Source organism: Colossoma macropomum, unplaced genomic scaffold (genome assembly GCF_904425465.1).
Source record: "Colossoma macropomum unplaced genomic scaffold, Colossoma_macropomum, whole genome shotgun sequence".
NCBI classification, from domain to species: Eukaryota; Metazoa; Chordata; class Actinopteri; order Characiformes; family Serrasalmidae; genus Colossoma; species Colossoma macropomum.
The window spans coordinates 1-144179 of NW_023495579.1; the positions used below are offsets into that span (position 1 = coordinate 1).

The window sequence follows — 144179 nt, forward strand, 5'->3', positions numbered from 1 at the left end:
TATGAACTCTAGTTTGATTCTGCAGTTACTGCTGATCTTTGTGTGTTGAAATGCCTCTACTGGCACTCAGTGGTACTACAGGTTCAGAATGTACCTTTTGTTCTTGGATTTCTTGTTTTTTGTCATGACCTGTGAGTGAGCGACATCGCTGAGCTTGTCTGCAGCATCACCTGATATAGAATACAGTGTGTTAGTGCCATCTTTGCTTTACAGTATAACTGAGTATAATTGGCAGGCACATGCAGAGGTGGAACACCAGGGGGCTGGAGCCCCTGCCTGATCCCACTGCTGAGGTACTGGCACCTAAAACTCAGTCAGGGCTGACTTATCACAATGATGTCATGCTCGCATTGTTGGAAATTCCACCGATAAACCAATAATATCTCTAACAAAATATTATGCTGCATAACACAGTTCTTCTGAACAACCAAACATAATGTTTGGCCAGGCTCTGGAAGGTCAGGTTTGAAAGCTGCTCAGGTGTTGCCTTCTTAAACTGTCTCAAGTGCAGTTCTTTTCATTGTTGTCGATGGAGCAACATGCACTGCAACTGAAAAGCTCTCCAATAGCCTGCACAGCTTCACCATTTTAAACTGCACGTTTTAGTTTGAAAAAAAAAAAAAAACTGTACGTTCTCTCACTGTGTTTCATGTTTACATACTTGTCTATCAAAATGCGTTTTCCCATGATATGGCTTGTGTTCAGCTTCATTCTGCAGGCCCCTTGTAGTGGCCATTCTGCCAGCATAATGGAAATAATGGATATTTATAAATAAAATAATTTTCTTCTCATAACTCTGTTATCAGATTAACTAGGACACTGCTGGATCTCTGTGAAATGTTGTGACTCTGTATTGAGCTGCTAGCGAGCAATAAGTGGTGAAAGGGAAGGGGTGAGAACTCATGCTGCCTCTCCACAAAGAAAGAGAGAAAACTGACAGCACAACTGCAGCTTTCTTGATATAAATGATATATTTATATCTTTCTTGATATAAATGATGCAGTTGATATAACTGCAGCTTCTGGTTTTGTAAATCATGCAAATTTCAATTATAAAAGTACATTTCATCAGTTTTTGAAAATGCACGGTTCAATTGAGGGACCTCCAAAAAGGCAGAAATAACATTTTATGGCTACTGTTTAAATGGGTTAAAAGGCGGTATCTGAATGCAGCCAAAGGCTATATTCAAAGAAGCTGTGTAATCAATCATGATTTTGCACAATCAGTGTTTGTGTGGGTGTTTTAATTAATCAAATAATTCATGTAATCTAACAACCTCACTTATCTTTTGTACTGGAATGATACAAGGAAGTCATGCAGCAACATAATCACAATACTAATAGTTTGTTCATGCAGCCCTAATAAGGACATACATTTCAGCTGAATTATAAATGAGGAAAAAACTCTAATTTCTCTGACCAGCCTGCACTGGTGCATGCAGAGTAACGAAATACATTTATTCCCGTTACTGTAATTGAGTACCGTTTTCCCTGTAATGGTTTGTTTTGGAGAGAATTAAATCAGTACTTTTATTCTTAAGTTCATTTTTAATGAAATACTTTTACTTCGCTACTTTAATTTTTATAACGTTACAGAGTAAAAATAAATTATGAGCGTATCAGCGCAAAAACCAATAAGAATGATTTAATAGATTTACCAGTCAAAAAACAGCAGCTCCAGCAGGAAAAACACTAGAGATGTCCAGTTCAGTGAAGGACAGGGGAGAACCGAACCAGCACAAACGAGGAACAAACCACGTCCAAATGGTGATCTGTATTGATTTTTTTTACATGAACTAAAGAAAAAGGCGTTATTATCAGCGGCCAAACACGAAACCTGCTGAGATCCGCTCTCACAACTTGACTCCAGCCTGAGGCAGCATTAGCCGAGCTAGCTGATCTGAGCTAAACAGGTACCGTGTTTACGGGTTTCTTCTGTCTTTTATAATAATTCTATTTATTAAACTTAATCTGTTGCGTATATTTTATTACAAGTACCTGTCAGCCTCTTAGTTAACATGTCACCCATAGCCCACAGTTTACCTGCTCAAATACAGCCTAGTTTAGCTGCTGTTTGAAGATAGTCATTTACAGCTGTGAGACAAGAAATCTAGTCTAATTGTTTCTAAAATACTTTATTGGAAGCAGATAAACTAGGACGTCTTATATAATCATTTGACAATGAAATGCATGCAGTTTTATGTAAACTTTGTTCCTTACACAGTTCACAGAAGGTGTGTTAATGCGCACTAGCAGAGCGTACTGTGATCAGTCTCGGCTCTCAGAACTTTTTTCCCACATAGTATCATATTGTGCTTTAGTGTTTTTCTGTACAGATTATTTCCAATAACGTAGCCGAGTCAGCGCAGAAATATTTTCTGGTTGTGACAGCGGAAATACGAAAAGGTAACTCGAGTACTTCAGCGTTTTACCAATGAACTACTTATTTACTCTTACTTGAGTAATTTTATTTACTTTTATTTGTACTTGAGTAAATAATCCCTACAGTAACAGCATGTGTACTTAAGTAGGGATTTTTGTACTTTTTACACCTCTGGGTGCATGTCCAGACTGAGAGCCCTCAGCTCCTGACTCTCTGTTTCTGCTCTGTTGTCTGGTTGGTGCTCTGCTTGCTTCCAGAAGGGGGAGCCAGAGATTCACCACCAAGACAGAAATAAAAGAAAAAGTGTAATAATGTAAAATAGTCTAAACAAGTTTAATGCTCTGTATTTTATAAATGTTAATTATATATTAATTATCTGAATGAGACCTTTTTTGGTTTTGTAGCACCACAGCAGTATCAGTAAGATGATGGACAACACAGCAAAACTCACTCCTACAACCACTCCAACCAGACCAACAGCAGATTCAGCAGCTGAGCATGTAGAAATCATTTACACAAACAATTTAAACAAAATGTTTGAAAAAAATTAAATCCTGTTATTAGAATGCTTTTATAACAAATAAATGAAAATTTCTTTCTCACCTCTGATTGAGATCCAGCTCTGTGGTGACTCTCCTCTCTCTGGGTGTTTACAGTGGTAGAGACCTTCATCTGACTTTGAGACAGTATGGATGGTCATCTCTCCTGTAGTCTGAGTCTGGAGGAGTGATCCATCTTTATAGAACTCAGCTGTGAGGTTTGAGGGCTTTGTGTGGTGATATAAACAGTGTAGAGTCAGAGGATCTCCCTCAGTCACAGGATGAACAGGACTCTACAGAATCACAGAACCATCTGGAAAAGAATAAAAATAATTGTTTCTCTCATCTGTAACATTTATTCAGAGTCTATCACTGTAGTGAGTGTAGTAGACTGGGTTTCCTCTCCCAGCTCTGCACCAGTACTGTCCTCCATCAGAGACACTGACTGAGCTGATGCTGTAGGAGTGTGTTTCAGTCTTGATCTCATTCTCAGGGTTCTGTGTCTGCACGACAGAAGTTTTACTGGTTTAAACACACACAGTGCAGCTTCTTTATGACTTCATGTGAGTTCAGGTTTGAGTTTTTCTACTGTTGGAGATGAAACACAGTTCAGCCATTAGATTCAATGCAAAAAAAGTTTTACAAAAATTAGAAAAAGGATGTACATTAAAAATTCAAATAATAAAATATTATGGTAATATGATACCATGTGGTAAGTATGGTAATAAATTATATGGTAAATGTTTAAAAAAAATCAGAATAGTATTTGTTAAAAAAGCAATCATATAAATCATTTTAAATAGTCATAAATATTGTTTCATATTTATGTATTATAACTTGTGAGTAGCATTGTTTCATTTAAACTTCACTGCAAATCAGTGCATTTTGAGATCTTTAAATTGAAGACTATAGTTACTGATTATATTTTACAGTGCATTCTACAGGAGTGAAGATCAGACATGTGAGAGTTATTGCATTACTCCAGAAAGAGTATCATTGACCTCATTTTTAGAGTCATAACAATGGTCATTTGAAATCTGATCCACTTTTATGCTTCTTAAGATGTAATAGTTTTCATTACATCTTATAGTATCAGAGCGGTCAAGTACAGTGTTATCTCTGTACCAGTAGTACGTCCAGTCAGCTACACTATCTCTTGGAAATAAACTCAGTGTAACTTTCCCTCCACTAAATATTTGTGACCAGTCAGGCAGCCCACTCAGGACTGGTTTATACCACACTGTAAAAATCAAACAGACACACACTTATCACTTATCACAGAACTCAAACTTTGGCTGACAATCCATGATTAATCCTTTCAGCTCCCATGTAGGTCAAATATGCACACACATTTACAATTTACTATATGCAAATCACCTTGAGTATGCCCACTGTGGACGAGTAAAATCAACACTGAAAAAGAGAAACAGAGAAACATGATAATGACACTGAAATTGTTTCTTTCTTCATGAACAAACACAAGAGCAGCACATTTCATAAATACTAAAAATAAAAGGACTTTTAAAGGTAAATCTTTTCACATGATGAGACAATATTTCTAATGCAATTACAACAAAACACTAATATTTCCTTACACAAACAGGCTGCTCATGGATGTGGTTAACATGAAGTTTCATCTCCTGATCTGAAGCTGAATGACCTCATTTCTACTACATGATAGCTGTGTTCTGGTGCACCATGTTAAAGCCTGGTTTTGCAGCACATCAGAGGACTGAAACAACACTTAACCCACATCACTGGCACTAAGCATCTCTTTAGTGGCACAACTGAGCATTTTATGGTCTAAACATTCAAACCATCTTATAAACCTCCAGCAGCCAGTACAGTCAGATTCAGCAACAACAAGCCTGTTTTTTCTACTATCTTCTCATTCCCACACAGAACTCTCTCTAGTTCAGACTATTAAAAGACACATTCACATAACAGATAAAGCTAAACATACAAAAGAGAATTCTTTTTCAATCTGCATTACAAAGTTCAAAAACTGTATCCCATGGACTGTTCATTTTTAGCAGCCAATATTTTTCACTATTTATCCTTTTAAATAAAATATACACACACATTCACACATTATTCATATTTAGCATTATTTAGATATATCACTGCTGTCAGAACAAAACCTCATATCTCCATTTTTATCCTTTTTTTTTTTAGTTTTTGACATAATTTGAAAGTACCTGTTGCCCTTTACCTTGTGGATATTTTTTACAATAAATGAACGAAAAGAAACAGCCCAAAATTATGATGTTTTTTCCTTCTCCTGCAATGTTATTATTTTAGAGATATAAGGTTTCTGACAGCAGTGATTTATATCTGTAATCACCTCCCAATATTTTTCCCTGTGAGGGGAAACTCCTCTAAATGCATATGCAGTGACACAAAAGAGCAGAAGAGCAGCAACCACCCCTTCGACCCTATTATGGGTGTTAAGATGCTGTTGCAGCTATTTGGTTGCGAAAATGAAGTTTACATGTTCGTAAATCTGCCTCTTAAACTCCTACTGGCTACACATGCACCATCCTATACCTCACCATTTTCTAATGAGCTAATTCCCTTATCAGTGGTGGCTCAATATGCAGCTCATTGGGACATAAATTAATGAAGATCTTTTTTACTCACACCTAAATATTATCTTTGCTGCAATGTTGGTCACACAGCTGTAAACTGACACATCCAACATATTGATCCTCTGACCCTTGGGTGAGAGGCCACTGCACTGATGGAGGCTGAACTAAGGATGCACATAGGGAATCTCTTTGAATAGCATGAGAAATGGGACACTGTACAGCCTTGTGGTCTTCACAAGTGTATGTAAATGAGGACCACAAGGCCACAATCAAGTCTGCTGACAACCTATTTCTTAAAGAGTTAGACCTGGTTATGTTTTTGTCAACAATATATGCACCTTAACAAACACATTAGGATTTTGTGTGATACACTGTGAGAGAAATGGTCAAGAACATTTCCACACAATACAGTGCTGTGCTCAATTCAGATACCCTATAGACCAAATGTTGGCAGTGCCCTTATTGCAGAAAGACTTCTGAATTAAACATACACATCCATTGCTGAGTGTTTTGATGAGCTGGGGAAGGCGTGTCTTTGTGAAATTGTGACAAAAGTTTACACAGCTTGTGGCATTCTGTCTGTGTCTGCTCTACCGGACGTACAGTATGAGCTTAGTCTGATCAAAACACTGTTCCATCACAACCCTTGCTGAGATACAGACTCGAATGTCAGTCTTTAGAGTAGATTATGTTTTTCCCCAGTATGTTAAAAAGACAAACAAACATAGTTTAGTAAATTTGTAGGAAATCAATAAAATGTATATTTTGACCAGAGGTGTTCAAAGATTTGCACACAACTGTAAATATACTTTCTGAATCACATGACTGATCTCACTCATTACATCATCCATACAACATGAGACAGGAATACATTAATGTGGGTTACTTTGTTTACTGTCACTAAATCAGATCAATGCTCTTAAAAGGCAAGGTCATATGCAGGGGCAAGTTTATTTATACAGCACACTTCATACACAGAGGTAATTCAACATGCTTTCAAACATAAAAGTGAAATTAAATATAAAAGTAAAGGCTGAGTGATGGTCATCTCAGCTTCTTAAATGCTGGGGACTGAACTTGTGATCTCCTGACTATAGAACCAATGCTTAGCTGTTTGCACTACTTCAAAGTCCAGTCCAGTGTCTTAAAATGAAGCAATAAAAGCCTCTGTATCCAGACTTGATGCCTGATGCATTTTTCTATGTATTTGCTTTTGGTCATGGCATGTAATGTTTAAATATTATATCTACCTTGTAGACAAACCAAAAACAAGCAGAAGGAAAAAGTAAAATGTCTGTCCATTCTTTCTGTGATCTGGTTGGATAAACACATGTATGGCCAGCTTCTGTGTTTCTTTCTCTCACATCTTCAGAGGCGCTCAGCTTTTGTGCTCACTCCTCGTGGACCTTTAAAAGATTACTTCATTTAGAATATTTTATGCATGCAAAGATACCTTATTTTTATATTTATATTTATATACTTTTATATTTTACATTGGTGATCAGTTTGTCAGTTTTAGAGATTTAAAGCCGGCCTTTGTCATGCTGTAGTGTTGATCTTACCTTTTTTTCTGTGTTCTGCTTCAGCTCTGAATACACAGTGTCAGCATTCACACAGACCTTCTCTAGAAATAACCAAGATACCCAGAATTAGTTTCCAGAAAGACCAACTCATCAAAATCAATAAATGCATCATGATTTAAATACCAGACTAAATACAAGAATAAAAATTCTTTTAAAGTCCCTCAATTCTAAGTATTAAGCAGGTAAGTGTTAGCTACACACTCCAAAGTACTGGATAATTATTTGAGTAACATGGTTTAACATAGTTTAACTTATATCAAACACAACATTGAATTGCCAAACAGATTCTATAGATATGAACTGAATAAGTGTGGGGTACAATTTCCAAAGTGCTATGTAATTGTTTTGGGTAAAATGATGATATCAAGATCATTATTAACTAAATTACACTGAAATGACTGACAGGTTTCAGCTATCAAACTGAGAAAACGAAGAAAAGAAAAAGTAAAACTGATTATGAACATTATAATATACCTTAAATGTTTGGTGAAAAGGTGATCAGTACATACTCACTAAATTTCAATGTTACATCACACATTTAAGCAGGAAATTGAATTGAATTGGAGACAACTCCAAGTACAAGATAAATGACATGATGTAAAATGAGGGCACAAAATACAAAGATGGCCTGATTCAGTGTGTTTACAACTAATGGGCAAGGCAAATTCAAAGTGCTTTTCAAACATAAGAGAGGAATTAAACAGAAAAGCAAAGTGAGATTAAAAGCTTAATAAATATACAAGTAGATTCTATGTAAGACTCTTTGTACTTAATGTGTACAATGTTTTGATGTCATAACCACTTGGCAATTTTTTTTTCAAAATAATTTCACAGTGTTGTGTAGTTTGTACATCACATTTACCTAATATATACCTAGAACCTGTTGGGCATTTCTACATCATTTAGCTAGAACTGTCTTGGAACTTACCAACATTTCACCAAAAATAACCATAACCATTTTTTTTAACCATAAAAGAAAGTGCTACGAAAGGAAGCCTAACCAAAGATGATTGATAAATTGTACAAAACTTGTCATTTAGAAATTAGAATCCATGAGATCTATGAAACAGTATACTAGGTGGTACATCTAAAAACATTATTTTAATCTACCGTGTTGTTTCTTTGAGTTGTTCTTCATTTTCACTTCAACCTCAGCATAAATTATATCCACGGATCCATCACCAACATCTGCAGTAGCAAAGAACACAAAAAAATGCAGATGTTACCACCTCACTAACTTTCAGTCATCCAACAGTGCACACTTCCTTCCTACTCTGATCCTAAGACAGCTGTTATTCAGAATGTGATATCTTCTCTGTTAGCAGAGTGATGTGGAATAAATTGTATCTGCTGGGTAGATATAGAGCAGGGGTTCCCAATCCCAGTCCAGTTGACTCTTTGTCTATAATTTTTTGTGTTTTCCTACTCTACATGTACCTGACACAGCCAATTAGGCCCTTTTTACTTAACAAGTTGAATCAGATTGCGCCCACTGTTGGGTCAGCAGGGCTGCGATTGGGAACCCCTCATATAAAGAGAGAGAGGCACATACCTGTGGCTTTGCCTGAATGTAGATTTGAATAAATGGATTCACTCTGTGAATCCCATTCTGGAAAATCTTCCCCTGAAATGAAACATTGGATACCATGAAACAAATGCACACTCCTAGCAGTAATAGATGATCAAATGTACTGTAGACAGATTCTGATCTGCTGAATTGGTATGTCTGATACTACATGAAATACTAAAGTATTACAAATATCCATCCGGAATGTACCTTTGTCCTTGAAGTTCTTGTTTTTTATCATCGCTTGTGAGTAAATAACATCCCTGAGCTCGTCTGCAGCATCACCTGATACAGAATACAGTGAGTGTGTTAATGCTTCCCATCGTAATTGACAATGTGTAGGCACAAATGAGTTAAGCTTCATTGCACTTGAATGATCCCACTGGTGAGCTACTGGTGCATTAACCTCAGTCAACACTGACCTGTCCTGGTGATATCATCACCACATAGTTGGAAATCTCGCCAAAAAATACTTTATTAAAGAGAGATCAGTATCACACCACATAATCTGTTCAGTTCTTCTGAACAACCAAAAATAATGTTTGACCAGTCTCTGTGGAGCAATTAACTCACCAGTGCATGGCATTGCTTTCCTATGAACCATTATTAAACTCTCTTGATAAGAGGTTTTTGCTATATAATGTAAATTGAATTAAGCTTAAATTATATTCATGTTGGTCTTTTTTCTCATGAGCCCCTGTACCCCAAAATGTCTGCGCACACAAGTGAGTATGTGTTAAAGCCTTGAATCGCATATGTACAGTATGCAGAAAGTATATGTTTGAAATGATATGACATTATCTTTGTCACTCTTGGCTGCTTCTTTAAGCATATCATGAATGGGCAGTCTCTCTTTCAAAATAGAAGTAAACATGCATAAATGCACAATTTCTGGGCAGTAAAACAGAATCACCTGTAATGTCAGTGGAGAATTGTGACTGAGTATTGTGACTGAAAAGCTCTCCTCTAACACATGCAACATGTTTTACATCTGTAACCTACAATTTTTCCATTGAGCGCCAAAAATCGCTGTATGGCATCAAAGCTGACCAATCACTATCAAGGACAAGCTGGTTTTGGCTGTTGGTGAACACTAACATGAAGACTATCACAATCTGAACTTGAAAAAGTTTCCTATTTATTACTGTATACATGTTGCACAAACGTTTTTGCTCATTTATGCTCTTTCTGCAGCCCCCCTGGTGGCCGTTCCTCCAGCAGAATGGAAATCAACTTGAATATTTTTAAATAATACAACCAAATTAAATATTTTCCCATCGTAGCTCTGTTATCAGATGTTAACACACTGTTGGCTATCTGTGTGTGACTCTGTTGGCTCTCTAATTGTGAAATGTGACTCTGTGTTGAGATGCTAGTGGGCAATGAGGGGTGAAAGGGAGGGGTGGGAACTCCTGCTGTGAAAACAATTCACACCTCTCTGAAAAAACAGCCATGCCAACATAAAATGACCAGCACAACTGTAGCTTTCTTGATATGGAATATCAAGAAAGCGACAAAAGCAACAAAAGAGCTACAAAACAGTAAATAAATAAATAAAAAAAAACAAAGTAGATAGATTTAATGGAACTGATGAACCTCCAAAAAGCGTTAAGTGAATGTCTGGTCAATCACATTTTTACTCTGAACAATTTTAGTCCCAGAAGAGTAATTATTTGGAAGATGAATCAATTTATTCATGTAATCTAACAAAACTCAATTGTTTTGTATGTTGGAACAATATATTGGAACCATAATATGTAGCAACATGATGAAACTAATATTTTTTCATATCATTATCATATTAATGAGAAAAATACTCATTAACTCCTTGACTGACCAGCCTGCACTGCTGCGTATCCTAATTGGGAGTCCTCAGCTCCTGACTCTCTCTGTTTCTGCTCTGTGATCAGGTTTGTGTTCAGCTTGTTTTCTGCAGAAATAGACAGAGATTCACCATCAAGATGGAAATACAAGAAACAGTGTAATAATGTAAAATAATCTAAATAAGTTTAATGCTCTGTATTTTATACATGTTTTAATTATACATTATTATTAATTATCTGGATGAGTTATTAGACCTTTTCTGGTTCTGTAGTGCCACAGCAGTATCAGTAAGATGATGAACAACACAGCAAAACTCACTCCTACAACCACTCCAACCAGACCAACAGCAGATTCAGCAGCTGAGCATGTAGAAATCATTTACACAGAAACAATTTTTAAAATGTTTCAAGAATGTTTTAATTCTATTATTAGAATGGTTTAATAACAAATAAATAAAGTTCTTTCTCACCTCTCATTGAGATCCAGCTCTGTGGTGACTCTCCTCTCTCTGGGTGTTTACAGTGGTAGAGACCTTCATCTGACTTTGAGACAGTACGGATGGTCATCTCTCCTGTAGTCTGAGTCTGGAGGAATAATCCATCTTTATAGAACTCAGCTGTGAGGTTTGAGGGCTTTGTGTGGTGATATAAACAGTGTAGAGTCAGAGGATCTCCCTCAGTCACAGGATGAACAGGACTGTCCAGAATCACATCACCATCTGGAAGTGAATATTGATAAAAATGCTGAATCTGTGGAAAAGTAAAGACCCACACAGTGTTTCATGTAACTCCATACCTAGTGTTACTGTTAATGATCTACCTTAACAAAGATAATAACCTCATTAATGAGCTCAGGTGCTTTGGTGACTCAAATCTTACACTGTAGTCACTGTACAGCATAATTCATTGTTTTACCTGCTCTAACAGATCTGATTCAGCTCATGAGAAAATCAGTCAACAGTGCAGTACAGTTGCTGTGCTCAAATATCCTATAACTATAAAGAAGTTTCCTACTGATATAAACCACTGAAGCTTTACTTCTTAAACACTTTTCTGTGCTGGAGGTTCATAGGTTCAGATTCTTAAACTGCAGTGGCAAATTTTATAATGACGGTAAAAGTAAATAGCGTGTCCATAAGGTGTTTGTTCATTCATAAATGAGGATTTCTGGCATGTTTCATTAATTTAAATATGGTGCTAGCAATTAACAACATGACACACACACACACACACACACACACACACACACACACACACACACACACACAAAAAAAACAAAAAAACACACACCTTAACCACTCTGATGGTAGTTTTTCCGATAAGGTGCCAATCATGATTAAATGGTATTTTCTACAGTGGTTCTGGTGCAGCATGAAACAAATCACACACAGTCATCTGATTAACCAGATTATTTAAAAACATCTTTTGATCTGTTTGAATGGAGCAGCATGGCTAGCCTTCTAACTGCTGCTGTAGGAAAACAGAGGAGCAAAAAGATTTGCTTAAGCAGGATTTCAGACTGACAGATTGTACTTAAAACAGTGCAGTTCCTCCTGCGTCAGTCCTCCACATGTGTGTGGAAAGTTGGTTTAGAAGTTGGAATCCAAATAAGTGAGTCATTTAAAATGAGATTCTAATTGTGTTTGAATTGATTTTATTGTGAGTAGTTTTAGCTTTTAATGATATTTTTCAGTTTACAATGGATTTACAAATTTACAATTTACACATGCGAAAATTACGTTTCAGAACAAAAAAAATATTTCTTGCAAGATTTTTTTAATAGTCTCTATTTCATATTTAATTTTCATGTGTGCAAATCAAATTCCTGATATCAAGAATTAAATAATTAGTAGTTAAAATTTAATTTTCATATGTGTACATGAAATTACTGTGATCAAGAAAAATAAGAAATAAAACACAAATTATGTGCCATAGTAATCAGAATTTCAGCATGTTAATTAATTTTTTATTGTAATGATAAATATTTATTTCTGAATTATTTAATTGAGAAATGAAAGTGCATATTAAAATATAATTCCTCCAAATAAAAGTGAGATTTTAAAACATATTTTTTTCCATTTGGTCATTTTATAGCAATTTTTATCATAGTAAAAACTTTTTTTCTTAATTAAAAGTTAAAAGCATCTTTATCAAACAATTTACTAGTACATGTCAGAACTTCTTCCCTTAAAATGCGTAGCTCTGTTTCTGAGAATTTAGGTTGTCTTTCTTTCCTTGGTTTAGTTTCTTTTGGCAGCCAATCATTTATATGTTGATTCTGATTGGCTCTTGCTCAAGACACCAGTGAAAATACTGCAGTGTTAAAAGACAGTGGCCCACTAATCAGCCACACGGTAACTTTAAGAATAATTCTTATTTACCACGCTGCACAATTTGTGTGGCGGTGCACTGTTACTGCTAACATTTATACATCTGGCCCATCGTATTGTACATTATATGATGAAGCATTTCTTCTGATAAGAATAAACACTTAGTATGGACTCACTGTGCACTGTGATGTTGACAGGATTACTGCTCTCTCCAGATTCAGACTCACACCAGTACACTCCAGTGTGGGATGTGTTGATGGAGCTGATGCTGCATGTAGATCCTGTAACTGATCCCCAGCCTGATGAACAATCTGACACCTTTTCACTGTGTGTGAATCGTCTCACTCTCCATCCAGTAGAGTCACTCTGTCCCTCACAGCTCAGTGAGAGAGAGTCAGTAATAAAGTGTTGAGTTCTGCTGGGACTGACCATCAGAGAGATTGGACGAGAAACACCTTAGACACAGAAAGGACCATTCAGATGTGTAATTATCTTGTTATAGATACAAAGCACAGTTACTTTGAATATGGAAAAGAGTTCAACTCCAGTTTTGATTACTAAGTGCCACTAATTTATGGACCTACTCATCCAGCGTTCTTTCTGAAATAAAGGGTATTAATAGAGAGTTTGTAAGATCTTTGCTGCAGTAACAGCCTCTACTCTTCTGTGTAGGCTCTACACGAGATGTTGGAACATTGTTTTGAGGATTTAATTGCATTCAGCCTCAAAAGAAGTAATGAGGTTAAGTAGGGTAACTCAGGAGAAGCAGTCCCTGTCCCCAAAAAGATTCCTGGAATTCATTGCTCTTCTTTTTCCTATTAATGACAATTGATGTCATTTTTTGACATTGTGCAACAGTGGTGGGTGTGTGTTTATATTACATTGTACAATATATGATTAGGGAGATTTGCAGAGCACAATATATTTGACAGGTAATTCAAGCATTTATTTTACTGTTAAAAAAGGTCTTTATAACATAAATTAATACAATTTTAAAATATAATTTTCAGTCTTGTACTTTGATTAATAAGTGATTTTGAAAAACGCAAACTAGACATTAACATTTAAATTATACATTTTCTAAAATCTTAGATTATAGATTTATGCAGGATTCCTAAAGCTGGGGTGGGGGGGCTTCTCTGCTGAGAGCTGCCTTGTCGTCTTAACCTGAGGGCAGCATTCCAGGTTTTCAGCAGTGCACACAATCATAAACTCCACCAGAGCAGAGCAGTGACTTAATACTACTACAGCATTTCTGCAACATTCATCATTAGTAGAAACACACATCCACCATAGCGAGTCTTACTATCCTGTGGGCAAAGTGTGCTATTAGCCTTGATAGCTGAATGGCCGCGTGTGGAATGAAGGCACTGATTTCCTTAAAAACAAAAATGCAGCAATCCCTCCAGTTTGCTCTCGGAGGTTAGCCGTTGTCTGAGGTGGTCCAGTTTATCGCTGAGAGAGCGGACATTGGTGAGGGGAAGAGATGGTACAGCTGAATGGCTAGAGCAGTTTTTAAGACAGCACGGATGCCCAAGTTCTTTCTGCATTTCTATTTTCTGTTTATATACACGTTTTTGGCACTTCCTCTCACGGCCATGATATCAATGTCAAGCAAGGTCTGGCAGTAATGTGTTTGCCAGTGTTTTTCATGCAAATCTACAGCAAATTTTATTTTGGAAAACTGGCTACAAGAAACAAAAGCACCATATTTTCAGTACACTAAGTGGCCTCAGTGTCCAAAATGAGACACCATCTTGGAAGAATTAAAATTTATAAAATTTATAATAGATTATACAATTTTATAGGAAAGGTTTTTTGCAGGATTATGGGAACATAAAAAGGAAACATAATTTAAGAAATGGATAAAATTAGAGAAAAATAATCATAACGGTTCAAAATGTTTGTTTAAACACACAAAACCTCACACACAAAGGCTTAACTAAGACAAAATCTTAAAGAAAGAAATTAGCAGGCCTAAAGTTCTAAAATGAAGAGAGAGACATTCTTTAATTTGTCTGCAGTATTTATAAACTGTTTCACTCACCAGTCGTGTTTATCCAGAGAGCATCACTGTAGTGAGTGTAGTAGACTGGGTTTCCTCTCCCAGCTCTGCACCAGTACTGTCCTCCATCAGAGACATTAACTGAGCTGATGCTGTAGGAGTGTGTTTCAGTCTTGGTCTCATTCTCAGGGTTCTGTGTGTGTTTGAACCAGTAAATCCTCCATCCAGCAGACTGATCCAGATTACAGTACAGAACCACTGGATTTCCTATCAGTGCAGCTCCTTTATGGCTTGATGTGAGTTCAGGTTTAGGTTTTTCTGCTGTTGGAAATGAAGCACATAGTTCAGTCCATTAAATGAGTTTGAGTTTGCTGCTAAGTAAAGCTTTATTGGTAGTAATCTGAGACTCAAATTGTTACACTTTATTCTCATTTTAAGCCAACATAAGCCAAATTTGCTTACCAAATGAGGCAACAGAAAACCAGAATAATGCATTTATCTCTCACTGTAGAAAACCTAAACCATTACATTCAGTGCTACAAAGAAATACCTTCTCAAAGTCCTTGAAGTAAAACACTGTTAAAAGAGGCTACTTGAAAGCACTGATTTCGTATCATAGCTATTGACACAATTATCAGAAAAACTTTGTGCTTGATTTGTACCAAAGATAATTTAGAATAAGGTAACTTTTCTAAGTGAGACTTCATTGAAAATGAACAATATAACACTCACAGTTACATTTATGCTTATAGTGCTTTGTAAAACGAGTAATCTTATCAAGGAAAAAAAAAAACATTTATATAACAAAAAATGCATCGCCTTTAAATGAGGTCATTTTACTTGCCAAGACTTTGCAGAGATCACAAACTGCTTTACCACAGTAATCACTCACCCTTAACAGAAAGATCCACTCTGATACTGTACTGTGATGATGAGGGTCTGTAATCTCTCTCTCCTCTACACCAGTACTGATCCTGATCCTGATCTGCTGCTGATCTGATGGTGAAGGTGTTTGTCTGAGACTGATTGACTGCAGTTCTACTGCTGCCTTTATACCACTGATATCTCCAGTTACTGTAAGACTCTATCTCACACTTCAGAGTGATTGACTCTCCAGTGAACACAGGGCTCTCTGGTTCTACAGTCAGTGTAGCTCTGGGTAAAGCTGTGAGAAGAGATGTAGAGCAGTGAATTTTCCAGATATTTAGAGTCAGTGTGACCTTATATAGCTTAAATCTCTGCACTGAATGTAGTGATATGATGCTGAATATTTGTGTGAATAATAGATTAATACACTCACCTGATACAGTCAGTGTAACCGCATTACTGATCTCTGATCTCTGAGAGTCACTCCTCCTCTCTCCTCTACAGGTGTATTTACCACTGTCAGACTCTACAACACTGAATGAATATTCTTTTTTCACTTTAGAGGAATAAACTGGACGGTTACTGTCACCATCTTTATACCAGCTGTAGCTCCACTCAGTGTCTGTGTGTCCTTGTATGTCACATGTAAGAGTCACTTTCTCTCCAGTAAACATCTGTCCAGTAGGCACCAGGATCGGTAAAGCTTTTGGTCTCTCTGTACAATCACATCACATAAATATTACTGTAAACCAGCCAAACACACACTGCTCTGTGAATTCCAGATCTATTAATAAATACTGTTACTATTAATGATTATATTTTACAGTGCATGTTACAGGTGTAAAGATTAGACATGTACCTGTTACTGTGAGAGTCACTGCGTTACTCCAATAAGAGTCTCTTTGACTCTGTTTCTCAGAAATATAACAGTAGTATTTTGAACTGTGATCCACTTTGATGTGTTTTATGATGTAAACGTTTTCATCTGAGTGGTGAAGTTCAGTGCTCTCTCTGTACCAGTAGAATATCCAGTCAGTCATACTGTGTCTTGGAAAGGAACATCTGAGTGTGACTTTCTCTCCACTGAATATTTGTGGCCAATCGGGCTGCACAGTCAGAACTGGCTTAAAATATACTATAATAAACAAACAACAAGCACAAAAATTACTGCACAGAAAGCACATTCTGTCTGACGGTCCATAATTAACCTTTTAGCTCCCATACAAACACAATATAAGCACTATGTATAAATCACCTTGAGCGTGCAAAGTCTGGACGAGTGAACTCAACACTAAAAAAAAAAGAAAGAGAATCAGAGAAACATGATGTTAACACTAAAATCATTAGTTTCTTTAAGAAAATGTGTGCAAGCAAAAAATTCACACAAAGCAAAAATAAAATGACAATTATTATGAGGGTAATTTTTAAACCAAATATAACAAAACCAGTATTTTTTTCTTACACAAACAGGATGCTTATAAATGTGTTTACTGTGTGAAAGTGTGATGTGGTTCACATGAAATTTTATTTGCTGATCCAAAGCTGAATGACCTCATTTCTACTACATGATAGCTGCATTCTGGTGCACCAGACCAAAACCACAGTTTTACAGCACATAAGGGGACTAAAACAACACTGTTTAACATTGACACTGCACAGTTTGTCATATTTATTTTATATTTTGTATCTAAATATTACATTTAAATATTCAAATAATGTTATAAACCTCAAACAGCCAGCACGGTCAGACTCCGCAATCACAAGCATGTTTTTTCTTGTCCTCTCATTCACACTCAGTACTCACGGTACACACTCATTTACTGCAGTTCAGTCCATTAAACAGATGCATTCACAAAACAGTTACAGTGATAAACATACAGGACAGAAACTGTACTGTTCCACTCTGGCTGCTGACTGAAACACACACATTCACCTCATCACACACAACCTCATCGCTTACACACTCAGATTAAATATTAGTACCTTCATATAGCAGCTCTCACTCTGCTGAAGACATAAAGAGAACATTTACTCACAGAGTATTACAGAGAGTGACCTGAACTCCATACTGTCCCCGTACTGACTGACTGACTGAACAATGCTCTGTGTTCAACTCATCACTTCCTGAGAGAGAGAGAGAGGGAGACAGAAAGTCAGTAAACAGTAGTCAGTGAATTATTTTTTTAAAGCAAATTTAGATCAGCAGTCATGTATAACAAAGTAGTTTACAATCTTTTGAATGCAAAGAGAATGTCATATTAAGTATTATGGAATTGGTGACACAGATGTTGCATCAAATGGCATTGATTTCCGGTCTTAAAGTCTATATTTATACTGATTTGATCCCTTTCTGAGCTAACCTAGTAATGAAAAAGTGCTAAAGATTGCAATGGGGATTCTCCCCTACGAGGCATGGTGAGTGTGAGTGCATGTTAAAAACACTATTATAATGGAGGGCAGGGATGCTGGTAGGAATTTTTGGCCCTCTAAAATGTTCAGGCTCATTGTCTCTCCTCAGTTCCCTGCAGAATCTATGTTAAAATGAAAACATATACAAAAATGTTCAGAACCCTGCTCTTTATTTTTTTACAGGACCAGCACTGTAAATCATACTTAGATTGGGTGGTTACTTCAAAAATGTAATGAAATATTGTTTTTGGCTCCTGATTACATAACACAATTACATGTATTATTATTACAATTACGTGTAGCTAGCTGAAACTGTCACTTTTACTCTTCTCAAAAGAATCGAATCGTCATTTGAATGAAAAATGAAATTGTCATTCTTTTAACAGCCTGTGACTGGGCAATACCACTGAGCATTCACACAGAGGGGCTCATGACCCACTGGAGGGGTGAAAGAATTCAAGATGTACAGCTTAAAAAAAGAATGTTAAATTGTAAAGCCAGGGTAGTTGAGTTTACAGTTTATCCAGGGGGAGGGGTCTAATGCTGAATATCATGAAAACATAGAAAAGAAGATGGTCAACTTGGTGAGGGCATTTATTTAGTCAGAATTCACATTTTATTACACATTAAGAAAATGACATGAGACCCCATGTCTAACGTTGTTGCTCTCATGGGGGTCTCTTTCCACCCCCATTTGAACCCTGCTAAAAATCCTGCAAAACATTTCTAAATTTGCCAGTTGTAACCTTTGAGCACATCCTTAAGGACTGGGAGTCAATTGCACATATTCATTAAAAACAGGGGTTTCAAATTTTTGAACACTGCGCAATGCGTTTATGTGTGAAAGCCTTGAGAGTTAAAATTATTTTTACTGCTACAGATATGAAGTATGAAGACTGCTTCGTAATAGTGGTTAAAATAAAATAATAAAGAATACAAGGGTAAATCTCGCAAAAATATATTGTGAAAATAGTATTCTTCAATACATGGATCACCTGCTTGACAAATATACATTTACTTATGCTTATTAACAGGTAATGCGCAGTATTACTCAACGTTTATGAGTGTATAAATGGGCCATTCTAGAAACACTTACAGAGGAATTCACAGTGGTGGTAACAGGAACCAGACATTCAAATGCAGAGTAACTATAAATCAAGGCCTGGAAATCAAGGTGATCCCCACAAAATAATGAAAAGACTGTTTAGATATTACAACATACTAAACATATTTTTTGAACAACATTGAGACAATATTTCATTGTGTGCTGAACATCAAAAACATTCTCTGCTTTATGTAAAATAAATGATGAGCGACAAAATATGCAAAGAAATGTATAAAATCTATGTAACTCATATTTTGTACAACCTATGTTTTTTCTACAAAAAAAAGAACAAAATATTTTAATCAGTTTGAATCAGTTTCTAAATCTCATCTGAAAGCGCTTAAAGAAACAAATGTCTCTCATACTTTCAGATTGTCTCTGATTCTCAATCTTCTGTGACACTGACTGCACACTGACTTTGATCTTAATTAGTCTGAGCTGCACGAAAAATAAACAAAAACACTTACACTGCCCTCTGCTGGTGTAAATGCATCATTACAAATTTTAAAGGACATGTTGTGTGTGTTTGCTTTGTGTTTGTTTTTTTTTCATATTTAAGACATTTTCCAAGCACTTCAAACTCTGCTGCATAACATTGCCATCACTATGCCATAAAGGTCATGGCTGATGCCATAAGCTGTCATTAGTGGTCATAACAGATTTTGTCACAACATCATTGTGACAACTATCAATTACTGGTAATAGTAACGTTACACTGTTATATTACTGAACAAAGTCTGTCATGACATGTTTACGGCGGGGTTATGTTACTGTTATGTAGCAGGGTTCTAGTAATGTGTTACCAAACTTTGTAAAAATAACGAGTTGGTCAAAGTAGCAGTTGTTGGTCAAAGGCCTGTCAGAATTATTATATCATCACAATTTTTTGAACTGGTTTCAATTATTTAAGCTGACAGCAATCATTCTCCACAGATGTTTGCTTCCACAATCTTATGTTGATTTTGAAACAAGCAGAATGGGATTCGGGTGTGTTCATCAGTTATTTTGAATACATTCAAAATCAAGGAAATCAGAAAACACATTTATTGTGGCATGTCCTGAATCTAACAAAACAGTTAATTAATGAGTAATGTTTATTTCTTTGTGACTGAACTGTGTCTGGCATTGGTTGGAAGCTACTAAGTAACAATTGTGAAGAAGCTAGATAGCTGATCAGCTAATTTGAACCATGTTCAACATGCATTCAGTGGACCAGAGAAGATGATTAAATTGTTAATGGCAATTTATTTGACAATTAAACGTTAACAAAAACAGGCCTAGCTGGTCAGTGATTCTCACTAAGTTACAGGTACACCATTATAGTTTCTGTCTTTAACTAATAATTCCGCTCCTACCAAACTTAAAGTAACAGGCAGTTGTGATTATTGATTTAACCATCTCTATAATAATAATAGACTGTGTTATGTGTATTATAAAACAGATAGTTCCTGTCCTAAAATCTGATTGGCTGAGCCGCGTTCGAAGCCATTGTAAAATCCATGATATACCACAGCTACGGACACCTCAACAGGCTGAAAGATAGCAAACATGCTAAACAACTCCAACATTAATATCACAGGCTTGAATTAAAGTACTCACGAAATGATTCACTGAAAAATGGCAATCTAACAGTCTAAAGAATGTCACCTGAATGGCTAACATGCTTCAAATGTCAGTGTTTCAGTCAGAATAGCATCAAACCCAGGCTGAATCTCAAACGGCTCCGTACTGCCTAGCTAAATAGTGAGCTGTGTAACATTAAGTTTAGAAATTCTAGCTTCTGCTGTCAAGTAGTGCACTGCTTGTAGAGTGTGAATGTGGATGAATCCCAAATGACTATTTTTAGCAAGTGTTTGCATTGTTGGGTTGCAGAAGTATTTAAATTCCTACGTAGTGCACTGTGTAGGGAGCAGGGAGCTGTTTGAGATTCAGCACCAGTGTCATCAGACTGGCAGAAGACTCGCAGTGGTATTTTGGTGACCAAAAAGTACTTATAAACCACTTACGACCACTCAATCATATATGAAGAAAAATATTCCTCATTCATATCCACTTATATTACACTTAATAATGTGAAAGCTTAGTTTCTGGGTAAATTTTCTGAAGCTTTTAAACAAGCTGTGTAATCAATCACAGTTTTACTCTAAACAATCACAGTCCCACAAGAGTGTCTGTCTGGGTGTTTTAATCAATCAAATAATTTGTGTAACATAACAAAACTTGCTTATTATGTATACATGAATGTTATATTGAAGTCATGCAGCAACATAGTCACTATACTTACATTTTGTGCAAATCATGGAGCCCTAATAAGTACACACTTTTCAGCTGAATTATAAATGAGGAAAATACTCATTAACTCATTTGTCTGATCAGCCTGCATTGGTGCACGTCCAGACTGAGAGTCCTCAGCTCCTGACTCTCTCTGTTTCTGCTCTGATGTCTGGTTGGTGTTCTGCTTGCTTCCTGAAGGGGGAGACAGAGATTCATTTAACAAATGTTAATTATGCATTGATTATCTGAACGAGACCTTTGTTGGTTTGTTAGTGCCACAGCAGTACCAGTAAGATGATGAACAACATAGCAAAACTCACTTGACCCAGCAGCTGAAAATGTGTAGAAATCATTTACACAAAAACAGTTTGAAAAATGTTTGTAAATAAGTTTTAATTCTACAACCCCATTTCCAAAAAGCTGGAACGCTGTACAGAATGTGAATAAAAATGGAATGCAATAATATGCAAATCAAGTAAACTATATTTTTAAAGGAAAATACTACAAAGACAACATCAAATGTTGAAACTGTGAAATGTAAAATATAAGTCCATTTTGAATTTGATGACAAGAACACATTTAAAAAAAGTTGGGACAGGGACATGTTTACCACTGTGCTGCATCATCTCTTCTTTTAACAACACTCTGTAAGCGTTTGGGAACTGAGGAGACCAGTTGCTGTTGTTTTGAAACTAAAATGTTTTCCTGTTCTTGTGTAATTTAGGATTTCAGCTGCTCATCAGTTCAGGGTCTCCTTTGTCGTATTTTTCATTTCATAATGCTCAAAATGTTCTCAGTGGGTGACAGGTCTGGATTGCAGCCAGGTCGGTTTAGCACTCAGACTCTTTTAATAGGGAGCAATGCTGTTGTAATACATGCAGAATGTGGTTTTACACTGTTTTGCTGAAAAAAGCAAGGCCTTTGCTGAGAAGACGTCATCTAGATGGCAGCATATGTTGCCAAAACATATATATATTGTTCAGTGTTAATGGTGCCTTCACAGATGTGCACGTCACCCATGCCAAGTGCAGTAATGCACCCCTATACTATCATGAATACTGGCTTTTGAACTGTGCACTGATAACAAGCTGAGTGGTCTTTAGCCTGGAGAACACAGTTGAGAAACATTAGAAACATTATTCTTGAATGGTTGCACTATTTTCTCATGTAGTCTTTCACAGAGTCATGAACCCCTCTTCATCTTTACTTCTGAATGACGCAGACTCTCTGGGATGCTCTTTTTATACTCAATCACATTACTGACCTGTTGCCAATTAACCACCAGGTGTCTTTTTAGCATTACACAACTTTACCAGCCTTTTGTTGCCACTGTCCCAAATTTTTTGAAGTGTGTTGTTGGCATCAAATTCAAAATGGGCAAATATCTTTCAAAAATCAATAAAATTTCTCAGTTTCAACATTAATATATAAGTATAATAAGTTTTATAATATAATAAGTTTTACAATCATTTTCTGACCTCTGACTGAGATCCAGCTCTATGGAGACTCTCTCTCAGTATTTACAGTGGTAGAGACCTTCATCTGACTTTGAGACAGTATGGATGGTCATCTCTCCTGTAGTCTGAGTCTGGAGGAGTGATCCATTCTTATAGAACTCAGCTGTGAGGTTTGGGGGCTTTGTGAAGCGATATAAACAGTGTAGAGTCAGAGGATCTCCCTCAGTCACAGCATGAACAGGACTATCCAGAATCACATCATCATCCGTAAGAGAATATAAATAAAATGCTGAATCTGTGGAAAAGTAAAGACACACACAGTGTTCGATGAGCTCCATACCTGATGTCGCTGTGAATGATCTTCCTTAACAAAGATGAGAACCTCATTAATGAGCTCAGGTATTGTGGTGACTCAAATCTTAATAAGCCATAGTGACACCTGACACAAAATTATTGTAAATTGTTACAATCACTGTAATGCTTATCCAGTAGTGAGTGAAGTAGACTGGGTTTTCTCTCCCAGCTCTGCACCAGTACTGTCCTCCATCAGAGACACTAACTGAGCTGATGCTGTAGGAGTGTGTTTCAGTCTTGATCTCATTCTCAGGGTTCTGTGTGTGTTTGAACCAGTAAACCCTTCAGTCTGCTACATTTTACTGGTTTAAACACATACAGTGCAGCTCCTTTATGGCTTGATGTGAGTTTCGTTTTTTCTACTTTTGGAGAAAAAGCACACAGTTCAGACCATGAGGGTCACAGCAAAAAACATTTACAAATATTAGAAAGAAAGATACATATTAAAAGTTAAAATAAGAAAAATACGGTATCATATGGTAAATATGGCAGTAAAACATATGGTAAAGGCTTATATTTAGTAAAAACTGAATAGGGTTTTTGAAATAAGCAATCGCATAAACCATATTATATAATCATATAAATAATGGTGTTGTTGCTGCAAGCCCACTTTGGATGACTGAAATAAACACTGAAAAAGGAAAGAGAAACAGAGAAACATATTTACACCGAAGTTGTTTTTGCTTCAAGAACAAACACAAGAGCAGCACATTTCATGACACTAAAAATAACATGACTGTTAAAGGTATGTTTTTTTCACTACATGAGACAATATTTCTAGAGCAATATAGAACAAACCACTAATATTTTAAATGTGATGTGGTTAACATGAAGTTTCATCTCCTAATCTGAAGCTGAATGACCTCATTTCTACTACATGATAGCTGTGTTCTGGTGCACCAGGTCAAAGCCTGGTTTTGCAGCACATCAGAGGACTGAAACAACATTGTTAACCCACATCACTGACACTGAGCATTTCTTGTGGCACTAACAGAGCAGTTCATGGTCTAAACATTCAAACCATCTTATAAACCTCCAGCAGTCAGTACAATCAGATTCAGCAACCACAAGCATGTTTTTTCTACTATCTTCTCATTCCCACACAGAACTCTCTCTAGTTCAGTCCATTAAACACACACATTCACAAAACAATTACAGTGATAAACACATACTATAGTGTTCCACTGACCGCAGACTGAAACACACACAATTGGCACATCACTTACAACACTCAGATTAAATATTAGTGCCCTCATACAGCAGCTCTCACTCTGCTGAAGACATAAAGAGAACATTTACTCACAGAGTATTACAGAGAGTGACCTGAACTCCATACTGTCCCAGTAATGACTGACTGGCTGAACAATGCTCTGTGTTCAACACTCATCACTTCCTGAGAGAGAGAGAGAGAGGGAGAGGGACAGAGAGAGAGAGAATTCAGATTTCTTTTATGGCTCATATATGTATACATATTTTGTATTTTGCCTTGCTCAAGGCATTTCTGTCACAAACTGTTGGCTCAGGGGATCGAACTAGCGACTTTCCGGTCACAGAGCTGGTTCCCTAACCTCCAGCCCACGACTGCCCCTAACATACGCTTATTATTTCATGTTTCTATAAGTGTTTATAATAAATCTGTATAAAAGCTGGAAAGTTTTTACCAACTTTAGTAATATTTAGTGGTTCTGTACATAAGAAGGATGAAAGTAAATGCCTAAGAAATGACAGGTGAACCGCAGGTGTGGTTTAATGTTTATTCTTCACAAAATAAAATTCTGAATTAAGTAAATAATTAATTATTTGATTGTGTCAGTGTGACGCTGTTTTAGGCAAACACAAGTAATTATGCAAGTTTTGATTTCATTTTTTTAAAAGTGATATGCACCTTTTGAGCTACATGGACAAACATTTTACATCATTAATGATAATGAAACAGATCACATGTATGAAAACATAACATTAAATAGTTATGAACAACTATGCAAGTTAATTCTTCTAATCATTCACTTATGGATCAAAAACCATTGGTCAATGTTGTTTTCTTTAACCCTGCAAATCAATCTTTCCACAAAAATTCTGAGACAGACAACTGTCTATGTTTATTCTGTTTCTTCACAGTCGTTTTTGCTGAACTGTTATCTATGTTTGAATATTTGGTTTACGTTTGGGATGATTACTCTTAGCACCCTTATCTGGCAGCATATCTTCAATGACAAAACTCTGTCACCATCCTCAGGTTCTAGTAAGTTCAGGATGCCAGACTTCCTTGTGATCTCCTTGTCAGAAATAGAACCTGTGGAGAGGCTGGAAATAAAAGTCATGCACTGCCTGGCACTACTCCAAGTAGACTTTTAAATGTGGTGGTATTTTTGTGGGCGGAGAAAGTCTCAGAGTGAAGCAGAGAGGTGGCACTCTTCCAGCAAATTTCTGTGCAGTCAAGTATGACTCACACTTTTGGACTGTACAGTCTAAATTTCAGTGGTATGGAGTTATTCATGTGTCACCTGCACACCCACATGGTTACGTAACATTTGCCCATGTGATGCTTATTCTACTAACTGTAGCTATGCTAACTCCACAGATGTCAGCCGTTACTTGCTCCTTAAGTCCAGCAGTTGCGCGAATGCAATAGATGAACAACTCATCTAGGAGCTGTACCTTCTGTGCAGGGCTTGGTGTTGGGAGAGCAATTTCTCCCAGTCTTTGTGTAGTGGTCCACTAGAGAAAATGTGTGATGACTCTCAAAAAATTTAAAACCCTTGCTAAGACAGGAATCGGGTTTAATACACAAATCTGCTTTGAGTAATTTGATTAATTTAAAACACAAAATCTGCTAAGGATGGTTGATGACTCCATTGACATCTTCTGCAATCAATCTTCCAGCTCTTCCGTGTATTGCAGGGCATCATCCAGAGCACCAATAAAATCTTTGAAATTCATTATTATATAGTGCACAGTACACTGCAGGGCATAATCCAGTGCACCTATTGAAGTTTTAATCTATGATAAAACAAATTGCACATATTGTTTGTGAGTTTAGTCTAGCCCAGAACAGATGAAGCCAACATTTTGCTATTAATGCTGTTTGTTAATAATATTACGGAAAATAACTCATGTAATATAACCAATAAAACTAGATTAGCCATGATAACTGATGAGAAAGCCAAAGCTGCATAGTCATTGTCCATAGCACCACTGCTAAAGTTTTCCACAAACACAACAAGCTGTTATAGACCTGCTGCTCACACCATTCTGTACCTGGAGCTTAACTGGATTAGACTTTGGTTAAGTTTAGGGTAAGGATTAGGGCCAGGGTGAGGGTTAGGATTAGGTTTTGGGTTGAGGTTTATGTTAGGTTTAGGATTAGGGCCAGGGTGAGGGTTAGGATTAGGTTTTGGGTTGAGGTTTATGTTAGGGTTAGGATTAGGGACAGAGTGAGGGTTAGGTTTTGGGTAAGGTTGGGTAAAGATGGGTTTTACTTAATAGAAGTGCCATATAAAGTCTGCTTGATGTAACATATTAACAATACATCTACTTAATGTAAGTAATGTATCAACAGTACATCTTTAAGATGTTTACCTCAATGTATTCAGATGCTTTATTACTGCTACTTCACTGATATGTTATTGATACTCTGTTAAGAGTTTATTAATCATCTACCAAGGACCACTCAAAATAAAGTGTCACCCAATAAGATTGTTCCACTAAAAGTGGCAGGGAAGAACATCGGCTTTCAACTGTGAACCTCCTTCAGTGTAGTAGGCTGCAGTGAAATGCTGGCTATACCTAAAGGTGCTTCCCTGCTGTATGACAAAGTTTCTCCCTTCATCCCTCCTCATTGCATGCACTGATTTGTTCTTCTGCTCAGTGTCAGCTGAAAAGCCATGGATGCTGAGCTAGGTATACTGCAGTAGCTCTTGTTCTTGGCCATTATTGTTTTGGTGAAAGTGTAATACCCCAGCAATGAGTGCTCCTGGCAGAAAAAATGAAAAGGGCCTGTTCTGGTGTGCCAGTCCAGACCTCTCAGCCGAGACCGCCAAGCGTTCCTTTTTCATCCTACGCTCTACACAATTGAGCAACAGACTTGATAAAAAGACTCAACAGCTGAACCCAAACTGTATTTCCTACTGACAACCCTCATCAGTCTACTCCTTCTATCCTTTCAGTCATCCCTCCATCCTCCCTTAGGGAAACATTGATTTTAAAACTCCATTAATTTTCAAGCTATAGCCATCAAACTTGGTAAAAAGGCTCAACAGCTGAACTCAAGCACCAAACTTTCATTTCCTGACAGCACTTATCTGTCTACTCCTTCTATCCTTTCAGTCATCCCTCCATCCTCCCTTAAGGGAAACATTGATTTTAAAACTCATATAATTTTCAATATGTAGCCACCAGTTTAGGAAAAAGACTCAACAGCTGAACCCAACCTGCAAACTGCTTTTTTTACTGAAGCCCTCATTTATCTATCACTTCTACATTTTTATACCTACCTTGAAAATAATTTGTTAAAACTCTTTTAATTTTTAATGCATATTTATTAAATTTGAAATAAATATTCGATTTGTAATATAAATTACATATCTGCACTTCAATATGATAGTTAACTTCATGTTACATCGGGCTTTGGCAAGTTTATTCACCAACTTTACTTTCTAATTGTTATTATTATTGCTTTCAATTATTAACACAAGCATTTAAATGACTGAAATCTAATGATTAAAATATAATAAAATGCTCGTGAAATAATAATGATCATATTTATAAAGGCAGAATGTTAAAGGCGTGTTGATTCAAAGTTACAGTTTCTGTGTTTTTAATGTTGTCAGTGAGTTTTCGATGTTGAAACAATAACTGAAATTATCTCAACCACATTTCAGCGCAGAAGGTCAGTCATGTGCCAATGGGTTGTTTCTTGACTTGCGTGGTTGTTCAGGAAATGCACCGCAGTCTGGCGACCCTGACGTCGTGTCTACATCAGCTCCTCTTAGGTTGGCTTCTTCAGAACTAGGTATTTATTTCCGCAAGCGAGTTTCTCTTCCTCAGTCGCCGTTGGCCGTGAATCTACAGTGACCTGAGATGTAGACTGAACGAAAGCTCCGGTCTTGTTTTCTTCAGCGGTTTCTTGGGGAAAGAGCTTCTTCTCAGACAGGGCGGGATGGCGAGTACTAAGCGGTCAGCAGTGGATTATATCAGAAACGGCCGAGCCGCACTAGTGAGAAGCCTTCGGAACCTGCAGCTGATAGAGCGAACTTTAAGAGAACGCGGACTTCTCCCGGACTCGGACATAGACCAGATCTTCAACCAACACGCCGCTCCGGCTGACCAGGTCAGACAGCTGCTGGATGCAGCAGCCGAGAAAGGTGAGGATGTGTGTTATGAGCTGCTGCGGGTCTTCGACGACACGAGGGACCAAACGTTCCCGATGCCTGTTGAAGAACACCCCGAGCTTCACCAGTGGATCAGCTGCTTCTCCTTCGGACACGACCCCCAGCACCAGAGCGACGACATGGCGGGTAACGTGGTCGCCAACATACATACATATATACATACAAACAAACAAACAAACACACATTCATTCTCTTAATTATTTATGGCAATCGCGCTTTGTCAGCGGTTTGGGCGGGGTGAGTGCCTGGCTGCCTTGGACGTGTTTGTCCTACTGCTCATGCCCAGAACTTCGCTAAACACACCACAATAACCCCAGTTACTTTCCCAGTTAAACAAAACAAATGTGAAATAATTTTATTGTACGCACAGCACCCCCCTAAATAGATATTTACAGTTTAAAACTAAACCTGAAAGTACAATTTACTGGATTATAATTTGGATTATAAAAGAAGGCATGACATTGGTGCCTTCTACACACATACATATATTTTTTATGTGTTTTTTACAATGTACAGGCTCAGCAAGATTGTCAACTATAAATAATACTGTCAACTATAAATAAATCTATCTCACTTATTACAAAGAGGCAGAAATATATACAAAAAACTATCTACAGGCATATATACAACTAGAAATATACAAAAATATGCAAAAAGGTCTATCCTGAGATGAAACAGGCAGTGCAATAATGAATGTGCAAGGAGGTACAGGTAACAGCATATAATGACAGTACTGAAATGTGCATATATTGGTGATGAAAAAAAGTGTCTAGGCATGGAGTAGTTTGCAGATGTGCGATAAGGTGTGCAGATGTGCAAGATATACAGTAAGGTGTCCATATATGCAGATTAGCATAATTTAGCATATTACTTTACAGTGTTGTATTAAACTAGCCCACTCACTGGTAAAACCTATCCCTTTGATTGTGTGTAGGATAAAAGAAGAGAACTCTTTGTATTTGATACCAACATACTCATTTTATGATTACATAGTAAACCTCCACACTACAGTTATTTGTAACAGATAATTTATGGTATAGTATTTGTAACACATAATATAGAGTAATATAGTGCTTGATTCAAATACAGAAATACCTTGTTACTTTACGTAGCAATGAGAATAAGGACTGTACAAAGCAAAAACCTATGTAATATATATATATATATATATATATATATATATATATATATATATATATATATATATATATATATATATACTTTAACATGGGGAGAAAAATTGTCAGTTCTCTGTTCATTTAGTTTTTAAAAGCTGTTTGTTGCTGACTTTCCTTATTTAACAAACCATGCTGTGTCTTTATAATTCACACCAGAAATAGTAAATAAAATAACAAAATCTATTAGAATAGATGAAATAATTTCCTTTCTGACTTCATATCTAGTCTCTGATCTGATGAGCTCTGAGTTCTATAGAAACCCGTTTCCACAAGAGGCCACATAGTATGTCATACTAAAGACTTATTGTCTCTTAATAATGATGTACTATCTCATAATAAGGAGGAAAAAAAATCTTTTTATGATATGCTGTCATCATTTTGAGAAATGTTCTGATTATAACGGAACATGAAATCATACGTCAGAAGTATGTCAGAATTATAACATAGTATCTCAGTATTATTATTAGACATTAAGTCATAATTATCAGATATTAAATCCACACAATGTCGGTCTTATTCACTCTCATAAATAGGTTCAGTGGAGGGCATGTTAGCTAGTTAGCCATTAAGATGATTGTCATCTCAGAGCATTGCAAGCCTGCCCACCTCCAAGGAGTCTGGGCTGCAAAGCTGGCACCCCACAGAAGTGAAGGATTTCATAAAACTAAAAATTGTCTTATATTCTACTGGCCTTAGCTTTTACCACTTTACTTTAAAATATTGTCACAGCTCTAATGTCATGTATAATAGATGGGATTTGCAAGCATGAGCAGTAAAAAAATAAAACTTAAACCAATTTAACCAGTCTGATTGGCATTTACATTATTTATTAATATGAATTTCTAAAGACAAGTGATTTGCTCTGAGCACCGCTCTGCAGTTTTCAAAGTTTCAGTGGAGTAAAGCTCTGATGTCTTGATCAGATAATGGGGAGTAAAAATGGATTTTCTGCATCTCAGTGCTTATATAGGTCTTACAGCTTAATAATGATATATCCTCTTTCTCCATTGTTTCTTAATCAATTAATTCCTTGTTAATTGCCTTTACTTCAATTTTGGATTGGAGCAGCTATTTGAAAATGCTTTTAGTGGCCAGATCTGATTCTTTTTTCCCATTCTTTTTCAGATTCAGGCCCTTGTGCAAAATATCAGAAACAACTTAAAACAAGAGCCATGCAGATTCTTCGAGAAAAGTGGATGCAAAGCATGACTTTTCTAAAACACAAACCAAAAGGGAAAAGTTTCAGGTATATACCACTTGTTCTGGACACTGATGTGAGTGCAGTACCTCATATTAAAATCAAAGCATACAAGAAAACCAGAGCTAAAAAGCTGAAGAAATGCATCCCTACAGACAGGAGGAAACTGTCACCTTATCAATTACTTACAAGCAACGAGAAGAAAATCCTCCTTGTTGGAAAACCAGGCATTGGGAAAACAACGGTGGTTCAGGAGATTTTGAGAATGTGGGCAGATGGAGAAGACAGTCAAGTGAGCTACATGTTTTATTTTGATGAGCCATTAATAAAGCTTATGTCAAAGTCTGCGGAAAATGAAAGTTTGAGCTCCTTTCTTTTTAACAAGTATCTTATGCCTGTTGAGAGCCCTGAAGTAGTTTGGAAAGATGTGGAAGAGAATTCTGAAAATGTTGCAATTATTTTTGATGGCTTCATGGACGTTGTTAGTGACTCTGTAATTGAGAGAATAATGAAGAAAGAGATCTTAAATTATGCAAAGGTTTTGATCACTTGCAGACCAGAGGCGGACGTTTCAGGTGATCTGTCTGACTGGGCCTCTTTCAGAGTGGAGGTCCAGGGCTTCAGCGAGAGCTCTATTCGGGCGTACTTTAAGTTGATGCTTGGAATAAATGATGACACCAGTATCAGTGTGTTGAACAACCTAGAGCTGTTCAGTCTGTGTCATGTCCCGATGTATGCCTTCATTGTTACTGCCTGCATCTTATTTAGTCCTTCGGAAGCAGATAATCAACCCTGCACCATCACTGAAATGTATGTACGGATCTTCCGTTATTGCATCGCCCTCCATCATGAAAATATAGGCAATTTGGATAAATACATCCAAGAGAAGATGAATAATATCATGTTTTTAGCATCAACGTCCTATCAAGCAATTCTTTCTAAAACAGTCAACTTGGCAGACATCTGTCTAAAAGACACAGTGCAACATGCTTTTTTGACACCAGTGACATTTGACAGAACCTCTGTGTTCTGCCAAACAGCCTTTGTGTTTCTACACAACACAATGCAAGAGTTTTGGGCAGCGCTTTTTTTGCTCATGACTCCTGATAAGATCGGACACCTGCTCAAACAAAGCCAGACAGAGGAGGGGAAATACCTGAAATACGTCATCACTTTTCTTTGTGGACTCTTGTCTGAGAAAATGGGAGCCTACTTGGAGTGCCTGGTCTCACATGACCAGGTAAAATCAATCTCTGCCAAATACTTTAAAGACATCATGAACACGTTCCTCTATTCAGTAGAGGAGGATGAGGAAGATCTGAATGTGGAGCCTGAGAATGTCCTCTATGTGTGTCAGTGTCTTTATGAATATCAGGCACCTGAAGCATGTTTGCTCATTCTGAAAAAAATAGACAACACAGTGGATCTGAGTGACCAGTCTCTGGACCCACATCAGTGCTGTGCTGTCTCCTATGTGATAAGTCAATCCACTGCTCAGACTGTCCAGCTTGACTTGACGAACTGTGCCATCTCAGACCCTGGGGTAAAGCTGATCCTTGGTTCGATAACAAATCTCAAGAATCTCAGGTACAAATCTTTAAATTTATCTGATCATTAACAACAAAACCATATCCCATGTCCCTTATAAGTAGACTGTCCATCTAAGATTCTGTTTTTACACTGCAGAGTTAAGGTTAGGCTATGAATGACCAATGGCATGTGGTCTGCAAGACTGCAACAAGCTTTTCTCACATGATGTGAGATTGCAGGATGCTTGTCTTAAGTTGTAAGGCTCGACTACTAGTGGGGTTCAGTACTTCCTCTGGCAGCCAGGACATGAGATGATACAAAGTGACATGTAATTGGAAGGCACTGAAAGGCATAAGCCAATGTTTATGAAACTATTTTTATTTGTTCAGCAGTATGTATGGGGCTTTAATCATTTTGGAAAGTGGAAACATTATGAGGGAAGGTCCTGTAAAATGGCCTTATTGCATTTAACCTTAAAGTAGTCAGAGTAGTCATTTGATTTAATGACTCCCAGGAAATGACTTCCAATGACTTTTTACCATCATATTTAACAGTTCCCAGTAGTATGGGATGGAGGCATGTTTTCATTTTCTTCAAATGTAAGCATGACCACACATCGAGGAAAAAAGTAACACAAAATGTACATATTAGTGTTATAGTAGCTACCAAACGATTCACTGAGTAAGAAGGTAATACATGAATACTGAGCATTAGCATTTTGAAGCAATTCAATTGAATTCATTTAAATTCAATTCAGGTTTGAAATAGCTTTAAATAATGAGCATTTCATTACAGAAAAACCTTAAATCTGAAGGACGGATATGAAGGGCTGCATGCAGTAAATACCATACTTTACATAATGAAGCAAAACAACTTACAAACTACAAACTAACTGTTTTAAGTATAGCTGGCATACTAGTGAATTCAGCTGAATTTTGGTAAGTTTTAAAGGAATGTGATCTGCAACTTACTAAAACTTTGGCTGGATTAGCTAATAGCAAAAGATAAATTAGTCACTGTTAGTTTTGCTTATTTTCTTTAAACACCATATTTACTGCTTGTAGTGTTTCTTTCTGTTCTTCAGACTGAAGGTTTTTCTTTAAGGAAGAATTACAATCATTACTGCTGTATACCTTTCCTGATTCTGCCTTGGTGATGTGGTTGCATGACTCTGGGGAGCTTTTCCCATAACTAGCTCCAGGGCCAGAGTGAGTTTAATACTCACATTTTTGACATTTTCCCTTTTACAAAAGACTGAGTTGGGCTGGAATGTCAGTGAGGTATTTATTAATTATAATTATAAATACATTTTATATAAAAATATATACACTTTATATAAATAAATATACAAAAAATAAATAATTTTCATAAGTTCACTAAACTATGACTTATTTTATTATGTCTGAATTCCAGTTTCACAGTTATAAAGTAATATTATTTCACAGTTGGACTAAAGCATTGTATTTTCATAAACTTTATTAATTGTCAGATTTGATCTGTTTCATAGACTATCGTCTGGTCCAATGCAATGTCAGATATGGAGGGTGGCACTACAAGAATCAAGTACTGATTTTGACAACTTGCTGAGACTGTTTGGATTTGAGATGCATCTTTCAGTGCAACAACAACAAAACAGCAAGATGTTTCAAAACACAAAAGATGTGTTGACTGCAAAAAGGAAAAACAAGGTCAAGCTATGCTTGCACATGGATACACAGCAAATTGCAGCAAAATCCCTTTTGGAAAACATCTATGGAAGCTTACACAACATTGCAGACCTCAGGTGAGAACATTCTGTGGCATGTATCCTTACCATTTGTTTAACCACTGTAGTAAATTGGAGTAAATTGGAAAAAAGGAGTAATCTGTAGAAATATCCCATTAAAGCCCCATAAGGTGTATGCAATAGTGAAGAGATTTGTCACAGTAGCAGCCTTCAGATTTCAAGTCAGTTTTGTCTACATAGCAATCATATACGTTGGTTAGTGATGGCCTTATACTCCATGTATGGTCACTTAGTGGATTTAGTTAACAGAATGTGAACACTAGTCAGGAAATGGTTAATGATGATATTTTTATGTGACTTAGAATTTACAATTTGAGATGGCTTTTACAAACACTGTTACAAACATTTTTTGACATTTATTAGGTTTATATCAACTGGAAGGTCCTCTGAAGTACTTTCATTTCAGATGAATCTCTTCTTGCAAGGAGCCCTCTACGAAATGGAAACAGGCCAAACATGTGTTCGGCTTCTGCTGTCAGTGAATAGTCATTTTTGCCTACATTCTCCTTCTGAACAAAGCAATTTTATATGTACGCTGTACCTTCGTGCCAAACAGATGGGAGTTTTGGCAGTGTTGCAACCAGTGTTCCAAGCATGGCCTTCTTATTGGGTTGTGGACCTCAAAGAAAGGAAGACACCTCTTTTTCTCTTGGTGGAGCTACTAAACTTTCATACTAAAATTTCAAAGATGAAAAAGCCAGTTGAAATTTGGGGGTCAGCTGAAGAGCATGAACTCAGGATTTTTCTCCAGTGTCTACCATATGTATCACAAGTGAGGTAAGAGATAAAGTGCAACAAAGTAATACATAACTACACCATGACACTGCAAAACTACATAATCTATAAAGAAAACATAGATAGATAGATAGATAGATAGATAGATAGAGATATAAACACACTTTTGTGTTTCATAGTTTAAAGTTTATAGTTGCTCTTGCCTAACCATTTTCCCTTTGCTGACAGGTTCAGTGATTACATTCATAACAAGGTAGATGACACAAAGACAGCTATAAAGGTCCTTGTGGATCTTTTCATTTGTGCATCAGAGATTGATGATGATAACTACCTAAAAATGCTGTCTTCAGTTTGCTCCTACTCGTCATTTCCCTTTGCTGATGACACAGGAGAGAACCAGAGTACCTTCTTGTTGCAGTTATACTCCTATGTGAAAGAGTATGAGTCTCAGACAGGAAGAAGTGTCCTGCCTGCATTACTGCCCATTTACCAGTCTGCTCCTACTGTTTGGATCATAGACCTTTCAAAAAGTATGACACCTTTGCTTTATCAAACCATGCAATTCCAAGGGACGAAGAGACCAGTGGAATTAAAAGGCTGGACAACTGATGAGACTGAACCAAGAAACATTCTTAATTGTGTAGGTGACTTTCTGCAATGCCTACCATTGCTGTCCCAACTCAGGTGAGAATTGTGTACTTTGGACTTTTAATTTATTAATTTATTAATTATGTAATTATTATTGTCATTTCTTCTTCTTCTTCTTCTTCTTCTTCTTCTTCTTTTTATTATTATCATTATTATTATTATTATTATTATTATTAGTAGTAGTAGTAGTAGTAGTAGTAGTAGTAGTAGTAGTAGAGGTGGTGGTAGTAGTAGTAGTAGTAGTAGAGGTGGTGATAGTAGTAGTAGTAGTAGTAGAGGTGGTGATAGTAGTAGTAGTAGTAGTAGTAGTAGTAGTAGTAGTAGTAGTATTGAACGGCACTGTTACAGGAGTAATCAATCACTTCACTACAATCATCAACAAAGCACTATGAAGATTTGATGCCTTACTTGTTGCTTTCATTTTTCCCAATCCAGATTAGAGCTTCTGTTATGTGATGGAAACAAATCTGACAGAAAAACAGCCATTGATGTCATGTTGGGCCTTTTTATTTGTGCTTCAGAGAAAGGAGACGATACACTAAAACTACTGTATTCACTGTGCTCCTACTCATCTTTTCCCTTTGCTGATGACACAGGAGAGGTTCAGAGTATCTTCTTGTTGGAATTATACTCCTTTGTGAAAGAGTATGAGACTCAAACAGGAAGAAGTGTCCTGCCTGCATTGCTGCCAATTTACCAGTCTGCTCCTAGTGTCTGGGTATTAGACCTTTCCAAAGGAGTGACTTCTTTTTTGTATCAAACTATGCAGCTCCAAGCAACAAAGAAACCAGTGGAGCTGAGAGGCTGGACAAATAATGAGAAGGATCTGAAGTGCTTTCTACAGTGCCTGTGCTTTGTGTCACAACTCAGGTAAGGGTTTAGTACTGACCTGTGATTGGATGTAATGTTATATTTAGGCCCAATCCCATTTCTTCTTTTTCCCTCTTACCCCGTGTTTTCAAGTGTCACGCTAACCCCTTGGAACTGAGTTAAAAGGGGTAGTGGTTGAAACCTTGCCCTACGAAAGGGGCCAACCCTCAAAAAAACCCCCCCAAAAAAAAAAACATTGCTTCATTAACAGACTACTAGCGGTGCTCTGTAGGCGACCCGGCCCGACTTCAGTGATAGCAGAGAAGGGAAAAGTTCAGCGACCTCGCTGCTGGGCTTTAGTTACATTTAGGGCATCATTTGCTTTCAAAGAGGGGGTGTAAGACAATTATTTATTATTGCCCACCGCTGATTCTTTGGTGATACAAAGCTGAAATCAGATATTCACCAGGTTCTTGTTCGAATTTTCCCGTTCCACCTTAAATGGTGCAGCAGTTACATTCTGGTGCTTCTGGTGTCAATACTGCTGGACTATTTGAAGTGGAACAGGAAAGTTAGCTAGCTAGCTACCGAGACATTAGCATGCTGTTAGCGATTTTATGCTTGTTATGAAGAAAACAACCATGATACATTGAAACGACATTAAACTAAGATACTACAATGGTTATCAGAATTTTTAACAGAGAAAACACTTACATTTGTGGGTTTCTTTGGTCGCTCGCGCAGCCATCTTGTCGGTTTTTCTTGCTGTGCCTCTGAAAAACCTCCGTTTGGAGGGCCATGTAGCCCTAACACTTTGCCCTACCCTTCTATCTCAACAAAAATTGGGACACCCTAACCCTAGACGTGAACACGCAAAACAGAGGGCTAAGGTCTAAGTGGTAGCGGCAAGGGGTGAAATGGGATTGGGCCTACTTGCAACTTTACTCTCAGAGATAGATCTTCAAATAAATACAAACATGTATGCCACATCAACACAGAATGCAATGACACCATTCTTGTGTTGTTGTACTGTATCAGAAAAATCATTACTAAATAAGAACTGGAATGAAATTGAAACTGAAACTGAATAAGAGCATCAGAACTTAAATGCCTTTTTATGATAATGCAGATTCAGTGATTTGGGCCTCATCCTAAATGATGACATAGGTGGAGCAGTAAAACTTCTAGTGCATCTTTTCATTTCTGCATCAGAAAGTGGAGGAGAGATCTTGAACATTCTGTCTTCGGTTTGCTCCTACTCGACTTTTCCCTTTGCTGATGACACAGGGGAGGTTCAGAGTACCTTCTTGTTGGAGTTATACTCCTACGTTAGAGACTTTGAGTCTCAGACAGAAAGAAGTGTTCTTCCTGCATTAAAGCCCATTTATCAGTCGGCTCCTGCTACGTGGGTCATACACCTTTCAAAAGGTGTGACACCTTTGCTGCGTGAAACAATGCAATTCCAGGCAACGAAGAGACCAGTGGAGCTAAGGGGCTGGACAACTGATGAGAGTGAACTGAGGACCATTCTTCACTGTGTGCCTTACATGTTGGAGCTCAAGTAAGAATACTTTCATTACTTTTCAAGCTTAACTATGCCTGTAAAATGAACAGCCATATGTGCAGATCTACCATGTGAGCATCCGGGGGCCTGCATGCCAAAGGGCTTTAGAATGTAAAATCACACATTTTATTCAAAATCACTCACAGCATCACTTGCTAAATTGTTCCCCACCTCTCAGGGCCGTAGCCATGGAAGTACTCAGATTCATGCCTACTCAATCAAATGGAGAACAGCATTTTTTAGCTGTATAAACGATATTTGATTTGTTTTCTGTGAGTAGTGTTGTTTTGTGGCCAGTCAAAATCTTGACGCTCTCTGTCATTCCTGCATTTGCCAGGTAACCCTGTCATTTTATTTTCTTAGCCCTTCAATCATGGTTTAACATCTGTTTCTATCAGGCAGTAGAAGGTGTTGCTTTCTGCCCATTTTCAAATCTAAAAACATATTTAAAAACATCAGCTTATGTTAAAGCTTTTTTGCAAGTGGTTTACAGACTTGATACTTAACAGTACTCTTTACTAAAGTCCTAAATAGGCAATGTCAAAGTGAGAAAGCAAACCTGTCCAAAAAATCATCAAAGGTGAGATAAAGGTCCATAAATATTTTTCATGCCTATTGTGGCAATACGCTTTATTCTGGTGTGATTAACAGTCTAGGTTTTAAGTTTCTGCTATTCTTTTTCCTAAACATTGTTTTATATGTTTCAGTTAACTTATCTTGTTGTGTTAGGTCCTGATAAGAGCCACGAGAAGTAACATGAGGCCAGCCACGTCCTGGGCCCCCCAACCTCTTGCTGTTCCACAGCAAGCCCACCAGGTCTTTCTTCTTGCAGCACTTGTCGGCACTTGCAGAGCTCCAGACCAAAAAATTAGCAAAAGGAGCCACTGGCTTCTGAAAGAAAAAAAAATATCAGTACAAAAAAAAAGCTTTTTAACACACCATCAGCTCTGTGATTCCTTCCACCATGCCTGATTCTTGTCATACCTAGTATCATATGTCTTCAACGCCTCCAGACCCCCCTTTGGGGTTCGGCTGCCGGCCTCACACTGCTTCCCGTGGCTCTTGTCGCCACCTGGCACAGACGTACTTGGGATAAAATTGTAGCTGTAGCTATAAGGAAGGGTGTTGTTGGTTAAGCCTGCATTCTCATCAATGTGTACGTAAAGTTGCTGTTGTCTTGCTTTTTTCTTTGGTTTCTCATTAGTGCCTGCCTTTGCAAAAACATGTGAAACAAGAATTGCATTGTTTTTGTAATACAATGACATGGATCAAAAATGTTTATGTTGTCTAGAATCCATCAGTTACATTACTTTTATTGTAATACATTAATGAAAAGTTATCAATTTGTCAAATTTAACCTGATGTTTTAGTCAGGATTTATTTTCCTTTGTCCCTTAGTTTACTTTAATATCAGGTATTGTAGGCTGTTGCAGTGGTTGTTATTAATGAGTGTATGTATGCCTTGTGGGGGTGACTCCATTGAGAATATGCGCCTAGAGAAGGCCTTAGTGCATCAACATCCAGGGGCCCATGGCAGTTATAATCCAGCCTTGTTGTAGGTTATGTATTTTCTTTTGGTTCTGTTCTATCTAGATGCAGTGGGCGTTTTTTTCAGTCTGTGTGTGAGGTCCTCTCCACAGGCCAGAACTGGAACCCTGTGGAGGTCGCCAGTCTCCTGAGACCTCTAAACTTCACTGTGACATTAATGGAAATGCTACCCAGGCGCATTTGCAGTGCTGTAGGAAGAGTACTCAGCCAGGCTGATCCCAAAGAACGCCTCTCCCTTACTCTAATTCCACAAAGCATCTCATGTCAAGGAATGAATGCTCTATTCTCGGCGATTAGCAGGCTTCAAAAGCTAAGGTATGGTGCATGACATAAACATCTTTATTGACTGAGTTTGTAACTGAAGTGAGACTCCAGGTTATGTGAAGGCTATAAGAAATTTAGCTATGCCTTGTTTGGTCTATTGGTTAGGGCAAAAGGTGGATTTTGCTCAGGAACAGTAAAAATGTGTCTGTGCCATGCACCCGAACCCGGCCATAAGAGCAGGCAGGAAGGCAAGGCCGAACACAGAGAAAGGACTGTGGGAAGAGAAGGAGAACTGCGAGGAAATGGTGGACGGACCGGACTGGAGGTGGTGCTCCTCCTAGGCACCACCTCTGGTCCTGTAGCTGTCATCAGGGGCCGGGGGATTTGCACAGTGTTATAATTGCTTGATATACAGCTGTCATCAGGGGCCGGGGAATTGGCACAGTGTTATAATTGATTGAAAAATTGTCTGTTGGTTGTTTGGACTAGTGTCCATTTTTGGAAGGATGAAAATAATAAAAAAAATATGTTCATTTAAAGCTGTGTACATAAACAGGTGAGAAATTAGAAGAAAAAAAAAAAACAACATAAAGCTTCTTTGTAGGTGTGGCAGCCGAAGCAGCTTCAGTGCTTCCTGGCATAAATTGTACCAGTCTCTGCACTGTGCTACAGGGATGGAACCCCAATCTTCAAAAATATATTCCCACGGCTGGTGTTTTGATGATGATAGTGGAGATCATCAGATTCTCAGTAAACAAAAACCAAAAACCACAGTTTGATCACATGCTGCATTGACAGTTACCTGAGGAACAGTTCCCCTTCTGTTTTACATATCACACTAATGTATCAGCATCACACTCACTAAATGTGTGCTTTCAACCACATATTCCAACCTTACTTACTGATGTCTTTCCTATAGATATAGGTAGTCACTGTTCCTTTAAAAAACTCCAGCCATTTGACTAAATAAGAAAACCTCTGTCAACCAGTCTGAAGCTCCTAGTAATGAACCCTCTTTCAAACGGTCTGAAGCTCCTAAAAATTAACCCTCTTTCGACCATTCTAAAGCTCACGAATATGAAGCTTTTTAACCAATCTAAATCTCTCTTTCTTTTCAATTCATTCCATCTTAGTTCAAACTTAAGGTCAACTGGGCCAGCTCAACATTTTTATGCCACAGAGCAGGATAGGAAGTTAACTGCGTAGTTGTATCATGCAGTACATCTGTCTGGAAGCATCTGCACTCGTTCTGTTTCTAGACAGCTTCGTTCAGATTTTTCCTTTTATTTGCCACCCATCTATATCTATCTCAATACACATTACAGTTTATTTTAAAAAGTATGGACCATATTCACTCACTTTAATGTGTAAACATGTTGATTATTTTGGTTGTCTTACAGAATGAATGAATATGCAGCACTGAAAATTTCAAAGATGGCAAAAGTGATGAGGCAAAGATCAGTAACCATTGAGGAGGTCTCTTTGGCGTCAACCAGTCCAAATCCCACTGAAAGAACAATGTATAAGCTGATCAGCAATTTGGCCTCAATTATGAGAGTTTGGACAGTGAAAAGCTTGGATCTTACTAAATTTCCTGTAGAGGGTCATTTCCTCATTTCGCTGTTGTGCTTGAATGGATCTTTCCCTGTCAGGTCAGTCTGCAAATTCTTGCTACTCAAAAGACTCAAATGAGTTTAATTATAACTATAAATTTTAAACTAGGGCTGATGGAACCACGGGGCCTTGCCTGCTTTAACATTTTGCCTGCTTTAACATTTTACTACAAATGCCCATATCATTTCTGAAGCTTCAGCTGCTGTTAATAAAGGCACATGAGCAATGAAACAATAGCAAAGTGTGCTTGATTTTTGCTGTTGGATCGCATTTTTGTCAAAACATCAGTGACCGGATTGGTTACATTCAAATTGGTAAACCAATTATAAAGAGGCTGATATCAAGTGAAGTTCATTACAACTACTGATTGTAGACGATACACAACTCTATTTTCCATTTTTAAATATGAGAATATAAATGTGAGACAAACAGAGCATTTGCTTCCGTGCAACATTGGTGCAGACTTTAGACAATGAGCTGGATATGTAAACAGCCTGATGTTCTTCAGATATGGTAGCTAGAGTTTGCTACCCAAGGCTGAACCCAATGAAGGTTCAGGGTCAAAATAAACACCCTGTTCATTGAACAGATTCATAGAGATATTTTTTTAGCATGACATTACTGACTAAAACTACCTTTAGTCTGATTGCTTTGTCACTCAACCAGCTGCATTTTTAAATTTATTTATTTATTTATTTATTTTTGGAATACCACCACTTTCGAAGGTGAGGCGCCACCCCTGGTTTAAACCATGGAAACTGTCTCAATACTTGATGTTTACAAATTTTGTTACCTGTCATACATTTCTGTCATTGCTTGCAGTATAAGACATAGTATACAACAGTTACATGTATTTTGTTTTATACAATTTGTTTTATTTAATCTACATTTCTGTATTCTTGCAGATTGTCTGATAGAAATGTACAACAAATAGCTGAGATTGTTTATGAAACCCAGGATGACCTTGTAACTCGGTTCTTTTTGGAAAAGATTGGTGGAGACCTGAGCTCTTCGAGCTTGCCCTGGAACATATTACACTATCTGCTCCAAAAGGCCAGTTTGCCTTTGACGGTTGACCCTAAGAAGAACAGATTTGGCACTCTGAACATTCAGCATGTTCTTCCGCTTCTGCAAAGTATTCATTTCAATGGGTATGTAAAAAGGGAAAGAAATTGTGCAAAAGGTTTACCAAATGCCAAGTAAAGCCTATAAATATATATCAATCAACTATATTTCTGCGATCCCACTTCTACATATTAGTGCACAAATTAGTTACACAGTGTTGTGAAATTACAGTTACACTTGCTGTTAGTAGCTGGTGAACACACTCAAAAGGAGCACTGCTTAATAACTTGGTAACATATTTATAAACACTCTGTGGTTGGTCATTTCACATGTCAATCAATCCCATCCTATCACAATAATAAATTAACCTATTCTAAGAATGTATTAACATAAACTATTGACAAGTTTCGGATGAGATTTAGAATGGAGTAAACTTTTGTAATTCATATCTAAAAATCTATTTTGAGAGTTTTGCATGAAAGTAAGTACACATTTTTGTTAGATTTTTATTTTCATAGAAATCTATTATTTGAATCCTAAGAGTTCAAATGTAATAACTCTACTGTGCTTATCATGATTATAAGACTTCTGTTCAAGTTGATACTTGAATAGAAATGAGTAGTTCTCCTTTAAGAATTTGATGAGTTAATGTGCAAAAAAAGATAAACACTTCATTTAAAAAATGAGCTAACTGTCATGAGTTATTCATAACATACAGCACATTCTGAACCCTAAATGCATTTTGACACAAAGCCATTATTGTTCATTATTTTTAGCTGTTGTTATAATTTAAAGAACATTAAATATTGTGCTTAAAATAAAAATGTCTCCATTACATGGCTTTGTTTAACTCTGAAATGACCACTGGAGTTTTCTGTTTTAGATAAAAAAAAAATCAAAAAGTTTAGTTTTGTGAGTTATCTATATTTTACTGAATTATTTATTGATATTATTCACAATAAAAAGAAAAAAAAAGATTTATGAAAATTCATTAAAATGGAGATACCTTTTTGCAAATAAACTCTTCATTTGCAGTTTTAAAAAAAATACTCATGCAGTAGCACCTTTATGGATGAGAAACAAACATTGTGAGTGGAGTAGTGGTTTTAACTAAGCTGTTTGTATTTACAGAACTGACTCCCAGTTTGTGAGGAATGCTCTAAACGAGATCTATGCAAGCCGTGCTGGACACTTGGTGACAAATTTAGTAAGGAGTTCAGATAACTGGATCAACCTCAGTGAGCAAGAGCTGGAAAGTTATGACTGTGCTGCTCTGCGCTTTGCACTCCACTACAGTGATGATGTGAAGCTCAACCTCATAGGAACAGTCATTCCAAAGGAAGAAGCTGAAATCCTCCTCCAACTTCTGCACAGAGTGTCTGAGCTCAGGTTGTTCTTTTATCTGTAATTAAATCAAAATGTTGTCCTGACTGTTCTTACGGTAATAAAGCCCCAATTTTACGTCCTGTATGGTTGTGCAGCTGAAGACAAAAGGCAAAAATGCCACTTTTAAAACTGGATCAGAACCCATTATTAAGTGCTGTTGAAAGGTAACACATTGGTGAAGCTGTACCCCTCCCAAGTTTTTTGGTATATGTTAAAGGTGTTAGGTTTGTAAAGAGCATATATTTACAAAAAAGTTCTTAAGGGAAAATATTAAATATGGTGTTTTGCACTTTTTATCTTAGTTCAGGTCAAACTGAATTTACTAATCAATGCTTTCTGTTTTTATTGGCATTTAACGTACTGTTTAACATACATTTTTCTGGAAAAATTAATGGCCACACAGTAATTCACTGTGTACAAATTAACAAATATTTGTTTTCACAGGTGAGCTTTAGTGATCTTGTCTTACCAATAGTATTACAGAAATGTATTTTTGTAATCTGCTTTTGTGCATGTACTACATTATCTGTCATAATTGTGTACATATCTGGTTCAGAGTTGACAGACATCTGCTGCTGACTCTTCTCCATGCCTGTTCTGTTTCACGGGAGCAGAAGAAGGTTACCACAAGTCTCTTGAAGGTTCTGCAACACAAACTGGATTTCTCTCAGTCTTCGACGGTCAGTCTATTTGGGCAGGAAAGCAAGAAAACGCTGAGCCTCAGTGATATGGACTGTCGTTCCATCTCATCTGCCATTCAGTTATCAGCATGTGATACAGAGTTGATTATGTTTGATTGTGAGGCCAGTGACGGTGCGTTGCTTGAACTGTTTCCAGCTTTACATCACATACATCTCAGGTAAGATCTCCTTTTTTACAAAGAAATTGCTTAATGTTTTCCTACATGTCACAGGTTTGTGGAGACACATCACTCATGAAATACACGAGTATTGTGTATGCATTTGAAAGATTATAATGAAAGTTACACACTTTGTCACTGGTACAAAGCACATACAAATCATATCCACAACGTAGCTAAAGTATCATTACTCTGTAAGCATTACTCAAGTGAAAAAACATGCTAAAATGTGTGCGCTGCTGCAAGTTGATCTGTAAAGCCTGAAATAATCATTTAAAAGTCAGAGGTAGCGGGTCAGATTTGGCTTTGGAGGTTTCTCTGACCACATCTTACATCTTTAGTTGTACACACATGAGCCCAAAAAGAAGGTCTGGCTTGATCTTTAGGTCTCAAACACAAAATCAACATTATACTGATGAAGACATCATGACATAGTAGTTAATTTGCTCACATCCTCAGAAGACACGTCTTTCAACTAAGGTTTCACTAAGTTCTTTCCTTTTTTTTACGTTTTTCAACACACAATCATCAGGTTCATCTGCAGAGGTCCAAAAAAAAAAAACGTCTTGACTTGTAATGGAAGTAAATGTTACAAGTTTTTTTCCAAGTAATTTTTGACAATTTTTTTTGATCCATTTATCATGAAATTTTAACACAATCCAAAGGAAACTGGAATTTTTGCATGACAGTCCAAGCAAACTATGCAACTGGATAACATTTAAAAAAAAAAAGTTCAGCCTGATTTACTAACAGGATCTGCACAGGACTGTGTCTTTTAAATGAACAAAATAACACATTCTATCTATTTTGTGTGTTTGCCTTAATATGCAGTTTTGGCCATTTCTTGGGCCATTAAAAAAAGTATGTAGGCCAATTTGGTAGATGCATCTTCCAAACATGCTAATGTCCCACAATGTCATTACATCAGGCTGTAGCTTATTTGTGACAACCATACAGTCATCACTGCATTCAACACAGATTACAGCCTTACATTGAAAGAGAACTGTCGGATGTGCAAACAGGATTCAGGAAAAGCAGAGAAACAAGAGATACCATTTTGTTGTACGCTGGATCATTGAAAAAGCCAAGAAATAAGTCGTTTCCTTAAGAAGGAAGTCGACATGTCATTCAAAGTGCTACACAAATACAACCCCATTTCTAAAAAAGTTGGGACACTGTGCAAAATGTAAATAAAAACAAAATGCAATGATGTGCAAATTATTTAAACCCTATACATAATTGAAAGTAGTACAAAGACAACATATCAAAAGTTTAAACTGACACATTTTATTGTTTATTGAAAAATTTTGAATTTGATGCCAAGAACAAAGTTGTGATGGGGCAACAAAAGGCTGGTAAAGTTGTGTAATGCTAAAACACCTGGTGGTTATAACATGTCAGAACACAGGTGTTCAGCTTTCTTTGACTCAAAACATGTGTTTTGTGTTTGTTCTTCATGCAGCCTTGGCAAACCCCAACTCCTTCGGCTCATGTTGCTGACTCAGTATGTTGCGGAAGCAAGAGCTCTCGCCAGATCCCTCGGAAAAGAAATAGATCTCAGTCACACCACTCTGAACTCTTGTGCCTGCGAGGTATTGGGGTTGGTCCTGGAGCACTCTGAACACCTTAATCATCTCAACCTCAGTCACTGCAAACTCACTGATTCGTGTTTGAACTTGTTGCTTCCACATCTTCACAAAGTTCAGGAACTGGAGTAAGTTTATTACAGCAGATACAAGGCAAAACAGGCAGAACTGTTAGTTCTGGTCACACACAAAATTTAGGTGCATGCTACATTTTCACAACACTTTTTTGATGTTTTTAAACAGTCTAAGCAACAATGACATCACTGACACAGGGGCACAGAATCTACAGAACGTCTTAGTCAGGACGCAGACTGTGCAGTGAGTATACTCTCCTCCGCTGGTGAGTAAATGGTGGTTATGACCTGTCAAACATCAGACACTGAATGCTGGTGCTTTCTTTCTCCACAGCATTTTTAACAACCACATCACAGATATGCGATTTTTTATGAACAATCAGTACAATCCAGGTAAGCCAAAAAAAAAAAACACCAGTATCACACTTTAACCATAGCGAGAGCATAATGAGAGCATAAACTTGGCCATCCTTACTTTTTTAATTCTCTCCATAGTTGTCAAAGTTGACTTTGAGCCTGTATTTATGATGAAACCATCAACTGGGATCTTGACTAAGGTATGGAAAAAGGAAATGCTAAGACTTTTCCATTTAACAGAGAATATATTGAAAAAGATTTTTTGAATAATAAAATGTAATACAATTATTGCTTTTAACTGTATTAGCTTCCCTGCAACCCAGAAGGATAAGCAGTTTAGAAAATGTGTGTGTGTGTGTGTGTGTGTGTGTGTGTGTGTGTTAGCTTTACTGATGGTTTGACTTCACAAACTCATGGTTTTATCATTCACAGAAAATAACTACTGTAACCCTGTTTGACCCTGAGATATCTGTTCATGATGACGTAGTCATCTACAGGTAATAAATGAGATTAATTTAATGTTTTATCACAGCATGCATGTAATATTTTCTAACAACCTATTTTTCTGTATATTTTATTTTCCCTTAGAAAGAGCGATGTTTTATGTTAAGAATCCTTTACCTAACATTATTTACTGCATTAGTTAACATTACAAATCCATGAACCACTGGATAAATAACCATAAGTAACGTTAACAAAGATAATTATACTTTTTTTACTATTTTAATCACTACACTAATTAATTTGTTGCTGTTTTTTTTTTTTTACATCAATTAAGTTGATTGATTTAACAGTTACAAAATAATAAACGCTGTATTTGGATGGTACATTGTAGATGCTTTGTTGCCTTGCTTTTGACTTACATCGAACTAAGTGTCTATCCCTGAACCAAAGCACTCACTCTAACCCCATAACCTGTCCTAGTCTTAACCTCAACCCGAAACCCAACCCTAACCTTTCCCTCAACCCAAAACTTATTCCCAACCAGAACATGAACCCAAAGCCTAGTCTTAAAATTAATCTCAACCTAAAACCTAATCCTACTTTAACCTCAACCCAAAGCCAAATCCTTACCTTAACATCAACCCAAAATCTTATCTTAAAATTAACCTCAACCCAAAACTTAGTCTTAACCCCAGTTTCAACCCAAGACATAATCCTAAACACTACCTTAACCCAAAACTTAGTCGTAACCATTATCCCAACCTAAAACTTAATCCTGACCTTAACCTCAACCTAAAACCTAGTCCTAACCTTAACCTTAACCTCAACTCCAAACCTAATCCTAATCTTAAAATCAACCCAAAACTTAGTCTCAACCTTAACCTCAACCCAAAACCTAACCATAACCTTAACCTCAACCCAAAATTTATTCCCAACCTTAATCTCAACCCAAAACCTAATCCTGACCTTAACCTCAACCCAAAACTTTACTCTAACCTTAACCTTAACCCAAAATTTATCCCCAACCTTAAGATCAACCCAAAATTTACTCCCAACCTTAACCTCAAGCCAAAACGTTGTCATGAACCTTAATCTCAATCCTAAATTTAACCCTAACTATAATCTCAACCCTGAATTTACTCTCAACCTTAATATCAACTCAAAACATCATCTTGAACCTTAATCTCAATCCAAAACCTAATCCTCACCTTAATCTCAACCCAAAATATAGCCTTATTTTTAACCTTAACCTTAACTCAAAACCTAGCCCTAAACTTAACCCCAACCCAAACTTACTACAAACCTTTATCTCAACCCATTCTTTAACCCTAACCTTGACCTCAACACAAAACCTAGTCTTAACCTTTATCTCAACTCAAAACCAGACCTTAACCTTAACCCAAAACCTAACCCTAACATTAACCTCAACCTACATATTGTCCCAACCCTAACCAGAACCTAGTCTTAATCCAGAACCTAGTCTTAACCCTAACCTCAACCCAGAATGGAACCCTGACCTTAACCTCAAGTCAAAACCTAGTTCTAACATTTACCGCAACCCAAAACCTGGCACTAACACGTATCCTAAACCTAACACTCACTCTAATTCTAACCATTCTAAGTTTATTAAACTTGTTGTTTGATGCAAAGAATTTTGCTAACATAAATTTTGTGTTTGTAGTTAATGTAAACTTATACACCAAATAATATTCATTAAGGGAATTTCTATGTAAATTGTGACCACTGGAGGCAACCCTGAACCTGCGGCTGTTTTCTTAATGATGCAATTCAGAATCAGGATTTCATATCCTTGTTCACGACATACAATAGTTTCAAATTTTTCTTTTTTTCAGATTTGAATGTGAAATGGGGGGAGAGTTCCAGTGCAGAGCAACAGAACTTGTATTTGGCATGAAGGGTAGAGGATGTGTAGAGTACAGAGTGGTTCACTGGGACATGGGCTGCTTTGCAAAAAACAGCTATGAACCTGCTGGACCCCTGTATGATATAAAAACTACTGTAGGGGAAATCTACCTACTCCATCTCCCACACTGTGAAGCAGAGGGTGAGACACCAGACAACACTAGCTGTATATCTGACATGGTCTGTAGTATTTAAGCGTAGATATATGGTGATGTAGTAGTGGAGATAAATACCTGGGAAAATGCCTTGTTCTGACGCATCTGCTCATCTTGTAGTTACACATATTAAATGTCAAATCCAGCTGATAATGTTTCCAACTTAACTCCTTTCATAACAGCTGATGCATTAGGAGACATTTCTGTGGTTCATATGCATGATGATGTTACGGAGATCCTGACGCCAGTGCAGATGACCTCCACTCATGTGGCTGTTCGCATCAATGGTCTCTCTACTTTTGGGATAGTTCGCAAAAAAGGATGTATGACCCGTTATGTCCGGGGCCAAGTTCTGCTTTTCCTTGACCAGATCAATAGAGTTGAGCAGAGACTCTGGGTGTTCCTTCTGGCCAGAAATGTCTCGGCCACTGAGGTAATTTAATTCTGACCCAATATTTGGATGTTTTCTGTTAGTGTGTCTTTAGCTTCACTTCACTTTTTCTTTCTGTACAGGTAAAGAAGCAGCATCAGGAGTTCACACCCATCAAAACCAGTTCAGACTGTATTTTAAGACAAAAGGGGAAATATTGCTTGAGTTCCAGTCTCAAGAAATACAAGGTTCAGCCCAAGGTGAACCTAAAACTTTGATTCAAGTGAAAAATACAGTGATTTTGTATTAAATTATAATAATGTAACAATGAATGTGTTATGTATTTGTTTTCCATTTTCATCAACATATGTTGTAAAATTAAATTTTTTTAATGAATTTCACACATCTACCTTATCAGGACCCTTGCAGCATTGTTGATAGGAATTGTTTAAGACTTTATCTATTTGACTGCACCTGTCAAAAAAGGGTTTTTCATAAACTCAAAAGCATATCCAGTCATAAATATGTTTCTAGGGTGACCTACAGGAGCCCAGATGTGCTCATTGTGCTGGTTTTTTGACTCCCTTCTAGACCTACGTTTTCCATAATGCAAGTGATCCAGACCATCACTCTGCATTTGAGCTCTTCTTTGGCAGTGAAGTGTCTGAACTCCGAGTGAGGATTCATGAAAAACTGAGCCCTAAAAGAGAAATAACCAAGTGGAATCGACGAGTGATTCTCAAATGTAACGGTAAGATGTTACTGGAGATTGGGCCTCATTATGAAAGTAGGTACAAATCACCCTAAGAGTGTCATATATCATCTCTGTTGGAGCAAAACCTTGTATCCCCAGAAAGGTAGCTTTACAGGAGAAGAAAAATATATATTCCTAAGTTTTAATGGAGAAATTATTTATTCCAAGAAATTCTGGGCCATCTCTATCTAAATATGTAGATTGAACTGCTAACTGTGTAGGTGAAAGTTTAATTCGTTTAATAATAGGTGCCCCAGCCATTCTTTAAATATCTTGTAATTTATCATATATATATATATACTGTGAATAATTATCCTTAAACATTCTACCTTAATATCTCCGTGTTAAAGCATAATGTCACCATAAAGTGATTAAATGAACAAATGTTCTAAAAAGAATTTTAAAAAGTTTCTGTGTCTTTTCTGTTAATGTTACTGGGTTAGAAAAATAAAAAATAAACTACTACAAAATTACACCAGTTTACAATACATGACAAAAATGTATTTCATATTGTTCTACTTTGTGTCTCTTTAGATAATCGTGCATATAAAATCAAAACTGAGGATGGAACCATTACAAAAGGTAAGCAGCAACTAGGTTGTTGTGGAAGATTTAGGATAGTATAGTCAGTGTTTACCATGTGAGTTCATCTTGTATAATGAAAAGCAATGATACCCCTATAAATCATGCATACATACATACATACATACACATTGAAATTGTTTTGTAGCTCATTTAAAATGAATCTTCATAAAAGACTACAAATTATTACACAAAAAAGTGACAAATAAATTGAACCTGAATGTTTATGGCCTCAAATGCTTTTCCCTGCCCCTGTCTCTAGTGGAATCTCTGTTAATACTGTAATCTGTGATCAGTCACTCTTTACAGAACTACCTCTCTGTGTGTTTTGCTCTCTTTGAGTTGAACAGCTGCCTATCCTGTGCGTCTGATGCTGTTGCTTCTTCTGCCTTGATTGGGTGCCCATTGCTCGCCAGCCTTCTGGACTGGCTTGACCATCATTTGGCTTCATACTGTACAACGCTGTGCAAACTTCACCCTCATGAACTGACCTTCCCAAAGATGTTGCTGCTGCTGCTGCTGCATAAAGTAAAACTAATCTAATTAACCATTGCTCCACCTGTTTTCCCCGTTTTGTACTGTAATACTTTATACTAACACTGTTTGCTATCCAGTGTCAACCAGAGGAGGATGGGTTCCCCTTTTAAGTATTGGTTCCTCTGAAGGTTTCTTCCTCCCGCTCTTAGGGAGTTTTTCCTCTGTGGGGGCCTGGACCCGGATTTTTCTGTAAAGCTGCTTTGTGACAACACCTGTTGTAAAAAGCATTATATAAATAAACTTTGCTTGCTTGCTTGCTTGAATATACAGTACAGCTGCAACTGTGTTTGTGAATGTTGTTTTTAACATTACAGGAGTACTGTAAGTACTGTAAGGAAAACAAGATTGGACTGAAAATACACTAGCTTGTACTTTTGACAACAGTAGAAAAAAACATTTTTTGGATGGAAAATTAATCAATCCATATGTAACATATACTTTGTTCCATAAGCCTAATGCTAATCTTTGATTCCTAGGAAATTCATTGCTAACAGAGAAAAAATGGAGGTCATCTTTATCTGATTTGCTTGATGAGCTACACGAAGAAGAGCTGAAGAAAATGAAGTCTTATATGAGGCATTACACAGATTTTGCACCCATACCTAAAGGTAAACTGGAGAAAAAGGAGAGACATGAACTTGTGGATCTGATGGTAGAAACTTGGGGCTTCCAGCCATCCGTCCAGGCTGTTGCGTGCATTATGAGGAGGCTACCGCGCAATGACAATGCCGTGACCTCAATACTGAAGCCTTACCAGATACAGTTTGGTTTGATCACATAGCTAGAAAACACATAGACTTTTGATAAGCAACTCAGAAATGACAACTGTCAAGGATGGGTTTGTATTTACTGTAAATTTGTATTTACTGTAAAATACTGTAAAAAAGGATGGAGTACTGTACCATAAGGTGTGTGTAAATGAATAGCACAGACCAGATCAATGTCATTTTTTTCAGGTGCCTAAAACATTTGTGCAGTACTGTGTTTGTTTTTCTTTTTTGATGGTTGTAAGAAATGAATAACTTATATTTAGTAGCAGTTTTGGTGGTCTCTGACTCTGAAGTAAAGAGTGGTCTCTGGCTTTTGCACAGTACTGTACAATTACTAATAAATACCTTAACTATAAACACAACAATATAAACTACAGAATAAATGGGGAAATGACACACACATACATACACCTAAACACTACCTGATCTGTGCCCCCTGCCTGATTAGCATCATCTGTATTCATTGGTGGAAAATAACAACTTACATTACATAACTCTGTACTTTTCCCCATAACAGTACTTTCTGAAGAACATTTAAACCACAGTACTTTAGTTAATTTTTAAATAAGCAACTTTTTATTTCACTATTTTTTAATAAAGTTACAATGTAGAAATAAACTATGAGAGTGACAGCTAATGAACCAAATAGAAGAAAGTCTGGTTAAATTTAAAAGAGTCAATTCTGAAAACCAATCAAAACAGAAAATCTCCTAAAAACACTGCAGCCCTGATGAGTTCAGAGACATCAAGTTCAACGGAGAAGGAAAGAGGAGAATGTTACTAAGAGGAAGCAGCTGTTAGTTGATTGCCGAACTAATTCTAGCTAAACCTCTACTGTGTACTATTTTCTTCTGACGTTGTTGTAGAATAAAATGGCAGCTATTTATTTAAATTAAAAGCTGTTGTGTCTTTTCTTGCAAGTGTCTGTTAGCTGGCTTCTTTAGTTAACATTGGTGTAATCTGTAAGGTTTACATGTATAAAATTCAGTTTTGTCACAGGTGGTGATACAGGAAATCTAGTATAATTCACTGTACATGGGCAAAACAGAAATCATCACACATGAATAATAGCCATTAGAGACATCAGGGCATCAATCATATAGAGTCTGTATTATTCAGATCATGATTCAGTCTGATTGTAGAAGAAACTGTACAATTACAGTGCTTGGACAGTCACCTTCTGAAAAATACATCTGCAAAAATATGTTGACTCCTTAATCTCTCCTTATACACCTCATCATCCAAAACTTTGTCAGTTCATCACAGAACACAGCCCAAAATTTGTCTTTTAATATTTATTAAGCTTCATTTTTAAAATAATATTTGATTTGTTTTCTGTGAGCACTGACGCTCACTGACACTCAAACTCATTATGATTTCCTCCAAGCTTTGCCTTATTTTCTCAGCCGTCCAATCACTGCTTAACAACTGTTATCTGCTATTGCCTCAAGCATTCAGTTTGTTCTAACTAGCACAGTGATCTAAGAGGTAGTTTCAGAACGGTTTTATGAGATTCAAAGTGGAAACAGTGACGAGAATACTAATCAGCAGTTTCGTAGCTGACCTCAGAACAGCTGTGGTTTGACCATAGACCTGACTGCCTGCTATGTTCAGCTCTGTACAACAACTAATGTTACCAAGAGTGACTTTGACTTGTACAGGTATGCAACACACATACTGCAGGCTAACATACATTATAGCTATTTGGACATTAAGGCCTTTCGTCAGTGTTTGAGTTTGAAGCTCCAGCTGCTGTCAAATGTACCTAGGGACATGTAAAAGTGAGAGCAAATCCCAGATAGTGTGTATATAATTTTCTACTCATTTACAATACCAAAACGGACTGTATTAAAATATCGAATCAACCAAATTCAGTAATCAAAGGTAAGACATGAATGGTCCACAAACATGTTATGCCAGCCATGGAAATGTGCTGTGTTATTTTCCCTTGTCTTTGTAAATCTCAGCTGTGCGATTTGAACCTAAAAAGATTTACTTGCCAAAAGTTGTTCCTGTGGTGAGCTTGCACATACTGCTTCTCTGTTTTGCTTTAGAGTATACAAAAGGTTTACATTATAGTAGAAATGAGGCCAAAGTATGATCATGTTTGGGATGATAAAATAAACAAAAGAATCAAATCTGAGGTTTATATTGCCAAATAGTGTATTTACTGTTTCCACCGTCATCTGCTGCCCAAGCAGGGAAATATCGTGGTGAAGATGCTTGATCACATGGCTAGCGTCACATGTATCAGGAAGCACATTCTAGCCTTCACACTCCCAGCTTGGTAACAATGTATGAGGGGGAGACCAACCTCAGTTTACATATATATATGTATATATATATATATATATTAGGGGTGGGAATCTCTAGGCACGATTCAGAGGGCTGCGATGCGATTATAAAACGATTATCGATGCATCTCGATGCATCTTATTTTTCTATACAGCATTTCTGTTTTCTTACTGTCTGAGGACTTGGTAATGTTAAAGTAAAGTATTTGTAATGATCCATAATGAATTTACTTCCAATATCTTTTATTAATAAATCAAATGGAAACGATGTGGCAAGTGAACTGGAAGGCTCTCATTCACTGCTCCTGATTGGAGTACATGAGACGCTGCTGCCACTCATCTGCGATAAAACGCGCAGTTACGGTGAAATAAGATCCAGTGGTAACGGATGTCCACACAGCACGTTACAGCCGCCCTGCCCGCTTTCTTTAGTGATTTTATCACTTCGGTTTTGGTCTCGTTGCAGAGACGGGAGGAGGGGGCGGTCGCTGTGTCAGTCAAATATCTTCGAGACGGGTCGTGTGCAACATAGCGAGAAAGCCCTGTTTCGCAACGACTCCGCAGACTGCAGGTCGCATAGCAACGACGCGTTATTCGCATTCATAAGCAGCGCAGTTGGTTTCCTGGTACGTTAAATCTGCAACAAGAGACTGTCACACACTAAAAAGTGGCGAAGCTGAAGTCAGATTCTTTTTTGAATTCTCCCGTTCCACCTTAAATGGTGCCGCATTTACATTCGGCGCCTCAGTCAGAATTTAAGGTGGAACGGAAAAATTCGAGCAAGAAGCTGGAGAATAAGAAGCGACTATAGCCTCGTAAAACAATCGAACTTTGAGACAATTTACAATAAGCTGCTGTACTTTTGAAGAAAAGTTTTCTGGCGGAGATGGGAGGAAAGCGGCTAAAGCTAAAGCTTAAAGCAGAGCGAAGTAAATCTGCGCTCTCGTTTATATTGTTTAGCCTATACTAGGACATTAACACATACTGAGACATACTGGACATTAAATGTTGTGGCTCCCAAGGTGGTTTGATTTATGTTAAAGGACAAAATGGCTCTTCTGATCATTAGTGTTGTGACTCCTGACCTAACCTGGCTTTAATGCAGAGGGAGCCAGTCGGATTTCTCACTCACCCAGTAGTGTTTTTGTTATGTGCCGCAACAGACTGTCCGGGCGCTGCATTTACCCACTTCCGCCTTTGCGTTCTGTGAACATTACGTTATAAATTAAATATTTACAAAATCGATTTTTGACATTCGTGAATCGATTCAGAATCGTTCACGTCCGCATCGCGATGCATCTAAGAATCGATTTTTTTCCCGCACCCCAAATATTATATATATATATATATATATATATATATATATATATATATATATATATATGGAGTTTACAGTGAAATAGGAGGAGGAAGTATTATGGCCCACATATACAAACCTGATGAGGAGGAACTGGCGCAGCAACTAAAATTTGTTCAAACTGTGGTCTCACAGTAAAAAGACTATGGCTGTCTCAAACCCTAACCGCTACATTTCAAACTGTGAAAATGACACTTCTAGCTTTGATGTTGGAATTTTTACATTTATGGGTTTAATTTTTAAGTAATAATTAAAAAAAAACTGTATTTTAAAAAATCCTGTGCCACATTTTTATGTCACTACCAAAACACAAAGGAGCGATTGCTCTGTCATTGCCTTAGCAGCAGTTTAGTCTCGCTTAGGTTTGGCTAAACTGGTCAGTTCATAGGTTTAAAACATAGCAGAGCATTAATTTAAACATGATTGCTCTGTCAATACAAGCATGAGTCTACCTGATCCATCAGAAAACCTCCACTAAACCAGATGTGCTGTCAAATTGCATCACAATCAGCCCAACTAAAACAAAACACTGCATAATAAAGACGTGTTGCTATATAAAAGCTTTCAAATTTGTTAGTTGACATATTATGATAAGTATAACCTAACACAGCAATGTCAATTATACTTAACACTGGGCCTCACTGTGTACAGGGCTGTGTCTTTTACTTCTATAATGCTACTCATAATTTAAAAGATACAGTGGAGTGCAGCTCAGTGAGTGAGGTGACCCTTGGCAGCAGCACCTGTTGATGCCTCTCTAAAAGGCCCACTTTACTCAAGGAGCTACAATTCAACATTGCTGCACTGAAACGACTTTCTGTGTCTTGAACTGCAAACCAGCTTACAGAGGGCAAACAACTTCATTGTCATTTTGACTTGTTCGGCCTGGCTAGTACACTGTTTTTCTTTAAGAAGGTATCTGGGCATAAGTATGGAATATTAAAATATCTGAGCTGAAAATGCACTTCAATTATAATCATTTTAGCCTTAAATCTCAGAAAACCCATGTCCTTAGCAGGTTTAAGACAAACCTTAGTTGAACTTGGTATACAGCACCATCTGGTGGCAGATGTGGGAATTTTTAAATGACACAGCAATTGAGTTTAGGTTAATGGAGTTTTCAATGGAGTTTAAGAACCCATGTGATTCACTCAGGTTAAAGGTGCCATAGAATGGAAAACTGTATTTATATTTGCGTAGTTGAATAAGGAGAGCTGAGTACATAGAACTGACATACCGTCAACCTCAATCACTGTTGTCTCCTCCTTGCAAAAGAAAGGGTGGTAAAATGGGCCAATTCCAAAATCCTAAACTGTCACATAACAGTCATTAATATTTATGGATGATGAGATGAAATTCTCCTCCAGTATCTCCTGGTACATCGCTCCATTTATGTTTTCTTTAATGATGTGTGGTGCCCTATTGCTGTTCTATTTTCGTTTTGTCTGATGAGAGTACATTGTTCCAGAACTGTTCTGATTTGTCTAAATGCTCATTTATACATTTAGGTGTGCATTTCTGTACTTCTTTCTTTAGCAGATGAGTTTTGGGTGGGGTGGAGGAGGTGGAAATGATAGTGGTGTAGTTTATTGCTTATTGTTCTCTCTAACTGTTGTTCCTACTGCTTTCAGGTCGTTCTATAACTTTTCCAAGTTTCTGCCGGCTTCTGTCTTATATTCCTGATCATTAGTCTGAGAGAAATCTTGCAGGGCACACCTGTCCACGAACTTCCACAAACTTTACAGTTGCATATTATTAAATCAGTTGTACTAACAGAGATGTTTAAGGTCTTTATCAGGGGTCTGTAGCTTTTTCAATTTCAGTCTGATGTAATATGTCATCACTGAGAACTTCTTGGTTTATAATTTTTTTTTATAATGTTTTCAAATACATATTTTTAGTTAATATTTATAAGTATGCTGTCAAAAGACATTATGTGTGTGTGTTTAAATGTGAATGCATATTAAGCAACAAAAACAAAGTAGCAGGAAGGAGCAAGACAGGAAATGAGAAGTTTAACATGCAGACAAAAATATACTCTCTCTCTCTGTCTCTCTGTCTCTCTCTCTCCTCTCTCTCTCTCTCTCTCTGTCTCTGTCTGTCAGTCTGTCTGTCTCTCTCTCTCTCTCTCTCTCTCTCTCTCTGTCTGTCTGTCTCTCTCTCTCTCAGGAAGTTATGAGTGTTGAACACAGCATTCAGTCAGTCAGTCATTACGGGGACAGTATGGAGTTCAGGTCACTCTCTGTGATACTCTGTGAGTAAATGTTCTCTTTATGTCTTCAGCAGAGTGAGAGCTGCTGTATGAAGGTACTAATATTTAATCTGAGTGGCACTAAAACATGTTTGTGGTTAATGTTAAAGTAGAAGTTCTATGTTTTATAGTGTTCTGACTGGTGTGCTCTCTCTGAGCCCACAATTCAGCAGTAATATCTGCTGTTTCATATTTGGCTGATTAGCAGGCGTTCAAGCTCACCTTTACAAATGTGTTTCTTTTCACTGTGATCTTTAAAGCACCATGCACTGCAACTGAAAAGCACTGCTATAGATCAGAGACCAGGCTGTATGTACTTCAAAACTTCATTTGTAATTCATTGTATGTTCAGTATCATCCGTTATACATGATACTACATGATACTTTGACCACCAGAGGACCACATTCAAAAGAGAGAAATTTGGTTATTTTTGATATGGCTAACTTCATCATATAAATGACAAGAATTATGAGAAGCACAGTGGTCTAAAGGAATGTGTAACAGCTTTATGAAAAGGTCATGGTGGAAGATATTATTCAGACGTATTAATGCAATATATTTATTTCACCTGGATTTGTTTTATTTACTAATTCAAATACAGTCTGGTGAAGTGAAACATTATCTTTCACCTTTTATTCTGAATCTGAAATTGTTGCCCATGCAGATTCTATAAGGAAATTAATAATTTCAGTGTTAACCATGTTCTTTGTTTCTCATCTGTTGTTTAGTGTTGATTTCACCCCTCCAAGCTGGGCATGCTCAAGGTGATTTCTATACTGTGTGCTTGTTTGATTTGTGTGGGAGCTGCAATGTTGTCTTGTCGAATTTAAGGTCTGTATAGTGACAGATGTGTGTTTTTTACAGTGGGGTATAAACCCTTTCTAAGTGTGGAGCCTGATTGGTTACAAATATTCACCGGAGAGACCGTCACACTCACATGTACCATTCCAGGATGGAGTGTAAATGACTGGATGTATGACTGGTACCAAAATAACATTCAAATCGACAACCCTGATGAAAACTATTACATCATAAGAGACATAAATGTCCATCAGAGTTCACAATACCACTGTTGTTGTTTTCATAAAAGTGGCCAGGAATTGCTTCGATGTACTGATGAAGTAACTGTCAATGTGATAGGTACATTTCTGGCTCAAATTCCTGTAAAATGTTTTGTTATACATAAGTACAAGGCACGCTTCCACTTTCGAAGCATCTCTAATAACTGTGTAATTACACATTAACAATACATGCAACAACATTGTAAGTACTGTAGGACCAGTTGTAACAGCATATTTGATCTAATATAATAACAAATGTGTGAAAGGGTGAGGGGAGATACTAGAGAGTACTACTCTTATTTCATTGTTAAGTTTTTGATGAAACCAGGTGGTTTTGAAACACCTGGAGGAACGTCGGCCATCGTATCTAGGTAGATGCAGCTAAGTGAGCTATTGGTTCTATTGGTTAAGACTTCAAGATTAATTATATAGGATTATATTGATTTCCAATAGGTGGGGCCAGTATAATGAGGAAATCTGACACCCTAGGCCTTCTGGAACTGCTGATACATTACTGACTGATTATGAGAGGCAGTCTAATCAGTGGGCTGTTAGAAATGGAAACAAACAGCAGCTTTATAGCAGGCCTCTCTACTCAAAGTCACTTAAAGTACAGCATGAATGTGTTTTTAGAGGCTTCAACTGTCTGTGTTTAATCCAGAACTTGCAAAAAAAAATTCATGGGAATCGCCATTAGCTTAATGCCAGCAAAATGCAACAATCCCAAAGGGATGCTAGCAGAAATTAGCATTATGACGTTTTCCATCATGTTTTCACAGAGTATTCAAACTCATAGCCAGAATTGAAGGCTTGACTTTAATAGTCACAGTTCACCATTAGTATTTTCATTTGTATAGACTGCTGTTTAGCCAACAAGACTTTCCTATTTGTAACAGGCAGTGTGCAGTGACCTGCGTTATGAAAGTGCTTGCACTGCATCTGCACAGGCAAAGCCAACTTTACTAATATCTAAGATATTCTTGTGTAATTACAAAAGTAAAAATGGAAGTTGATTCACATGTGTATATAATGTGAATAATATGTACTATTGCAACCTATCTGTAATTGTGGATACATCAGCTGTAGTTGTATACATTGTTAATGTGTAACTACACAGTTTTTAGTGACAATACGAAGTGGGACCCAAAACACTTTATTCATTTACACTGTAATTTCCTAGAGCAGTGTGTGATTGACAGTTTTACAATAATATTTATGTGATGTAATTGTACAGAGAGACCAAAAGCTTCACTGATCCTGGTGCCTACTGGACAGATGTTTACTGGAGAGAAAGTAACTCTCAGATGTGACATACAAGGACACACAGACACTGAGTGGAGCTACAGCTGGTATGAAGATGGTGACAGTAACCGTCCAGTTCATTCTTCTGATAATAAAAAAGAATATTCATTCAGTGTTGTAGAGTCTGACAGTGGTAAATACACCTGTAGAGGAGAGAGGAGGAGTGACTCTCAGAGATCAGAGATCAGTAATGCGGTTACACTGACTGTATCAGGTGAGTGTGTTACTGTTTTTTTCACCCTAACATCCAGTGTAGATAATGAGGCCATCACGGTCAAAGAGACGCTTCATTTCCAACAGCAGAAAAACCTGTGTCTGCATGAACAGCACTGAACTGAAATATCTTGTTAGCATGAGATTATTTTGTGACATTTTCATGTTATTATTTTTGTTTCATTTTTCTTCATTGATTAATTTGTAACAATTTTAGTATCAGAGAGCACCCTTTATTTGTTTAATTTCCAGTCTAAATAGCCATTAAGAATACATAAGAAAGGTGATTTTTAGTGTTTGGAAAAAGCAGAAAATGTACATTGAACAGAATTTTACACAGATGTCTCAGCCAAATTCTCAGTATGTTAGTGAGTCCACCCATTCTACAACCCCATTTTCAAAAAAGTTGGGACACTGTTAAAATTGTAAATAAAAACAAATTGCAATGATGTGCAAATCAATTAAACCCTATATTTCATTTAAAATGCTTCGAAGACAAAACTGAGAAATTTTATTGTTTTTTGAAAAATATATTCCTATTTTGAATTTGATGCCAACAGCGAAAAGGCTTGTAAAGTTGTATGCAAGGGACAAGGCCAAAAACCAGTATTTGCTGGCCATGATCTTTGGACCTTCAGATGGCACTGCATTAAAAACAGATGATAATTCTGCAGTGGTAGTCACTGCATGGACAGGGAAACTTCTGAAAAACCCTGTCTGTGAAAACAATTCATAACTGCATCAACAAATGCTAATTAAAACTCTTAAACGCAAAGAAGAAACCACATATAAACAGGACCCAGAAATGCCACCACCTTCTCTGGGCCTGAGCCCATTTAAAATGGACTGAGGGGAAGTGGAAAAGTGTCCTGTGGTCCAACAAATCAACATGTTATCAGTGCACAGTTCAAAAGCCAGTATTCATGATGGTATCGGGGTGCATTAGTGTACATGGCATGGGTGATCTGTGAAGACACCATTAATGCTGAACCATATATACATGTTTTGGCAAAATATGCTGCCATCCAGATGACGTCTTCTTCAGAGAAGGCCTTGATTTTTTCAGCAAGACAATGTCAAACCACATTCTGCATGTATTACAGCAGCATGACTCCGTATTAAAAGAATCCGGGTGCTAAACTGACCTGGCTGCAGTCCAGACCTGTCACCCACTGAGAACATTTTGTACATTATGAAATTAAAAATATGACAAAGGAGACCCTGAACTGTTGAGCAGCTGAAGTCCTATGCTAAGTAAAAATTGGAAAACGTTTCACTCTTAAAACTACAGCAGTCGGTCACCTCAGTTCCCAAACGCTTATAGAGTGTTGTTAAAAGAAGAGGTGATGAAACACAGTGGTAAACATGCCCCATCCCAACTTTTCTGGAATGTGTTGTTGGCATCAAATTCAAAATTGGGCATATATTTTTCAAAAAACAATAAAATTTCTCAGTTTCAACATTTGATATGTCGTCTTTGTGCTATTGTCAATGAAATATAGGGCTTAAATGTTTTGCACATCATTGAATTTTGTCTTTATTTACATTTTGCACAGCATCCCAACGTTTTTGGAAATGGGGTTGTATTTATTACAGCCTTCATTCTTTTCAGGAGACTTTTCAGGAGATTCTTTTCGTTTTTTTATCTACAGGGATGTTTTTACACACCTCTAAAGTTCAGTCTTAGAAAGTTGGTCGCATTTGGATTCTCTCTATCTAAGTAACCCCAATTATAGGTTTAGACTCATCATTCTTCAAAAACTTATTTCTGTAATGGCTTCTTGACAGCTAAACCAACACAGACCCATGGCATTGAGTTATCTGCTTGATATAAACATCTGCGTATTTTCTCAGATCAGTAGCAAGAGTGGAGCTATTTTAGATGCACATGAAAAAGAAATTTGCAGAGTGTGTTTAGGTAGTTGCTTATATGAATGTTGTATGAAAAGGACACAGCTGTAACTGGCTGGTTTTAAGGTAAGAGGGATGGATAAGTTAACATGGAAGTAAGATGCACAAAAGTAAGGAGTGGACAAATTAAATGCCGACAGCCCAACAGTTTTGAGCTTTTATTATTAAGCGTAAAATACATGATATTAATGTGGATTCTTTTTCATATATGATTATTGAATGCTGATACACATAGGGATAAGCTTTTTAAAGGTTTAAGAAGTTTTGGATTTTACTGCACAATAGCATTTACAAGATGATATATATTCTCTAAATAAGTAATGAATGAAAATGAAAATAAATTGCACATTCAGTATTTAGTGTGGAATAGAATAATATTACATATTTATATATAAACTCCAATAAATGAACATATTAGATGTTTTAATGTGACTGTGTGTGTGTGGTGTGTGTGTGGTGTGTGTGTGTGTGTGCCAGGTGTGTCTAATTCAGGAGCTTCATTCTCAGTGTTCAGTCTGCTCAGTAGTTTAATGGCAGTGTCTCCGTATCTGCTGGTGTCCATCGTTCTGGGGATCAAATGTTGCAGAGCTAGAGGTAAGAACTCTTTCAGTGTGACTATAGATTACACATCATAAAAACACTAAGTATATTATTATAGAGATTGTTATAAATTGATAATCACAACTACATTTTACTTTAAGTGTGATTGGCAGGAGCAGAATTATTAGTTAAAGACCAATATTATATAATGTAACTGTAGTTTACTGTAAATCCCTACCCAGCTAGGCCTGTTACAAGCAGGACATTTAGTTTCATTGTCATATAAATAGTCACTGTTAACAGTTTAATCATATTCTTACAATAAACGTGTCTTCTGCTTTTATTCATTTGACCAGCTTATTACTTTTACAAAGTTTGGTAACACATTACTAGAACCCTGCTACATAACATTAACATAACCCCACCATAAACATGTCTTTTTCAGTAATATAACAGCGTCATGTTACCATTACCTATAACTGTCATGATAGTTGTCATAATGTCTGATGTCATGACACCCTGACTAGAGTACACAGCAAAAATCAACATGTGACATAAGCGATCATGACACCAAATACTATGACATCTGTAATGACAACTGGCACAACACCGTCATATTACCAGACAAAATCTGACAACTAATTGCAGCTTATGGCATCTGCCATGACATGTTAATGGCACAGTTATATCAGTGTTATGTAGCAGAGTTCAAGTGAAGTGTTTGAAGTGTGTGAAAAATATCTCACCACATTTCTTAAATGTGAAGTAAAAAAAAAAAAACAGTAAACAATAAAATGTCATTACAAACTGTAATTATGCCTTTATACCAGCAGAGGACAGTGTAATATTTTTAATCTGTGTTTTTGTTTACTTTTCTTGCGGCTCAGACCGATTAAGATTAAAGTCAGTATGCGGTCACAGAGGAGTAAGAATCTAAAGGACAACCTGAATGTAGAATGACAGCCGTCTGATTTCTTTAAGTGCTTTCAAATGAGATTTAGAAGTTGATCATTATTTAGCTTTAATCATTTTCCAGTAATATTTTAAAGTTGATGTAGGAAGAAATCTGAAAAACGCTTGACGGTATGATGCCAGTATTTCTACAAATTTTATTTAATCTGAGAAAACTTTTTCTTTTGTAAATATTTGTTTCAAAATATTTTGTTTTATATTTTGTTTTTTTTCTTGTAAAAAATATAGATATGTTGTACACAATATGAGTTACATAGGTTTTCTACATTTCTTTGGGCATTTCTGTTACTCATTGTACTCACTGTATTACATTAAATAAAAACATTAATTTAAAATAAAGCAGATACTGTTTTTGATTTTCCGCACATGACAAAATATTGTCTCAATGTGGTTCAAAATAAAGAAAACAGAAAAACTGCACTCGGTATGTTCTAAACAGTCTTTTCATTATTTTGTGGGGATCACCTTGATTTCCAGGCAGTGATTTATAGTCTAGTTTGTGCATTTTGGCTGCTCCTTCAGTTACTCAGCAAGCACTTTGAATGTCTGGTTCCTGTCACCACCACTGTGAACTGCTCTGTAAGTGTTTCTAAAATAGCCCATTTCACATCAAACCACTCTGAACTTTATGTACATTCCTACCATTGATCTATGCAGATTTTTTTTTGTAAAGTCAGTAGAAGTCATATTTTTCAGTGCTCATTAATTTGTGTACAATACATTGTCATCCTTTGTGTTTGTCTTTGTGGGGCTGCCCTGGTGGGAAGTCTAACAATGAGGTGACCTGTGTATTGAAAATGACTATTTTCCCAATATATTTTGTGAGATTTACCCATTTAGTTTTTTTTTCGCCCACAAGTATTACTAGGCAGTCTTAACTTCATATCTGTATCAATATAAATGATTTTAACACTCAAGGCTACCACACATAAAACATCACATTGCACAGCATCCAAAATTTTGAAATCATTGTTTTTAATGAATGTGTGCAATTGATTTCCAGCACTGTTCAACTTTTCATCTTGTATCTTTCAGCTTGAGTTTGTGAAGGATTTTAGTTGGCTGACACCAAATGTGATTGTCACATATTATGCTAAAAGTTTATTGCATAAATTGATATGAAAAGAGTATAAAATAACATGAACTTGCTGTTTGTCTGTGCTTTCACTGCAACACATTTAATGTGGTATGTCTATACAGAGAATGCAACTTTGTTGAGTTAAATAACTAAATTATGTATGACTTATTTATTTGAAAAAGGCAGGTTTGGTGGGTCCCATAAGAAGTAAAGCCAAACTATGATTCAGTTTGCGGTGTCCTTGTGCCTTGTGCTGCCATTTTGTGTTTTCTCTCTATATATGTTGATTTTAGTAGGCTTTGAATAATGCATCTCTCCTACTGCAGTCAAAAACAGTTCATTAAACACTTTTGCTTAAACAGCCTAGATGCAGCACTTTTAAGAAGAGTAAAAGTGACAGTTTCAGCTAATTACAGTCAGGGTTGGATAACATACATACATACATCATCAAAACTGCTTATTCTTCTGGGTTGCGGTGGGGTGCTGGAGCCTATGTCATTGGGCGGAAGGCAGGATACACCCTGGACAGGTTGCCAGTCCATCACAGGGCAGATAGACAGACATACATATACAATCACACACACATTCACACCTAGGGGCAATTCAGCATTTCCAATTGGCCTGACTGCATGTCTTTGGACCGTGGGAGGAAACCCACACAGACACGGGGAGAACATGCAAACTCCACACAGAAAGCACCCCGGTTGCCCGGCCGGGAATCGAACCCAGGCCCTTCTTGCTGTGAGGCGACAGCGCTACCCACTGCGCCACCGTGCCGCCCGTGGGTTGGGTAACAGAGTGCATGTAATTGCGTTATGTAATCAGGACCACAAAACTCTATTTCATTACATTTCATTACAGCAACCCCCCAATCTAAGCAGGATATACAGTGTTACTGCTGTGACTAAATAAAGAGCAGGGTCATGAACATTTTTGCATGTTTTAATTTTAGCATAGGTTCTGCAAAAAGAAATGAGGAGAAGCAGTGGGCCCAGCCACAAAAAAGAGCCAAAAATTCCTACCAGCACTCCTGCCTTCCATTTCAATAGTGTTTTTAACACACATTCACACTCAATATGTCTCATAGGAGAATCCCCATTGCAAATTTAAAGGCTTTTCCATTAATGGATTATCTCAGTAAGAGATCAAATCAGTATAAATATGGACTTCAGGACCGGAAATCAGTGCTATTTGATGCAACATCTGTGCCATCAATTACGTAAAATTTAACGACATTCAATTTGCATTCAAAAGATAGCAGAAAACCTGCCTGCTGATCACTAGCTATTATTTCTAAAGCTTTATTTAAAAAATAGTTTTTAAAACATTTTTCACAGAACGTTAGAGGCAATTCTTCCATTTTCTTTTTATCTTAAGCATCTTAAGTATCGTGCATCAACCAGTTTTTTTTATGATTTATCCTTTCCAAAGAAAATAATCATCTGAACAACAACAGCCAGAAACACGCAAAATATATACATGTATACAATGTATGTACTCAAAGCTTATACACACAGCTGTCCGTAAAGGAAATTTAATTCTCTCTCTCTCTCTCTCTCTCTCTCTCTCTCTCTCTCTCTCTCTCTCTCTCTCTCTCTCTCTCTCTCTCTCTCTCTCTCTCTCTCAGGAAGTGATGAGTGTTGAACACAGAGCATTGTTCAGTCAGTCAGTCATTACGGGGACAGTATGGAGTTCAGGTCACTCTCTGTAATACTCTGTGAGTAAATGTTCTCTTTATGTCTTCAGCAGAGTGAGAGCTGCTGTATGAAGGTACTAATATTTAATCTGAGTGTGTAAGTCATGAGGTTGTGTGTGATGAGGTGATTGTGTGTATTTCAGTCAGCAGTCATAGTGGAACACTTTTCTGTTCTGTATGTTCGGCTTTATTACTGCAACTGTTTCGCAAATGTGTGTGTTTAATGGACTGAACTGCAGTAAATGAGTGTATACAGCGAGTTCTGAGTATGAATAGGAAGACAAGAAAAAACATGCTTGTGATTGCTGAGTCTGACCATGCTGGCTGTTGGTAACATTACTTGAATTAGATTACAAACTGTACCACTAAAGCGATGCATGGAATCAGTGTCAGTGTTAAACAGTGTTGTTTCAGTCCTCTAATGTGCTGTAAAACTGTGGTTTTGGTCTGGTGCGCCAGAACACAGCTATCATGTAGTAGAAATTAGGTCATCAGATAAAATTTCATGTGAACCACATCACACTTTCACACAGTAAACACATTTATATGCATCCTGTTTGTGTAAGAAAAAATATTACTGGTTTTGTTATATTTGGTTTAAAAATGACTCTCAGAAAGTTAAAAGTATCTTTAATTGTCCTTTTATTTTTAGTATGCATGAAATGTGTTGCTTACATGCATTTTTTTGAAGAAACTAACAATTTTAGTGTTAACATCATGTTTCTCCGATTCTCTTTCTTTTTTTAGTGTTGAGTTCACTCGTCCAGACTTTGCATGCTCAAGGTGATTTATACATAGTGCTTATATTGTGTTTATATGGGAGCTAAAAGGTTAATTATGGACTGTCAGACAGAATGTGCTTTCTGTGCAGTAATTTGTGTGTGCTTGTTGTTTGTTTATTATAGTATATTTTAAGCCAGTTCTGACTGTGCAGCCTGATTGGCCACAAATATTCAGTGGAGAGAAAGTCACACTCAGATGTTCCTTTCCAAGACACAGTATGACTGACTGGATATTCTACTGGTACAGAGAGAGCACTGAACTTCACCACTCAGATGAAAACGTTTACATCATAAAACACATCAAAGTGGATCACAGTTCAAAATACTACTGTTATATTTCTGAGAAACAGAGTCAAAGAGACTCTTATTGGAGTAACGCAGTGACTCTCACAGTAACAGGTACATGTCTAATCTTTACACCTGTAACCTGCACTGTAAAATATAATCATTAATAGTAACAGTATTTATTAATAGATCTGGAATTCACAGAGCAGTGTGTGATTTGGCTGGTTTACAGTAATATTTATGTGATGTGATTGTACAGAGAGACCAAAAGCTTCACTGATCCTGGTGCCTACTGGACAGATGTTTACTGGAGAGAAAGTGACTCTCAGATGTGACATACAAGGACACACAGACACTGAGTGGAGCTACAGCTGGTATAAAGATGGTGACAGTAACCGTCCAGTTCATTCCTCTAAAGTGAGAAAAGAATATTCATTCAGTGTTGTAGAGTCTGACAGTGGTAAATACACCTGTAGAGGAGAGAGGAGGAGTGACTCTCAGAGATCAGAGATCAGTGATGCTGTTACACTGACTGTATCAGGTGAGTGTATTAATCTATTATTCACACAAATATTCAGCATCATATCACTACATTCAATGCAGAGATTTAAGCTATATAAGGTCACACTGACTGTAAATATCTGGAAAATTCACTGCTCTCCATCTCTTCTCACAGCTTTACCCAGAGCTACACTGACTGTAGAACCAGACAGTCCTGTGTTCACTGGAGAGTCAGTCACTCTGAAGTGTGAAATAGAGTCTTACAGTAACTGGAGATATCAGTGGTATAAAGGCAGCAGTAGAACTGCAGTCAATCAGTCTCAGACAAACACCTTCACCATCAGATCAGCAGCAGATCAGGATCAGGATCAGTACTGGTGTAGAGGAGAGAGAGATAGCAGACCCTCATCATCACTGTACAGTATCAGAGTGAATCTCTCTGTTGAAGGTGAGTGATTACTGTGGTAAAGCAGTTTGTGATCTCTGCAAAGTCTTGGCAAGTAAAATGATCTAATTTAAAGGCAGTGCTTTTTGACAAGATTACTTGTTTCACAAAGCACGGTGAGTGTTACATTGTTCATTTTCACTCACCTACAAAAGTTAACTTCTTTTAATTTTTGCTACAAATCAAGCACAAAGTTTTTGTGACAATTGTGTTGATGGTTATGATATAAAATCAGGGCTTTTTCACTTGTTTCAAGAAGTAGCCTCCTTTAATAGTGTTTCAAGGACTTTGAGAAGGTACTTCTTTGTAGCACTGAATTTAAGTTACGTACAGTGAGAGTTGAATACATTATTCTGGTTTTCTGTTCTGCCTCATTTGGTAAGCAGATTTAGCTCATGTTGGCTTAAGGTGAGTATAACGTAACAATTTGTGTCACAGATTACTAGAAATATAGTTTTACCGTCAGACCTGGATCCGTATAGATCTAATTTTAATGCCTGTATCTTATGTGCATGGAAACGAAATTTCTGATGCTTATACAACCCCATTTTCAAAAAAGTTTGGATGCTGTGAAAAATGTAAATAAAAACAAAATGCAATGATGTGCAAATCATTTAAACCCTACATTTCATTGAAAATAGTTTAAATACAACATTATAAATGTTGAAAATGAGAAATTGTTTTGTTTTTCGAAAAATATTTTTTGAATTTGATTCCAGCAACACGTTCCAGAAAAGTTGCGACGGGGACAACAAAAGGCTGGTAAAGTTGTGTAATACTAAAAAAACACCTGGTGGTTGATTGGCAAAAGGTCAGTAATGTGATTGGGTATAAAATGACCATCCCAGAGAGGCTGAGTCTTTCAGAATTAAAGATGAGAAGGGGTTCACCACTCTGTGAAAGACTGCATGATCAAATAATGCAACAATCCAAGAATAACATTTCTCAACATAAAATAGCAAAGAACTTTTGCTTTTCATCATCTACGGTACAAAATAACATTAAAAGATTCAGAGAATCTGGAGAAAACTCTGTATGTAAGGGACAAGGCCAAAAACCAGCATTTGCTGGCGTGGTCTTTGCGCCTTCAGGCGGCACTGCATTAAAAACAGACATGATTCTGTAGTGGAAATCACTGCAAGTCAAGTCAAGTCAAGAGGCTTTTATTGTCATTCCATCTATGTACAAGTACACAGTGGAGTGAAATTACGTTCCTCCAGGAGCAACACGGTGCAACAAGGAACAAAAAGTACAAAATTACAAAGTGCGAACGTGCAGACAGTGTGCAAACAAAAATTAAGCTAGAAAACAATACAATAAATACAATAAATTAAACAGACATTAGACACAGTAAACAGACTGGACAGTGTAGCACCGACACAGCACAGATTTCTGGACATGAGGTAGTGGAATAAGGTGCAGACATATTTAACGTGATGTGATCTGTAAGTTACGTCAGATAACATACATATACACAGCAGTTACTGAGGTAGTAAAACAATTACAATTACTGAGGTAGGAAAACAGTTACTGAGGTTGTAAACAGTGTAAACACAGTATTAGCAGCAATGTTCCAGATAGATAGTGCAAGTAGAGCATCAAAAGAGGTGTGCATGAGGGGGGGGGGTGGGTTAGTTCAGTCCTTGTGAGTTTAAAAACCTGATCGCTTGAGGGACAAAGCTGTTGCAGATTCTGGCAGTGATGGCATGGATGCTCCGGTACCTTCTGCCAGACGGCAGCAGTGAAAAAAGTCTGTGTGAGGGATGGATGGGGTTGTTCACGATGCTGGTGGCTTTGCGGATGCAGCGTGTGGTGTAGATGTCCGTGATGGAGGGGAGAGAGACCCCGATAATCTTCTCAGCTGTCCTCACTATGCGCTGTAGGGTCTTGCGGTCGGAGGAGGTGCAATTCCCAAACCAGGTGATGATGCAGCTGCTCAGGATGCTCTCCACAGTCCCCCTGTAGAACATGGTGAGGATGGGAGGAGGGAGATGAACTTTCTTCAGTCTCCATAGGAAGCAGAGGCGCTGCTGGGCTCTCTTGGCTATGGAGTTGGTGTTGAGGGACCAGGTGAGGTTCTCTGTGTGTAGACGCCGAGGAACTTGGTGCTCTGGCTGATTTCCACAGCAGAGCCAGTGATGGTCAGTGGGACATGGTCACCCCGCACTCTTCGGAAGTCAATAACCATCTTCTTAGTTTTGTCTACATTCAGAGACAGGTTGTTGGTTCCGCACCAGTTTGTTAGCCGCTGCACCTCCTCTCTGTGTGCTGACTCATCATTCTTGCTGATCAGACCCACCACAGTCGAGTCATCAGCAAACTTGATGATGTGATTTGAGCTGTACTTTGCAGCACAGTCATGAGTCAGCAGGGTAAACAGCAGCGGACTAAGCACACAGCCCTGAGGGGCACCAGTGCTCAGTATGGTAGTGCTGGAGATGTTATTACCTATCCTGACTAACTGAGGTCTCTCAGTCAGGAAATCCAGGACCCAGTTACAGAGGGAGGCATTCAGGCCCAGCAGGCTCAGTTTTCCAGTCAGCTGCTGAGGGATGATGGTGTTGAAGGCTGAACTGAAGTCTATGAACAGCATTCTGACATAGGTGTCTTTATTGTCAGGTTCTCACGTGCTTCTGGTCTGGTTTGGCACGTCTGATGAGCGGTCTGTATGTTGGAATGAGCATTACAGAGATGTGGTCTGAGTAGCCATAGTGGGGGCAGGGCTCAGCCCTGTACGCGCCGGGGATGTTTCTACACCATTCAGAGTTGATGTAAACACACAGGCCCCCACCTTGAGTCTTACCGCACAGCTCAGCATCTCTATCCGCACGGAAACACAACAGGCCGTCGAGCTGAACGGCTAAGTCCGGAGTTGAGCTCGTCATCCATATCTCCATAAAAAACGAAAACACAGCAGTCTCTGAACTCACGCTGGGTAGCCCGCTGAATCCGGAGGTAGTCCAGTTTATTCTCCAAGGAACAAACGTTTGAGAGAAGAAGCGATGGAACGGCTGGTTGTCTGGGGTTTGCCCCCGCACCCCGCATGCTTGCCTCACTTCCGCCTTCTCGCGCATCGCTTTCGGCCAGCAGGCTCACGCAGCGCCGTGGATCTTAGCAGGCCTAGCTCGCACAGCTCTTCCCGCAGTTCGTTTGGAAGTAGAGATTGAGATTGAGGCTGATTTCTCAGCTGTAGCAGGCTCTGGTGATGGTAGACGCTGGTGCTGGTTGAAGTAGTCATGATATATAGTTTTGGTCAGGTTACACGACAGATAGTAGACAAAAACAGCAAAAAAAGCACCGTTTTGCTGTTCCCGAAGTGGCCACTGCAGCTACCCGCCGCGCCGCCGGGCTCAGAAACACTTCTGAAAACTACTGTTTGTGAAAACAGTTTGTCGCTGCATCCATAAATGCAAATTAAATCTCTCAAACGCAAAGATGAAACCATATATAAACAGGATCCAGAAATTCTGCCACCTTCTCTAGGCCCAAGCTCACTTAAAATGGACTAAAGGGAAGTGCAAAAGTGCCCTGTGGTCCGACGAATCAACATTTAAAATTCTTTTTGGAGATCATGGACACTGTGTCCCTCTGGGTTAAAGACCACTCAGTTTGTTATCAGTGCACAGTTCAAAAGCCAGTATGATAGTATAGGGGTGCATTAGTGCACATGGCATGGGTGACTGGCACATCTGTGAAGGCACCATTAACACTGAACCATATATACATGTTTTGGCAACATATGCTGCCATCCAGACAATGACTTTCTCAGGGAAGGCCTTGTTTATTTCAGCAAGACAATGTCGAACCACATTCTGCATGCAACAGCATGGCTCTGTAAAACTACAGCAGTGTCTCTTCAGTTCCCAAACGCTTACAGTGTGTTGTAAAAGACAAGGTGATGAAACACAATGGTAAACATTACCCCGTCCCAACTCTCGCTAGCACGAAGCAATCTGAATGAAACAACATGCAATGTGCTCCTCAGTATATTGAGCTTCGAACAAGCCGGGATGCCCCTGCGTCAGAGCGATGAGATAGGCGCCGGACAGTTGTCGCGACGTTTAACCTCTGTTTGCAACTTCCGGGTGCATACCCCCGTACCCCTTCATGTGTCTGGAAGAAAACGGAGATGACTTCCAGCGTCGCATGTAATGCAATCGATTACACATACGTCAAGGTATGTAGCGTATTTTTTAGGTTCAGATTGCTTCATCCTAAAGGGAGTTACAGCAGAATATTCGGGGCCTCTTTTGAGTGAATCTCCCAGAAGTATTTTCAATTAAATATAGGGTTTAAATGATTTGCACATCATTGAATTTTGTTTTTATTTACATTTTGCGCAGCATCCCAACTTTTATGGAAATGGGGTTGTATTACCTTTCAGCTTAAATCTTCTTAATAGTTTTACATTATTAAGGATGATTTGAAGAACTAGATATTATTGCTTTTTTCGGGGACCCCATTCTTAGGTTTTTCTAAATATAAGCATCTACAATGTGGGTTTTTTCCCCAGTAAACCCTTTCATTTCATGGACTGAATTATGTGCTTTATTTCCACCAGCAGAAAAACCTAAACCTGAACTCACATCAAGCCATAAAGGAGCTGCACTGATAGGAAATCCAGTGGTTCTGTACTGTAAGCTGGATCAGTCTGCTGGATGGACGTTTTACTGGTCCAAACACACACAGAACCCTGAGAATGAGATCAAGACTGAAACACACTCCTACAGCATCAGCTCAGTTAGTGTCTCTGATGGAGGACAGTACTGGTGCAGAGCTGGGAGAGGAAACCCAGTCTACCACACTCACTACAGTGATGCTCTCTGGATAAGCATTGGTGGTGAGTAAAATAATTTACAGTCTATGAATACTGCAGATAAATAAAAGAATCTCTCTCTCTCTCTCTCTCTCTCAATCTTGACTCAGTACTTTTAGCCTGCTGATTTCTTTCTTTGAGCTTTTGTCTTAGTTAAGCCTTTACATTGGGAGGTTATGTGTGTTGGTGCAAACATTTTACCTGTTGAGATTATTTTTCTCCAATTTTATCCATGCTTTTAATTATGTTTCCTTTTTATGTTTGCTTTCTTGACAATAAACTGGACCACCTCAATGCTAATGTTTGCTTTCTTGACAATAAACTGGACCACCTCAGACAATGGCTAACCTCCCAGCGCAAACTCCAGGACTGCTGCGTTTTTGTTTTTAAGGAAACATTAATGACGATATTCCAAATGCAGACATTCAGCTAGGAGAGCTAACAGTACACTTTGCACACAGGATAGCAGCACTGTCCGGTAAGACCGGTGGTTGTGGCTTGTGTGTTTATACTAATGATGAATGTTGCACAAATGCTGTATGTGTATTAAGTCACTGTGTGGCGCTTGTGGAATTTATGATTGCAAAGAGACCCCCCACCCCACCCTGGTTGCTCAGTCCACATCTCTGTCATGTTAATTCCAGCATAAAAACTTCTGCTCACTCATACCAAACTATTTTTGAAACAGGTGAGAACCTAGTCTGAGGGGGGCAAAAGCACACAGACAGGATACATGTTCAGGGAGACAGCTACATATAATAATTCAACAGATTTGGAGAAATATACAGCATCTTTGACTGAATACACCAGCAAATGCAAAGAAAACCTGGAGTGCTGCCTTCAGGACAGATGAAGGTGGCTCTCAGGTGACTCTCAACACAGCAAGAGACAGCCTGGGCTATCAGAGAGGCAAAGCCCACAGACACAGTCTGTCTGTCTACAGACACTTTCAGGCCACCAAAGACACACAGTTCATGCGGCAGGGAATTTAGGCCATCGCTGACTACAATGTGACATCACATGTCTGTGATGGTGATGCCTCGCTACTAGACGCACTGAGCGATTTTTACATGTGGTTTGCAGCATAGAACAACCAGCCAGAGAGGAAGACCACCCCTTTACAGAGTTGACCTGCGAAAGGCCTCTGGCCCTGATACCCTACCTGGCTGGGTGATCAGGGGATGTGCTGATCAGCTTACTGATGTCCAGACAAACATCTTTAACATTTCTCTGAGCCAGGCGGATGTGTTGGAGTGCTTTAAAATGACTACCATCACCATGCCCCATTATCTGAACCCTATCTGGGATTAGAAACCCCCCCCAACTCTTTTCCATATTAAAAAGTAACCATACATTGTATCTATAACAAGATTATCACACATCTGAGTGGTCATTTCTGTGTCTAAGGTGTCTCTCCTCCAGTCTCTCTGATGGTCAGTCCCAGCAGAACTCAACACTTTATTACTGACTCTCTCTCACTGAGCTGTGAGGGACAGAGTGACTCTACTGGATGGAGAGTGAGACGATACACACACAGTGAGAAGGTGTCAGATTGTTCATCAGGCTGGGGATCAGTTACAGGATCTACATGCAGCATCAACTCCCTCTACACATCCCACACTGGAGTGTACTGGTGTGAGTCTGAATCTGGAGAGAGCAGCAATCCTGTCAACATCACAGTGCACAGTGAGTCTACGTGTAGTGTTTATTCTTGTTAAGAGAAATGCTCCATCATATAATGTACAATACGATGGGCCAGACGTATAAATGTCATCAGTAACAGTGCACCGCCACACAAAATGTGCAGCGTGGTAATTAAGAGCTATTCATAAAGTAACCATGGAGGTGATTAGTGAGCCACTGTCTTTTAACGTGGCAGCATTTTCATTGGTGTCCTGGACAAGAGCCAATCAGAATCAACATGTAAATGATTGACTGCCAAAAGAAACTAAACCAAAGAAATAAAATACCAAGCTTTGCAGAAGCAAGAATACTATTTTAGTATGTACAATTCCATTTCTCTTTTAAATAATTCAAAAATAATAATTTTTATTTAGAAGTATTTTTATTGCAATTAAAAAAATAATCAACATGCTGAAATTCTGATTACTATGGCAAGCAATTTTAGCTTTTATTTCCTATTTTTCCTTTATCACTGGAATCCAATGTACTCTTATGAAAATTCAGTTTTAACTACTACTTATTGAATTCTTGATATCAGGAATTTGATTTGCACATAGGAAAATTGAATTGTCAGTTTTCATGTCATTTCCACATGTGTAAATTGTAAATTTGTAAAATCCATTGTAAACTGAAAAATACTATTAAAAGCTCAAACTACTTGCAATAAAATCAATTCAAACATTAGAATTTCAACATGTTAAATGACTCACTTATTTGGATTCCATTTCCAAACCACCATTCCACACATATGAGGAGGACTGATGCAGGAAGAACTGCGCTGTTTAAATACAGTGCAGGTAAATCTGTCAGTCTGAAATCCTGCTTAAGCAAGTGTTTTTTTCTCTTCTGTTCCCCTACAGCAGCAGTTAGAAGGCTAGCCATGCTGCTCCATTCAAACAAATCAAAATGTGTTTTTTAAATAATCTGGTTAATCAGATAACTGTGTGTGATTGGCTGTATGCTGCACCGTATACCATTTAATCATGATTGGCACCTTACAGGGAAAACTGCCATCAGAGTGGTTCAAATGTTATTTTTTGTGTCATGTTATTAATCACTACCACCATACTTAAATGAAGGAAACACGCAGCCACAGCTTAAATGACACAAGCAGTAAAACACACCAGTACTCGTCATTTATGAATGAATAAACTCCTTCCCGCCACACTATTTACTTTTGATGCCATTGTACATCTGCCACTACATTTTATGATGAACACAACAGCTGTATTGCACTGTTGATTGTTTTTCTCATGGGCTGAATCAGATCTCTTACAGCAGATAAAGCAATATGAGATTTCAGTCACAACATCTGACCTCATTAATAAGGTTACAATCTTTGTTAAGGAAGATCATTCACAGTAACATCAGGTATGGAGCTCATCGAACACTATGTGGTTCTTTACTTTTTCACAACTTCAGCATTTTTATTTACATTTTCTTCCAGATGGTGATGTGATTCTGGACAGTCCTGTTCATCCTGTGACTGAGGGAGATCCTCTGACTCTACACTGTTTATATCGCTTCACAAAGCCCCCAAACCTCACAGCTGAGTTCTATAAGAATGGATCACTCCTCCAGACTCAGACTACAGGAGAGATGACCATCCATACTGTCTCAAAGTCAGATGAAGGTCTCTATCACTGTAAACACCCAGAGAAAGGAGAGTCACCACAGAGCTGGACCTCAGTCAGAGGTGAGAGAACTTTTTTAAATTTAGTTGTTATTAAACCAATCAAGTAATAGGATTAAACATTTTTCGAACATTTTACAAATTGTTTCTGTGAAAATTAATATTTTTTCAGTGTCTACACGATCTGCTGGTCTGGTTGGAGTGGTTGTAGGAGTGAGTTTTGCTGTGTTGTTCATCATCTTACTGATACTGCTGTGGTGCTACAAAACCAAAAAAGGTCTGATAACTCATCCAGACAATTAATGATAATGTATAAATAAAACATGCATAAAACAGAGAGCATTAAACTTGCTTGAACTATTTTACATTATTACATTATTACACTTTTTCTTTTATTTCTGTCTTGATGGTGAATCTGTCTGTCCCTAAAGGAAACAAGCTGAACACCAAGCAGATGTCAGAGCAGAAACAGAGAGAGTCAGGAGCTGAGGACTACCAATCAGGATACTCACCAATGCAGGCTGGTCAGACAATGAGTTAAAGAGTATTTTCCCTATTTTTTACATGAGCTGAAAATGATGTCCTTACTGACGCCGCATGACATTATCAAAATATTAGCATCATGATCACGTTGCTACATATTATGGTTCCAACATATTATTCCAATGTACAAAATAGGTGAGTTTTGTTAGATTACATGAATGAATTGATTCCTCAAAACACACAGAGAAACACTCAGAGAGTAAAAACATTATTGATTAGACAGTTTATTTGCATATTACAGCCTTAGGCTGCATTCAGTGAATGCTTTTTTTAAACTCTTTTCACAGTAATAACTTACTAACTAACTAACTAACTAACTAACTAACCAATTAAATAACTAACTAAATAAATAAACAAATAAATAAATAAAGATTTTTGCATTTTTGGAGGTCCATCAAATCCATTAAATCCAATTTCTTTGCATTTTTATTTTTTTCTTCAAATATTTTGATGGAATATCAAGAAAGTTACAGTTGTGCTGATCGTTTTATCTTGGCATGGCCGTCTTTGCAGAGAGGTGTGAATTGTTTTTACAGCAGGAGTTCCAACCCCTCCCTTTAACCCATCATTGCTCACTAGCATCTCAACACAGAGCCACATTTCACACTCAAACAGCCAACAGACTCACACACAGATGGCCAGCAGTGTGCTAGTTCATTTGATAACAGAGTTACAAGGGAAAAATATTTTATTTGATTGTATTATTTAAAAATATTCAAGTTGATTTCCATTCTGCCTGAAGAATTGCCACTAGGGGGCCTGCAGAAAGAGCACAAAAGAGCAAAAAACATTTGTACAACATGTAGACAGTGATACATAGGAAAGTTTCTTGAGTTCAGATAGTGGTAATCTTTGTGCTGAGTGACAGTGACATAAGTGACAGCCAAAAGTAGCTTGTCCTTGAGAGCTTTTTAGTCGCAATAATCAGTCACAGTTCTCCACTGACATATTCAGGTCTGTGCCTGTAACATTACTCACTGTGCAGTTTAACTGCCGTGCACTGGTGAGTTAAGAGCTCCACAGAGCCTGGCCACACATTATTTTTGGTTGCTCAGAAGAACTGAAGATCACGTTATGTGGTGTGCAGATATCAGTGTATCAGTTTCCAGCAATGTGTTAATGACACATCACCATGACAAGTCAGCGTTGACTGAGGTGACCAGTAGCTCAGCAGTGGGATCATTCAAAAGCTGTGAAGCTAATGTCCGCACAGTGCCTGCACATATTCAATTATGCGGTAAAGCAAAGATGGCACTTACAGTAACTAACACTGTATTCTGTATCAGGTGATGCTGCAGACGAGTCCAATGATGTTGTTTACTCACAGGTGATGATGAAAAACAAGAACTTCAAGAACAAAGGTACAGTTTGATTGGGTATTTGTAATGCTTTAGTATCAGATATACCAAATCAGCAGATCAGGATGTGTCTACCATACATTCAGTCATATATCATATGCTAGGTGTGTGCAATTGTGTTATGGTATCCAATGTTTCTACTATTTCAGGGGAAGATATTCAAGAACAGGATTCACAGACTGAATCCATTTATTCAAATCTACATTCAGGCAAAGCCACAGGTACTCTGCCTCTATTTCTCTATATCAGGGGTTCCCAATCCCAACCCCGCCAACCCAACACTATGCACATTTTTTGCTTCGTCTTATTGACCACACCTGATTCAATTCATTAACTATGTAGTAAGCGCCTAATTGGCTGTGTCAGGTGTGTAGAGTAAGGAAACCACAAAAAAGTGCAGAGCAACTTTTCCTAATCTCAGTCGACTGGATAACATAGAAGATATCACATTTTGAATGACAGCTGTCATAGGATCAGCAGAAAAGAAGTGTGCACTTTGGGATGATTGAAAGTTAGAGGTCAGTGAAGTGGTAACATCTGCATTTTCTTTTGTCTTCTACGCTACTGCAGATGTTGGTGCTGGATCCATGGATATAATTTATGCTGAGGTTGAAGTGAAAATGAAGAAGAACCCAAAGAAACAACATGGTAGAGCAAAATTTAAATGTTTTTCTGATGTACCCACATCAAGAGATACTGTTTCATAGATCCTAGATTCATTAGATGGATTCTAATTTCTAAATCACAAGTTTTATTCAATTTATCAATTGTTTTTGTTAACGCTTTGTCATCTTTCGTAGTGTTTTCTATGGTAACGCTTTCTATTGTAGTTAAAGTAGTATTATTATTTTGGGGGAGTTATAACTAAATAACATTGAAATTCCCAACAAATTCTAGGCATTAACCCTTTAAAATCTCAGGCTTATTACAAATTTAGGCTTATTTCTCAGTAACTACAGGGACTACAGGGCAAACTGGCTGAGCTATTCCTAGATTATAGAAGTGTGTATTTAAATTTTGGGCCTGCCAGTGGGACCTGACCATTTAAGGGGTTAACTGGGTAAGTGTGATGTACAAACTACACAGTACTGTGCAATTATTTTGGGGAAAAAAGTATGATTGCTTTTATGATCGATTATAACATTGGACGAAGTACAAAGAGTTTTACATTGTATATACTTGTGTATTTATTAAGCTTTTAATCTCACTTTGCTTTCATGTTTAAGTTCACCTTTGAATTATTTTTATATATATTTTTGTATTTTAATATGTTCATAATCAATTTTACTTTTCTTCATATTCTCAGTTTGATAGCTGGAAACCGTCAGTCATTTCGGTGTAATTTAGTTTTGATACTCAAAATAATTATCTAGTACTTCGGAGCTCACACATACCTGCTTAATACTTAGAACCGAGGGACTTTAAAAGATTATTATATTTTTTTTAGTCTGGCATTCAAATCAGGAATTCATTGATTTTGATGAGTTGACAATCTTTCTGGAAGCTAATTCTCGGTTTTTGGCCTCTGTTTAGAGAAGACTAGTGTGAATGATGGCATTGTGTACTCAGAGCTGAAGCAGAACACAGACGAAGGTGAGAGCAACAGTACAGCATGACAAAGGTCAAATTTACATCCTCAAAACTGACAAACTGATCCATATTCTGTAAGAAAACAATAATACTAATAATAATAATAATAATAATAATATAAAGTACTTTAGGAATCCTTGTATGCAAAACAAATTTTAAATGAAGATCATCTTTTAAAGGTCCGTGAGGAGTGAACACAAAAGCAGAATTCTTCTGAAGATGTGAGAGAAAGCAACACAGAACCTGGCCATACATGTATTAATGCAACCAGATCACAGAAAGAGTAAGGAGTTGTTTTCGTTCCACTTGTTCTTGGTTTGTCAACAGTGTTATTTGTACCAAAAAATACTATTTACACATTACATGCTATGAGAAAAAGCAGAAGCATAGAAAAATGCATCATTCCTCAAGTCTGGATACAGAGGCTTTTCATTGCTTCATTTCAAGACACTGGACTGGACTCTTGAGTAGTGCAAACAGCTAAGCATTGGTTCTATAGTCAGGAGATCACAAGTTCAGCCCCCAGCTTTTACGTAGTTGAGAAGACATTCACTCAGCCTTCACTTTTATATTTAATTTTGCTTTTCTGTTTGAAAAGCATTTTGAATTACCCCTGTGTATGAAGTGTGCTTTATAAATACACTGCATATGACCTTGATATTTAAGATCATTGATCACTGAATTTACTGTATAAACTTCAGTAGTTGTGACAGTAAATAAAGTAACCCACATTAATGTATTCATGTCTCATGTTTTATGGATGGTGTAATGAGCGAGATCAATCATGTGATTCAGAAAGTGTATTTACAGTGGTATGCAAAAGTTTGAACACCTCTGACCAAATTATACTTTTATTGATTTTCTACAAATTTTACTAAACTATTTCTATTTCTATTTATTTATTTGTTTGTTTTAACTTGTTGGGAAAAAAACAATCTACTCTAAACACTGACTGACTGACTGAGTCTGTGTCTCAGCAAGGGTTGTGATTGAACAGTGTGTTAATCAGACTAAGCTCATACTGTACATCCAGTAGAGCAGACACACACAGAATGCCACACGCTGTGTAGACTTTGGTGACAATTTTACAAAGACAAGCCTTTCCCAGCTCTTCAAAACACTCAGCACTGGATGTGTGTGTTAAATTCAGAAGTCCTGCAGCAGTGATAGCAATATCCAACATCTGGTCTACAGTGTATCTGTATTAAGCCCCCCAGCACTAGACTGTGGAGCAGTGGAACTGTGTTCTACAGCATGATGGAGTGATAGGATGGGCTGGACAGGAATTTGTGGCTCAGTGCAACCAAATTCTCACAGCAATGTTCCAACATCTAGTGTAAAGCTTTTTTCAGAAGAGTAGGGCAGCAAACTCTCTATTAATACCCAAGAAGATAAACTGGATGGGCAAGTGTCTACAAACTTTGGGCATATTCTAATACAATTAATATAATCCTATGTTTAGATCAATTGGTTGCTTTCACATATGTAATAAATATGACTTCTAGCAAAACCAGGTCAAACTCTAAGAAATAGGTTGAGTGTCATCAGACTTGATTGTGGTCTTGTGGTCCTCATTTACATACAGTTGTAAAGACCACAAGGCTGTACAGTGTCCCATTTCTCATGCTATTCAAAGAGAGGCTCTCTATGCATCCTCAGTTCAGACTTTGGTAAAGACTGCATCAGTGCAGTAACCTCTCACCCAGAATTCCCTGAGATGCAGTTGAGGACCATTCAGAGTGAATGTAGTTGTTTACAGATGTCTGACCAACGTGGCAGAGCAGATCATTTTCAGTTGTGAGTTAAAAATGTTAATGTTATTGCTACACCATGGAGTCTGAGAGTAACGCAAATTCAATACTCTGCATGTCCTGTACATATTGTCATATTGACAATAAAGCTGACTTGACTTGACTTGACTAAAAAGCGCTTCATTAATTTTATGTGTTATTGAACTGCATATTGAGCCACTACTGATAAGGGAATTAGCTCATTAGAAAATGATGAGATATGGGATGGTGCGTTTGTAGCCAGGTGGAGTTTAAGAGGCAGATTTACAAACTTGTGTTGTCACAAACTCCATTTTGGTGATTTACTAAATAGCTGCAACAGGTTCTTAACACTCATAATAAGATCAAAGGGGTGGTTGCTGCTCTTTTGCTCTTTTGTGTCATTGCATATGCATTTAGAGGAGTTTCCCCCTCAAAGTGCAAAATACTGGGAGGTGATTATTATAATGAGGCACCTGATTTACCAAGACTGATAGTAAAACTCACTGTGCACTGCATACAATGCCTTTGGACAGCTTGTCTTATTTTTGCCACTAACATAGGCTTTTTCACACAAGTATATTTCTTTTTTGATGGAAACAAACTGGTAAACACCAGCCACTTCACATTATTTATTTCACATTAACTTCTACTTCCTAATACTTTAACTTAGTAAGTCAAAATATAGAGACAATAAGTCATTACTTTGACCTAAAGAGTCATGGTAAGAGTCAAGGTAAACTGCTAATTTGGCTGACCTCATTTGCACAAAAGTGTCAGCAGACCCTGTAATTAGCGCCTCTCTTAGTAAATCTGCCTCTAAGTTGGTATGTTTGCATGTGTATGCACTGTCATGTTTTAAGAGCTGCTTGCAGAAGTGATGTCATTATAACACTGCAAATGTCCAGGTCACACACAAGAACAGGTATACATTAATAAGCATTGAGTAATACTGTGTTTTACTAAAGCATCTTTAGCTGTTAAGCATCTCTTAATAAACATCTTTCCAAGGGCCAGAAGCCAAAAAAAAAAAGAACACCAAAAACAGGGAAGACCATGTGTCTGATGTTCAAAAGTGGTCCGGTGTCTACTGCTATGAACACTCTCTAGGCTAGTTTTATATTTTATTAATTGAAATTATAAAATTGCCATTATTCTTTGACATAATTTCATGATCTCCAGCTGGATGAATAATTATGTCTGTGGAGATTTTAGTAGGCTTTGAATAATAAACAGGGATTCAACCTTGATCCTTGATGTTTCAACTGTGAATAAATGTTGAAATGCCTGCTGGGAACTTGGATCGTTGAACTAACCAACATCCAACTAACGACTGTTTCCCAAGACCACTGCAGCTCAGTTGGACTTCTGTAGTCTGAGCTACGTTAGTTGGAACCACCTTAGTTTGAACTACAGTGTTTGAATTAAAATATGTGTGACAGTCTACGCCACAGTGTTGAGATTGGGGCACATCCATTTAATAACTTAAAATATGTTACCTTTGCTAAATTAATTTCCTACATGCTAAAAATGCCATTCACTGTATTAAAAAAGAAGATTTTATATCTACAATTGCAGCATAAATACTGTAGCTCAATATGTAAACCCACTACACTCTGTTAATGTTGCAAAAAACAGGTGGTTCCTTGTTTAAATCTGACCTTCAGTAATTTGTATGTTTCAGTGTCTGCTCACAGTAACCATAACACAATATACATTGCTGTACTAAAAATGTTTTAATAAAAGATATTAGATCTATCCACAGTATATTGTTCATATTCTCACATATGGGGCAACAGATTAGGTCATGTTTCCCTTTTATGATCAAAATAAACTTACCTTTCACAATAATTGCATATTTTGCACTTTGTAAAGTTCAGATGACGGCCTACACGGAAACCGAACTCAGTACTGCAGAACAGCTTATTATAACAATGATATCATCAAAGAGAACTGATAGACATGGTATTATTATAAGAGCAAGGTTGTGAACAAAATGCACAAAATACACAATATGTTCGTTTCATTTAATTCAAACTTCTGGAATCAGTGATAAAGTCACTAGGAACTTAGGAGCTTCTAACCACAGGTCTAGAACTGTAGTTCAAAATATACAACTAAATAACAGTGTTCGCAAATGTTCAGATTTTGGGAAACATCTGTGTTGCTTAACGATGGTTGGTACTATGTAAGTTAGCAATATAGTTGCCTTAAGAGTTCAAACTATGCTTTTGGGAAACACATCGCAACTATGTTATGTGTTTCCAACTATATAAACTATGCTTTTGAGAAACATAACCCTGGGTGGGTTCACGCCAAATTGGGCAGATTTTCTTTTGAATTTGGTGGTGGGGGGCAGTTTGTCATTATTTTGGCAGGCTTTAAAAATATATAAAATGAATAGACTGCATTACTTAAATTTGAATAACTAAAATTTGAACATTCAACTTCTCCCCACATCCAATCACTTGTCAAAACTAACTGACATGTTTTAGTCACTCCTGTGGAGTGGAGGCCATTGCCCTGCTCATCCATACCTTTGGCAGTCAACATCAGCAACGCGCCCAGTTTATTACTGACGCAGTGAATGTTTGGGCTTCATAACACAGATTATCTATAGTTGAGAAGACACCACTGCCTGCATTACAGCAGCCTGTGACCATTGGCAGAGATCAAGTAAGCAAGTTTTAAAAATGTGTATGAGGACTAATTATGCTTGCAGTATTATTCTATTCATTTGTCTTTCTGCAAATTTTTAAAGGCAAGACATCAGCAGTTAACATGAAGTAAGAAGCTTATTATGTATGTCATGTTGGTTAAATGCTGTAATGTTTCATATAACAGTTAAAGTGACTTTAGATAGTTTTTGATGAGTACTTTTTGGGCAATTGTACCTGCATTTTTGGGCAATTTCTCATGCATTTTTTGCTAATTTTAAACCTGTTTTTGTTGGAAACTATAGAGGCACACTGCTAACCCTGCACAACGGGCATTGAAGGCTGCAGTGGATCAGAAATTTTGCTGGCTCCCCAGTGACAACATTATGAGCTTTCATTATAAGCTTTTAGTTATAACAAATGCAGTCTCTGCACATCCGCAGTACCAGTAACCAACAACAACATCAATGATAATAATAATACTATTATTATTAATAATACTAATACTCACTTTATTTATTAGTGCAGAGTCTCTAAATCCCATAGTTTGGGTATTGCCTTTTTTAATGATTATTTTTAATTTTCATTGTACTTCACTGTAAGACTGAACAAAAATATGTTTCTGTCCTCTCCTGGAAAATCACTGTAGTTCTCGGACTACTTTTCCTTATCTTTTCTATAATTCAAATCACACGAACGCCATCCTTTCACAATTATTTTAGCAACACAGATCTTAGAAGGTTATTAAAGAGTGTTTAGTTGCTGGATATTTGCACTTTAAACAGAGAGGCCAGAACAAAGAGGTTTGCAAGATTTGAGTCAATGATCTTCTGTAAATAAAATTTAAGCCAACCAGCAGGAATTTATACTATTTTCCTAATATCCATCTGTGGAGCTCGTCGTTAAACAAAACATTTTTTTTACATAGGGTACACAAGAAGAACCATTTAGCTATACCATGTTTGTGAAAAATAGTCCATGTTCATACAACACCAATATCATAAACTTCAAAAAAACAGTTTATGGTTGGTGTCAATGTGAAGCAGTGACTGAGGACAACAAAGTCTCAACACTCTGGACAAAATTCTCGGCCCGGAAATCTCAGAATAACATTCTCTCATTAAAGATTGTGCTCGTTCATTCAAGCAGATGAGAGTTCTCTTAGAGACATCATAAAGTGCAACCACACTCTTCACTGGCAGTGATGTGTGCAGAAGATTTATAAGGGTTTCACATTTAATTTCCAACCTAGGATCTCCCATGTTTCCAAACTGAACAAATATTGCATCTGAAGGTGGAGGATGACTGTTTGCATTGAGTGTTGTTCCTGGTAACAAGCTCAGAAAAGTCTTGAAGACTATAAATAATCTCCACTCGAATTTCCACTTTCTGCAGCATCTTGTATAAGAACCAATTCTTGTGAGCATACAAACTGCATGACATGTAAAATCATGTTCCATCTGGCCAGAAGTCTTTCCAAGACCCATATCTCACCTATAAAATAAATGTACAGTGTTGTAAAAACATTTGCCAGTCTATTAATAGGTCTCATTAACATATATAAAAACTACAAGCACTTCATGGACCTGGTTTGTAACTCACTTTAATCGGTAGCTTGTGGCCTCACTAAACACACTGGCAGAGTTGCATGTGGATTCACGTGGCTACTACATCAGTCAAAATCAAGAAAAGCAGATAGAAAAGGAAGTTTCATTCAACTTCTTACCCACTCATTCAAGCTAAAGATTCTCCAGAATGGGGTGCTATTAGCAGATTTTGGTTCTTTGGATACTTGTTGGATGACTCTGCAAGAAATGTGTAAAATATAACACCATCAATAATAAATAAAAAAACAAACTGCCCATTTCAATACAGTTTTAACATGCCCTCTTGGCCTTGCTATTTCCCATCAGGGTAACCCTAGTGCCTTCTTAAAGGCTGTTCCTTTACTTTATTAGCTCAAGGGAAGTTTATAAGATGAGCCCTTAGAGGGACGAGAGACCAAGTGAACCAAAGTGTCAGCTTCAGTAGCAGAACTTAGAACCTAGAAGTCATTGCAATCTGATCCATCTGCTTCTTCTTATCTGTACATCCAGGATACCTCCTTTCCTAGAGGGCCTTAATCCAGCACAGTTTGCTGATACCCCTGATCAGACACACCAGATTCAACTTATCAGTTGATTCAACTTATAGGGTCGAGTTTGTTTTGAGCAGAGAAGTCGCCAAACTGTGCTGAAGTACTGCCCTCCAAGACCTGAGCTGGACACTCCTGTATTGCTTCCCTTTGGTGAGATTTTATCAAGGCTCATACACTGTCTGATGCTATTAGAGATGAAGATTTCTAACCATCTTCCGTCATTTGAAGTCATAGTTTGCAAATATAATGACATTCCTTTGGAAATATCATTCTTTGTAGGTGATTTTACTGTTTGCAATTTGAAACTGATGTTATTTTTGTGCGGTTGGGGAGTGGCTTACACACAGTGGGGGCATCTTAGCCCATCAAGCTCAGAAGAATATGGCGAATATGTAAAGTCTACTTAGTAAGATATAACCATATCAAGGAATCATACATGATACCAGGAATGTCAGCCAAGGAAATGACAAGTTTACCTTGACTCTGTTTCCCATAGACTGGTTACACAATAAGGCTACATTCACATTATAAGTCTCATTCCTCAATTCTTATTTTTTACTCAGTTTCAGTCTAACTTCATATTCATGTAGATAAGTGACTTAAATCCATTTAATTGATTAATAATCCATGATTACCTAATTACCTTGCAGAGATTAGAACACCCCAGCTCTCTATGTATGGACATTTTGTAGCCTAGATGTTTATGTAGTGTAAATGTTTATATGTTTACTGACTACTTGTATGCTAATCAGCTTAGAATTCAGAACCATTAGCCTTCTGTGTTTTGCATACAGAGGAATTAGACCTCCGCATTTAACCCATCTGTGCAGTGGAACACCCACATACATGCACACTAGTGAACACACACTAGGGGGCAGTGAGCACACTTGCCCGGAGCGGTGGGCAGCCCTATCCACAGCACCCGGGGAGCAATTGGGGGTTAGGTGCCTTGCTCAAGGGCACTTCAGTCATGTACTAACCTCCAGCCCACGACTGCCCCATGAGCATACACTTTAGTGAACATTTCAGTGAACACTTCAGCTAATAATGATGTAATGTTGATACACATAAAATTTAGCTAATGGTCAATGTGGTGTGCCCCCGACGGCAGCTGCGAGAGCCTGCCGGAAGGCGGGGCCCGAACATAGAACGGCGACAAACCTCGGCGAGGACGGCGGGGAGAGAGCCGCGAGTGGGTGGGCGAAGGAACGCAAAGCCCGAGCTCCGAGGGACGTGAGTGACACGAGTGACAGCGGGAGGAGGAGGAGGACGACGGTGCCGGCACGTGGGCAAGGAGCGAGTCCCGAGCTGCGAGCTGGGGGCGGTGACGAGGAGGTGGAGCAGCGAGCTCTCGTCCCCTCTCAGCTCGGGTGCTCACGCTGCCCTGAATGAGAGCCAGCTGATGCTGATCTGGCTGGCAGCATGAGCGCCTTTTAAAAAGAGCAGAGAGGGAACAGAGGGAGAGAGACGAGCAGCAACAAGAGACTGACGGAAGAGCTGAAAAGTTTGAGTAAGAAAGACTGAAAAGTCTAGCTAGCTTAAGCCACTGAAAAGTGGCTAGTATAGCTTTGGTTATAAGGTTTTTGTTTGCTTTTTGCTTATTTGGTTTGTAAATAAATACGGCTGCTGCAAACCTGAACCCTGCCTCCAGCGTCCTCCTTGAGCCCGGGGTAGCACATGCCATGCTACGGTCAAGTAATCAAGATTAACAAAGATTAAAGATTGGCGAAGTTAGCTGCTTGGTTAAGTGCTACTGCACTCACTCAACCACCCTCAGTTTTAAGGTATAATGGCAATGTAACAGTTGTGATAAATAAGGGGGGGTGAAGCTGCAGTGAACCCAGAGACATTTTGGGAGAAAAAATAAATAAAATTGTTGCACACGCTAAAGGCAACCTCACCCAACACAATAGTGTTCCAGCTATAATAAAGTGTATCCAGCAGTGTCCACCCGAAAGACTGTTTACCCCTCATACAGCAACAGGGTCAGCATGACCACAACATCATAATCAAAGAGATTTTCTGAAAAAAAATTCTTTCCCTTTCTTTTCAATGACCATCCCGCAACATGTGCATTATCAGGTATTTGAAATAGTGTTGTTGATAAAATTTTGGTTGGATATTCCACATGATGTCTCTAGTATCTTCAGATTTGCTGTACTTTTTTACTTCTCCATAGCTTTTCTTGCATAAAATTATGAATCGACTGGAGCACAAAAGTATAGCTCATTACTAGTAAATCCAGCACTAATTTTATGCTATAAGTACTTTTCTGTGCACTTTGTCAGACAAATATATCCAGATACCAGAATACAAGGGTCTCAGAGCAGAGAGGAGCTATATTTGTGATCTAACTTCTGCCCTAGTGTAACAGTCTCAATGGCCTCCTCAACTAATGAGGAACTGAAGTCTAATGTTGTTAAAAATAGGACAGAATGAGGCACATTTTCATACATCTAAGAGTTAAACTGACAATCTTTTGTTGATCTGTGTTAATCTCATGAACACAAAATAGCAAACTGTGTTAATGGCTGCTTGCATGCTATTGTCTTTACACCTTAGTAATCACCAACAGCATCAGCAACACCAAGAACTTTTTGAGATCTCATGCAGAAACAGCAACAGCTCTCTTTGTACTTCCTCTTTCAAACTTGCTATAACAAGACTCTTCACCGCCATGTCTGGACATGGACAGTTTCCAAATGATTCTAGATCTTCTGCACACGAGCCCCTTCATTAAAGGGTGGTGTTTTATGTAAAGTATCTGGATCAATACAGATTCTGAACAGCTTTGATATCTTGCACAGAGTGTGATGACCCTTTAATGTGGAGGTCCAGGTTCTTTCATTGGTCAGTTTCTTTCAGACACTGTATGAGTCTGTAAGATGCTATTGGAAACTGTCCTTTTCTGGGTCTCATGTGCAACATAGTTTACTTGGAAAGAAAAATGCTTCTAAGGAGTTATCCTTAAATGATCATTTGAAGCTTTGTTTATGCATATGAAGATGTGACTCCATGCTCAGGGGCTCCTGGGCCTCTCAGTCAGTCTCAGCTCCCCTCCATCTCTCTCTCAGGAAGTGATGAGTGTTGAACACTGTTCAGTCAGTCAGTCATTACGGGGACAGTATGGAGTTCAGGTCACTCTCTGTAATACTCTGTGAGTAAATGTTCTCTTTATGTCTTCATTAGAGTGAGAGCTGCTGTATGAAGGTGTTAATATTCAGTCTGAGGGTTCTGAGTGATCAGCCTCTGTGTGAACTGTATGTAGTTCAGATAGTTTACAAGCTTTTCTGGTTCTGCTTTCCAAGAAGATTATGGAAGAAGTGTTTCTGAACTGTTGACAAATTCGTTTATGAATGGTTATACATGAGGTCATGACCTTAAAAATGATTATAATGAAAATTAAATGGCCAACAGTGACGTAAACAGCGAGCCAACATTTATCTATACATTGTTAAACCCCAGATTTTGCCGGTCAGCATTAAACTGGTCAGCTTCATCAGATATTCATATACATGTGTTATATTTACTTATTAATTATTGTTAAGGCGCCGTAATCAACCAGATCTATTTGATGAGTACAATGTAAAATACTCTGTAGATACAGCGTGCAAAATACTCCCTTGTAACTAGGGGGTCTCTATGTTCCATTGTAGGCTGAACACTTAAAGGGGAATTCCACCAATTTTTCTAAATGTTTTGCATGATCCCATTTTTGAGATGGAAACAGAGTGATTTAGAGTGGAGTGCGAAATGGTTGATTGTAGAGACTCAAAGTTCTTTACAGTGGGGGTGATAGGAACCAGGGGTCACCATGACTACAACACAAATACAGCCATTTTACTTATTATCCAAAACCACCAGTGAACCTACATGACTTTTTTATAATTGTATATGGAATGTTAATGATGGTACAATAGTGAAAATATTGAAAAACGTCTGAAAAAAAGTTTTCTTTGAGGACTATTTTGCCTTACAGCACACTGCATGTACCTCTCCTCCATGAACAGATTAAAATAACTTAATTAACATCCAAAAAATTTTAGACCAAACTTTATCACAAAACGATGTCTCAGACATCAGGCAGCTTTTTCAGTGGACCTCTAGTTCCTATCACCACCACTGTGAACAATTCTGACTGGGCAAGTTTCTCTAGAATAGAGCATTTCACAACAAACCACTCTGAATGACCCTGTTTACATCTCAATCATGATTATGTGGAACTTTTGAAAAATTTGCTGGAGTTCCCCTTTCAGTCTTGCTTTGGTATTACATAGTATATATTTGCAGTTTGAAATGCTGCTGCTTACTTTTTCCATTTGCTTTTTTTTTTTCATTTTGGAGGGGAGCTAAAGCTACGGAGCCCCGGAAGGGACGGAGATAAAAAAAAATAATAATAATTCGAGCGAACGTTACGCACGTTTTCTTTTATTCGTGGTCACGATTTCTTAAATCGTTCCCTCGTTTTCTTTTAAACGTGCGCACGTTTTCTTTACTTCGTGGGTACGTTTTTGTTTATTCGTGATCACGTTTTTTTCTAATTCGTTCTCATTTTAATCGTTGTCATGTTTCATTTTTAACTGAACGCACGTTGTTTATTTTTTATTCTTGCGTAAAATCAGTGTTGTAGATACAGGTCGTGTTATTTGTCCGGTGCAGAAGTAAATAACAGCTCCCTGAGACTGTCTGACGGGTTTTGATGTGTTAGACTAATGAGATAATGAACAGAGATGCTCATCAGGTCTGATTTTGAACTGGGGCGTTATGAGGAAACTGCAGCTCCTCTTCACAACAAACGGCCCTCAGATTCATCAGTGCAGCTGCAGTTTGGAGATGAAATGAAGGAAGACAACAAACTACAACCACAATCTTCACTAAACTGCACTGTCTAATGATCACATTTAACAGAGATAAAGAAGCAGCGCGGCCGCTTAGCGCTGTTTCTGCTCCCGCGACAAGTTGTTAGAGATCATCACACAATTACAGGAAGAAATGATCAGCGTCAACGTTTCAACAAACTCAAATTAAACACACACAGAAACGTTCATGTGGGATGAGGTCAAATGGCAGAGAGATTTTAACAGATCTATGGATTAGATGTAGATATATTAATGTGGGGATGTTGAAACGCTGATCATTTCTTCTTGTAATTGTGTGATGGTCTCTAACACCGCAATTTGACCGGGAGCAGAAACACCGTGGGCCGTTTGCTGTGAAGAGGAGCTGCAGTTTCCTCATAACCCCCAAATCAGAATCAGACCTGATGAGCATCTCTGTCCATTATCTCACCAGTCTAACTCATCAAAACCCATCAGACAGTCTCAGGGAGCTGTTATCAAAACACAAACAACCTGCATTCAGTTAGAAATAAAACATGACCACGGTTAAGAGAAAACGAGGGAACGATTTAAGAAATCGTGACCACGAATGAGAGAAAACGTGCGTACGAACTGCAAAACGTTCACTCGAATTAATTATTTTTTTTCACCTCTGTCCCCTCCGGGGCTCCGTATTAAAGCAGCGCAGAGTGGGAACATTTCTATTCACACTAGAACGGCAGAAAAAACAAGAGCGAGATAATTGATCAGTTCGCAACAGCGCCACCCTGTGACAGACCAGTACTGCTGCGCTGGTTAGTTAAAAACAATAAAAGCAGAACCTTAAAATAAAAGCAGACTAAAATAAAGCAATATTTTCCCCTGCATTCTTATGTGGGTGCTTCGGTAGAAAAATAAAAAAAAACAGCATAGACCAGCATATGCTGTGTTTTGGATGCTGATATGCTGGTCAGCTCAATGGAAGCTCATACACTAATCACAACTGAAATCAGCATATGTTGTGTTCTGATGTTGGTATGCTGGTCAACTTCTGCTGGCGACAATGTGCTGCTCCCAGCAAATTGACAAATTTCCCTTGTAGGACCATAACATAACATAACATAACATAACATAACATAACATAACATAACCAGTGTGCTGATGTTACTGGCTAAACCAGAACCAGACCAGCATAACCAGCACAGAACAGCTCAGACCAGTGTGAAATGTTTGCTGGTCTATACTGTGTTTTTCAGCAGGGAGTCCGTTTTTCACACACTCAGTGGGGTTAAGGGATACTACAATACTATAACAGAACTCCCTGTATTTCACACCTTGGTTCTGTATAGAACCACAAACACTGAAAGAGCCATTAGCATGCTTAAATCGTTCTCTGCTCCACTGAAAACCCCCATAGAAACCATTAAGTGTTTCTGTTGGTTCCTAATGGCTTTGTAATGTGTGTTTTAATGGGTTGATATCACAATGTAAAGGATCCTAGTGTTTTAATAGGTGACCAATGGCTGATTCTAAATGCATTTGATGGTTTCCTAATGGAATCTAAAGGTGTTCTACAAGAAACTAGTGGTCTCTACTGGAAACCATTAAGCCAATTCCTATTAGAAAGCAAAACCATTAGGTTTTAACCCTAATAGTTTCTAATGGTCCTTTTTCAGCAGGGTGCATGGTGAAATGGTTCTTCAGATTGATGGAGAATGTGTTGTAAATGGGTCAATATTGTACCAATAGAAACAATAGAATAACCCTTTCGGGTGCTTTATAGAGCCATTGTCATTGTTGTTAAAAATATCAAAAGTTAAGATAAATATATTTATTTACAGTTTAAGTAGCTGGTTTTGGTATATAACAGTGTTGGAGTTTGATAGTAGACTTATTTTCATGCAATGTCATGTCAGTGTGCAGGAGCGTTAGCTTATTAACACGTACGTAGCAATATTCATATTTTGACTCTTTAATGACCTCAGAGGATCCAGTGACACACCGGGGAAAATGTACACAGAACAGAACTTATAGGCTTTGGAATGTTTTTATTCACAGCAGTTTTCAAAAACACTGTTCATCTTTCCCATAAAGATAAACAGCTTAGACCTGGAGTTCCTTATATGGGCATGATCAGTATGTGAAATACCCCCTGGTATTCGGGCTCCCATGTTGGCTGGCTACTCTAGCATTGGCTGACTGCTAACTTACTCACCATAGCAGTACTGATGCTTCAATATTTTGGTTAACAGTTCCTTCTCTGGAAATGCTTTTTTCTGGTTTGGTAATGCACTCTTCCTCACACTGACTGAGATCTCACACATCTCCTCTTCTGTCTTCAGCTGATGAAGTTGAATGACTAACACTCTTTCCACCAAACGCTTTGGAAATTCCCAGACAGAGTTGCGGTTACTAGGCTATGAAGGACCAATAGAGTGAACTAGCACCACCCTGAGGCAGACCAGTGGCATCAGGATAATCAATGCCCTGTCATGAAAACCTTTGGTCTCCATTTTTATCATTTTTTGCTTACTTGCTTACCCTTTGCATTATGTTAAAATATCATGATGACTGGACCAATAGAAAAGATCCAGAATTACTTGGAAAAAATCTTGTTACATTAACTTTTATTACAACTAAAGAATGTTTTTTGTCTCTCCCATAAAGTTACTATTTTGTATCATTTCTGAGATACATAGTTTTGTTCTGACAGCAATGATATGCATAAAGTAATCAAATCTCGTGCATGCCTTAATGTAGAAGTAAAATGTTAAATAAGACATAACATTTTAACTGAAACATTACTATATGGGTGGATATGTCTATTAAAAGTCGTCTTATTAAATAAATTAGCGCCAGAGCCCTGACTGCAAATTGAGGGAGCCAGTCTTACGTTGGAGTCGAGAGGCTGACTTCAGGAGGGGTCGTCTCAGGACTGGCACGATCAAAGGCTGGAGCTCACACGTTGGTTCATCTCTTCGCTCGCGTCTGCATCTGCGCCAGTGGCGTCTCATGGCCGCTTGAGGGTGGAGCTTGGGCAGCCTTTCGATGGTCAATCTGCTCACAGATCAGTGGCTCTGGGTGCGATGCTGGGTCTCCGTGGCGTCAGAACTGCTCTAACTCCGCTGGTGAGGTTAGATTGCAATCAGGGTTCTGAGGCTGGTGATACTAATTTAACTAACTACTTTTGCCAGAATCGAAAATGCAAATGTATTCTCCCTGGCCAGACGAGAATTATTCACCTTCCTTATCTAAGGGTGGTTTGAACTTAAGGTGTGTAAACGGACAGACAAGATACCAAAAACAAACAAAGGTTTCAGATCTGAAATTTTAGTGTTCTAATACTTCTGACCTGTCTTTCTGACCAAGGCCGGCACAAACTTAGAAATTAGCTGTCTTCTTGTTGAAATCACAGAACTCCCTGAAATTGCTGTGTACTCAGGTTTTGTTCGGCTGTAGGCTCTACCCTTAGGAGGCGAAGCCAGAGTGCTGATAGGTTCTCCTCACCTAACGGTTAATTAGCTATTCATTGTTTCCAACTCTTGATTGGTGGTGCGTAATTTTAGGAGTTCCTTCCCCAGAATCACTGCCTTCTTTGTTTTAGTTAGTTTTAAAACAAAGGAAAAGAAACATTATTCTAACATAAAATCGGTTTAACTTTCAAAACCAAGGAATGAACAACTAGGGCATGCATGTATGTTTAAAAGAGAGAGTTTAACCCTTGTTATCTGTTACACATGTTAAAGGACACAGGTAACATTTGCCTGTAATATCTGAATATTATTTGTTACGAATACATTCTAACAGGGTTGTTACCCAAAGTATGGAGAGATAAAATCAACAACGAAAGGGAGAGAAACAAAAAAAGAAAAGAAAACCACATTCAGGATGCATATTTGTCAATGGTTTCACAATGAAATGGTTGCCTCGGTCTGTTATTAAAGTTATGCACTACGTATTTCTAGCACTTAATAGTAGAAAAAGATACAGGTTTAGGTAATACACATAACAATAAGACTAATAAGACAAGTAGTATTGTTTACAGATTATATAAATGTTCAAAATCAAGCAGACAACGCAACAAGTTTTCTTGGGTTCTTTATAAGCAAATGTCCTTATGGTGGCGGGGTGTTGTGGTTCATCCTCACCACTTGGGTTGCTGTGGCTCCATATCTAAATTGTCAATAAAATCTAAAGGGGCTAACTTTGTTATAGATTCTAATAACAACCTCGTTTTTGGGGTCTCCAGACTTCTTGAAATGAACCCAGGTTGAATAGTGGCAATTTGGCGTTGATGTACACTTTAGAAACCTGATTTACCGTAATTCAAAAGTTTAGTTAAGAGTTTCGGTGAGGCCTGCAGCTGGATTCCAGGCAGGGATTTATTGCTGCCTTGTGTTACCTTTGGGGCAGAAGGTTGATAACCTCCCGCGGTGTCCATGCTTGGTCCCAGCCTAACTTCCTTTTAAACTGTAAAACTTGTTAGACAACTTAATCCTGTTTAATGGCTTTTGCTTCAGACTTTGTGGAGCCAAAGCTTTTAGTCTGGGTAATGTGGAGCGTTCTTGTAAACAAGAGTGACTTTGGTTCACCCAGATGGTGGTGATCACTACACTGCACAATATAGGTCTTAAAACCACAGGACTTAAAAACACAGCTCCTGCACACAAACAGTGCATACTATGTCTAACAAAGAGCCAAGTCTGTGTAGTTAAACCTCTTGATATGTGTAAAGCTTGACTTAGTAAAGACTTACAATATCACCAGCCTTCATTTAAGTGTACAGCTGGTTCAACTACCCAGAAGTGATTAGCAGTTAGCCAGGAAGCTGAAACATACGTATTCATAGAGGACAAAGTCAAGACAAAGACAAAACCATTACTGTGAGGCATCTGCAAGCACAACACAAAATGTGTTTTAATGAGACTGCAGTCTGCCCTTAACATGCATCTGAAATTAATGTTCCATTACCAAGGCTTTGTGTAAGACAGCAAAAAGCTCATAGGACCACTTGTTAACCTTTGTGTGGTGTTAGGGTCTGTGGGACCTATTTTCAATGTTTACCAAAAGAAAAAATGATGCGCTTTATTTTTATTTCAACTTCAGATTTCTTGGCCTTTGCTTATTTTCTGTGAAGAACATATAAAATAACACATTTTCAATGACTTCACACTGTTCACCCCCTACACATTTATATTACACATGTGGTGGGTCCACCAGACCACTGAGTAACAAAAGCATCAACACCACACAAGGGTTAATTGTGCACGCTCGTGAAGGACATGGTTTATTAGGTGTAGTGAAATAAAGGAACTGTCTAAAATCTCAAGATAAAAGGGAAAATTAAAGTTGAGTGACAAAGAAATAGCACCATTAGTAAATCAAGTTATTTTGCACCCAAACGTGTTATAAGATGTTATACATGGACTGCATATGCATATTGCAGCTGTATCACAGCATATTCTGCATGGCATCTTTTTGCACTCAAACACCTTATCCTGTAAATGATACACTGTTGGTAAAGATTGTTTCAGAATGGCTCATATTTCTACTTAGCTGCTGTGTCTTCTGCCATTGTAATAAGAAGAAAACATGCATTTGGGACACTAAAGCAAATTTGCGCTTTGTTTTAATAGGCAGAGAAAATTCCACATAACACAGGCAGCCATTAGTTGTTAAAATGTTAGTAAATCAAGCAGAATGTGTAATCAGCTGAACTTCTGTGCACAGCCCTTTCAGACTCATTATTTCTGCCTGTTATACCAGCTAATGTTTCATATTGATTTCTGTTTTTGTCCCAATTTTAGTGTTGACTGCACTCATTTATAGTGGACAAGCTGAAGATGGAGCATTCACACAGAAAGAAGGTTTATCAGCAAAGACAGGTGAACTTAAAGATAGGACATGTGAGTTTGTTAATCTCTTTGCAGAACATTCCTTTAGGTCAGTTTTACAGATATCAAATCAAATCAAATCAAGCTTTACTGGTCATACACACAGCCATACACAGTATAACATGCAGTGAAAAGCTTCTACAACAGTCCATTGCCATGAAAAACAGAATACACAATAGAAAAATGTAAGAATAAAAGATAGTTACAGAATTAGATATAGAATTAGTATATAGAATTAGTCTGAGTACAGACCAATATAAGGAGTGAGGCAGGGATGTAGAATGAGTCACTAACATAATACAAGGCTGGGGTCACAGTACAGGTGGGACTTTATAAACAGACACATCCTTACTCAAGAATAAAGGCAATTCAGGATAAACAAGAGTATACAAAACATAACAAGGGAACACAGCTGAATAAGCATTAACAAGGCTAGGAACATAACAGGTCTTATAGTTGAATACATGCAAGATTTTGCAGAGACACAAATACATAATGGGGCTGTATACATATATAAGCAGCCTACTGAAAAAAAAAAAACACTTTGGTGATGGATGTTGAGGGAATGAAGGGAATGTCTTTTCTTTGTTTATGTATCTATGAGATACAACCCCATTTCAAAAAAAAGTTGGGATGCTGTGCAAAATGTAAATAAATACAAAATTCAATTCAATGATGTGCAGATCATTTAAACCCTATATTTCATTGAAAATAGTACAAAGAAAATTTAAAAATCAAATGTTGAAACTGAAAAATTTTATTGTATTTTGAAACATATTTGCCCATTTTGAATTTGATGCCAACAACACATTTCAAAAAAGTTGGGATGGGGCATGTTTACATCTTCTTTTAACAACACTCTATAAGCGTTTGGGAACTGAGGAGACCGACTGCTGTGGTTTTGAAAGTGAATTGTTTTCCCATTTTTGCTTAACATAGGATTTCAGCTGCTCGTCAGTTCAGGGTCTCCATTTTAGTGCTTTTTCCTCCAGTGCCAAACACAGCTATGTTGTGGCAACTGCCATTCAGCCGTAGTGCTGGGCAACTACTTGCAGCTGTGTGGAGGTGCACTCGCCATTGTAGCACAGTAAGCGGATGCACGCTCTCTCCTCCTCTTTCTCACCGCCCACCTTTGAGTACATTGATATGCCGCTCGTCTTCTTCCAGTTCAGTGGCTGTATCCCGCTGCTGACACCAGTGTAGCATTGGTGCAGATGAAGACACGGAAAACATTGTGCATACTGGCAAATGCTCTTAAGATAAAATATATCTTTATTGTCACAAGTACAACCCCATTACTAAAAAAATTGGGACGCTGTGAAAAATGTAAATAAAAATAGAATGCAATAATATGCGAATCATGTAAACCGTATTTTTAAAGGAAAATACTACAAAGACAACATATCAAATGTTGAAACTGAAAAACTTTTATGTTTTTTTGAAAAATATATGCCCATTTTGAATTTGATGCCTACAACACATTACAAAAAAGTTGGGACGGGGGCATCTTTACCACTGTGTTTCATCTACTCTTCTTTTAACAACACTCTGTAAGTGTTTGGGAACTGAGGAGACCAATTGCTGTAGTTTTGAAAGTGAAATGTTCTCTCATTCTTATTTGATGTAGGATTTCAGCTGCTAAAGAGTTCGGGGTCTCCTTTGTCGTATTTTTCATTTCATATACCCTCCAAATGTTATCAGTGGTGACAGGTCTGGACTGCAAGCAGGTCAGTTTAGCACTCAGACTCTTTTAATATGGAGCCATGCTGTTGTAATACATGCATCCCTGAACAAGGGCAGCATATGTTGCCAAAACATGTATATATGGTGCCTTCACAGATGTGCATGTCACCCATGCCATGTGCACTAATGCACCCCTATACTATCATGAATACTGGCTTTTGAACTGTGCACTGATAACAAGCTGAGTGGTCTTTAGCCTGGAGGACACAGTGTCCATGATTTCCAAAAAGAATTTTAAATGTTGATTTGTCGGACAACAGGACACTTTTCCACTTCCCCTCAGTCCATCTTAAATGAGCTCCGGCCCAGAGAAGGTGACAGCATTTCTGGATCCTGTTTATGGATGGTTTCTTCTTTGCATTTTAGAGTTTTAACTTGCATTTGTGGATTCAATTTCAGTTTAAACATTTGATATGTTGTCTTGTATTTTGCACAACGTCACAACTTTTTTGGAAATGGGGTTGTACAATGACTTTGTTAGTAGCAAGCCTGTAAATGATTAATTAAAGGCATAACTATAAAATATTAAAGTATAAACACACTAATAGTACAGCCAGTGCAGAAATGGAGTGCACATGTGCAGATATGTAAATGTGGTAGCATAGCTGGGGTTCAGTACAGTTAAAGTGGTGTTGCTGCTATAAGGGGGAGAGTGAGCTGTGTGTTCAGCAGCGTCACAGCACTGGGGTAAATTTTCGTTTTCTTCTTTTTCTTTCTGACAAAATACAATAAACTACTTTTGAGTTTTTTACTTTTTTTTTTCCATAATTTATGTTGTTGGGAGCAGGCTTTACACATACAAGAAATATCAAAGGTATATTAAAACTACCATTTTCCATTACTGCTTTTAAAACCTTGCTACATCCAAAATTGTTACAAATGTTATACAGCATTTTGGAATAAAACTATACTTGATGGTTAAAAATCAAATATTTCAATTCATATCAAATATATAAGATAGTAATTTAACTAAATTTTAAAAATGGATCAACAAATCTGTGATGAAATTCTGAATCTGTGAAATTTGACCTGCCATTCATTCTGATTGTATGCTATGATGGATTCAGCTGTATAAATAAACAGCAACAACATTTCTCTCCACATTAATTATTGTCTATTTATCTTTTCTTCTATTCAAGCGAAAACCAGCATAGAGCTACATTAAAACCAGCTCTCTCAACCAGAGAGAGAATATAGACCTTTAATAAAGTCCATTATTAGACCCACAGTCTCAGTGTCAGGAGGAGCTGTTTAGTCAGCCCTGCTGAGAAGACTAAATTATAATGTTACACAAAACCTGTTGGTAAGTTCCATTTTTTTCCATTACAATTAATGTTTAATAAGTACTCAAATCTAAAGAATAAGACTGAATATTATTAGAGCAGCCTGTTAGCCTGTTAGCTCTCCTCCAAACTGTACTGAAAAACTAAACCAGGATTAAAATGAAGATTTCAACTCTTATTTTCAACCAGGTTTAAAATTTGGTGCAACTGATAAACCGGTACCAATTTACAATAAGGGTACATGAAATAGAGCTCTTGGTACGTGGAATCTAACCCCCTTGGGGGGGGGAGCTTGTGTGGGAGGTTGAGAGGTACCAACTAGATATAGTTGGGCTCACCTCCACCCACAGTGTCGGCTCTGGAATCAAACTCCTTGATAGGGGTTGGTCCCTCTCCTACTCCGGGGTTGCACAAGGTGAGAGGCGCCGGGTGGGTGTGGGGATACTCACAAGTCCCCAGCTGGCAGCCGTGCAGTTGGAGTTTGTCCTGGTGGACGAGAGGGTCGCCTCAATGCGAATTAAAATCGCAGAGAGGAAAACTCTGACTGTTGTGTGTGCTTAGGCACCAAACAGCAGGTCGGAGTATTCGGCCTTCTTGGAGTGAGTGGGTGGGGTTCTGGAAAGGGTCCCGCCTACAGACTCCATAGTCTTACTGGGAGACTTCAATGCTCATGTTGGCAATGACTAGGAGACCTGGAGAGGCGTGATTGGGAAGAACGTCCTGCCCGATCAAAACCCGAATGGTGAATTGTTATAGGACTTCTATGCCAGGTATGGATTGTCCATAACGAACACCAAGTTCGAACACAAGGATGCTCATAAGTGTACATGGTACCAGAGCTCCTTGGGTCATAGGTCAATGATCGACTTTGTTGTCTATTTCTGACTTGGGACCATATGTTCTGGACACTCGGGTGAAGAGAGGTGCTGAGCTGTCAACTGATCACCATCTGGTGGTGAGTTGGATCAGATGGCAAGGAAGCCAGTAGGCCCAAGCAAATAGTGAGGGTGTGCTGGGAACGACTGTCGGAGGCCCCTGTTCGGAAAGATTTTAACTCCCACCTCCGGGAGAGCTTTTCTCATGTCCCAGAGGAGGTAGGGGATATGGACCCTGTTCAAAACCTCCATTGTGGAAGCTGCCAGGCGTAGCTGTGGCCAAAAGCTTGTTGGTGCCTGTCAGAGCGGTAACCCAAGAACCCCCTGGTGGACACCGGGGGTGAGGGAGGCCGTCAAGCTGAAGAAAGAGGCCTTTAGGGACTGGATGGCCCGAAGGACTCCCGATTCAGCAGATAGGTACCGACAGGCGAAAAAGGTGGCAGCTGCAACGGTGGCAGAAGCAAAATCCAGGGCGTGGGAGGAGTTTGGAGAAGCCATGGATAAAGACTTTTGGTTGGCCTCAAGGAGGTTCTGGACGACTGTCCGGCGACTCAGGAGCGGTCGGGGTGGCTGCGCCCAAGCTGTATTCGGCAGGGGTGGGGAAGCTCTGACTTCAAATGAGGATATTGTCGGTCGGTGGAACGAGCACTTTGAGGAACTCCTTAATCCGGGAGATATGCCTCCCTCACGGGAGTCAGGGCCAGAGGCTTCTGGCGTGTCAAGCTCCATTTCCCTGGTGGAGGTCACTGAGGTAGTTGGCAAGCTCTTCAGTGGCAAGGCACCGGGGGTGGATGAGATTCGTCCAGAGATTCTTAAGGCTCTGGATATTGTGGGGCTGTCATGGCTGGCACGCCTCTGCAATATTGCATGGACCTCGGGAACGGTACCCTTGGACTGGCAGACCAGGGTGGTGGTCCCTATTTTTAAGAAAGGGGACCAGAGGGTGTGTGCCAACTATTGGGGTATCACACTGCTCAGCCTCCCTGGGAAAGTCTATGCCAAGGTGCTAGAAAGGAGACTTCAACCAATAGTTGAACCTCGGATTGAGGAGGAACAATGCGGATTCCGTCCCGGCCATGGAACAATAGACCAGCTTTTCACCCTCTCACGGATTGTTGAGGGGGCATGGGAATTTGCCAACCCAGTCTACGTGTTTTGTGGATTTGGAGAAGGCTTACGACCGTGTTCCCCGAGATATCTTGTGGGAGGTCCTCCGGGAGTATGGGGTGCCGGGGCTGCTACTCCGGGCCATTAAATCTCTGTACTCCCGGAGTGAGAGCTGTGTTCGTATACTCGGCACTAAGTCGGACTCTTTCAGTGTTAGCGTTGGACTCCGCCAGGGTTGTGCCCTGTCTCCACTCCTGTTCGTGATATTCATGGACAGGGTGTCAAGGCGTAGCCGTGGTCAGGAGGGCATTATGTGTGGAGGCCGAAGGGTGGCGTCTCTGCTATTTGCAGACGATGTTGTTCTTTTGGCTGGATCACTTGGATGCCTCCAGCGCACACTGGAGTGTGAAGCGGTTGGTATGTGGATCAGCACCTCCAAGTCTGTGTCCATGGTCTTAGCCCGGAAAAGGATGGCATGTCCACTCCAGGTAGGGGGAAAGGACTTGCCCCAGGTGGAGGAGTTTAAGTATCTCGGGGTCTTGTTCACGAGTGATGGGAAGAGGGATCGTGAGATCGACCACAGGCTGGGACAGGCGGCAGCAGTAATGCGGTTGCTGTACCGGACTGTAGTGGTGAAGAGTTTACCGGTCGGTCTACATCCCGACCCTCACCTATGATCATGAGCTATGGGTAATGACCAAAAGAATGAGGTCGTGAATACAAGCGGCGGAAATGAGCTTTCTTCGCAGGGTGGCGGGCTACACCCAATTGGATAGGGTGAGGAGCTCGGCCATCCGGGAGGAGCTCGGAGTAGAGTCGCTACTCCTCCGCATTGAGAGGATTCAGCTGAGGTGGTTCGGGTATCTGATCCGGATGCCCCCTGGACGCCTCCCGGTGGGGGTGTACCAGGCACGGCCTACCGGGATAAGACCCCGGGGTCGTCCTAGGACGCGCTGGAGGGATTATATCTCCAGGTTGGCCTGGGAGCGGCTTGGGGTCCCCGGGAATGAGCTGGAGAAAGTTGCGGGGGACAGGGTTGTCTGGGATTCTCTGCTCTCCCAACTGCTACCGGAACCCTATCTGGACTAAGCGGTTAACGATGATGATGATGATGATGATGATGGTACATGAAATAGCATTAATTTATGCATTATTTCTAACATGCAATACATGCGCCATCAAGAATATTCATAAAGCAACCATGTCTCATTAATGCTTTAATACAAGAGTATTTAATGCAAAATATTAATTCATGTAGTAATGAAAGTACCAATATCATCAGTTAAGACTTTGGAGTGGCCCAGTCAAAGTCCTGACCTGAATCTGATTGAGATGCTGTGGCATGACCTGAGGCAGTTCATGCTCGGAAACCCTCTAATGTGGCTGAATTACAACAATTCTGCAAAGATGAGTGGGCCAAAGCTCCTCAACAGCGCTGTAGAAGACTCATTGCCAGTTATCGTTATTGATTGCACTTGTTGCTGCTAAGGGTGGCCCAACCAGTTATTAGGTTTAGGGGGCAATCACTTTTTCACACAGGGCCCTGTAGGTTTGGATTTCTTTTTCCCTTAATAATAAAGACCTTCATTTATAAACTGCATTTTGTGTTTACTTGTGTTATCTTTGTCTAATATTTAAATTTGTTTGGTGATCTGAAACATTTAAGTGTGACAAACATGCAAAAGAATAAGAAATCAGGAAGGGGCAAACACTTTTTCACACCACTGTACCTGTTTGTTTCTCTCACACGTTGTGAAGTATTGCCTCTGTTCTGTCAGTGCATACCAAGCCTTTCTCATGTTTTGCTGTTTTCCTGTTATGTCCTTGTTTTGTCTGTCATTGTCGTTTTTCAGATTAACCCCTTTGGCTCAGTTTATCTGTGTTTTGGCTTTTTGGTTTCGACCCTCACTTGTTTCTGTACTTTGTCTTTTGCCTGAGCCCTGTATCTTGTTTTGCTGCTGTGGTTTTTGACCTGGTCTGGTTTAAACCCTGTTCCTTTGGTGAATCCTCCTCTTAATAAACCTTCTAACCCAGCATTAGAGTGGAGGTGAAGGAAAGTGTCCAGCAAAGCCCAAAAACTTCAAAAGTCAATATTGTATTCATAGAATATGCATTTTTTTCTGTTTCTGGAATGTCAGACATGGTTTATTGTTAACTGTAAATAAATAAATAAATAAATAAATACTCTACATTGGAATTCTGAAATGATTAAAATGGAGTGTTAAATCTCTGATAAAATATTTTATAGTCTAAGCTGTTTTCTTTCATTTCATGTTCCCACAGCTTTACCCAGAGCTACACTGACTGTAGAACCCAAATGGAGTCCTGTGTTCAGTGGAGAGTCAGTCACTCTGAAGTGTGAGATAGAGTCTTACAGTAACTGGAGATATCAGTGGTATAAAGGCAGCAGTAGAACTGCACTCAGTCAGTCTCAGACAAACACCTTCACCATCAGATCAGCAGCAGATCAGGATCAGTACTGGTGTAGAGGAGAGAGAGATAACAGACCCTCATCATCACAGTACAGCAATACTGTTACTCTCACAGTGAAAGGTAAGATTGCTATTTATTTATTTATTTATTGAGAGGAAAGTGTCTTATATGTTTACTAGCACATTAAACAGGAAATTAAAACTCCCCACTATAATAATTCTACATTAAGTTAACATCTATAATGTATATCCGAAACCAGAGGCAAAACAATTTGTAACAATTTACATTAAAGATTGCAAATTAAATGATAATAATATGCTAATAAGTAATTAAATACCAATTCTTTATTTTGTAGTAAATGGGCTCACAATTTAGAAATCAGAAATAACTAGTTAATGATATGGTAATATTATGGCAACAAATTGACATTGACCTTTTAAAATTACATACTAATATCCTAGTTATTATTAAATATAAGTTAATAAATGTAGAGGTAACCAATCAGAATTAAAATGATAAAATAATGGTAACATGTTGTACTAACCTAACAATCTTATGCTAAATTTCTAGTTATTAATAAATAATTATGTCAAGGTGAGTTCAGACAAATGAAGGTAAACATGTTGTATAAAGCTGTGTGTGGTGTGGAGTGAGTCTTTTTTCCTTACTGAGTCTGTTACCAGATTGTGCTTTACGGTAGAGTAACAGTGTTTTGTTAACCAGTAACATTTGATGTATTTTCAGCCTGATTCTGTGTAATCTCAGTATATTTACCTCATCTGCTCCTGAGTAACTACACTTCTCTGTAGTTCGGCCTGCATGTAAAAGTAATAAAACAACCACAGCTGTTTGTAATCCAGTAATTTAGTCTTAATGTCAGTGCAGTTATTTACATTATTCTGAGAACTGATGTGAGATGCAGTACCTGAGAAACAATATAGAAAGAAGTATTGCGTTTTACAGCTCTAACACTTTTTACTTGGAATTACAGACTGTAATCGTGTCTGTACATCTTACTGCAGCTAACAGAGTTACTAAGATGAACTAATACAGTAACTAGGATTAACTGATATAGTAACCTAAAAAATTGATAAAGTAACTAAGATTAACTTATATAGTACTTAATTAATATAGTCATTTAAATGAACTAATACAGTCTAACTTCACTCACCAAGACAGTAGAATCATCATGACTGTTCAGAATATCTTCACTAGTTATTAACATCAATAATGTGTTTTTATTAATATCATTAGTTAACAGTATTTGTGCCCTCTGTAGTGAAGTAATACACTATTATACAAAGTTCAAAACATAATACGTGGAGCATCCTTTGGAAAAACAAAAAAGTAAATACGATATAGGTCATAAAACGTTACTAGGAAACAAGTAAATAACAAATGAACAAATAACATGTTACACGAAATAAACAATCAGACAAACAAAGTTACAGTTATTTTCCCAGCATATTGGAGTTAAAAATAAATAGTGAATATGAGCTCAAAGTGAAGACTTTTAGCTTTAATGTAAGGTTATTTACATCCAGATTGGGTGTAGGAATTACAAACATTTTTTATGTGTACCCTTAATAAACCTCAAAAACAGGAAGACCAGATTAGAGTTTGCCAACAAAAAAAATCTATAAAGGACCACACACTTCTGGAACAGCATCATTAACAAATTCAACAATTATTGACTTGTACCAGAATGATGGGATGAGAAGATGTGGTGTTTTCATCCAACATTCACCTGATTTGGATGTAAATATTTACTGTTTACTTTTCTTATGAATTTAGCGTTAATCAGGTAGTAACACATGCATCTTCCATTACTCATACAAGAGAAAAAAGAACAGAAAAAAACATGGCTCTGGTAGTACTGATCTGTGTCTATGTATTGATTAGAGCACTAGAGCACAGTTCCTTGAGGTGCTTTGCATCTAATAAAATGAAATCTCCCTTGTGTCACTAGTGTGTAGGATATAGTTTTACGTAGAGCGGGAGAGAGTTTAAATGTAATACCTAACTGATGCCTAAATCAGAGTTTAAAGGAAAGGAGCAATGGAGAATAATTTGCTGTAAAACTAATCAGGGATAAAATTATCATTTATATGTAACTTTGACTGTCAAATAGGTTTAAAGTTTGATGCAACTGAATTAACAGATCAACTGGTAACACTTTACAGTAAGAGAACATGCAATTACATTAATTCATATATTATTTCATGTGTGAGTGATCATTAATTCATACGTGTAATGAAGAATCCAAACGCCGACCCAAAACCAGGGGACTAGCCGTATGTCTGCAGAATAGAGGTTTATTCTTTATGCACAGGTACCAAACACCTAGCCAGCCCATAAGACAATGGGCTGATGTTAAGAATAGGCTCAGCCTATACATGACATGTGACAGGTGTGACAGACATGACCGTGTAGGGATAAACAAGAATAGGCAGAATAGAATGTTCTAAATATAATCTCAGTACAGGCACACAAAATACTGAATACAATCACATATAGCCCAATGCTAAACACATTACAAAGCAGTACATTTCTTCAGTAATAAATAATGAGTCATCATGAATATTCATAAAGTAACCATGTCTCATTAATACAAGAGCAACATATTAATTAATGTAGTAATTACAGTACCAATATCATCAGTTAAAATCAGTGACTAATGATTTTTATACAGGTTTTCATGATAGTCAGGAGCTAAATTGTAGATAAACTGAATGGTGAGTCACCACCTCATAGAACAGGAGAGTTAAGTTATACACTCAGCTTTACTAAAGCATTACTTCTTCATGGGTTCATGATGTTTGTGAACCTCAGTAAAGTGGTGAAATATTCCTTCTTTATCACTGTTAGGTTAATGACGAAATGATTGAAAAAAGCCATTAATTAAGCGATCAAAATGAAACTTAATTTCTCATCTACCTTTATCTACACACTCACTAGATGGGCTGAAGTGCTCTCCACAAACACCACTTCAATAATTAACTAATCCTCCAGGACAGAATCTGGCAGTTGTGAAGCACATTATAAAAATATACAGAACACTTTATGTTAAAATATGAATAATATCAGTGAAGTGCAGAGATACCACCATGATCCAATTCTTGAAGAGAGAGTTTTAATATCTAAGCTGCTCTAACATGTCATAGCAATATTAGCTCCTGATAATTTACTTTTACCAGTTGTGTGAAATATAATAATGCTAGGTAACATTAGCAGACAGCAATATGTCTGCCCACAGCTTACAGTAAAGTACGGATGCTCTGAAGGGTAAGATGAAAAAAAGAAAAATGGACTGCCATTTGGACAGAACAGTGCAGCAGTGATGCTCAGCAGAAGGCAGCGGTCGCCATCTCTGGTCCTGTCCGGTCGAGTTCCAACCACAATCTGACACACCTGCTCCAGCTAATTAACTTCTTCCACATACAGTAAACTGAACATTTACTGACTCAAATAAGCAGTACAGAGCTTTGTTGGGGTTCACTACTTCTGTGTTGCCTGAAACACAGACTTTATGCGGTAACAAGCAATTGAACTAGTTTTATTATACTCAAAGAATTACACTGAAAGTATCATTCAGTCAAAGTATTTATTTAGATTGAATAAAACTAGTCAATGTACTTCTTACCACATGAAGTAATTTTTTAGGTTGAACTGACGAGCCATTTTTACAGTGTACTGCTTGTGTTGTAAAATGAAGAGCAGCTCTGAGAGCTTCATCATTTCATACCAACAGAAACACCCAAACCGACTGTGAGGGTGGAGTCTCAGAGCTCTGTCTACACTGGAGCCACAGTTACTCTGATCTGTGAGATGGAGTCTACTGGATGGGAGTTTCTCTGGTACAAAGACTATCTGTCATTACAGCCTCAGAATCCTGAAGATAAAGACACCAACACAATCAGTGTAACAGTGTCTGATGAAGGAGCAGAGTTTGAATGTGCAGCACACAGAGGAAACTACTACACAGAGTATAGTGACCCAGTCAAGGTTACACTTACAGGTATGTGTGCTTGCTGTTTTCTTTTTATTACAGGTTTGACTTTAGAATAAATAGAGGAGACATTTCACGCAATCATTCAAAATTCCATGTTCAGTTACTCCATTATTCAATAATTACTTTCAATACACACACAGCTTTTGATTTAATATTTAAGTTTCAAAAGTGTCTAAATTATTTGTCATGTTTGTACAGAGAGACCAAAAGCTACAGTGAAAATCCAACCAGCTGATCATGTGTTCATCGGAGAGACAGTCACTCTCACATGTGATATAGAAAGTGGAGATGGCTGGCAGTATCAGTGGTATAAAGATAAAAACTTTCTCAGTCATACTCAATGGAGGAAGCAATACATTATTTCTAATGTTGCTCAGTCTCATAGAGGAATTTACACCTGTAAAGGAGAACAGTCAACAGACCCGCGTTACTCACAGACCAGTGATGCTGTTACACTGACTGTATCAGGTGAGTGACGTCTCAGTCACAAACTGTTTCTGCTGTTATGACTTTGAAATAGTAAAAGTGTGTTTTAATGATCTGCTTCAAAATTTTACACACGATTTATTCAGAAGACAGTAAATTAGTTTGAGCTCATGTATGACTGACAATTTCTTCCACACCAAACATGTTTTTTTGGACAGTGAAAATGTGACATTATTTTATTCGCCCTCTGTTCATTTTTGTGAACTTCCACTGGCGACAAAATCTGACTGACCAATCACGGTCATCTCTGCTTTTGGAATGACCATAATCAAGCATGGAGCTTCATGGAGCAGCTGAGTTCCAGCTAAAAGAACTTTTTCACGAATGTTAAAAGGATCAGAATCTCCAAAAGCAGCTCAAACGGAGCTCAAACTGGACTCTGAACTAAATCATAGTCTGTGTGGAAGAACTCAGAGGTTCAGCTTCTGAATGAAGCGATGAAGACCTCCAGGCTACATTCACTTTTCCAAAATGCACAGTAGCCTCGTGTCACTGTTTGCTCGATCTGTGAGGAATGAAGGATCTTAAAGACATTCTGTCCATTTGTGCTTCATTTCTTGTGAAGCTGCATCTCCAAAATTAGCTCAGACTGAGTTCTGGAGATTCGAGCTGTGAGTGACAGTTTCAGCTCCTGAATGAGGTGGAGAAACTCTGTCCTTCTTTCTCTTTTTCACAGTGTAAAGCATCTTGCTCACTATCACGGTCTGTCCATTTTGTGAAAAAGACTTTCTGACCGTCATTTTCTCAGTAGAATATTTGGCATTTTCATGTCATTGAGCTACGACCATGATGGCCTTTAGTCTACATTATCCACGTGATGTCACTCCATGTATCTCTATTCAAAGTGTCTCTGGTTGACTAAAATAAATGAAGACACGAGACAAAATAATAATCATTTTTGAGTGTGATTTGAGTGATGAATTCATATGAAACAAAAGTGTGAATACATAAAAAAAAATATTAAATTGATGTAAATCTGCATGGAGTACATTAAATGAAGTGCTGTTATAGGCAACATGTAAAGCCTGTGTCTAAAAGAACTTACATTTACATTTATTCATTTAACAGAGACTTTTATCCAAAGCATCACACAAATGTGGTAGATAAAATCAAGCACACAACTTGACTTGTTTAAAATTTACTGAAATACAATCAGAAGAAATGGCTTTATCTTACAGAAATGGATTTTAATCATTTCATTGATCGATATTCAAGTAAAAGGCGATATTCAAGTCTACATTTTATCTTAGTTTTTGACTTGGATTTGATCAATTTTGCTAGCAAGTATGTCTTTTTTTCTGTGAGTCATAAAACACTTCAGTTCACTGTAATTCCCCCAGCAGAGAACATAAAAACTGTTAGACTGTAGTGAGACCTGACAGAGCAAAAAGGCTCAGAAAAAAACTGTGCAGCAGTGATGCTCAGCAGAAAGCAGTGGTCACCAACTCTGGTCCTGTCCAGTCAAGTTCCAACCACAATCTGACACACCTGCTCCAGCTAATTAACTTCTTCCACATAATGTAATGAATCACTCACAACTGACTTTAGATGAAGTAAACCGAACATTCACTGACTCAAATAAGCAGTACAGAGCTTTGTTGGGGTTCACTACTTCTGTGTTGCCTGAAACACAGACTTTATGCATTACTGAAGTGTCATCTTAAAGTGACAGTACAACAGTACACTATTGTACTAAAATAGAAGTATTTTGTGACAAAACAACATAAACGCTCATAGAAAATAACATATAAGGGAAAACAGCATATGTTGAGAAAGTTTTCTCTCACTGGGAATAATAAACTGTGTTTATAATACACCTTTTTAACACAAGTTCATGAAGCGCTTTACAGGGAGATTAAAACAGAATAAAAAGACTCATTAATAAAACATAGTGTATAAGATGATTGAACCACTGTTTGTTTTGTAAAAAGAAGAGCAGCTCTGATAGTGTCATCATTTTATATCAACAGAAACACCCAAACTGACTGTGAGGGTGGAGTCTCAGAGCTCTGTCTACACTGGAGACACAGTTACACTGATCTGTGAGATGGAGTCTACTGGATGGGAGTTTCTCTGGTATAAAGACTTTCAGCCATTACGGCCTCAGAATCCTGCAGATAAAAACACCAACACAATCAGTGTAACAGTGTCTGATGAAGGAACAGCAGAGTTTGAATGTAGAGCACGCAGAGGAGATTACTACACAGAGTATAGTGACCCAGTCAAGGTTACACTTACAGGTATGTGTGCTTGCTGTTTTCTTTTTATTACAGGTTTGACTTTAGAATAAATAGAGGAGGCATTTCACGCCATCATTCAAAATTCAATGTTCAGTTATTGTTATGTTCAATAATTATTTTAAAAACTCTCATATCTTCTGATTTAATATCTAAGTTTCAAAAGTGTCTAAATTATTTGTAATGTTTGTACAGTGAGACCAAAAGCTACAGTGAAAATCCAACCAGCTGATCATGTGTTTATTGGAGAGCTAGTCACTCTCACATGTGACATAGAAAGTGGAGATCATTGGCAGTATGAGTGGGATAAAGATAAAAACTTTCTCAGTCATACTCAATGGAGGAAGCAATACTCTATTTCTAAAGTTGATCAGTCTCATGAAGGAGTTTATACCTGTAAAGGAACACAGTCAACAGACCCACGTTACTCACAGACCAGTGATGCTGTTACACTGACTGTATCAGGTGAGTGACGTCTCAGACACAACCTGTTTCTGCTGTTATGACTTTGAAATACTAAAAGTGTGTTTTAATGCTCTGCTTCAAAATTTTACACACGATTTATTCAGAAGACAGTAAATTAGTTTGAGCTTGTGTATAACTGACAATGTCATTTATTTGCATCCCATTCAGTGAGTTACAACCTTGATGGCCTTTAGTCTACGTTATCCGCGTGACATCACTCCATGTATCTCTATTCAAAGTGTCTCTGGTTGACTAAAATAAATGAAGACACGAGACAAAATAATAATCATTTTTGAGTGTGATTTGAGTGATGAATTCATATGAAACAAAAGTGTGAATACATAAAAAAATATTAAATTGATGTAAATCTGCATGGAGTACATTAAATGAAGTGCTGTTATAGGCAACATGTAAAGCCTGTGTCTAAAAGAACTTACATTTACATTTATTCATTTAACAGAGACTTTTATCCAAAGCATCACGCAAATGTGGTAGATAAAATCAAGCACACAACTTGATTTGTTTAAAATTTACTGAAATACAATCAGAAGAAATGGCTTTATCTTACAGAAATGCATTTTAATCATTTCATTGATCGATATTCAAGTAAAAGGCGATATTCAAGTCTACCTTTTATCTTAGTTTTTGACTTGGATTTGATCAATTTTGCTAGCAATTATGTTTTTTTTTCTGTGAGTCATAAAACACTTCAGTTCACTGTAATTCCCCCAGCAGAGAACATAAAAACTGTTAGACTATAGTGAGACCTGACAGAGCAAAAAGGCTCAGAAACATATCTAAATCATCATTATTTACAGTCGAAACAAAAATGCCAGATAAGAACTGAGACAAGCAGCAGGTCAGACCGTCCTTTTCTACATGTATTAATATGTCAGTGAACAGAGAAAGAAACGTAAACATATTGATATTCACTAGTAGCCCAGTAAAGTTTCACAGGAATAAAAGAACAGTGCAGCAGTGATGCTCAGCAGAAAGCAGTGGTCACCAACTCTGGTCCTGTCCAGTCAAGTTCCAACCACAATCTGACACCGAACATTCACTGACTCAAATAAGCAATACAGAGCTTTGTTGGGGTTCACTACTTCTGTGTTGCCTGAAACACAGTACAACATTACACTATTGTACTAAAATAGAAGTATTTTGTGAGCAAACAACATAAACGCTCATAGACACCTTTAGAAAATGTTCTCTTTTTTTGTGATATAAGTTGTTGGGAGTGAGCTTTACACAGTAAAAAATATTAATGTTGTATTGCGATTATTACTGCTTTTATTAGAGAAATAAAAATGTATTTTCCTTTACATGTCAGTTATTATTCTTTTAAAAACTCTCTATGTTGTGGTGGATATTCTGCAAATAATCTGCCAAAAATTCAGTATCACTTGCCCAAATTAGTTTATTAAAGCTCTAAATCACAAGTCCTGGAGAGAAGAAGACCTCAGTCTCGAACCAGTTCAGAGGGAGAGGGGATTTCAAACATCAGAACTCCTGAGTATTGTCTATATATGGCTATCTTTATAAAACGTCATACTTGATTAGACAACAGAAGTCTTTGAAGTAGCACTCAGAAAGAAGAATATATTTTGACAGTGAGCATTGTTAATGCTAACTGTAAGCCGCTGTATTCAAAAATATCTAATTTCCAGAGAATTCGTCGAAACATTAGCTCATACAGGCTCCTGACTTCATCTGATCTAATGTACCAGAGAATACTGTTCTTGTTCAAGGCCTTAATTGTTGGATCACAAAACAGTCAGGACAGAGTCCGTCTTTGAGAACATAAAGACTCATATATGGACAGCATGATAAAGTTTACATCATCAATCACCACAATTTCAAAAATTGTTACCAATGAATTTACAGACTTTTGAAATGAAACTCTTCAGTATTAAATGCAATCAGGTCCATAAAACTTGATGCCAGCAAAGTTACTGTCATTTCAGCTGACTTTCCCAGCATTTTATCATTTTCCAAAACTTGCTATATCCAAAATGTTACAAATGTATATACAAAATTTTGGAATGAAACTCTTCAATTGTTTCAGTTCATATCCTATATTATTCCAGTTTATATCGTATATTAAAGTATGTAAGATAGTAAGAGTGAGCTGCACCAAATGGATTAAATTAAACAGAGTTTAGAGCTAATCTAGAATTTGCTGATCTAGATTTTATTTTAAATCTAGTTGTGTTACAAGACTTAATTTTAAACATGGATTAACAAATCTGTGATTTCCTGAATATTTTTAGAGCAGCGTCTTAGACTGTTAGTTCTCTGCCAAACAGTTTCAGCCTAGATCAACAAGTTCAACAAAACCATATTCTTACCTGCAGTACATTCAGTCTGTCTTCAGCTGTTTCCATCATACGCACACCATTTGTAACTGTGAGATCCTGCTAGTGTGTTTTTAGCTAGTGTGTTTTTTCTTCTTTTTCAATGATACACCAAAACTACTTGAGTGTTATTAGCTCCCCCTTTTGGGGTGAATCTGCAGCCTGAGAACCATCAGTGAGTGAGTGTGAGTTAGCTACAAGCCTGGGGCTGGATTCACAAGAGCTTTCTTAAGAAAAAAACTTGCGAAGGTTCTTAAGAAAAACACTAAATCGTTCATAAGAATGTTCTTAAATGCAATTCTTGAAAAAAAAACTTCAGAAGTTCTCAAATACTCTCTTACGATAATCTTAATTAGTTCCTTAAGATTTTCTTAAGAAAATCTTCATTGTTTTCTTATATAGGCTATGGTGCATTTTACAGCTTACCATAATCACCGCAAGATACATTGTGAATTTGTATAACTGTTATTTTTATTATTTAATCCAGTCAGAGCACAGCAAAATTGATGAAACAAATGTTACTTTTTTTTAGCAAATAAGAACTAGAGGTGATTGCGGAAGAAATAGCCAATAAGAAAATTACAATAGATAGAAGATACAATAATTGTGGGGTGATGGCACAAAGCAAGAGACGAGGGTGGGCAGAAGCAGCAGAGGCAGTGTCTGTGTTTAATAAATTTAGATGCTCACCTTTTCAGCTCTTACAGCCTAGGACTGTACTACCATAAGGTTAAGAAAATATATATATTTTCATGAATACCACTTGTTCTTAGAATTATTCTTAAGAAAATAGTTAAGAAAAAATAAGAGCATTCTTAAAAAGTTATTTGAAGAATATCGAATTTTCATAGCTTTTTTCTTAAGAATGAAGTTAAGAAAAAAAAAACACACCTTTAAGAAGATTTTCTTTCTTAAGACACTTTTGTGAATCTGGCTCCAGTTCTTTGAGGTGCTTTTCATCTAAGAAAACACTCCCTTGTGTCACCAGTGTGTAGGATATAGTTTACTTAGAGAACGAGAGAGAGTTTAAATTTAATCCCTAAACCAACTTTAAATCAGAGTTTAAAGTAACAGAACAAGATTTACTGTAAAACTAATCCAGGATTAAAATGAAGATTCAAATGTAACTGATTATTTTCAACTAGGTTTAAAGTTTGGTACAACAGAAGTTAAGAGGTTTCCAAGAGTCTTTCTCAAGATTCTGTAGTTGGCCTGTACTAGTCATGGTGAGGTAACAGAGAACAAGCTAAGGCAAAAATACAACCAAACTTCCCTCACTGCCTGAGAGGAGAACCCATATAAACTACCAGCCTTCACGCCACAGGGCATCTCTCAGTGCCTGAGAGGAGAACCCATATAAACTACCGGGCTTCATGCTACAGGGCTTCCCTCAATGCCTATGAGAATAACCCATATAAACTCCTGGCCTTCACGCTACAGGTCTTCCCTCACTACCTGAAAGGATGACAATTACAAAAAAACACTGGCTGTCACTAACAACAAACAAACAGACGGAGATAAGTCACAAAAATGCTAGATTTTTACCAGTGACTTAACTGACTCCTCTATCTTATAAAGCCAGAATTTCTCTTCAGTTCAAAAAAGGCGTTTACTCGCCAAGTAGGTTTCAGTATGCTATCCTGGGTCACGGCACCAAGTTGTTAGAAATTCTGCAGGAAGAGGCAGAAGATTGGATTTTCAGATTTAGGGTTTCAGAGTTTTATTAACGTGCATACAGAGAGTCATGCATGGGCACAGCTTGGTCATCAGTCTAGCAAGAATATTTTGGAGGGACCTTATATACATTGAAAACTGTGGGGGAGGAAGGAGGAAGAAAAGGAGTTTGACAAGGGGTGAGGAACGGGGTGTAGACGGAGAATATGAAATGGGATGTAGGGGTAGAGATAAGGGGGGTAAGTGTTATCACTTTAAGGTTGTGAGACGAAGGGTCATCTCAGTACAAACTAAGGAGTGAGTTGACAAGGTTAGAGTGTTATCACCTTTCACCTTATGTCTTTCTGCAGAGGGTGGGTGACGATTATTACTTTTATACAACAAAAGGCCATTTGCTTAAACTCTACAATAAACATGGTTAAGACTCTTAAGAAAATAACATATAAGGGAAAACAGCATATGTGGAGAAAGTTTTCTCTCACTGGGAATAATAAACTGTATTTATAATACACCTTTTTAACACAAGTTTACAAAGTGCTTTACAGGGAGATTAAAACAGAATAAAAAGACTCATCAATAAAACATAGTGTATAAGATGATTGAACCACTGTTTGTTTTGTAAAAAAGAAGAGCAACTCTGATAGTGTCATCATTTCATACCAACAGAAACACCCAAACCGACTGTGAGGGTGGAGTCTCAGAGCTCTGTCTACACTGGAGACACAGTTACACTGATCTGTGAGATGGAGTCTACTGGATGGAGGTTTCTCTGGTACAAAGACTATCAGTCATTACAGCCTCAGAATCATGCAGATAAACACACCAACACAATCAGTGTAACAGTGTCTGACGAAGGAGCAGAGTTTGAATGTGCAGCACACAGAGGAGATTACTACACAGAGTATAGTGATCCAGTCAAGATTACACTTACAGGTATGTGTGCTTGCTGTTTTCTTTTTATTACAGGTTTGACTTCAGAATAAATAGAGGAGACATTTCACGCAGTCATTCAAAATTCCATGTTCAGTTATTCCATTATTCAATAATTACTTTCAAAACACACACATCTTTTGATCGAATGTTTAAGTGTCAAAAGTTTCTAAATTATTTGTCATATTTGTACAGTGAGACCAAAAGCTACAGTGAAAATCCAACCAGCTGATCATGTGTTCATCGGAGAGACAGTCACTCTCACATGTGATATAGGAAGTGGACATCGCTGGAAGTACCAGTGGTATAAAGATGAAATCTTTCTCAGGGATGCTCAGCGGTGGAACAAATACACTATTTCTAAAGTTGCTCAGTCTCATAGAGGAGTTTATACCTGTAATGGAACACAGTCAACAGACCCGCGTTACTCACAGACCAGTGATGCTGTTACACTGACTGTATCAGGTGAGTAACATCTCAGTCACAAACTGTTTCTGCTGTTATGACTTTGAAATACTGAAGTGTGTTTTAATGATCTGCTTCAAAATTTTACACACGATTTATTCAGAAGACAGTAAATTAATTCAAGCTCCTATATAATTGACAGTTTCTTTCGCACCAAACGTGAGTTTTCGAATGGTGGAAATGTGACATTATTTTATTCAGCTACTGTTCAATTTTGTGAACTTTCACTGGCGACAAAATCTCACTGACCAATCACAGTCATCTCTGCTTTTAGAATGACCATAACCAAGCTGATGGAGCAGTGCTAAAAGCATCAGAATCTCCAAAAGCAGCTCAAACGGAGCTCAAACTGGACTACAAACTGAATCATAGTCTGTGTGGAAGCATTCAGAGGTTCAGCTTCTGAATAAAGTGATGACATTCAGACTGTGTTCACGCATTTCTCCAAAATGCACAGTAGCCCAGTGTCCATGTCTGCTTAATCTATTAGGAATGAAGGAGATTTTATTGCTTCTAAAGACATTCTGTCCATTTGTGCTTCATCTCGTGTGGAGCTGCATCTCCAAAATCAGCTCAGACCGAATTCCGGAGATTCGAGCTGTGAGTAACAGTTTCAGCTCCTGTATGAGGTGGAGAAACTCTGTCCTTCTTCCTCTTTTCTCTTTTCCACAGTGGAAAGCATCCTGCTCACTGTCATAGTCTGTCCGTTTTGTGACCTTCTCATAGTCTGACTGCCATTTTCTTGACTGAAAATTTGGCATTTTCGTCTCATTTATTTGCGTCCCACTGGGTGAGTAATGACCTTGACAGCCTTTAGTCTACAATAGCCACATGATGTCACTCCATGTATCTCTATTCAAAGTATCTCTGGTTTATTTAAATAAACAAATACACGAGGCAAAATTTCAGTCATTTTTTTGTGTGATTTGAGTGATCCAGACAAATTCATAAGAAACTGTAAGTGTAATTATATTAAAACAAATATTATACTGATATAAATCTATAAAGCCTGTGTCTAAAATAACTTCCATTTACATTTATTCATTTAGCACATACTTTTATCCAAAGCATCATACAAATGTGTTAGATACAATCAAGCATACAACTTGCTGTATATACACTTGCTGGTTGTAGAGGGCCTGTTGGGGAGAAAGTCCAGGGCTGTTTTTAGTCACAGTCCATCTCTGCTCCTAAACTAGCAAAGTTGTCTTGGCTAGAATGTGTTTTCTCTCAGTTTCGAAAGAAAACCTAGATTCAGCTAAAATACTCGTCCATCTAAAATATAATTAATGGATGAGTACTGAAAATAAATTTAAAAAGAATCCGCATGAGGAGGAGAAAATTATAGCTCAGGTATCTGATCTGAACAGATTCTTAGAGAACCACTTTGCTTTCATTAATCTAGCATAGACTTTACTGAAATACAGTCAGAAGAAATGGCTCTATCTTAGAGAAGTGTATGTTGATCACTTCGTTGATCAAAATATTCAAGTAAAAGATGTTACTCATGTCGGTCCTGCATCTTCTTTTTTGACTTGGATTTTATCACATTTGCTAGCAATTATGTTCTTTTTCTGTAAGTCATAAAACATTTCAGCTCACTGTTATTTCCCCACCAGAGAACATAAAAACTGTTAGACTATAGTGCAACATATCTAAATGATAATCATTTACAGTACAAATAAAGATGCCAGATATGAGACAGGCAGCAGGTCAGACCATCCATTTTTATATGTATTTACATGACAGTTTTTTGAGAGAAAAAAACATGAACAAATTTATATTCACTCTTTAGCCCAGTATAGTTTCACAGGAAAAAGAACAGTGCAGCAGTGATGCTCTACAGTGGTCACCAACCCTGGTCCTGTCCAGTCTAGTTCCAACCACAATCTGACACACCTGCTTCAGTTAATTAACTTCTTCCACTTACTGTAATGAATCACTCACAACTGACTTTAAATGAAGCAAACTAAACATTTACTGGCTCAAATAAGCAATACAGAGCTTTGTGTAGGTGGCCAACATTCACTACTTCAGTGTTGCCTGAAACACAGACTTTATGCATTACTGAAGTATCATTTTAAAGTGACAGTACAACATTACACATACTACATACTACTAAGTATTTTGTGGCAAAATGCATTATAGACCACTTTTGAAAAATTCTTCTTTTTTTCATGATATAAGTTGTTGTGAGTGAGCTTTGCACAAAAAATGCTATATTATGCTATATGATATATTTTGATTGATACTACTTTTATTAGAGAAAGAAAAATTGATTTTTAATAATAATGTTACATAAAACATGTTGGAATTGTTTATCAAAATATGTTAAATATAAAAACACTCTGTATGTTACTCTTTACTTTCCATTTTAAAGTGAATAATCCATAAATACTCAAATCTAAAACAACCCTGAATATTATTAGTGTGGCCTCTTTGTTGTCTCCCAAGCTGTTCATCCTAGATCAACTAGTTGAACATCTTACCCAGTAGAATTATTTATAACCCCATTTCCAAAAAAGATAGGACGCTGTGCAAAATGTAAATAAAAACAAAATGCAATGATGTGCGAATCATTTAAACCCTACATTTCATTGAAAATAGTATAAAGACAACATATTGAATGTTGAAACTGAGAAATTTTATTGTTTTTTGAAAAATATATGCCATTTTGAATTTGATGCCAACAACACGTTCCAAAAAAGTTGGGATGGGAGCAACAAAATGCTGGTAAAGTTGTATAATGCTAAAACAAACACCTGGTGGTTGATTGCCAACAGGTCAGTAACATGATTGGGTATAAAAAGAGCATCTCAGAGAGGCTGAGTCTTTCAGAAGTAAAGATGAGGAGGGGTTCACCACTCTGTGAAAGATAAGAATAACGTTTCTCAATGTAAAATAGCAAAGAACTTTTGCTTTTCATTATCTAAGGTACATAATAACATTAAAAGATTCAGAGAATCTGGAGAAATCTCTGTATGGAAGAGACACAGCCAAAAAACTGTATTTGCTGGCCATGATCTTTGGGCCCTCAGGTGGCACTGCATTAAAAACAGGCAGGATTCTTTAGAGGAAATCACTGCATGGGCTCAGAAAAACTTCTGAAAAACACTGTCTGTGAAAACAGTTTGTTGCTGCATCCACAAATGCAAGTTAAAACGCAAAGAAGAAACCATATATAAACAGGATTCAAAAATGCTACCACCTTCTCTGGACCGGAGCTCATTTAAAATGGACTGAGGGGAAGTGGAAAAGTGTCCTGTAGTCCAATGAATCAACATTTGAGATTTTTTTTGGAAATCATGGACACTGTGTTGTCATGGTAATTCCCAAAGTTTTGTCATGGAAATCCTGACAACAGAATGAATCACAAGTTTTGAATAAGCAAGAGTTATTTATTTAGGAAATGAAAGTGATACAGACCAGAGAGCGAAGAGATGAGAGCGCGCGCTCTAAGGTGGTCTCCCTTACATAGGGGTCTTATACCCCAAACTAGGCGTTGGCTAGATACCAAATAAGGAAAGGATTTGACAGCTGCTGTTATCAGTCTTTAGCAGATTTCTGTTAATATAGCCATACAAAGTTGTGAGTACATGGGGGCATCTTCAGGTCATACTGTACAGCATGACCAGAGATGCTCCGACTAGAATACCTTATGAAAGCAGAAGCACTGGCGGGTGCAGGACGGCTGACTGAGGTCAATCGCTATATGAGGATACTTCCTATTTTTGTTTCTAGGCAGCAAAGCACTTCTATTGGTCAAGGACAAGGTATTTTGTCCATGACCTTTTGGCCAAACATAGTCTTACACTCTGCAAGCAATAAAGCAAATACATTGAATTAATACAATTTCCATAACAGTGTCCTCCAGCCTAAAGACCACTCAGCTTGTATCAGTGCACAGTTCAAAAACCCATATTCATGATGGTATAGGGGTGCATTAGTGCACATGACTTGGGTGACGTGCACATCTGTGAAGGCATCATTAATGCTGAACGATATATACATGTTTTGGCAAAATATGCTGCCATCCAGAAAACATCTTTTTCAGGGAAGGCCTTGCTATATCAAACATTTCACTTTCAAAACTACAGCAATTGATCTCCTCTGTTACCAAACGCTTACAGACTGTTGTTAAAAGAAGAGGTGATGAAACACAGTGGTAAACATGCCCCTGTCCCAACTTGTTTAAAAAGTATTGTTGGCATCAAATTCAAAATGGGCATATATTTAAAAAAAAATAATAATAAAAAAAAATAAAAAAATAATAAAATTTCTCAGTTTCAACATTTGATATGTTGTCTTTGAAGTATTTTCCTTTACAAATATGGTTTACGTGATTTGCATATCATTGCATTCTATTTTTAATTACATTCTGCACAGCATCCCAACTTTTTTGGAAATGAGGTTGCAGTTCATCTGGTCTGATTTTTTTTTTCTATTTCAGTAATACATCAAAGCTACTTGAGTGATTTTAGCTCCCCATTTTAGGAAGAATCTTCAGCCTGATAACCATCAGTGAGTCGGTATATAAATTAGTTACAAGCCTGTTTCTTGAGGTGCTTTGCATCTAAGGAAACAAAAAACCCTCGTGTCACCAGTGTGTGGGATATAAGCTCACAAAAAATTAGTCATCTGTGACTGAAATGTACCTAGTAGCATGTAATACCAGCTGCAATTTGATTTGGCATGGACTGGACAAGTTTCTGGATGTAGCTGATATCAGTGTTCTGCCACTCTTGCATCAAAGAATTGTGCAGTTCAGCCAGATTTCATGGATGCCTTTCCTGGCATCTTACTCCTTGTTCCAGGTAGTCCCACAGATTTTCAAGAGGATTCGAGTCTGGGGATTTTACAGGCCAGTCCAGATGTATGAATGCTCCTGAATGTTCATCATGCCAATCAGTCACATCTGCAGCTCTTCTTCAATAAGATGATGAGCAAAAGGCCAAACCTGGTTGTCCAGCAGCCCCTGAGGTCTATGATGAGGTCTACAAGGCCTATTACCAGTCAAGGAGTTAGTTAAAGCTGTAACGCTCAAGCTCAGCCAAATTGCTGAACTATTAAGCAGAGCTTCCTCAATACCTGCACCACCTCAAAGAAAGAGACAAGCTCCTCAACCACCAGAAAGGTAGCTTCGCTCTCTTCCTCATCGTCAACAGGAACTCCCACACACTTCCCCCACTGAAAGGGAAGAAGTCAGACCATTTTCAAGTAATCCAGCAAACTGATATACGATTTCTCGCAAATAAGTCCTGTTTGATTAAAGATTTTATTACAGCTCATGGGCTTGATTTTATGCTTTTAACAGAAACATGGTTTCCTGAATGTAGTGCTGAAACCATATTAATCGAGTTGACTGCACCAAACTTTAATTTTAGAAATGTCTCACTTCAAGTAATTATCACTGTGTGATTTCACATCCTTCGAGTATCTTTGTGTGGTTCTGAAAGGGGCACAACAAATATTAATAGTAATTGTCTACAGGCCTTTGAAATACAATGCTAATTTTATTGATGAATTGAGAGATATATTAGCTTTTATTTCCACTGATTTTAATCATCTTTTATTGCGGTTGATTTTAACATACATATTGACAATTCCAAAAACAGGTATGCCAAAAAACTCTGTGCTATATTGGACTCTTTTGGACTCTCTCAGCATGTGACTGGGAGCACACACTCTGAGTGCTAGGAGATGGGACCCTCAGATTGGACTAACTAAGACACGAAACAAAAACAACTTAAATTTAAAATTTGCACAGCTAAACTGCTATGTTGGTCAGAGAAGAAAGAGCACTTCTTTGTCGTGGTCACATGTTTCTCTCTGTTCTCGTGACTCCTTTACCGACTGGTTAAAACTTTCTGTTTTCATTGTAAAAATTTCTCAGTATGCAGTATGAGAGGCAGAGTTAAGGTGGAGCTAAGGCGGAGAAAAGGTTTTCGTGCTCATCTTCTGATTAATATGCAAATTCATTGCTAGCTGCATAAATTCCATTGAGGCAATTTTACAAAACTGAGCACTTTTACATTTAAGTAAAAGAACATAAGCAGGCAAATTCATATATAAAACATTACTGTCTCAATAACAACTACCACAAGTAACTAGGGATACAGCTTATTATATCTCTATCTAGGATATGATTACTAAGACAAGGGAATGATTTTTTAAAATAACTTCAAGTTAGTATTAAATCAACATTAATATTTCTATGCAATGCTTAGATGAAAAGTTACATGATAAGTCAGAGCAAAATAAATGAGTACATTATCGCCAGTAGTTCTGTAGATATGCTGGCAGAAACTCTATGCTTAAAGTATATATAGTCACACAAGCTACAAACTAGAAACTAGATGAAACGGTTACCGGATTCACGGTAAACCGCGGTAAAATTAATGACGGCTAGTAGTACCGTTTGAACTTTAAAGTATCGTTAAAACCGCGGTCGATTACCGCGGTGTGAAAAACTCGCTGTACAGAGTCAAACAAAGGCAGAATCATCTCTCAGAGGCAGCTCTGTGTGTGTGTAGAGGGGAAAGTGAGAGGGAAAGGGAGAGGGAGAGAAGGGAGAACATAGCGGAATGTAGTGACAGAGATTCGGAGATATTTCAGCCTTCTAAGAAGACCAAGGCTGACGTTTGGTCATGTTTTGGGTTTTATAAGAATGCAGAAGGAAAGTTAATTGAAGATGACCACCCTGTCTGCAGATGACCACCCTGTCTGCAGAACAGGCCGAAAGAAAATAGCGGCGAAAGGGGGCAACACATCAAACCTTACGAGTCATCTTCGCGACCACCACCCGCTACTTTTTAGAGAATGCAAGGTTAACTTTAGTTAAAGTCTGTGGGGACTTCGAAATAGAAGAAATGCCGTGGTTTGTGTGGTTGCACTTATGCTTATGGTTCGTTAATAATATAAAATGAAGCTTTTAGCGTCAAAAGAAAAACTAAAGCTTTTAACACATTTCTGTGGAGCAGAGTCTCCAAAATGAGCTCTGAGTTAACAGTCACACAAGCTCCGGAACGAGACGCTGCAGAGGTTCAATCTGCACAGCTCCCCTTTCTCGTCCTGCTTGCAGTGTTTACTGTCTGAGAATAACACCGTCTCAAATCACTCAGTGTCCCCTACATAGAGCGCTACTGTTCAAACAAACATGATCATCATTAACCAGCAGCTGAGTTTTAAATAGGGAAATTGTAACCTGTTGTTAATGTTGATTATAGATGACTTAGTCGAACATTTCCTGCACTCTTTCGGTGAAGGATTTGCTATTTCATGATCCATGAAGTGCACTAAATAGGGAAGATGCTTTGAGACGGGACCTCGCGCGAGTAAACGCTGTGTGCTGCCTTTAGGAAAAGCAGAGTTTCAGAGATTAAACTTCAAGAGTGTTTCTGCTGCAGCTCAGATGCGCGTTAATTTTAAGTTATGTTTTAGTTTTAAATGCTTTTAGAGAAGCAGCCCCACAGATGAAGACACACTGTGTGAGTTCTACACTGTCTGCAGCTCACAGCACGGTCATGCAATTCCTCTGTGATTTTGGCTGTTTTTCCTGGTGCGCTGTGTTGATTAAGGGTTCAGCGCCACAACGGCACAATAAAGCTGCAGTTGCAGTTCGGACAGAAATCCCCCGAGTGCAGCACTTCTTAGAAGTAGTCATTTTCCATTAAGACCCACCTCAGAGTTGGTCCAGATTTAATTCTCTATGCAGGGAAATCTCTAGTTATTGTAACTAATAATAATAATAATAATAATAATAATAATAATTACAACAGTAATAATATTAATAATAAAAATAATAGTAATAACAGTAATAATAATACATTTGATATTCTTTTGTTTACAGAGTATTGTAAGTAATACCAAAGTAATACTACAAATGTATTGACTATATCTTTTTAATGTTTATGCAAACAAAAAGTGCATATTGCTGCCAATTCTGTTTGTGTTAATATAAAAGTTGGTGAAACGAGTTTCAGTTTGTGTATCAGTATTTATTTATTTATTCATTTTACTTTTCAATGCTTTTGAATAATATCGCGATAATATCGATAATCGTGATCATTTTGGTCATGATAATCGTGATATGAAATTTTAATATCGTTTCATCTCTACTACAAACCTTATGATCCTACTTCTAATGAAAACTACATGAAGACTTGAAAGGAAAGCAGATATATATGATTAAAACCATGTTTTAAAGAAACATATGGATTGCGTATTTCTTGAACGAAAGAAAAAGAAAAAGAAAAAAATAATGAATTAAATGAAAACAGTTACAAATGATCAAACATTAACACAATAACCTAGATTAATGAAACTTTGCTACAACCCAAGAATCAAAATAACTAAGTGTAGAGAATTTAGTATTAATGCACCTTTGGCAAGGATTAATTCATTCCTGACTGACAATGTAGCATGTGAACAGTTACAGAGGTATTTTCACCGTTTGATTAAGGAAAGTCACTGGATTTAGTATTTGGTTAAAGATGGATGTCTGTTCATTCATATTATTAATAATTTGCTGGAGAGAAGGATACTTGAAGCTGGTCTCTTAACAGCCTAGTCTCTAATCAGACCCAAGGTTTCCGATGATGAAGAATGCACTTAAAATATCTGTCCACACATGGGGGTCTTGTGGGCTTCCCTTAGTCTGTCAACCCAAGGGTGATTGGTGGTGCCATATTGACCTCTCCCATCTGTTTTAGGTATCTTTCTCTTTGTAGGGGAGATGAGTAAAAGAATTTCCAAAAAGTCATCATTTATGTCCAATCTCCTCAGGATGTTTAAAAAGGGTGTCATGAGGTTCCATTAACGTCACACTTAAAATGAATGAATGAATAAATGAATGAATGAATAAATAAATAAACAAATGAATAAATAAATAGATAAATACATAAATAAATAAATACATAAATAAATAAGACATATGGGTCAAAAATAAGACTCTTTTGAGGTGAGAGTAGGCTATAAACTGTATTATTGGGTTTCCTCCAGACACCCTGATGCCCGCAGATGGCCCTTTGTATGCAAAGTCAAAGATTTCACTTAGTCCACTAAGTTCTGATCAGTTTAAGAATTAAAAATGGCCAAGCACACTACAGAATCTTGGCAAGCTGGAAGTAGTGATGATAGAAATTGCTCACCCACACATCAATATCCTTTGAATCTGTGAGCTAAAATGAGTCAGTTTAGGACACTTTCAGTAAGGGAGACACACCACCTGCTACTAAGGTCATGAACAACAAAGGAAAAATGAAGTCGCTTTCACTGCCAACAAGGATTTTAGCAATACTGTTACAGATATAATGCTGTGAATGATCAAGTGATGTCAGTCTGATTTTGTGCACAACCATTCGACATTAGTCAACCAGGTTTATGCCCCAACAACAGATGCAAGTGAAGAAGATATTGAAGTTTATGATCAACCTCAGGCTAAAAGTGTCAAGAGAGCTGCCAGGAAGGACAAGAAACAATAATATAACATATATTGAAAATGAGAACAAACATAGAAAAACAGGATTGCTTTTCAGAAATACAGGAGATCAAAAATAAATTTCAGTCACCAGTTGGTACTCTGATAGATGTCAATGGACAAACTGTAACAGAATAAATAAAAATCATAATAGACTGAATAAATACACAGATCTCTACAAAAAAAAAAAAAATGTCAGTCACCAAGATGCTTTTGTTGATGTTGGCTACACCGAAGAACCTTTAGTGGTAGAAGATGAAGTCAGACAGGAGATCATTTCCAAAAAAGAAAGCCACAGAAATTGCTAACATGGAAATATTTCAAGATGCTGAAGAGCATAACTTGACAGACCTGAGAGCAGCAAAGCGTGCTTATGGTCAGGAAATCCAGAGTCACTTTACTGACTCTGAAGACCCCAGACGCTTGTGGCAAGGTATTCAGTCCATCACAGACTACAGGTCCCCCACCACCATCCTGCGACAACATTGACTTCCTCAATGCACTCAATACCTACTTCAGCTGGTTTGAGGAAAAGAACACTACCACAATAATAAAAGCCCCTCTCACTCTGGACGATAAAGTACTCTGTCTCGACCAAGCTGATGTCCGGAGGACCTTACACAGGGTCAACCCATGGAAAGCTGCAGGTCCTGACAACATACCAGGGTATGTTCTAAGGGAATGTGCTGACCAACTGACACACGTCCTCACAGACATCTATAACACCTCCCTGAGCCAAGTCATCGTTCCCTCGTGTTTCAAGGCCAGTACTATCACACCACTGCCAAAGAAGTCACCAGCATCAACACTCTCTACCACTACTGCCCTACTCACTCTCAGCATGATGAAGTGCTTTGAAAAGCTGGTCACAAATCACATAGCATCCAGACTCCTGACAACATTCGACCCACTCCAGTTTGCCAACTGCCCTAAACGCTTCACTGATGATGCCATATCAGCAGCACTTCACCTGAGTCTGGCCCATCTGGAGAACAAGAACAGCCATGTGTGGATGCTCCTCATTGACTTCAGCTCCACCTTCAATACAGTCATCTCCATGCACTTGGTAAGGAAACTTGGCCCATTAGGCATCGACACCCCACTGGGCAACTGGTTACTGGACTTCACTGACAGACCCCAGGCAGTACGAGCTGAAATAAATACCTCTAAAACCATCATCGTTCCCCAGTGCTGTGCTGAGCCCTCAGTTGTTTTACCCTGATGACTCATGACTGTTGTGCCAAGTACAACCCTAACCACATTATTAAATTTGCAGATGATACAACTGTGGTGGGCCTCATCAGCAACGACTACAACTCAGCCTAAAGAAAGAAAGTGAACCAACTCGTCGTCTGGTGTGACAAGAACAGCCTGTCACTGAATGTTAACAAGACAAAGGAAATTATTGTTGACTTCAGGAGGAAGCACATGGTACATACTCCACTTACAAACCATGGTAACACTGTGGAGTCAGTGAGAAGCACCAAGTTTATGGGAGTGCACATCATGGGCAACCTGACATGGACTACACACACCACCTCCCTTGTCAAGAGGGCACAGCAGCGCCTTCACTTACTATGACGGATGAGAAGAGCAAACCTCCCCCCTCCTATCCTCACAACTTCTACAGAGGCTCTATAGAGAACATCCTGACCAGCAGCCTCCCAGTGTGGTATGGCAGCTTCACCGCCGCAGACCAGAAGTCCCTCCAGAGAGTGGTGAGGATGGCAGAGAGAATCATGAGAACCCCACTCCTGTCCATACAAGATTTCTATCTGCCACGCTGCCTCAGCAGAGCCACCAAGATATACAGAGACCCCACCCACCCTGCCCATGGACTGTTCAGCCTTCTGTCCGCTGGCAAATGCTACCGCAACATGCGGTGCTGCTAGACTCAGCTGGAACTTCTTTCCACAGACTACTCAACTCCCTCTATCAATAAACAACATGCTGGCCTATCAGGACTGTTGAACTCCTGAACATACATACAGACGGTCTGAACACCTCTAGTAGAGCCCTGAAAATGCACCCTTTGTGCAATATTTTCAAGTTTACATTTCATGTTACATTGTGCAATAATACTATCACTAAGAACAGAGTGTTCAAACAATCAATCAATCAGTTTCCCCTCATATCACACGCCAGTAAAATTATGCTTAAGATCATTCAATAAAGTCATGAACCATCCATTCAGAAGCCGGAAGGCCCAAAAAGAAGACCTGACATTCTGGAGAAACACTATCCATTTGGTGACAGAAGTCAGAAACGGCACTTGACAGCACTTAATAATAATAATAATAATAATAATAATAATAATAATTAAAAAACAAACAAACATATAATTCAATCACAGAGATCCAAGAGGGGGGTGGCACCTTAAATTAAATTAAAGATAATTAGAGCATAACTTGACAGATACTGTCAATACGTTCATATTTCATGCTTATAAGGATTGTTACGTTACTTTGAGAGACACATAAAGTAATAGAGTTGTACAGATATCAGTGGTATAAAGGCAGCAGTAGCACTGCAGTCTATCAGTCTCAGACAAACACCTTCACCATCAGATCAGCAGCAGATCAAGATCAGTACTGGTGTAGAGGAGAGAGATATAACAGACCCAAATCATCACAGTACAGCAATAACAATATAGAAAGAAATATGTTGCATCATATTAACTAATATAGTAAATAAGTTTACTTAATAAAGGATCTAAAATTAAATCAATATTTAATATTAACTAATATAATAACATTAACTAGTAACTATAAAGCTCACTGATAAAATAATATTATCTAATACAGAATCAGATAATGTATGAATCTATTATATAAATCATTAAGGAATAAGATGCATTAACAACAAAATGTTTTATGATACCTGAAGGAATAATGAAAATGAGCTGAAGGAAAACTAATGAACAATTTTAATGAGAAAAGTGAAAGATTAACCAAATTTGTTACAATTAAACAAAATAAATCTCAAAGTAAATCTAAAAACATATCTATTTTTTTTAATATAAGACACTCATTGTAGTAGTATCATTGATGTCATTCATAATAATAATAATAATAATAATAATAATAATAATGATGATGATGATGATGATAATAATAATAATAAGTATAATGCACATGAACAGCCAGATTGACTTACAGTAACTGATTAATTAATAGGACGTAATACATTAATTAAGATTCATTAATATATTAACAGCTGGGAAGAGATCATGAAAAAAACATATTAAACATTCATGGTACGAAACCTAAGCAATCATGGTTTGTAAACAGAACAAATTGTGTGTTATGCTACTCCATGAATAAATAACAAAAACTAATTAATTCACAATTAAAAAATGCTGAGTAAAAAAAAAAACAAATTTGGGTCATATTCATAACCCTGCACTGAGTCAGTATATAACAGACAACACACTGGGTTAATCTGACTAGCATTGCTGGGTCATATGAACCACCCGAAAGGCTGAGTCATTAGAGTTACCCTACAGCACTGGGTTTGTTGTTGAAAAACCACATTAATCTCTCAAGTATTGAACCTTTATAAGTAGACCTACAGCAGAATAGGTGCATTCAGCAATTACACAAAGACATTAGCCTACACCTTTATAAGAAATAAAGATAAAGATACAGACGTCTGAAGCAGCACACTGTCCTGTAGGTGATATTTTACAGGAACAGAACAGCCTATAAACAGTGAATTATACAGTTTTATCTTGTTCCTTGTTTCCATTAACCAATGTGGAAATTGTTTCTTGGTTGATTTCTGTCTGCTGTGCTTTTAGTCTTAGTTTTCTTTGATCTAAATCCGCTCGCCCAAGACAGTAAAATCATCAACTGGAGAAAGAAAAATCACTGACTAGCCAGAGTATCTTCATTAGTTATTAACAGGAATAATGTGTTATTAATATAATCAGTTAACAGTATTTGTGTCCCCTGTAGTGAAGTGATACACTATCATACAAAGTTCATGTTTAATACATGGAGGATCTTTTGGGAAAACAAAACAAAAAAATATATAGGTCTGTGGCGTGTGCCCGTCCACCGGGCCCCGATGGCGGCTGCCAGAACCGGCAGGCAGGCAGGGCCCGGTGGACAGGTGCACGCCACAAAGTCACATAAAACTTTACCAGGAAACAAGTTAATAACAAATGAACAAATAACATGTTACACAACACAAACATGAAATACACAGTCAGACAAGCCTTAACCAGTGTTAATATAACTAGCTGTCAGATCACATCACCTCTCCACAGCTGTCTGACACAGTAAAGTGTAAATCAGCTCTTTCTTGGTTCACCTTACACAGCAGCTTGTTTATGATGCAGCACATGTAGCCGGTCTTCTCTCCCTTGGGTTGTGTGAGGAGGACACAGCCACTCTTATTCTGCGTTGCGTTGTGTTGTGTTGAAGAAGAATACTCAGGAGGTTTGGATGCTGGTACCAACTCTGTGGATCATTTATTTGTAGAGAGTTCTGGATGTATAAGACAGAAAAATAGTGAGAAATGGCTCCCAGCCTCGTGTCTGCTTTCATTAGCCTCTCTCTCTCCAGCAGTGCTCAACCAGACTGACATAACAAAAAAAAATCTTCTGATTAATTAATTACACTGGTACTATCTTGTCCACTGACAATTCAGGTTTTTCTCATATAACACATGAAAATGGAAGACAGAAAAAGAATAAAATAAAAGACAAAGAAATAGAAAAGTACTTGTCTTAAATTAGCGCAATGTTTCTTACCCCTCTTTCTCTTTTCTAGCTTAGAGCTGTGCTCTGTTTTCTCCTTATTTTGTTTTCTCTTTTTACCTCTTTCTTGTCTCTCTTTTTTTTTATTTGTGTAGATACAAACCACTGAGTGTCATAAAGGTTACCTCTCTATAAAGGTGTGACAAGGGTGTGCTGTTTGCGATATGCGATCATATATATTGCAGTATGGCTGGAAAATATATTTGTTTCTTACAACATATATTTATTTTAAATTAATTTTGCACTAAATCATCAGACTTTTCTAGCAAGTGTTACAACTAAGGCACTGTCTGAACAGTAGGTGCTAGAAATAAAGTTCAAGTGTTTGTTTGTAGCAGAGATGTTCCTTGTATTAAAATATGATTATTCCAACTTCAAATATTTTTTTAATTATTTTGCAAAAAAACTGTGTTAGGTTGTGCCCCTCCCTCCCTTACTTTTTGTGCTCCAGTGAGAACAGTATATTCAGTGAATGTATATTCTATGTAAAGACACTTTTCTAAAAAATATATGTATAATATTTAATGGCATTCTCTAATTATTTAATTACTAACACAACATCGATAAAGAAGGAATATTTCACCACTTTACTTTAAGGCCCACAAACATCATGAACTCATGAAAAAGTAGTGCTTTAGTAAAGCTGAATATATAACTTAACACTCCTGTTCTATGAGGTGGTGACTCACCATTCAGGTTTTCTACAGTTTAGCTCCTGACTATCATGAAGACCCGTATGAACATGATGAATAGCTGATTTTAACTGATGATATTTGAACCTTAATTGCTACATTAATTAATATATTGCTCCTGCATTAAGGTGTTAATGAAGCATGGTTACTTTATGAATATCAATTATGACTCATGATGTACTAAATGTATGAATTAATGATTAAATATAATATACACATAAAATGATGCATGAATAAAAGCTATTTCATGTATCTTTATTGTGAAGTTTTACTGATAAACCTTGATTTAATCCAAGCTTAGTTTAATGTCTATTTGTGAGGCCCACACTGGTGTTAGAAATTTGGCAGGAAGAGTCAGAAGACAGGATCTTCAGATTCTTCTGCCATGCTGGGAAGAAACACTGTCTGGCTCCAGTTTATCTGTAACACATAAAAAGAAATATTTGCACAGTAAACTGTTCATCAATTTTGGGAAGTTATTCATCCACCATAAGGTTATCTGCTCTCTATTTGGGCGGCACGGTGGCGCAGTGGGTAGTGGGTTTGATTCCCCAGCCAGGCGACCAGGGTCCTTTCTGTGTGGAGTTTGCATGTTCTCCCCGTGTCTGCGTGGTTTTTCTCCCACAGTCCAAAGACATGCAGTCAAGCCAATTGGAGATGCTAAATTGGCCCTGGGTGTGAGTGTGTGAGTGACTGTGTATGTCTGTCTGTCTACCCTGTGATGGACTGGCGACCTGTCCAGAGTGTATCCTGCCTTCCGCCCGATGACAGCTGGGATGGGCTCCAGCACCCCCCGCGACCCAGAAGGAGAAGCGGCTTAGAAGATGTGTGTGTGTGTGTGTGTATGTGTGCTCTCTATTTGTCCCTCAGAGTGGGCTGGTATGGTTCCACACAGTTCCACACCTACAGGGGCGGCCCCCAATGGCTTAAAAAACATGGCTCTTTTCTGAGGCTCGGTGCTTCACCCATCCCCTCCCCAGCTGTCCCTAAATTCAATTCTGTTGTGCAGACACAACCTTACAATGAGAAACATCTATTTGTGTTTTCTTTTCTTTACACTTCACTGCTGAGTCAGTAATCAGAAGAACCTGATATGGAGCTTTTCATCTAGATTCTATAGGCTGCTTGCCAAGTTTCCTCAACAATTGGCCTGAAATTATAATATGGATACCTTCAGCACTGACTTTGTAGCACTGTTTGGAAGAACTTCTTTTACTTTCTCCTCAAACTTAAAATTCCACCAAAAATTTGAAAACTAATAAGCGTGAAAAACTAATTAACATTTTTATACCCCTGTGTGTTTCTGTCACAAGGTAAAGAAAGTAATGCTTCAAATGCAAGTAGTTTTTCCCCTTTGACCCAAACACCATCTGGAGCAACTTTTGCATCTGAATTCAGCCATGTCCAGTTCCCAGTTTGGACTAGTAACACTATACAGATCGTATAGTGTTTTTTTTAAAATGGTAGCATAAGGATCTATTTAAGGTCTACTATAGTTACAGAAACAAGGTCCACATTTGTTGTGGGTAACAAAGTGTGCATTAATGTCAGAGCTTCTATCAGGAAAAATTCCTCTACAACTGTTTGGTAATCAATTTCCCTAATTACTGTACACACAGTACAACAACTCAGCTATTTTGCCCTAATGTCCATTGCTTGCAAACAAAATCAAAATTTTATTTTTACGTTTTACCTAAATAACAGAAAAATAGTTAAAAAAACTTAGCATACAGAGAAGCTTCAGCATAGTTAAAACCAGGGGCAGATGAATCTATTTCTCCTTCTATTGCCTTCATTACCAAAGACAGCTGCTCTGTGACTCCCTGCATGGTCCTGATTATCAAAGATAACTGCTCCTGTGAAATCCCCAGAAAAAAGTTTTCCTGCTGGGCTCCGCTGTGAAATTCCGTCAAAGGGATTTCTTGCTGAGATTCCCTTCACTTTCGCACCCGTTTTGCTGTTTATGATAGTCTCTGGCCCAATGACCAAATTTATGACAGTAGTGACATTCAGATAACTTATAATTCCTGTTAGAAGTAAAGTTCTGCCTGGAGCTTGGGTTAGAGTTATTCTCTGTGTGTACATGTATAGATACAGAAAGGCTCTTTGAAAACACCTGCATTTTTCTGCCTTTTTCTGCCTGCATTTGGTTATTTGCAAGCCCAACTGACAGTGTGAACAAGACACTGCATTTGATCATGTGCCAGAAAGAAACATCAATTGAAAAGCTGCAAATATACAAAAAGATCACCAAAAAGTTTTTAAGAGTTAAAGAGTTTAAGTGTAACCAACAATCAAACTTACACAACCAAAGGCGTGATATCCAACAAAAATGTAGATTAAGTAAAGGCAAAGTCAATCATAGGTTTTTCCTAACAAAAATCCACAAAAATAACCAAATACAAACCAAACAATTTTGTGCAAAGCACTGTCAACGGTTGAAATAAAACTGCTCCAAATTGAACATTTAAGCAAAAAATGTACAGACATGATTTTGTTAAACTTCAGCAACACTTCAGCCTTAAAATTTGTATCAGTGACCCTGGCTCTGTGGAGTACTATTAGTAATACTCTATTACAAAAATGTTTTTTCCACTTTAACTAAGGCAGGGGTCGGTAACACGTGGCTCTTTTACTGCCTTGTTACAGCTCCAAATAACAGTCATCCTTTGCAGTAAAACAAAGCTCTGCTGATCGTTCTAACACAGTTTTAACAATAAATGGTCTTAAACGCTGGAGTTAACGTATAACTGCTAACAGGCCCGTAACTAGGATCAGAATTTTTGTGAGGTCCATTTTTCAGAAATGTTACTCACATCTGATTGTGATTAAAATAATTACCAAATATGAGAATTACAGCAACAATAAGTTTCTCCTTTTGTTTTTTATTCAATTACTGCTCCTTTTTTACCCACCTATAACTGTTATGCACCTTTTTCTTTCATTCTTCATCATCCCTCTGTTCTTCTATAAACTGCTATTAATGTCCCATAAACTTATTTGACTTCAATTGCCCCGTTAAAGTTTAATTAATCATTAAACTATTTATTTATGTTTATTTTCAGCTAAAATAATACATTAAACCTACATTGAATCAGGCGATAGTTTAAATTTGATTTTGTTTCATTTACCTCACTCTCTCTCTCTATATATCTTTGCTTGTGTCTTTTGCATCTCTGTACTCACTGATTATTGTGAAAGCACACAGTAAACGTGTTATAAAAAGGCTGTCTGTACCAAAGCCCAGCTAGAGGGAAAGGCAACTGCTCATAATGAGACAAAATATAGTCTAATGTACCTGCTGATGTCTTCATGTTTGCTACATGATACTATACCTTCAATATGCTGGTTAACAGTGAACTTTCTCATGTTGCTTGTAGTCTGTTATGAGTAGGTAACACAATATAACTTTAATTTCACATCTAATCTCTAATATAGCCTACTATGGAGCCTGTAGCCTAAACTGAGCAGCTAGTGGAGCATGCTGATTTGGCTAGCAACATTACGAGCAGTCCAAGCAAAAAACAAAATAAAAAAATAGTGTTTTCATTTTACAATCTTAATGTGTTGATTGTGCTCATAAACTCTGCTACATTTTTGCCATAGCGATGTTATGTGTTAGCTTGTAGCATGTGAGCTGCATACCTGAACATCTCAAGAAGTCAAACTTACTCTGGTTCTCTGGGCTGTGTAGCGTCTCGTACAGAGACAAACAGAGCAGGCAGTTCAGTCTATGGCCGAGCCACAGCTGTACTGAGGTCAGCTGAGAACCTTTCACTGCTCGCTGTGTAGTTTCATCGCTTTTTGAATCTCATAAAACCCTGAGATCCTTCTGAGGAGCTCGGAGTCCTAGTTACGAAGATCACAGGCGCTGATTACTGAAGTAACTGCGGACAACAGCAATTAATAAGCAGCGATTGGAGGGTTGAGAATATAACGTGGAGCTTGGCAGATTTTGACCGGTCATAATTCAGTGACAGCGCTCACAGAGAACAAATCAAATTTCATATAAAAAAACGAGGCATAATATTCTGTCCCCAGATTTAAGACGAACATCAATCATTTGGAGACGAATGGACATATTTGCATTTATAATCACTCCAGCCGGTTTCCGGATACGTTGAATCTGCAACGAGGAACTGTCAAACACTAAGTCGTTAAGTCAGCTTCTCGTTCGAATTCTCCCGTTCCACAGCAGTAACGTACATTCTGGCGCCTCATGCACCATTTAAGGTGGAACGGGGCAATTCGAACAAGAATCTGACTTCAGCCTCGGAAAAAGTCGGACTTTCATTTAACATTTTAAAGGTTCCTGACTGATGTGCGAGAGAAGTGGCTACAGCTGACCTAAAGCTTAAAGCAGAGCAAAGTAAGTTTGCGTTTTCGTTTATATTATGTTTTTAGCCTATACTAGCACATTAGCACACACTGAGACTTATTTACAGCCAAGATGGATAAAACAGATATAAAATGCTTCGATTGCGACCCCTGAGCTAAGCCTACTAGTAAGGGGTGGTCAGCGCATGGGGGCAGTGCGTGACTGTTTGCTCGAGCTGTCCGCGGCTCAGTCAGGATTGCACAATCACCACCAGCCCAGTGAACGACCGCATTCTATGGTTAAGATTTTGCGCGGATTGACTGAAGCCTGTAGCGAAATTGTAGTGAAAATTATCGCTATAGCTACACAAAAATGTGTAGCGGCTGCAGCTATTAGCTACAAAAATTGTAGCTAACTACAAAAAGTAGCGCGCTACTTAGCTACTCCCCATCCCTTAATGAAACTCTCTGTCGGACTGCTGAAGAGGGTAGCAGCGTCATTTTGTTCATCAAAAATGAACTCAAAGTAGCTCCCGTTCGATAGTCACCATACATGTAACTTGTCCGACTCACTGAGTCATAAAGTCAATCTAGACAAAGCTGTTGCCAGCTTTTTTGGTGCAGGGACGTTCGCCATTGATTCTTAGCATCTTAGCTTCTTAGCTTCATCTACATGTCTTGAAACACTAACTCTTAAATACTCTTACTCACAGTATCATGGATAGAGAGGAGGAGTTTGATCCTACGTATAGTTATGAATAACACCTGATTGGTCAGCGTCTTTTAAAATTTGGTGGAAAAAATTAAATTGATATTAGCTTCATAGCATAGGGGCGGGGATTTCTAGATAAAAAAACAAGCTGAGAGTAAGTTGTTATCTGTTCAAAACGGCTGTTTAGAAACTGTAGAAGGTTTGCAGTTTTTAGATTAAAAATCTGTTGAAGGTTTGCGGGTTTTAGATTAAAAATCTGTTGAAGGTTTGCGGGTTTTAGATTAAAAAACTGTTGAAGGTGCTGTTGAGTCAGTTGTTATCTGTTTAAAATGGCTGTTTAAAAACGGTTAAAGGCTTGTGGTTTCCAGGAAAAAGGGTTGACCAACGAAAGGGTGCGGTTTCTAGATTAAAAAACTGTTGAAGGTGCAGTTGAGTCAGTTGTTGTTATCTGTTCAAAACGGCTGGTTAAAAACATTGAAGGCTTGCAGTTTCCAGGAAAACAGTCAATCAAAGAAAGGGTGGGGTTTCCAGGAAAAATGATAGAGGGGAGTCGGCTGGGGGAAGGTGGGACCTCCAGGGGGTGGAAGGTCCGGGGTGGGACTTCTGGCAAATACACATTTATGATTGATTGAAAGGGTGGGACTTCTGGCAAATACATGATTCTGATTGGTCAGGGGGCGTGGCTTCGACATGTCAAAATTTGACATGCAAAAAATGCCTCATATATCTCGCATACCACCATTATACTCACAACTCACAGTAAAGCTTTAGTTAACCTAATAAAAATATAATATTTTATAACTGTCTGACTGAACAAGGAACATGAACAAAGATCATTAAATTATAATCTACGCTTTTACTTACCTCAAGGATCCTGTGAGTAGAAGGAGGGACTGTGGCTAACAAAGTGACACACTGGACATGGACGCCCATGTTATTTAATGGCATTCCCCAATTATTCTATCATTAACCCAACAGTAATAAATACTAAATATTTCACCTCTTAACTTTGAGGTCCACAAACATCATGAACCCATGAAGTAGTACCTTAGTAACGCTGAATATATAGTATGAACATCATAAATAACTGATTTTAACTGATGATATTGAGACCTTAATTACTACATGAATTAATATATTGCTCCTGCATTCAGGAATTAAAGAGACATGGTTATTTTATGAATATTCATAATGACTCATGATGTATTACATGTATGAATTAATGATTACTCACATGAAATAATGTATAAATTAGTGCTTTTTCATGTATCCTCATTGTAAAGTATAGCTGATAAACCTTGATTTAATCTGAGTTTAAGTTTAATCTGTGTTTGTGCAGCCCACCCTGGAAATAATAAACTCTATTTATAATACACCTTTTAAGTTCACAAAGTGATTTAAAGGGAGATTAAAAACAGAATAGAAACAATTTTTAATAAAATACAGTATATAAGTTGTTTGAACTACTGCTTGTGTTGTAAAATGAAAGCAGCTCTGAAAACTTCATTATTTGACGTCTCAGAGCTCTTGCTACACTGGAGACACAGTTACTCTGATCTGTGAGGTGGAGTCTACTGGATGGGAGTTTCTCTGGTATAAAGGCTCTCAGCTATTACAGCCTCATAATCCTGCAGATAAAGACTCCAACACAATCAGTGTAACAGTGTCTGGTGAAGCAACAGCAGAGTTTAAATGTAGAGCGTGCAGAGGAAACTACAGCACACAGGACAGTGAACCAGTCAAGATCACAGTTAGAAGTGCATCTGTATTTTCTGTTTTCTGTTTATTACAGATTTGACTTTAGATTGAATGGGGTGGTGGTCAACCAGGCAATTACCCAAAGTATTTGAAGTTCTTTATTATTCTATAATTATTTCCAAAACTCACATGCATCTTCTCGTAGGATATTTAGGTGTCAGAAGTTTCTGAATTATTTGTCATGCTTGTACAGTGAGACCAAAAGCTACAGTGAAAATACAACCAGCTGATCATGTGTTCATCAGAGAAACTGAGTAACATCTCAGTCACAAATTATTTCTGCTGTTATTACTTTGAAATAAATAAATTCTTTTTTAATGCTCTGCTTCTAAATGTTCACACTGTGCATGTACAGTATGTTAAAGAAGGGAGAGACACAAAGGAAGGGACTTAAGAAATACCCAAGAAAAGGCTGCCAAAGAAACCCTGAGAGAAATGCTCGAGGGGTTTGTTCTGGACTAGGCAGATAAGACAAAAGAGAAGGGAGACCGATGAGAAAACTTGAGGGGCTTTACCAAATTACCGGCCCAGACCTATGTAGCACAAGAGAACCGGTGGCCCTATCATGGCTGGGATGTTACAAGCTCAGATAAATCTCATAATTAAAAATTTGAAAACTGTTGATTTTTTGTGACTATTCCTTTAAAGTAAATTAGCAGTGAAGGTCTTTAAATGCCTTTTAAAGACCTTATCTAACAAGCCCTGATGACATCAGTGCATCATTCCATAAACACTGAGCTCATGAGCTGAAGGCAGTTATGCCAGTGTGAAGCTTTTAAAATGAATCTCAAACAGAATTATCACTCTTAACCAGAAGTTTAATTTATCTACAATACGTTCATCTGTAGATTGTTTCCAGCATGAGAAAAAGGATGAATACACTGTTATGATAAAAAGTATGGGGGGACATAAAAACCCATCCCCCCAAGTGTATTGTACTGCACTTATGTATTGTATTGCACTGCTCTGTGTTTAACTCTTCCTTTTTTCTAGGTGTCAATAATGACTTTGTTTCTAGCAGTATCTGAGCTCAGGACTGTCTTCTCTCTAACCTGTTGGTAACTAGCAAAGACACTTTCTCTGGATAGACAAAGCACTTTTTGTAAGTCGCTCTGGATAAGAGCGTCTGCTAAATGCTGTAAATGTAAATGTAAAAAGTGAAGAGGAGAACAGTTTTTGTAAGGGATGGCATTGATGTGCCACCAGCCCAGGAGACTCCAATTCCAAAATAATCTATACCATTAATACAGTCTTAGTTAATTGAAACGAATTTTCATGGGTTTTTCCTGTCTGCGCTTGGGTCCGCTCCCTCACTGTCCCTTAACAGTTTTAAATTTCTTGTCATTCAGAAACATAAAATGATTCATTTGAATCTCCTTATATAGTCAAGAGGAAGCAGCTCAAAGTAAATCCCAAACCAGCAGTGATAGTGGAGCCTCAGAGCCATATCTGCAGTGGAGAGAGCGAGATACTCTGAGCTGTGAGGTAGAGTTCTACATCGTGGGGCTAATTTTCAGTGTCACAGGAGCAGGCGGTTAACCAGACTAGTGTGGGCAGAAGCAGCATGATAGATAAGTGTAGAGTAATCCTGTAAATTAATCAAGATCCAAAATAAAATGATAATCACTTAATAAGGAGCATATCACAAAAATATCTGCAGAAAATGAATTAACATCATTGCAACATTATCATTTGAAATAAAGGTTCTAAATTTGTTCTAAATAGAAGCAAACAACACATGAACAAAATGTGAATTGCCTTCTTGTGTGCTACAAAAACGACAGAGCCTTTAGACAGTGAGGGCCTGTTTACACTCTGCATTAACATGTGTTTTTAGTGATTGGATCATGTTCAGGTTTCACAATGAAACAAAAGATGGAGAATATGCGAGGCTGAAGTTAGCCCCAATTTAGTCCAAGCTGAGCTTATATCTTAACAAGGATAAAGTAAAATGCAAATGACGTGCTGTGTTGATGTGCTTTTTATGAAGGAAAAGTACAATCAGATGTCATTTGATCAAAATGGAGATGCATTTTACTGAAAAGTGTCATTAGAATTTGGCTAAAGTTTATCCAGGTATAATCTGGACGTGAAACACATGTTAATGCAAGATGTAAACAGGCTTTTAGACGACGACAGGTGTGGAAAGGTAAATACACAACAATAAAGACGACTAAAGGCATGCAGCAAACATTTTCCGTACTAACACAGATGGAAACCAGCTATTTGGGACTGCAGGCCAAATCATTAAAATTGCGGGTGAGAGTGAGACAAGCAGTTCAGATTTTCTGTGGGCGTGGGAGAAATCTTGTGGGGGTGGGACTAAAAATTCGGTACTATGCAGACCTCTACTGTGACACATAGCAGTCTACTGAGTGGAAGGTTATCATGTGAAAAAAAAGCCCTCAAAGAACCTCAGATCACTTCACACACACACACACACACACAAACACACACACACACCAACAATGTCAATATGAATGAGTTTAATAAAGCAGCAGATTACACTTGAAGAGCAGACAGAGTAAAACTCTACACTGAATGATTCAAACAAGAATGACTGAAGAAAGGTGTTGTTACATAATATATAATAAATAATTACATGTTATATAATGCATAAGTCTATACCTGTAATAACAAGAATCTGTTTACACATTGTGTCTTTGAAGAGAGTCTGATTGATAATTCAATGTGGATCTAATACATTACAAATGTACGTCTTAGTGTGAGCTGCACCAACAAGGATTAAATTTAACATTTTAGAGCTGAACTAGAATTTGTTGGTCTAGATTTCATTTTTATTGAGTTGTGTTGCACTACTCAGCAGCATAAATAAACAGCAACAACATTTCTCTCCACACTAATTATTATTTCTACTTTGTTCTTCCCTTCTGAGTGAAAACCAGCATAGAGCTACATTAAAACCAGCTCTCACAATCAGAGAGGGAATACAGACATTTAATAAACAGTCCATTATTAGACCCACAGTCTCAGTGTCAGGAGGAACCGTTAAGGCAGCCCTGCTGAGAAGACTATATAAATCATAATGTTACACAAAACCTGTGGGTAATTTGAATCAAAACATTTTAAATGCAACCACTCTGTATGTTACTCTCTAAGTTGCAGTTTTGCAGTTTATAGTCCATAAACACTCAAATTTGAAGAATGACCCAGAATAATATAAGAGCAGCCTGTTAGCCTGTTAGATCTCTGCCAAGCTGTTCATTCTAGATGAACTAGTTCAACTATCTTACCTGGAGTATATTCAGTCTGTCCTCAGCTGTTCTGTCATGTATATGCAATTTGTAACTGCAAATGTATGTGAGATCCTGCTGGTATTGTTCCCTAATATTTGAGTGCTATTAGCTCCCTCAAGTGGGGAAAATCTTCGGCCTAATAAGCATCATTGAGTGACTGAGTGTGAGTTAGTTAGAAGCCTGCTTCTTGAGGTGCTTTGCCTTTAAGAAAACAAAAACTCCCTTGCATCACCAGTGTGTGGGATATAGTTTCACTTACAGAGCAACTAGGCTTACTGTAAAATTAAGGATTAAAATGAAGGTTTAAATGTAACTCTGATTATTTTCAACTAGGTTTATAGTCACGAGCTACATTGTAGAAAAACTGAATGGTGAGTCACCACCTCATAGAACAGGAGTGTTAAATAATATATTCAGCATCACTAAAGCATTACTTCTTCATGGGTTCATGATGTTTGTGGCCCTTGAAATAAAGTGGTGAAATTTTATTTCTTTATTGCTAATCATGGAATAATTGAGGAAATCTATTCATAAAGCTTTTTTTTTGATGTGAAGTGTCTTTATACAGTTTTGTAAATGTCATCTTTTCAAAAGAAATAAAGACTTACTAATCATTAAAATTTAAATGTTTTAAATGCACGTATAGCTTAGTAAACACACAACAGCAAAGTTGCAAATATGCAAGATAGAACAGACATTCTTGATACAATAGAAAGAAGCAGGGCCTTAAAAAGGTACCTGTTCAGTTAAGTAGAACAATCTTTGAGACTTTAGAATAGTTGTACTTGATCCATTCAGGCTGGATTCATAGCAGAAAATAAACACTGAGCAAAAGTTTTATGATGTAATGAAATAAAACAAACAGACAAACAAATAAAGATAAGAAATGTTATCTCAGGTTAAGACTCTGAGATCAGTGTGTGAACTCTTCATGGTCTGAACTGTGTGCTTCATCTCCAACAGCAGAAAAACCTAAACCTGAACTCACATCAAGCCATAAAGGAGCTGCACTGATAGGAAATCCAGTGGTTCTGTACTGTGAGCTGGATCAGTCTGCTGGATGGAAGTTTTACTGGTCCAAACACACACAGAACCCTGAGAATGAGATCAAGACTGAAACACACTCCTACAGAATCAGCTCAG

The 144179-nt window shown here is 37.8% G+C and overlaps 4 protein-coding genes across 4 annotated transcripts; 3 read left to right on the plus strand and 1 right to left on the minus strand.

Annotated features, from left to right (window-relative positions):
- Window positions 1–2985: 2985 nt before the first annotated feature.
- LOC118802482 (Fc receptor-like protein 5) lies at window positions 2986–17754 on the minus strand (the record flags this gene model as incomplete). Its single annotated transcript, XM_036563025.1, has 14 exons — window positions 17721–17754; window positions 16940–16975; window positions 16544–16819; window positions 16118–16399; window positions 15710–15982; window positions 14860–15138; window positions 12989–13267; window positions 10953–11201; window positions 10738–10842; window positions 10497–10589; window positions 8203–8280; window positions 7072–7133; window positions 3368–3424; window positions 2986–3214 (listed from the first exon to the last, which is right to left on the minus strand). Coding segments are annotated over exons 1-14 (2329 nt in total), but the record flags the coding sequence as incomplete, so codon positions are not given.
- Window positions 17755–28441: 10687 nt separating this feature from the next.
- On the plus strand, window positions 28442–53390 carry LOC118802484. Its single transcript, XM_036563027.1, has 23 exons — window positions 28442–28799; window positions 30977–32636; window positions 34087–34362; window positions 34729–35142; window positions 35329–35784; window positions 36184–36618; window positions 37688–38119; window positions 39716–39985; window positions 41335–41586; window positions 42454–42699; window positions 43745–44002; window positions 44556–44858; window positions 46321–46572; window positions 46688–46762; window positions 46853–46911; window positions 47014–47075; window positions 47308–47372; window positions 49173–49384; window positions 49580–49830; window positions 49911–50027; window positions 50359–50518; window positions 51056–51103; window positions 52117–53390. Exons 1-23 carry the CDS (start codon window positions 28442–28444, stop codon window positions 52419–52421), a joined length of 6966 nt encoding a protein of 2321 aa, XP_036418920.1. The 3' UTR covers window positions 52422–53390.
- A 4818-nt stretch (window positions 53391–58208) lies between these two features.
- Window positions 58209–61262, plus strand: LOC118802483 (Fc receptor-like protein 5). The gene is made up of 4 exons (XM_036563026.1): window positions 58209–58315; window positions 59042–59077; window positions 59178–59453; window positions 60609–61262. The coding sequence occupies exons 1-4, from the start codon at window positions 58237–58239 to the stop codon at window positions 61007–61009; spliced, it is 792 nt and encodes a 263-aa protein (XP_036418919.1). The 5' UTR covers window positions 58209–58236; the 3' UTR covers window positions 61010–61262.
- Window positions 61263–66992: 5730 nt separating this feature from the next.
- LOC118802485 (Fc receptor-like protein 5) lies at window positions 66993–81010 on the plus strand. Its single transcript, XM_036563028.1, has 17 exons — window positions 66993–67107; window positions 67834–67869; window positions 67992–68267; window positions 68413–68694; window positions 68830–69102; window positions 71190–71335; window positions 72190–72307; window positions 73664–73939; window positions 75323–75601; window positions 77046–77294; window positions 77404–77508; window positions 77663–77755; window positions 79061–79135; window positions 79282–79353; window positions 79703–79780; window positions 80666–80725; window positions 80902–81010. Exons 1-17 carry the CDS (start codon window positions 67077–67079, stop codon window positions 80907–80909), a joined length of 2457 nt encoding a protein of 818 aa, XP_036418921.1. The 5' UTR covers window positions 66993–67076; the 3' UTR covers window positions 80910–81010.
- The last annotated feature ends 63169 nt before the right edge of the window (window positions 81011–144179 follow it).

Excerpts from the sequence above, each read along its gene's own strand:
- LOC118802484 (XM_036563027.1), top strand. The coding sequence starts at position 28,442 with ATGGCGAGTACTAAGCGGTCAGCAGTGGATTATATCAGAAACGGCCGA. Across the intron at positions 28,800-30,976 it reads CCAGAGCGACGACATGGCGG|ATTCAGGCCCTTGTGCAAAA; the intron begins GTAACGTGGTCG and ends ATTCTTTTTCAG. Across the intron at positions 47,373-49,172 it reads GATGACGTAGTCATCTACAG|ATTTGAATGTGAAATGGGGG; the intron begins GTAATAAATGAG and ends TCTTTTTTTCAG.
- LOC118802483 (XM_036563026.1), top strand. The coding sequence starts at position 58,237 with ATGAGTGTTGAACACAGCATTCAGTCAGTCAGTCATTACGGGGACAGT. Across the intron at positions 59,078-59,177 it reads CCAAGCTGGGCATGCTCAAG|TGGGGTATAAACCCTTTCTA; the intron begins GTGATTTCTATA and ends TGTTTTTTACAG. Across the intron at positions 59,454-60,608 it reads AGTAACTGTCAATGTGATAG|AGAGACCAAAAGCTTCACTG; the intron begins GTACATTTCTGG and ends GTAATTGTACAG.
- LOC118802485 (XM_036563028.1), top strand. The coding sequence starts at position 67,077 with ATGGAGTTCAGGTCACTCTCTGTAATACTCT. Across the intron at positions 72,308-73,663 it reads TGTAGCAGGCTCTGGTGATG|AAAAACCTAAACCTGAACTC; the intron begins GTAGACGCTGGT and ends TTCCACCAGCAG. Across the intron at positions 77,756-79,060 it reads ATACTCACCAATGCAGGCTG|GTGATGCTGCAGACGAGTCC; the intron begins GTCAGACAATGA and ends ATTCTGTATCAG.